The sequence below is a fragment of the Eurosta solidaginis genome, chromosome 3, assembly GCF_040869045.1.
Source record: "Eurosta solidaginis isolate ZX-2024a chromosome 3, ASM4086904v1, whole genome shotgun sequence".
NCBI classification, from domain to species: domain Eukaryota; kingdom Metazoa; phylum Arthropoda; class Insecta; order Diptera; family Tephritidae; genus Eurosta; species Eurosta solidaginis.
Window position 1 is genome coordinate 111,222,962 of NC_090321.1, and position 144,179 is coordinate 111,367,140.

Sequence of the window (144,179 nt, forward strand, 5' to 3'; positions counted from 1 at the left end):
CAAATTGCCTGTGACGACGCCAGGTCGGTAAACATTTATAGGGCCGCCGTAATGCTGATAGGGGTGGTATATCCGGGCGCGCGCCTCAAGGTAGTGGAGGCGCGTGATATCCCCTCACGACGAAGGGCTAGAGCCTGGGTTCCAGTGACGCCAACGGACCCAGCTGACATCCTGGAGCTGCTCCAGGAGTACAACCCGCCACAGGTTTGGAAGTCAACCCGGATAAAACCGGAGCTTGTCCTCTTCACAAGGAGGTACAAAGTACCAAATCTTACACTGCCAAGAATTGGGGGTACGTTCTTAGCGTTTAGCGATCAAGTCAAGTATTTGGGAGCCATTCTGGATAGGAAGCTATTATGGAGTGACCATATAGTGGAGCGATCCAAAAAGGCAGCAGCAGAGCTGTTCACCTGCAAGAGGCAATTGGCACCTCCTGGGGATTCTCCCCTAAGGTGACCTACTGGATTTACACAGCCATTGTGCGCCCGATTCTTCTTTATGGTGCCTTGGTCTGGTGGCCTGCACTAGCTAAAAGTACCTATCTTAAAATGCTTCAAAAGGTGCAACGGAGTTCGGAGCTCTGCATTACCGGGGCTCTCGCTCCACTCCAGATTCCGTTACATACATAAATGGATACATAGATACATAGATAGATACAGGCCAAGCTAATAAAAGCGTATTAAAAGAGCTCCAGTATGCTCTTTCGTAGATGTGCCATGCATCCACTTCGATCATTAATAAGGGAATGCGTTTTTCGCATTATGTGCAAGGTTTCAAATCTACGGTCATTTGGGGTGGTCACAAGTTCAATTGACCTTATGTCCGTTAACCTTATGTCACCCCACCATCACATTATTGCATTGTGATCGAGCCTTGATACGTGTGCAAAGTTTCAATCCAACTTAGGGCCATTCAAAGTGGTAATAAGGCCAATTGATCTTATAGCCGTTGACCTTATGTCACCACAACCACCAAACCACCACATTAATGCATTGTCATTGAGCCTTGATACGTTTGCAAAGTTTCAATCAATCTTATGGCCATTCAAAGTGGTAATAAGGCCAATCGACCTTATGGCCGTTGAATTTATTTCACCGCACCATCACATTAATGCATTGTCGGAGAGCCAATAGACGCTCACATAAACACAAATTCAGCGCGTCACCAATCACCATCACCGCTAAAGAGGTTGAGGACGCCATTGGTCGTGCTAAACCATCCAAAGCAGTGGGCCCAGACGGCATAGCCATGCCGATGCTTTAAAAGCCTAGGGAAAGAGGATTCAAATATTCAGCGCATGCCTTCAACCTGTCTCTTTCCACCTTTGTCATACCTGAGAAATGGAAAATGGCCAAGGTGGTCCGCTACTAAAGCCTGGGAAACCAGCTAACATAGGTGAGTCGTATCGTCCGATATCTCTCCTATCACCAGTGGCAAAGACGCTTGAAGCCATTTTGCTCCCTTATTTCCAAGCAAATTTGCAGCTAGCCCCTCATCAGCATGGCTTCAGAAAACTCAATAGCACTACCACCGCGCCAAATTCCATTAGCACCCAGATAAATTGCGGTTTAAATCAATACCCCCACCATAGAACAGTACTCGTAGCGCTAGACCTATCAAAAGCTTTTGATACGGTCAACCATGGCTCGTTACTGCAAGACCTGGAAGGGTCTACCCTTCCCCCATGTCTTAAAAGGTGGACCGAAAATTATCTGGGTGGTCGGCAGGCATCGGCAATTAGAAACGAAACATCAAAACCAAGGAAAATTAAACAAAGGGGTGCCACAGGGTGGTGTCCTATCCCCACTTTTGTTTAATTTCTACATATCTAAGCTAGCTTCACCACCGGAAGGAGTCACAATCGTTTCTACGCCGATGACTGCACAATAATGGCCACAGCCCAGGCCCAAAGATCGATGCGCTATGCAATAAAATAAACGGCTACCTCCCTGATATCTCCAGTTTTTTCGCCTCGCGAAACCTGGCATTATCACCGACTAAATCTTCCGCGACCTTGTTTACAACATGGACGTCCCAAATGTCGACCATATTGAACATCCACGTCGATGGCACTACGCTACCGACTGTCCTACACCCAAAATCTTGGGTGTGACGTTTGATCAGGATCTACATTTTGGTGAGCACGCAGCCGCAATTGTTCCGAGAACTCAGAGCCGTAACAAAATTCTCAAATCCCTCGCTGGCAGTACTTGGGGAAAAGATAAAGAAACGCTCATGACTACATACAAAGCAATTAGCCAGCCGATTACGTGCTACGCGTCACCCATATGTTCGCCAAACCTAAAAATCACCCACTGGAAGAAACTACAGGCCTGCCAAAATACTGCTCTCAGAATCGCCACGGGCTGTCTTCTTATGTCCCCAGAACACCATCTGCATAATGAGGCGAGAATTCTCCCCATCAGGGAGAGAAATGAGATGCTGACCAAACAGTTCCTGTTTAATACCCAGAAACCTGGGCATCCCAACAGACATCTGATTGATGAACCAGCACCGCCTAGGGGCTTAAGGAGTCATCTCCGTAAGCATTTTGAGGAAATACGGCACCTGAGAACCAGCCGTATGAAGTGAAAAAACACAAGCAGGTCCTTGGTGAACTCCATAAACAGGCGTCGGACCTTTATGCCGGGAATTGCCCGGTGAATCCAGTACTTAACGAAAATTATCCAAAACTCGCGGAAGAGGAACGCATACTCCCCAGGGAAACGCGTGTCACTCTTGCTCAACTTCGTTCTGGATACTGTAACAGGTTAAACTCCTACCTATCCAGAATCAACCCCGACATACAAAATGTATTCCCCGCTTGCAATGTGTCCCCACATGACACCAACCATCTCTTCAATTGTAATGTGGAACCAACGCCTCTAACACCCCTTTCGTTATGGTCCACCCCTGTTGAAACGGCAAGTTTCCTTGGACTCCCGTTAGAGGATATTGATGACAATTTGTGATCGGTCGGGCTATTAGTGGGGCGAGCATTGCTACAACAACAACAACATTAATGCATTGTCATCGAGCCTTGATAAGTGTACAAAGTTTCAATCAAACTTATGGCTTTTCAAAGTGGTAATAACGTATATTGACTTTATGGCCGTTGACCTTATGTCACCACACCATCACATTAATGCATTGCCATCGAGCCTTGATACGTGTGCAAAGTTTCAATCAAACTTATGGCCATTCAAAGTGGTAATAAGGCCAATTGACCTTATGTCACCGCACCATCACGCTAATGCATTGTCATTGAGCCTTGATACCTGTGCAAAGTTTCAATCAAACTTATTGCAATTCAAAGTAGTAATAAGGCCAATTGACCTTATGGCCGTTGACCTTATGTCACCACAACACCACATTAATGCATTGTCATCGGTCCCTGATACGTATGCAAAGTTTCAAATTAATCAGTCTTCTAGAAACCGGTGAAAATTAAGCTCAAAGATTTCGTTACATACAGGCCAAGCTAATAAAAGCGTGTTAAAAAGTCACTAAAGCTTTTCATGATGGGGTGGGTAGCAGTAAAGTTATTAACGAAAATAAAGCCTTCTCATCTGGCCAGACACCACAATCTATCGAAAGTTCAAATTCGGTCAAGTTATCCATTGTGAACAAAGCAACGGTTCCAAAATGTTCAGCACGTCACTGAAACAAGATCGGCGAAGACGGACCTCATGGTCCTTTCCAACGCCTTTTGATGTCCTCTGCGAAAAAACTAAGAAATGCGCTCAACTTTACAATTGTTGGAACTCCAAAGTTTTGCTTCAATGGTATCAAGGAGTTGGTAAGAATATCTAGCAAATATTTGAATGCCGTGTTGTTTAGCCTGTATTATTGCCGAAAACTAATTAAAAAAAGTTTACTTTTTATTCAAAAGTGCTGAAAATAGTAATTTTTAACTTATAGTGGATCACTTAGCTCCAAAGAGTTAGATAGTCCCTTAATTGCCCCTGAATCGCTTTCAAGTTAAATTCTCCTCGCGCTCAATCAATACCAACCTAGGTGCAACACTAAACATTTGTTTATACATTTTTTTATCTCTATTTTTGCTGTCTTTTAAGGAAATATATGCTTGTTTACGATATTTACACAATTGCAAGTCAATTATTTGTTCACTGCTAAGTTAAAATAGAGCATCAGCTGTTTGAAATGGACTTTTGTTCGCCGAAATTGCCGATAGGCGGAAAAAGTTCACCGAACACCGAACACTTTTCGTGTGAACTTCACGATAAGGTGTTTCTTGACACAATTTTGAGGCTGATAAGGGCATGAAAAGTTCTTACGCAGGAAATTTTGCTACTATTTGCAGGTAATTTTATTACTGTCTATTCGCAAAAAGTGTATGAATACTAAAATATTTGATTTGGCTTGGAACAATGTGAAGCTTTTTTTGTAGGGCCTTTATATTTCAATCCCAGCCAAATTTATTTTCAGCTCGCTTTATCGTGTGTTAATGAGAGCCTGATAAAAAGAATCCAAAAGAATAAGGGCAAAATACTGTTAAAATTATTCGCTCAATTACTTAACTTATTACACAAGGTTTAGTTAAAATTATTAAGAACTTTCTAGGTACTATCAGTAAGGTATACATACTCCTGCAGACTATATACCAAACTGTGAAAAACAAAAATTATTGTTATTATTTAAAAACTGTGAATTTCCCGCAAAAAGGTAACAAGAGATAAAAAGCTTAGAACAGAGGAAAAAGATCTTTCGTAAGATGGTGCGTTCATTTCATAAAATATTTTCCACTGAATAAGAAAAGGGGTTCCATTGCCTACAAATAGATTCATTTTGCATAGCGACAGGTGACCTAGTTCAAAAAGTTAGAATTTAATAGCGCTTTCTTTTCTGAAAAAAATGGTTACCTAAATAAATGGTAAAACCTTAATGGAGTTACTCCTACCGCCGAAAAGTGGCAACCTTTATAATGCATGAAAAAAACATAAATTGCTATCTCGTATATCAGCTGATTCCCACAAGCGCGCTGTCAATAAATAATAATTATTTAAAAATTCAATTTCAATTTTGTTCGCTAAAACTGTGTGATGTTACGAAAATAAATTTTCACGATCAGTGTTGCCATTTTAGCTTTTTCAAGCTAGATTTGTCTTTTTTTTCTCCGTTTAGTTTGAAAAATTGCGATTGGCGAAGCTTTTTTCAGCTTTTTTAAATTGCATACATTTTTTTTTTAATTTAGAAAATCTAGATGAATAGTTTGGTCTAGATTCAATTTAAAGAACATTGAATGAATTCGGGCTAGATTTTTTAAATTTCAGGGGCTAAGGAACAGATAATGCTAGCATTAAGATAAGCAGAAATCGAGGCATAGTAACTTTATTTATAGGCAATAAAAAATAAGATGGAATTATTATAAGACATAAGGTAAAATACAACAAATTTATTATTAGGCTTATGGAACAAAGAAAATAAGGCTTACTTACAAATATTAGGCCTTATTAAAATATAGTAGTATCTTTTAATAAGTCCCTTTTCAGAACCTTTTGTATAAGGCCCACCCAAAATAAGACTTATATAACGTGTTATAATAAGATAATAGGATAAATAAAAATGTTTTATATAGCTTATATAAGAGGATAAGTATACTATAGTATACAACCTAATTATAAATTGCACATACAAAATTGCTTGTAATTATAATAAGACACCATCTGACTTAAATTCCTGTATTCAAATTCATAACAACCTATTTCAAAACTTTGTTTAACCGAGGGTTACTCATCGGCAGTGGTTCGGTCAGCCCAGAAAGTGTCATGAAAGTATTTTTTTCAAAAATTCATTTACCAGATGTCATTTCCTATGTATATATCATTTGGAGTCGGTGTAAAACACATACCAAAAACTTGAAAATGAGGTTCTCATACAGTGTGAAATATTTAATTTACATCTCTCATGGTTTCTTTGAAAGGTAAAGAATAGATTTCCCTATTTAAAATAGAATTATCGCGTTCTTATTTTGCAAATAAAAAACCAGTTTCCTCAAAAATATTACGAAAACTAATATACTATAGTGTGGTTTTAAGTTATAGTCTCTTTTAGGTTAAAACACAGATAGCACCCGTAAGTTATCTTTTTTTTATGAAATTGGAGCAAAAATTAATTTAAATTTTTTATTCTGTCGTGTCTTTTATGAAAAGAATTAACCAAACGCGCGAAAAGTTGCCTTAAACTTTTAGCTTATTTTCTTAGCCTTAAAAATTTCCATTTACAGCAGTTTCTTGATATTACGAACATTCGATTCTACGAAACTTCGTTTTTACGAACATTCAAAATTTTTACATTGAGTACTTTATAATACGAACAAACATGCATCTTAGCCTTAAAAATTTTCATTTACAGCAGTTTCTTGATATTACGAACATTCGATTCTACGAAACTTCGTTTTTACGAACATTCAAAATTTTTACATTGAGTACCTTATAGTACGAATAAACGTGCATCGACAGTACTTGGTTGTACGAACAACTAACAAATTTTGTGTTTTGTGTCATAAAAAAGATGACCAGACAGAAAGCGCGGGCGAAATTTTAATTTAAGAGCCAAAAGTTAAGCATACAGACGCTATTGAAAGTTTTGGCACGTGCATTCGGTGGGCCAAGCAAAACAATGTTCAGGCTTCAAATTTGGTTGTTTTGACGGAGCTTCATAAAGCTGCAGTAAACAGTTACCTCAATATTCCTTTCAAACAAACAATGAATAATCAATTTTTTACATAATTTTAAATATTAAATACTGTCTTACTAAATGAAGCACATGATATTGTTGGAACAACTTTTCTGAGCATACATCTAAGCTAATATATGCAATATGTACGTACATATGATGTATGCTATACGGTGATAACCATTCTGAAATGATTTTTTTGTTTTTGTTCTTTGTTTTGCATTTATTATTTGAGTAAAACAAGTTTTAAAAAGCACGTGTACTTTCTCTAGTTATTTTAGCTATTTTAATCAAAAATATATGAAAAATGTTATGGTACTCGATTTTACGAACAAACCCTGCAACGGTGGTGTTCGTAAAATCAAGAAACTGCTGTATATCTTTCAGTTTTTTATTTTTGTCCATCTAGCCTGTTTTCTTTAAAAGTTCTGGCAACACTGGCCACGATCAGCTCATTAAGCAGTGTGACACTGTCACACCGTCATTTTAAGCAGGATAAAAAGTGTAACGCTTTTGCATTCCGAGCAGGTAAGTTTTACTCCGGTAAAGGTGTAACCTGCTTTTTAGAATAGAACAAAATATATTTACAACCCTTGCGCAGCGTACAAAATCGTAATACTGTTTTCACACAGAAACTTAATGATCTCATTTCACCTTCTAATGAAATCGTAAATTTTTTGCTTTCACACAGAAGTAACTGCTCGATTATTATGAAGGATGAAATGTCAAGCGAATAAAATGACAATGCTATATGACAGACAATCATGGCGGAACGATACAAGGTGGCAGCATGGTGACATACCTACAAACAAACAAAATTCCATGTACTTGTAAATTCGATGGACAAATGTCAAAATCGTACTGCGCCGGTAGTTGATGTATCAAATCAAATAAAAAACGTTATAATCAGCTGTTCGATGCGGCCACCTTGTATCGTTCCGCCATGCAATGACATTTACTTTGACAAATGACATTTTTAAGCACTGAACACACCAAAAACTGAGAAGCGGAAGGCTGCCAACATAGTTGCATTGTGCTTTTGACTTCATTAGGCATTCGATTAGCTACTAATGAAATAATTATAGATTCGAATTTTGTAGGGAAGATTGAGCTCAATAAGCGTCTTAATGTAGAAAACTGCCTTTATTATTCAATAAGCCGTCTGTGTGAAAACAGTATAACACTTTTTCCGGAAAAGAACCCGCTATAAGAGTGCAATATGAGGGTAACATCTTTTGAGCTTGGATTATATGTTGGGTGTATACATATATTCAGCTCACAAAAATGTGACTCATAAATCAATTAATTCCATTTTCTACTAGGCACATACATATGCGTTTATTTTATGCCAGCACTTTTATTTCCTAACTTACGCGAAGTTAACTCACTTTTATGTACACATGCTTAACATATTACAAAAAAAAAAACTTGGCCAGTGCTCAAACAAAATTGAACTCGACGAGTTTTTATATAAGGTGATTAAATGAAAGTTCTTATAAATTGTATCTACGAAGTTTACGCCTTAGGCCGCACGATGGCGTAAACTGGAAAAAGTTGTATCAAAGTCAAATATCTCCGCAATGATTAAGGCTGAACTTATCAAACCAAAAATGCCTGAAAACCCAATTTGTTAGGGACGTGAGAAAATCAGATATTGGAAAAAAGTCAAATAAAAATGTGTTTGAAAAAATTTTTTTGCATTTTTTTTAACTTTTTTTCTAATAAAAGAATAACTAAATGTTTCTTTTTGTTAAAAATCAAACCGTTTATGGATTTTGAGATGCCGATCTCGAATATGTAAAAATTGGGTATATTTTCTCGCAAAAGTGTTCACATAAAGTACGAATTAAGTTCAGGATATTGCTCTGTTGTACAATTTATATGACCGAATTTTTATATCGCTACAAGTTATATACCTGAAGAATTTTTAAATACTGTCTAAAAGTTCATATAGTTTCCAATATGAAAAAGGGAAAATGCAAATAAAATTTCCATAAAAACAAAAGAAAATTGTTTAGTTCCAAATCACATTTTTTTATAGATCTTGACATGCTGAACTCGAAAATGTAAAAAAATGTATGTATTTCATATATGTATATAATTTTCGCGAAAATGACCAACAAAGTGTGTCTTCGTTTTAGGCGCAATTTATACGAGCAAAAATGCATTAGATTTTCTGATTAATTTGTAACGATAAAATGTACTGAAAACCTATCAATCGCATACATTTTGGCGACCTTTAACGTCAACATTTCTGTTCTTACCTGTATTTTGTTTACAAATCGCGGTTCAGCAACTCATCATCTATAGTAAGATTGATTAAAAAAAAAATAAGCTATTAGTTTATTTTTAATAACTAAAAAACAGCAAAAAAAACGCAAACGGATTTTTTTTAACGTTTTTCAATATTTAGTTTTGAAATTTTTATCAACATATGATTTTTCTCATATCGACAAAGAATCGGCCTATCAAGCTTTTTATGTTTGACAACTCTAGCCTAAACCGTTACAGAGAAACTTGATTTTGAGGCAACTTTTTCCCATTTACCCCACAGTAGGCCGTATGTCAAACTGTTGAAAATGTGAAGTTTTAACAGATGTAAGCGTTTATTCTCGTAAATGTGAGCATAAGATCTCTGGCCTTTATTTTTCGAAATCAAATTAAATTCTAAAACCCAAAGCATTTCAAGTGCAGTTCGACTGAGATAATTGTGCCAATCAGCTCACCTTCAATTCGAATTGGGTATTTTAAGCGAACATAAATATTTACTCTTATTGTGTATTTCGATGCAAATGATCGTTTCGTCTGCCAGACGATTCGTTTGTGTATTTGTATTGTGTAAGTAATCGTGTCTGGCAAGACGAAATCAGCTGGTCGTTACGTTGTTTTCATTTAGATAGGCACATTGCACAGGTTAACAAGAAGATATGTATTACGTATTGTTCTTGTTGTAGCGAGTGTGAAGGTTTTGGGGAGTGTTATCGATGTTGATGGTCCTTTGCAGATCCGGTACGTTCCGGTAACAAGCACCATTAAGGTACTAGCCTGACCATCTAGGGAACGATTTAGTATGACCACATGCTGGCCCGACGAGATGGGGGGATTGGGGGATTTCCCGGGCCCGAGGTTTGTCAGGGGGCCCGCGATTTGGAGGTACTAAAACATTTTTTTTAATTCAGGAGAGTCTTTAGTTGTTCCATGTGGTACTAAGAATTTTTTTTTTTAATTCAGGAGAGTCTTTAGTTGTTCCATGTGCAAATTTTAAGCCGAATTTCATAAGCAACGAATATTGTAAATGATTTTTTGCCTGGGCCTGAGGAGACAATACATGAATTACATGAATCCGAAATCGTAAAGTTTTCGTGACACTGATGAAGGTTAATCTTCAAAAAGTCTTCCAACAATACCACCAACTCTGTATCAAAGTCCAGATTATTTAAAAGACTTCGATATGGGTATCGTGAATATCGATACCGTGAATAATAACGAAATAATTCGTTGAGGTTGTTAAAAATGCCCTGTTATTTTTCCACGTGATTGTCTTGACGAGACATTTCCTACCTCGTTGTTAAACAGAATCTTGCGAAATGGATAGGAAGTGGAGCTTGACTGGTTAGTGTGGGGGGCCAGTAGCAATGCTTTTTATTGCCTACCAAGTCGTCTATCAAGCACCAATACTTTAAATCGACCTAAAATTTGTTCTGCGGATAAGCGAAATTCCAGGTATGGAAGAAGCTATACGATAAACTGCCATCACACGAAAATACTCAAGATCACATTAAATGTTATATTCAGTGGCGATCTTTACATAATCTAATTCAAAAGGAGGCTAAAATTGATACACTTATCAATGAACAGCTAATCACTGAAACTCAAAAGAGGAAAGAAATTTTATATAGAATTTTGGACACTATTTTATTTTTGGGTGAAAGAGGTTTAGCTTTCAAGGCGAAGGTATATATCTTGGTGAACGAAACGATGGACATTTTTGGGCATCTAAGATCTCATAAGCCATTATGATCCGATACTTAGAGATCATTTGGAGAAAGTTAGGATTTCACAACAGCAGCACAAACGTATACAAGTTCACTATCTTTCTTCAGACATTCAGAACGAGTTTATAGAAATTTGTGCAAAGCACGTGAGGGAAACTATATTAGATCAAGGCAAGAAAGCCAAGTATTTTGCTATTATCGTTGATGTTACATACGCCTAATGTTAGTCACGTTGAACAGACTACGTTTATTTTGCGCTACCTCTAGTTCAATTCGAAAGCAACAAATTTTACAATTCAAGAACGGTATTTGGCTTTCGTGAATTGTAACCAAAAAACTGGTCAGAAAATCTCTGACCTAATTTGCCATACTCTAGGTAAACATGAAATCCTATTAAAAGATTGTCATGACAAGGGTACGATAACGGCGCCAATATGAAAGAGCCTTACAACGGAGCACTACGTCACATTCTCTACAAAAATTTGAATGCTGATTACTCGCCTTGTGCAACCCACAGTATAAATTTATGTGGAGTTGATGCTGCAGAATGTTGTACGGCTGCAACTACTTTCTTCGGAGTTGTACAAAAATGTTTTACTATTTTCAGCAGCATTCCACAACGATGGGACATCCTCAAAAAAAAAAAAAATGTACTGAGCTCTCTTCATAGTCTTTCAGCCAAAAGCCAAATTTGACTGCGCAAGCAAACGGCGATGTTACCGGCATTCTCAAGTATATCAACAAGTTCGAATGTATCTTGCTGTCCTCAATTTGGTTCAAAATACTGACTACCATTAATGAAAGAAACGTAGTCCTCCAAGCTACAGACGCCACCATAGATGTTGAGGTCCGACATTTAGATGCCTTATTAGCTGATTTGTTGATCGGGAACCAATGGGAAACAATTTGAAACGAATGCAAAACAGTTGCTATTCAATTGAACATCTCGCCAAAGTTTCCGGACATTCGAAAGAGAAAACCCAAAAGACGTTCTGAAGATAATTTAAATGAGATGATTACGGATAATTCAGAGTCTGATTTTAAAAACAATACATTCCTGGTGATCGTTGATTCGCTAATCACTGGCAATACTGAACTATTTGCAGATATGAGAAATTTGAGCGAGAGGTTTTCTTTTTGTGGCAATTTGAAGACATGGATGAAACTACGGTTCGGGCGAGCGCAGCAAAATTTGTCGAAAAATACAAGTAGGACATTTCCCAAAGCTTAGAATATGAAATAATTCACTTGAAACACATTTACGAAGCAAATTTTGATAAAGGTCTCTCACCATTAGAATTGCTAAATGCCATCTACATATGTTCAAAATATGTATATGATTTTCCCCAACATTTGTGTTGCTTTGCATATCTTTTGCACTATACCTGCCACTGTAGCTAGTGCAGAACGTTCCTTCAGGGTCCTTTCAAGAATCAAAAACTTTCATAGATAGTGTTCATCTAAAGAGCGAGTTTCAGGACACGCTTTGTGGTGAATCCGTTTTGGCAAGACAGTTAAATTTTATTATTAAAAAGCAAGCAAAGCCACTCTTTGATATCCGAACTTTGTATTATATTGAATAATTAAAATTTATCAGAAATGTATTAAAATGTTACCAATTAACTAGAACAGATTATTTGAAACAATATGTGGCTGTTAAAAGAGAATTTTATTTCTACGTTACATTAAAATAATATAAATAGCAAATATTCTGTGTTAATTTTATTGTCAGCTCTTAGTTCAAAAATCATTTAGTTGATGTGGCAATCATTTTTTTTGATGTAATCCATTAATAATGATTTATGAATGAGACGTTATTAATTCAAGTTAATCAAATGTATAAGTGGATTTTTTATAGGGGGCCCGTAAATTGTTTAGCCTCGGCTGTTAAAGAAACAGGAGCCGAATCGTAACATACGTTCCGTGATCGAATGCCGTTTTTTAAATAGCTCCGAAATGATGTATCGGATTATTGAAATATATGAACTAGGGACAACGCGTACTCACTAGATCCATAATATATTATTATTTTATTAAATAGTTCGATACCCTAATTTTATCCCTTTGGTGAAGATAGTTTTCCATCCGTGATCGTATATTACGATTCCACAGCAGGATTCGCCATGGGTAGGTGAGGTTCACAATTAATAATATATTATTATTTTATTAAATAGTTCGATACCCTAATTTTTATCGTTTTGGTGAAAATAGTTTTCCATCCGTGATCATATATTACGATTCCATAGTAGGATTCGCCATAGGTAGGTGAGGTTCACAATTGGGTTGGAGAAGCTATAAATTGCACTGGCAACCTCTTGAAAGGGTAGTGCTACACAACCCCTTAACTCAACTTGGAATTTTAATCGCATACGACAGGCATACCTGCCACGAGTATGTTCCAAGCCCCTAACCCGCTTGGCGTTCACAGCTGCGTTCACCTGGCCATAATGATTGTTCTGTCCCCCTTTTTGTGGAGGTTATTCGCCAGCGTTGTACTACTTTGGTAGCTGCAGTGAAGTAGTCTTTGTAGTAGCTGTAGCACTATTTTTCACAGATAACTTTCAAAAAGTTGGGAAACTTTATTTCCGTGTTTGCATTCTTTATGTTGATATAACTACGCGTCCTTGGATATTCTAAGACTTTTGTAAAATTTTCGAAAGGTCCCGTATAATGCAATACATATTTAATACCTACTAAATTTGTCCTAAAAATATCATAGCAACTCCTTCGCTAATTATTGTATTGCTGCGTCGATTCTGATGTCGGCAACCTCGGTAATTTGACACTTTCTTCAGTGTCAAACACTCGTTCCACCACGTTCCACACCGTTTTGACACTTCGGTCAGTGTCAAACGGCAGTGCGATAGAAAGAGAAGAAAAAAGCATATATTACTTTGAAACTCGAATACAAGACGAAAGAGAGACGATAATAGTCAAAAATAGACGAAAGGTTTTTAGGGATCATCTTGGTGGTGTAGGATTTGAGGAGAAGCACAACATATAAACCTTTAAAGTTTTTTGTATTTTTGGTTTCTTTTTATGTCAACATGGTTCAGTGTGTATAAAGATAAGAATTGAAATACAAGTTTCAGTTTATTATGTTGTTAGCAAGTTTTGTTTGTTCCGAAATTCGCTACGAATATCGAATCTTCTCAGCAGCATAACCTTTTTATATTAAAGTGCACATATTCAGTGGGTCGTGTGTATAAAAAAATGGTAAACGACTAGACCTCGGGTAGACTGCTAACACGCTTCCAAAACAAAAAATATAACTCGCCCAAGAGATATCAACGAAAAACCGAAAAATTACCCTGGCCCTCTGAAACCGGCGGTGGCATCCATAGTATTTTTGCGCAGAACACCTTTCCGCGTTGGCGGCCTTCGGCAAAAACTAGCCAATCCATCCACTCTCGATCGCACTTTTCGCATTTCTTCCACCGCATCCTTAATAGCAGCAACTTCAACATGTTTTTAGAAAAATTGCCGATAAGCCGTCAATATCAGTTTCAGATAGGTCCTTCAGCGAGGACAATCCATTCATAACATCTTATGTTATTTATTTAAGGAGAGTCGAAATTGAGATGATGATCATCGAGAAATATGTGAGCGTGAATTTGACAAAGGTCCAAAAATATTTTGGATAACTTTTCATTCTCGCTTCAGCGTAGCTAATATAATTCCTGTATAGATACTTATCCATAAAATATACGCAAAGCTTGCGAAAATTCGTCAATGGAAATAAGTTTTGTTTCTAAATATTCAACGGTTCAAGGACAAAATATAATAATAATTCGAGTTTGCTTTGAAATATGTACCTTATACTCATTTATAAAATGTGTGCAAACAGCGTGTAAGTACATATTATTCATATTCATATTTCTTTATATAGTCTATGATTAACAATAATCTTACAGGCTAGATTAAACGACAGGTTATATACATATACAGGGAGCTTTAAACAGAAGTTAACTTAAAGCAGAAAATAACAAATTTTTAAAACAGAGCCAAGGTACCGAAAAATAAATACAATGAATATTGTTAATTGAATTGATAGCAATTAGAGCAGGTGTGATCGGGCTATTAGGCACGTAATTAGATTTAAACAAATCAATAGAAAACATATTATGTTGCCTCAAAATCCATGATGACACATTAAAGTTCAAATATTCTAAAAGTATTGGGCAATCGATATTCCCATAACTATTCCTCTGTCTGGCGGCGACCGTGGTGTGATGGTAGCGTGCTCCGCCTACCACACCGTATGCCCTGGAATCACACCCCGGGCAAAGAAACATCAAAATTGTAGAAATAAGTTTTTTCAATTAGAAGAAAATTTTTCTAAGCAGGGTCACCCCTCGGCAGTGTTTGGCAAGCGCTCCGGGTGTATTTCTGCCAAAAAAAGCTCTCAGTGAAAACTCATCTGCCTTGCAGATGCCGTTCGGAGTCGGCATAAAACATGTAGGTCCCGTCCGGCCAATTTGTAGGGAAAATCAAGAGGAGCACGACGCAAATTGAAACAGAAGCTCGGCCTTAGATCTCTTCGGAGGTTATCGCGCCTTACATTTATTCTTTTTATTTTATTCCTCTGGTCGCTCCAGCTCTTTCTCCTCGCAAAACCTGACATTGCTACCGACCAAAAATACATTTTGGGGAGCACGCAATCGAAATTATACGTAAAATTCCGAGACGAAATAAATCTCAAATCTCTTTCGGAAGCACATGGGGTAAAGACAAAGAGATGCCACTTACAAAGTAAATCACAGGCCTGTCAAAACACTGCTCTCATAATCGCTATGGGCTGTGTTCTTATGTACCCAGAACACCACTTAAGTACACAATAGCCATCATCCGGTGGCAAGATCCTGAGCCAGATAAATAATTTTGCATGTAAATGTAACAACAATGATTTGAGCCAGATAAATCCAGATATAAGTCTGGTTCAATTTGTGGGCCAGATAATTTGTTAATTACTTGTCATTAGTTTGGCAACGCTGCTTTTAATAAACCTACTTTTTCAAAAATTGATGTCGCTGCTTAGTCTTTCGCCGTATGAGTTAAATGAAAAACAGCGGCGACATCTGCCTTCACATTTCACGTGTGCGAAAATATCACAACATATGCTTCTCAAGTCTCTCAATGATGCAGAGTATTCCCGTGAGAATTGAGCGTGAGCCGGAGCTGTAAAACTCACTGGATGACGGCAAATGAAATGCTGAACAAACATTTTTTGTTGATACTCATAAACCTAGGCATACCTGGCGCCCAACTTGAAGGACAAAGGACCTACTAATTAAAAGGACATCTGAATCCTGGAGGGCCAAGGACCAATAAAATCGAGAGGACATACGAATCCTTGAGGATCACGAGCCAACTTATTTAATTAAAAATTGTAAGTGATTATTCAATAAATTTTCTAAGTGGCTAAGAATACAACAAATTTATAAATCGCCGAAAAGTGATATTTCTAATAATAATCAAAAGTTTATATGTTAAAATCCGTGTTTTAAATGTGAGTTTAGCCTTTGATTAAATTGAGTTTAGTTGTCGAACTATATTTTTTGTTCAAACTTATCGAAGTTTTTAATATTCTCTAAAATTCTGAGAGTTCCCTTGTTTATGTGAGTGTTTAAAACACATAAAGGTAAATCTTAAAATCGTAAAATCTTTGGAAACTATATGCTTCAAACCGCAGTAATTTTCAATTAATGCACTTACATGCCTTCATTCCATTATATAATATAGAGTTTTCTTTACAACAACGTTTTCTGCTACTCTAAAGAATAAAGTGCCACGGTTTATAGCAGGCATGCTTAACGAACGAAACGATATCATTTCGTTACGATAATCAACGCTAATAAACGAAACGAAGTCACTTCGTTTCGTTTATTAACGTTAAGATCGTCAAATTAACGTTAATTTGTCGTTCTTAACGTTAATAAACGAAACGAAATGACTTCGTTTCGTTTATTAACGTTGATTATCGTAACGAAATGATATCGTTTCGTTCGTTAAGCATGCCTGGTTTATAGCGATACGACAATTCTTTGTCGATGTAAAACTTATTGTTAGAAGACAACCGACTAAATATTGTCATTAAAGCATTTCGATATTCAACTTCGAAAAATTTACACCCTTATTAAATTTTTCTACCAAGCTTTTTAATCAGTGAGTGCGGAAAAATGTTTCCTAATAGAGATGAGGTAGTAGCAATTGTTGAAGAAGTTAATGAGCGCACAAGGCAGGAATTATCTGACCAGCTTAACCGTTTGACCTTGGCAATTAATCAATTGCAGCCACGTGGTGTTGAGCAACATTTACCCGTATCTATTAACCCAGCGGTTGTAGAAAATAGTTCAAATCTAGACTTAATAAAGTCACTCCCTGAATTCAGTGGTGATTCTGCTTCCTACCCAGCCTGGCGAAGCGCAGCTGAATTCGCCATCAAATATTATACAGTGGGATCTGAAAAATACTACATTGCTATGGGTATTTTTCGAAACCGAATTACTGGTTCTGCAAATACCACTCTTGCATCTTTTAGTACAGTGCTTAATTTCAAAGCAATCATAGCTAGGCTAGATCAGGAATACGCAGACAAACGGCCACTTTATGTTCTGGAGAATGAATTAAACATTCTCAAACAGGGTAATCAATATATTACTGGTTACTACAACGAAGTAGATAGAAAACTGTGCCAAATAATTAATAAACAAATTATGACATATAGTGGAAGAAGTGATTTCGTCGCTACATTTAACGAGCGTGCTAGAGAGAACGCCTTACGGGTTTTTATATCAGGCCTTCGCCGCCCACTATGCGATATCCTTTTCTCCGCCAGACCAAAAGACCTTCCCACTGCCCTTGCAGTTGCTCAAGAGCTACAAATAAGCCATAGACGACATGATTTTGCAGAAGCTTTCGCTGTCGGAAACACCAATAAATTCGATAGGCCGATAATGTCGCAGTATAAACCAACAGATCACAATAATCGACCTCATGCTAGTAATCGTTTTAACCTAAATCGCCCCAATAGACCAACCCCAATGGACGTTGATAACTCTACAAGTTATTACAGACAAAGTAATAGAGTTTTAAGTCCACCTGTCCAACAGCATCAGCAAATTAAAAATACTCCTAATTATGCCCCTAATCCGCATAACCCAAATTCCACCTTCCCAGTTGCATATAAGAGAAATCGCGAACAATTACATTCCAATCGTTCACCTTTTCATAAATTACAAAAGGTAAATTGTATGCCTGTAGAACCGGAAAATTGTTCAAATGACGAAGAAAATTTTATCCAGAATAACCATTTTGAAAACGAGCACCATTATGGAAGTCCTGAATATGACACAATAACTACAATGATGATGTTGTGGCGGAATATGGAGATGAAACAAATTTTTTAAACTAAAATCGCTCCTTCCGTTTATTACAAAAACGTGCGCAAATGGTAAGGAGCTTCGCATTTTAGTTGACACAGGCACATCAAAAAACTATATTCGGAACTTTTCATTTTTAAAAGGAGTCAAACCTGTTGGTAAACCTTTTGTTTTAAAGTCAGTAAACGGTAAAAATTTAATAAACGAAAAGTGCTCTGTAAATGTGTTAGGAAATACCTCAACGTTTTTTCTGCTTTCAAGCTTAAAGTACGTTCGATGTTATAATAGGCTACGATTTCTTAAGGCAAATTGACGCAACAATTGACACAGTTCAAGGCTATTTAATTCATCGTAATGGTAAGGAAAAGCTACAATATTTTGCATGCGAACAAGTAAATTTAATTACATTAGAGGAAGATTCAGTTCCCTCAGTAGTCCAATCCCAGTTTCGCGAGGTAATAAATAGGAATATTAATGCGTTTGCTGATCCTAATAGAGCATTACCATACAACACGACCGTAAAAGGGAAAATTCGTACAAATACGGATGAACCGATATACAGCAAGAGTTACCCATATCCAATTTCTGTAGCTCCGTTCATAAATAATGAAATAAAAACCCTACTTAAGGAAGGAATTATAAGGCCATCTTGCTTGCCGTACAATTCGCCAGTTCACGTTGTGTCTAAAAAAGGTTTCGATCAAGATGGAAAGCCAAAGCTGCGAATGGTGATCGATTTTCGGAAACTTAACGAGAGAACGATTCCTGATCGATATCCCATTCCAGATACATCAGTAATCCTGGCTAACTTAGGAAGTTCAAAATATTTTACAACATTAGACCTTAAGTCAGGTTTTCATTAAATCATCATGAATGAGGAAGATCGATCGGCGTTTAGCGTCAACAATGGAAAATACGAGTTCTGTCGATTACCCTTTGGGTTAAGAAATGCACCCAGTATTTTCCACAGGGCAATTGATGATGTTTTGCGTGAGTTTATAGGGAAATATTGTCATGTTTATGTTGATGACATAATCATATATTCTTCAGATGAGGAGTCTCATCTTCAACACATCAACCACATACTACTAAAACTTCAAAATGCGGGAATGAGAGTTTCTCTTGAAAAGTCGAAATTTTTTAAAACTCAAGTAGAGTTTCTTGGGTTTCTCGTCTCTAATACAGAAATCAAAACTTGCCCGGATAAGGTTCATGATATAATTAATTACCAACCTCCACAAACACTTAGAGCTTTGCGTTCATTTCTTGGTCTCTCGGGATATTACCGGCGTTTTATAAAAGATTACGCTGCCATCGTTAAACCTCTGACTGTTTACCTTCGCGGAGAAAACGGGCATGTTGGTGCACGCAGTTCGAAAAATGTTAAAGTCGAATTTAACTCAGAAGCCTATCAAGCTTTTGAACGTGTAAAACAAATATTGGCCTCAGAAGATTTTTTACTTCAATACCCTGACTATAACCAACCCTTTGAGCTTACCACGGATGCTTCTTTAATAGCTTTAGGTGCGGTTTTGTCACGAAAAGGTCGGCGAATCACTATGATTTCACGAACGCTTTCTGCAACCGAGCAAAATTATGCCACAAACGAGCGTGAGCTACTCGCAATTGTGTGGGCACTAAAAAAACTTCGTCATTATTTGTAAGGAACCAAAGACATAAAAATCTTTACTGACCACCAACCGCTAATTTTCGCAATGTCTGAGAAGAACCCAAATGCGAAAATGAAACGGTGGCGAGAATTCATAGAAGAATTCGCTCCCAGCTTTCATTTTAAACCTGGAAAAGATAATACAGTCGCAGATGCGGTTTCTATGCAGTTTTCGCATAATTTAAGCGAAGTCGCGTCAGATGAAACTGTACATAGCGAAGAATCTTTAAGCAAAGTAATTAAGACAGTTAATTGTCCCATTAACCAATTTAGAAATCAGTTAATGATCTCCAAATCTGATTTATTTAGCAAAACCACCAAAATTCTTTTTAAAAAGATGATGCGTCACTCGGTAATTTTTGATACTCCGGAAAATCTTGCTGATTGCTTAAAAAGTATTATTAACCCTGACGTCACCAACGGGGTATACTGTGATCTTCAAACCTTAGCACAGATACAAAATACAATTGTAACAGCGTTTCCAGGAATTAAATTTATTCACACCGAACTTCTTCTAATAGATTTAGTTAACAGAGATGATCAAATGGAATTTATAGCGACGGAACATAACAGAGCTCATCGCGGCCTATATGAAAACTTTCGCCAGATTTCTCGTGAATATTACTTTCCAGATATAAAAAAATCATTGAAATCAGTAATATCAAACTGTAAAATTTATCTGGAGAACAAATATCAGAGAAAATCTCACGACCCTGGAATAGGCAAAACACCAATTCCAAATCTTCCAGGTGAAATTCTCCACATGGATATTTTCATATCTGGTAAGCAATTGTTTTTAACGTGTATAGATAAGTTTTCTAAGTTTGCTATCGTGAAACCTGTTATCTCAAGAGCTACATTCGACATCAATTACGCCCTGCTGGAAATTTTACTAGTATTCAATAATACGAAAGTTATCGTTTCCGACAATGAAAAAGCTTTCCAGTCAAATGCAATTAAATTTTTACTAAGAGATAGCTTTGGGATAAATCAATTTTTTATTCCCACTCTTCACAGTGAAAGTAACGGTCAGGTAGAACGGTTCCATTCTACTCTATTGGAAATCGGACGCTGTGTCAAAGAACAGCAAAAGATTGATGATACTGTTGACCTGGTCCTTTTAGCAACTCACAAATACAATCGTAGTTACCATTCGGTCATCGATGCTAGACCGACCGATATATTTCATAATTTTGTTGGGGAAAAATTGGATTCCATAAGAAGAAAGTTATCTGAAACTCAAGAAAAAACTCTACAAAAAAGAAATCAAGGTCGAGTAGTTAGAAATTATAGTCCAGGAGATAAAGTTTTCCTAAAAAGGAATAAAAGGCTTGGAACTAAGTTCGATAAGGCATTTGTTGAGAAGATAATTGAAAAGGACCTTGGTACTACAGTTCTAATTGATAGCAGAAAAGTACATAAAAGTAATCTCCGGTAAAAAAAATTAATTTGTGTCCAACTTTTATCCAATTTTTAATGGAAAATATATCAAAATGAAAAAATTATAGGTGCCTATAATTATATTCGCTTGTAAAATATTTTTATTATCTCATTCAAATTTTTTTCTCTTGGCAAGCAGAAAAAATAGTTTGAAGCTAAATAAAAAAAGGCATAGTATCTCCTTAAGATAACAACAAACACACTAATCTAATATGTATATTAAAATAATATTCTAACCACTTGTTAATCTTTGAATTATCATCATAGCCTTAAAAATGTAAAAAAGATCAAAATATGTTTAGCGTTGTATGTCACTTAAGTTCGTTTTTTACAATTTTGGAAGTGCTTTAGTTCCAATAGTACTTATTTGTAACCAAAGTCATTCAAAACCAAAGCAGCCACGCAATCACATTTCCATTCTCGACACATACAAAATAAGATGAGAAATATTTACTTCCACGAAACGAGGACGCTTCGAAATTTAGAAGGGGAGTAGTTAACATATGTATTAGTTAACCTAGTCCCGAACGTTTAACTTTCATATCGGCTAACAGATTTGCCTCCGCTAAGTTAGCAGCAGCTAACATAGTCACAAGCCGAGTTCAAACTTCTACTGAGCTTAATTTGTTAGAATACTTCATACAAAACCAAGTACATATCTTCATCGTATGATCTGATCAGTGAAAAACATCCAACAACAGTATAGCTATAACAATAGACTAAAGTTACGGTACAACATATTTGCTATTACATCGACTGTGCGAAGGTCTAAATCAAAAGCTAATTAGTGATAGCAGAAGAGTTTTGCTGAGCTATGACTGTGGCTTAGGTTTAACAATGTCATACAAATCAATTGTAAAAATCGATTAACATCGGTAAAATAAAAGTAAATATTTTCATATGAAAATTAACGTATTTAACTTAGATAAATACCCCGAACTTGCAGCATAGGAAAGCATTCTCCCTAAGAAGATGGGCGTCACTGTAGCTCAACTTCGATCTGAATACTGTAACAGGCCAAACTCTTACCTATCCACATACATAATGTATGCCCTGCTGCAATGTGTCCCTACATAACATCAACCGTCTCTTTAATCAAAATGTGGAACCAACCCCTCTAACATCTCTCTCACTCTGGTCAAGCCCTGTTCAAAATTCAAGTTTTCTTTGGACTCCCGTTATAGGATATTTATGACACCTATTGGCTGGGGCGAAACACTGCTACAACAACAACAACAACTAATGTACCTGGCAGACTTTCTCCTGCCCGAAAATTGGTTTTCCTCATTCAAAAATTGAGCCTCTTCTCTCTCTGTACCATTTTCGTCTACTTTAACCTGCATTTTTCTTCTTATCCTTGTCCATTCTTCATTCCATTTATCTTCCCCCCACTAACACTCCAACTCCCACTTGCACTCACATTCCCACTACCACTCCAACCATCACTTCTGCTCTCACTCCCATTGCCAACCCAACTGACACTCCCACCACCATATCCCCACCCCTAGAACCTTTTTATAAATCGACATCTCATGGTGTAGTTACCTTAGACCAATCATATTAAGTATAGGGGTCTTACTAATAGAGGTCAAAACAACTTTGAAGAGGCGGGCAGTGGTGGGTTCCCATCCCTCTCCCATCTAAGCTCCATGGAAACCTTTTTATACTCAGCTGAGCAGAGGTCACAGAGTATATTAACTTTGTTCGGATAACGGCATAAACTAATCGAGATAGATATAGACTTCTATATATCAAAATGATTTGGGCGAAAAAAGAAATGCATTTAGCCATGACCGTCCGTCCGTCCACCCGTAAACACGACAACCTGAGTAAATTTTGAGGTAGCTTGATGAAATTTGGTATGTAGGTTCCTGGGCGCTCATCTCAGATCGCTATTTATAATGAACGAAATCGGACTACAGCCACACCCACTTTTTCGATATCGAAAAACCGAAAAAGTGCGATAATTCTCTACCAAAAACGGATATAGCGATGAAACTTGGTAGGTGCGTTGACCTTATGGCGCAAAATATAAAATTAGTAAAATTTTGGACAATTGGCGTGGCACCGCCCACTTTTAAAAGAAATTAATTTAAAAGTTTTGCAAGCTGTTATTTCGCTGTCGTTGAGGATATCATGATGAAATTGTGCAAGCACGTTCCTCCTATAACTATATGTGTGCTAAATAAAAATTAGCAAAATCGGATGACGTACACGTCCACTTTAAAAAAATTTTAACAAAAAATTTAATATCTTTACAGTATATAAGTAAATTATGTCAGCATTCAACTCCAGTAATAATATGGTGCAACAAAATACAAAAATAGAAGAAAATTTCAAAATGGGCGTGGCTTCGCCCTTTTTCATTTAATCCGTCTAGAATACTTTTAAGGCCATAAGCCGAACAAAAATTTACCAATCCTTGTGAAATTTGGTAGGTGCATAGACTCTATGAGGATAACGGGTTTCTGTGACAATGGGCGAAATCGGTTGAAGCCACGCCCGGTTTTTATACACAGTCAACCGTCTGTCCTTCCGCTCGGCCGTTAACAGGATAACTTGAGCAAAAATCTATGTATCTTTACTAAACTTAGTTCACGTACTTATGTATCTGAACTCACTTTATCTTGGTATAAAAAATGGCTGAAATCCGACTATGACCACGCCCACTTTTTCGCTATCGAAAATTACGAAAAGTGAAAAATGCCATAATTCTGTACCAAATATGAAAATAGAGAGGAAACGTGGTAATTGGATTAGTTAATTGAGGCAAAATATAACTTTAGAAAAAACTTTGTAAAATCGGTGTGACACCTACCATATTAAGTAGAAGAAAATGAAAAAGTTCTGCAGGGCGAAATCAAAAGCCCTTGGAATCTTGGCAGGAATACTGTTCGTGGTATGACATATATAAATAAATTAGCGGCACCCGACAGATGATGTTCTGGGTCACCCTGGTCCAAATTTTGGTCAATATCTCGAAAACTCCTTCACATATACAACTAAGGGCCACTCCCTTTAAAACCCTCATTAATACCTTTAATTTGATACCCATAACGAGTGACCCTTGGTCCACCCTTATTGCGATATGTCGAAAAGGCGTCCACCTATAGAACTAAGGCCCACTACATTTTAAATAATAATTAACACCCTTTATTTGATACCCATATCGTATACGCGCATTGTAGAGTCAACCCTGGTCCACCTTTATGGCGATATCCCTAAAAGGTGTACACCTATAGAACTAAGGCCCACTCCCTTTTAAAATACTCACTAGGTTAGGTTAGGTTGGGTGGTAGCTTCCCTGATAGAGGAAGCTCACTTGGACAACATGACGGTCCGTTGTGATACCACATATAATAAACTAAACTAACGGTGATGTAGATATAACTACTTAGAGAATCGTTGGGTAGCAACGATAAAGTTCCGAATGATCCCGATCTCAACCTTGGATAGCTCCTCGGGAGATCCAAGTGAGTCACGACCGAAATACTTTCGCCTAGTTCTGGCAAAAGCTGGGCAGTCAAGCATAAAGTGATTTGGTGATTCCACCTCATCATCCTCCATACATCTGCAGCAGGATGGAGTTTCCAATATATTGAGACGTACCGCATGGATACCCATGGGACAGTGCCCTGTCAAAACCCCAATGACAATTGATAGGTGAGCCTTAGTGAACCCAATTATTTCAGCAGACCTCCTGCGCCATCCACTTTCGGCCAGAAAGATCTTGATATCCTACAAGACGTAGTGTCCGCCCAACGTTAGCTGAGCTGACTCGAGGCCCAGCTATGGAAGAGCAATCCACAGGTGGCTAGCGGAATCCCGAAATCCCTACAGCCATCTTAATCCGGTTCAGTTGTACCGATTCGGGCTAAGAGATCCGCTTGACAGTTACCCGGAATATCACTATGGCCCGGGACCCAGATAATCTTAATTGTAAAATAATTCGATGCAATCGCAAGTGTGGTCAGGCACTCCCAGACCACCCTCGATCGCACTGTAGTTGAGCTCAAGGCCTTTATAGCCGCTTGGCTATCAGAGTAGATGTTAAATTCCCTAACCGTAGTAGCGCTGGATAGCATTTCATCCACCGCATCCTTAATCGCAGCAACTTCCGCTTGGAATACACTGCAGTGATCAGCCAACTTAAACTTGCGGCTTACATTTAGCTCTTGACAAAAGACCCCCCCGCCAACCTTTCCGTCCAACTTCGACCCATCCGTGAACAAGTTAACCGGTCACATGCCCCAGATAATTCCTCTTCTCCACTCCTCCCTCGGGGGAATGACTGGGGTGAAGGTTGTATAGGGAGCGGCCACCGGCATGCAATAGTCCGTCCTGTCCGGGATAAAGTCGAAACTAGTAAGAAGGCTAGAGTGTCCGAAATCAGAAAGCATATAACCCATATCACGAAGCCTGACCAACGACCGGGCCGCGGCTGCCTTTCCCGCAATATCTACTGGATGTATATTCAGCATGACATTCAGTGCCAAGGTAGGTGTTGTTCTCATAGCGCCACTGATACCGATAAGCGCCGTCCGTTGCACTGACACTAGCATTTTGGAGGTGCTCGCCGTGTCCAGTGCTTTCCACCAGACCAGCACCCCATATAGCAGAATGCTCACTAACGCCTTTCATTTGATACCCATATCGTACAAACACATTCTAGAGTCACCCCTGTTCCACCTTTGTAGCGATATCGCGAAAAGGCGTCCACCTATAGAACTACGGCCCACTCCCTTTTAAAATACTCATTAACACCTTTCATTTGATATCCGTATCGTACAAACACATTCTAGAGTCACCCCTGATCCACCTTTATGGCGATATCACGAAAAGGCATCCACCTATAGAACTAAGTCCCACTTCCTTTTAAATAATCATTAACACCTTTCATTTGATACCCATATCGTACAAACGCATTCTAGAGTCACCCCTGGTCCACCTTTATGGCGATATCCCGAAATGGCGTCCACCTATATACCTATGGCCCACTCCCTTTTAAAATACTCTTTAATACCTTCCATTTAATACCCATGTCACTCAAACACATTCCAGGTTTACCCTAGGTTCATTTTCTTACATTGTGATTTTCCCTTTCTTTGTCTCCAAAGCTCTCAGCTGAGTATGTAATGTTCGGTTACACTCGAACTTAGCCTTCCTTAATTGTTATGACTCTGAACGTATTAGCCCCAGAACACACACAGAGATAAACAATAGTATGGAAGGATCTTGAACAGTATCTTTGAATTGCTAAATAACATATTAATATTTGGTACCTGAGATATACAGATTGACAGACTTGTAAGCAATAGGAGAACTTTGTTCTCTTTGACCGATACTGACATTTGATTTATGGGTCATATAAACCTAGACTAAGCTCAGGCCAAATGTTCACTGCCGGCAAACAGTGAACGGCCTATTATTTATTTAGTTATTTATTTATTTATTATTTATTTATTATTTAGTTATTATTAGTTATTTATTTATTTGCAACACGAAAAATATCAAAATTCCGAAAATTCAAAAAATATCAAAAAACTGGTCAGAAAATCGCTGACCTAATTTGCCATACTCTAGGTAAACATGAAATCCCATTAAAAGATTGTCATAACAAGGGTACGATAACGGCGCCAATATGAAATGAGCTTACAACGGAGCACTACGTCACATTCTCTACAAAAATTTGAATTCTGATTACTCGCCTTGTGCAACCCACAGTAACAATTTATGTGGAGTTGATGCTGCAGAATGTTGTACGGCTGCAATTACTTTCTTCGGAGTTGTACAAAAATGTTTTACTACTGATTTTAAAAACAATGCATTCCTGGTGATCGTTGATTCGGTAACTGAACGATTTGCAGATATGAGAAATTTGAGCGAGACGTTTTCTTTTTGTGGCAATTTGAAGACATGTATGAAACTACGGTTCGGGCGAGCGCAGCAAAATTTGTCGAAAAATACAAGTCGGACATTTCTCAAAGCTTAGAATATGAAATAATTCACTTGAAACACATTTACGAAGCAAATTTTGACAAAGGTCTGTCACCACTAGAATTGCTAAATGCCATCTACATATGTTCAAAATCTGTATATGATTCTCCCCAACATTTGTGTTGCTTTACGTATCTTTTGCACTATACCTGTCACTGTAGCTAGTGCAGAACGTTCCTTCAGGGTCCTTTCAAGAATCAAAAACTTTCATAGATAGTGTTCATCTAAAGAGCGAGTTTCAGGACACGCTTTGTGGTGAATCCGTTTTGGCAAGACAGTTAAATTTTATTATTAAAAAGCAAGCAAAGCCACTCATTGATATCCGAACTTTGTATTATATTGAATAATTAAAATTTATCAGAAATGTATTAAAATGTTACCAATTAACTAGAACAGATTATTTGAAACAATATGTGGCTGTTAAAAGAGAATTTTATTTCTACGTTACATTAAAATAATATAAATAGCAAATATTCTGTGTTAATTTTATTGTCAGCTCTTAGTCCAAAAATCATTTAGTTGATGTCGCAAACATTTTTTTTATGTAATCCAATAATAATGATTCATGAATGAGACGTCATTAATTCAAGTTAATCAAATGTATAAGCGGATTTTTTATAGGGGGCCCGTAGATTGTTTAGTTCCGGGCCCGGATTTTCTCTCTACGGCCCTGACCACATGAAACCTTTTAGGCCATAACCGCCCTCCCACCCCCTAGATCCAAAAGGAACTTGGGATCGCCAGAGCCTCGGCTGTTAAAGAAACAGGAGCCGAATCGTAACATACGTTCCCTGATCGAATGACGTTTTTTAAATAGCTCCGAAATGATGTATCGCATTATTGAAATATATGAACTAGGGACAACGCGTACTCACTAGATCCATAATATATTCTTATTTTATTAAATAGTTCGATACCCTAATTTTTATCGCTTTGGTGAAAATAGTTTTCCATCCGTGATCGTATATTACGATTCCATAGCAGGATTCGCCATGGGTAGGTGAGGTTCACAATTGGATTGGAGAAGCTATAAATTGCACTGGCAACCTCTTGAAAGGGTAGTGCTACACAACCCCTTAACTCAACTTGGAATTTTAATTGCATACGACAGGCATACATGCCACGGCTATGTTCCAAGCCCCTAACCCGCTTGGCGTTAACAGCTGCGCTCACCTGGCCATAATGATTGTTCTATCTCCTTTTCTGTGGAGGTTATTCGGCAGCGTTGTACTACTTTGGTAGCTGTAGTGAAGTAGTCTTTGTAGTAGCTGTAGCACTATTTTTCACAGATAACTTTCAAAAAGTTGGGAAACTTTATTTCCGTGTTTGCATCCTTGGATATTCTACGACTTTTGTAAAATTTTCGAAAGGTCCCGTATCAGGCATGCTTAACGAACGAAACGATATCATTTCGTTACGATAATCAACGCTAATAAACGAACCGAAGTCACTTCGTTTCGTTTATTAACGTTAAGATCGTCAAATTAACGTTAATTTGACGTTCTTAACGTTAATAAACGAAACGAAGTGACTTCGTTTCGTTTATTAGCGTTGATTATCGTAACGAAATGATATCGTTTCGTTCGTTAAGCATGCCTGTCCCGTATAATGCAATACCCATTTAATACCTACTAAATTTGTCCTAAAAAAATTACCATCATAGCAACTCATGTCGGAGATTCCGGTCCTTTCTTCGCTAATTATTGCATTGCTGCGTCGACTCTGATGTCGGCAACCTCGGTAATTTGACACTTTCTTCAGTGTCAAACACTCGTTCCACCACGTTCCACACCGTTTTGACACTTCGGTCAGTGTCAAACGGCAGTGCGATAGAAAGAGAAGGAAAAATGCATATATTACTTTGAAACTCGAATACAAGACGGAAGAGAGACGATAATCGTCAAAAATAGACGAAAGGTTTTTAGTGATCGTCATGATGGTGGTGGAGGATTTGAGGAGAAGCACAGCATATAAACCTTTAAAGTTTTTTTGTATTTTTTTTTCTTTTTATGTCAATATGATTCAGTGTGTATAAAGATAAGAATTGAAATACAAGTTTCAGTTTATTTTGTTGTTAGCAAGTTTTGTTTGTTCCGAAATTCGCTACGAATATCGAATCTTCTCAGCAGCATAACCTTTTTATATTAAAGTGCACATATTCAGTGGGTCGTGTGTATAAAAAAATGGTAAACGACTAGACCTCGGGTAGACTGCTAACACGCTTCCAAAACAAAAAAATATAACTCGTCAAAGAGATATCAACGAAAAACCGAAAAATTACCCTGGGCCACCGAAACCGGGGGTGGCATCTATAGTATTTTTGCGCAGAACACCTTTCCGTGTTGGTGGCCTTCGGCAAAAACTGTCCAATCCATCCACCCTCGATCGCATTTTTCGCATTTCATCCACCGCATCCTTAATAGCAGCAACTTCAACATGTTTTTAGAAAAATTGCCGATAAGCCGTCAATATCAGTTTCAGATAGGGCCTTCAGCGAGGACAATCCATTCATAACATCTTATGTTATTTATTTAAGGAGAGTCGAAATTGAGATGATGATCATCGAGAAATATGTGAGCGTGAATTTGACAAAGGTCCAAAAATATTTTGGATAACTTTTCATTCTCGCTTCAGCGTAGCTAATGTAATTCCTGTATAGATACTTATCCATAAAATATACGCAAAGCTTGCGAAAATTCGTCAATGGAAATAAGTTTTGTTTCTAAATATTCAACGGTTCAAGGACAAAATATAATAATAATTCGAGTTTGCTTTGAAATATGTACCTTATACTCATTTATAAAATGTGTGCAAACAGCGTGTAAGTACATATTATTCATATTCATATTTCTTTATATAGTCTATGATTAACAATAATCTTACAGGCTAGATTAAACGACAGGTTATATACATATACAGGGAGCTTTAAACAGAAGTTAACTTAAAGCAGAAAATAACAAATTTTTAAAACAGAGCCAAGGTACCGAAAAATAAATACAATGAATATTGTTAATTGAATTGATAGCAATTAGAGCAGGTGTGATCGGGCTATTAGGCACGTAATTAGATTTAAACAAATCAATAGAAAACATATTATGTTGCCTCAAAATCCATGATGACACATTCAAGTTCAAATATTCTAAAAGTATTGGGCAATCGATATTCCCATAACTATTCCTCTGTCTGGCGGCGACCGTGGTGTGATGGTAGCGGGCTCCGCCTACCACACCGTATGCCGTGGAATCACACCCCGGGCAAAGAAACATCAAAATTGTAGAAATAAGTTTTTTCAATTAGAAGAAAATTTTTCTAAGCAGGGTCGCCCCTCGGCAGTGTTTGGCAAGCGCTCCGGGTGTATTTCTGCCAAAAAAAGCTCTCAGTGGAAACTCATCTGCCTTGCAGATGCCGTTCGGAGTCGGCATAAAACATATAGGTCCCGTCCGGCCAATTTGTAGGGAAAATCAAGAGGAGCACGACGCAAATTGAAACAGAAGCTCGGCCTTAGATCTCTTCGGAGGTTATCGCGTCTTACGTTTATTTTTTTATTTTATTCCTCTGGTCGATCCAGCTCTTTCTCCTCGCAAAACCTGACATTGCTACCGACCAAAAATACTGGGTGTGACGTTCGATCAGGGCCTACATTTTGGGGAGCACGCAATCGAAATTATACGTAAAATTCCGAGACGAAATAAATCTCAAATCTCTTGCGGGAGCACATGGGGTAAAGGCAAAGAGATGCCATTTACAAAGTAAATCACAGGCCTGTCAAAACACTGCTCTCATAATCGCTATGGGCTGTGTTCCTATGTCTCCAGAACACCACTTAAGTACACAATAGCCATCATCCGGTGGCAATATCCTGAGCTAGATAAATAATTTTGCATGTAAATGTAATAACAACGATTTGAGACAGATAAATTCAGATAGAAGTCTGGTTCAATTTGTGAGCCAGATAATTTTTTAATTACTTGTCTTTAGTTTGGCAACGCTGCCTTTAATAAATCTACTTTTTCAAAAATTGATGTCGCTGCTTAGCCTTTCGCCGTATGAGTTAAATGAAAAACAGCGGCGACATCTGCCTATCACATTTCACGTGTGCGAAAATATCACAACATCTGCTTCTCAAGTCTCTCAATGATGCAGAGTATTCCCGTGAGCCGAGCTGTAAAACTCACTGGATGACGGCAAATGAAATGCTGAACAAACAGTTTTTAGTGAATACTCATAAACCTAGGCATTCCAACAGACATCTGATTGAGAAGCCCGCACCTCCCAGGGGCTTAAACAGTCATCTCCGCAAGCGTTATGAAGAAATACGGCACCTCAGAACACACCCATATGTAGAAGAAAAACACAATCAGGTCCTCGGTGATATCCACAAGTAGGCGTCGGACCACTGTTGCCCGGCGAACCCTGTTCTTATAGATAAATACCCCGAACTCGCAGCAGAGGAAAGCATTCTTCCTAAGAAGATGCGCGTCACTGTAGCTCAACTTCGATCTGAATACTGTAACAGACTAAACTCTTACCTATCCACATACATAATGTATGCCCTGCTGCAATGTGTCCCTACATAACATCAACCGTCTCTGTAATTAAAATGTGGAACCAACCCCTCTAACATCTCTCTCACTCTGGTCAAGCCCTGTTGAAAATGCAAGTTTTCTTTGGACTCCCGTTATAGGATATTGATGACACCTATTGGATGGGGCGAAACACTGCTACAACAACAACTACTGTACCTGGCAGCTTTCTCCTGCCCGAAAATTGGTTTGCCTCATTCAAAAATTGAGCCTCTTCTCTCTCTGTACCATTCCCGTCTACTTTAACCTGCATTTTTCTTCTTATCCTTGTCCATTCTTCATTCCATTTATCTTCCCCCCACTAACACTCCAACTCCCACTTGCACTCACATTCCCACTGCCACTCCAACCATCACTCCCGGTCTCACTCCCATTACCAACCCAACTGACACTCCCACCACTATTTCCCCACCCCTAGAACCTTTTTATAAATCGACATCTCATGAAGTAGTTATGTACCTTAGAACAATCATATTAAGTATAGGGGTCTTACTAATAGAGGTCAAAACAACTTTGAGGAGGCGGTCAGTGGTGGGGTCCCATCCCCCTCCCATCCAAGCTCCATGGAACACTTTTTATACTCAGCTGATCAAAGCTCACAGAGTATATTAACTTGGTTCGGATAACGGTAATCCGTAACGGCATAAACTAATCGAGACAGATAGATACTTCTATATATCAAAATGATCTGGGCGAAAAAAGAAATGCATTTAGCCATGTCCGTCCGTCCGTCCGCCCGTAAACACGACAAATTGAGTAAATTTTGAGGTATCTTGATGAAATTTGGTATGTAGGTTCCTGGGAGCTCGTCTCAGATCGCTATTTAAAATGAACGAAATCGGACTACAGCCACACCAACTTTTTCGATATCGAAAAACCGAAAAAGTGCGATAATTCACTACCAAAAACGGATATAGCGGTGAAACTTGGTAGGTGCGTTGACCTTATGGCGTAAAATATAAAACTAGTAAAATTTTGGACAATTGGCGTGGCACCGCCCACTTTTAAAATAAGGTAATTTAAAAGTTTTGCAAGCTGTAATTTCGCAGTCGTTGAAGATATCATGATGAAATTGTGCAAGCACGTTCCTCCTATAACTATATGTGTGCTAAATAAAAATTAGCAAAATCGGATGACGAACACGTCCATTTTAAAAAAAATTTTTGTTAAAGTCAAATTTTAACAAAAAATTTAATATCTTTACAGTAGAGTAAGTTAGGGTATTGTGATATAAATTGGTAAAGTGATATACCCGCGTGTTTTCTAAACTATGCACATCTGTACAAGAATGTCTTCGGTAACAGAATAGTAACGGTTAAAAACCATTAGTGCAAAGGAACGGCTGGCATTGATCGCTAGATTGCTATCAGTGTGCTAAAATATTTTATCGCGTGTAGACGTCAACAATTTTGCGTGCTCTTCAAAAAGGGATATTTCCAAAGTTTGCGTAAATTTTCCACTTTTTATATTTTATTTTGCTTTCTTGTGGATATATTCAACAATACTTAAGGTAATTACTTATAATTTATTAATAATATTCTGTGAAAAAAATTTTCGTTCTTGAAAGCTCTAGTTTGGTTAATGTGATATGGTAAAATTTGTTTAATGTGACATGAAAAAAGCCATTCAAGCTGTTAGAGGCGAAAAGATGGGAATATTGTTGGCTTCGAAAACGTATGGTGTTCCATTTGCAACTTTGCACAGAGCTGCGCGTAGTACTAAAGAAATCAATGATATACTAGCCACGCCATTGGGTCGAAGACCAGTTTTTACGAAAGACAGGGAATTGGAACTGGTAAGGTATTTAAAAGATATGGAGGCAAAATTTTGGGGACTCACTTCTCGTGATGTCCGCTCGCTTGCATTTCAAATTGCAAAGCGGAACAATATTGAGAACACATTTTCTGTAATGAAAGAATGTGCTGGAAGGGATTGGCTGCGCGCATTTCTACGCAGGCATAAGACTGAAATAAGCCTTCGCAGTGCTACCAGGACGAATAGAATAAAAGGCTTCAATAAGGAGAACGTTAACAAGTTTTACAGTTTGTTGGAACAGGAGTACGAAAAGTATAACTTCAGCCCGACTAGGATTTGGAACGTTGATGACACAGGAGTGTCTATCGTTCAAAGCAAGCAGCCAAAAATTTTAGCTGCCAAAGGCAAAAGGCAAATTGGATGCATGACATCAGCAGAAAGAGGATCTCTCATAACGGTTGTTAGCTGCATGAGTGCTGGTGGTGCTTTCGTTCCACCCTTTTTCATATTTCCAAGGAAAAAAACCCTCTCCACTGAAACATGCTCCTCCTGGCTCCGATTCAGCTTGTCACATATCTGGATGGATACAAATTCCCATATTTACAATGTGGTTTGATCACTTTATGCGGTTCGCACATCCTTCAAAGGAGGACCCAGTTCTGCCCATTTTAGATGGTCACTACAACCATACAAGAAATATTGAAGTTCTTGATAAAGCTCGCGAAAATGGCGTTGTGATAATATCATTGCCACCACATTGTACCCACAAAATGCAACCTTTGGACAAAACATCTATGGGTCCTCTGAAGGCATACTACAATGAAGAAATAAGACGATTTATGCGTGAAGAAGATCGAAAAGTGACTCAGTTCGATATTATAGAACTTATTGCTAAAGCTTATGTTAAAGTTCAAAATGCACAGATAGCGATTAACGGATTCAAGTGCACTGGTATTTATCCGTTTGATAAGAACAAGTTTCAAGAAAGCGATTTTATCCTTCAAAGCCAAGAAAATGTCCTTGAAAACGCACAACTTAGAGACGAAAACGTATCAGACGAACCAATAGCTAGCACGAGTAGAGCAGCCTTGAGGAATTCCATCACACCATGGGAGATTTGTCCGCCACCTAAGCTAAAACAGACAACCAGCTCTAGAGGCAGACGTTCAGAAGCAACAGTATTAACAACATCTCTGTACAAGGCATCTTTGGCACCAAGCATCAAAAATGTTGAAAACCGAAAAGAAAAACATCGATCAAGCGAGACATCGAAACGTAAAACTGCAAAAGTACCAAGGATTAAGCAAGCTAGGAAAAGCTCATCAAGCGAGTCGGAAAAAAGTTTGCTTCTGCCAAGTTCAGATGAAGAATGTTGTGCCGAAACACCACCTTCTAATGATACGCTGTGCGCTTTTTGCAACAAATCATTTGGGGCAGATGAGGAAACAAAAACTTGGATACCATGTTTGCAGTGCGACTTAATTTGGGCACATAACAAATGCCTGCCTAAACGTCAAGCAATATTTGTTTGCGAGTCTTGTGACTAAACCTGTAAACCAACTACCATATTTATGTATTTTATGGAATTTTTATTTATTTATGCTGTAAGAGTATTTTGTTGTGTTTGTTTTTTACTGAATTATTTTTGAAAAAAAATTAAATATGGTTTTGTTTTAAATAAATGAGCTAGAGAGCAATCATTCCATTAATGTAACCTATCATTTTAAACATTTAAAAGTTATTTTTCTCAACGCAGAGGTTGTGGGCAATGTGGTATGGTATATCACATTAGCTCATATAGTATATGACATTACCCCCCCAATTTGACAAAACGACTTTTGACTTTTAATGGTTTTATATAAATATCTTCCGAAATACTTAATATAATGTAATCTTGTTTCAGGATATGGTACATAATGCTTGAATTTATTGAATTTCATTATTTTTTATCCGGTCGCTCAATGAAATGTTGAGTAGTAGTCAAAGAAAGTATACCCATATCACAATACCCCAACTTACTCTATAAAAGTAAATTATGTCAACATTCAACTCCAGTAATAATATGGTGCAACAAAATACAAAAATAGAAGAAAATTTCAAAATGGGCGTGGCTTCGCCCTTTTTCATTTAATTCGTCTAGAATACTTTTAAGGCCATAAGTCGAACAAAAATTTGCCAATCCTTGTGAAATTTGGTAGGTGCATAGGCTCTATGAGGATAACGGGTTTCTGTGAAAATGGGCGAAATCGGTTGAAGCCACGCCCAGTTTTTATACACAGTCAACCGTCTGTCCTTCCGCTCGGCCGTTAACAGGATAACTTGAGCAAAAATCTATATATCTTTGCTAAACTTAGTTCACGTACTTATGTATCTGAACTCACTTTATCTTGCTATAAAAAATGGCTGAAATTCGACTATTTCGATATCGAAAATTACGAAAAGTGAAAAAATGCCATAATTCTGTACCAAATATGAAAATAGAGATGAAACGTGGTAATTGGATTGGTTAATTGAGGCAAAATATAACTTTAGAAAAAACTTTGTAAAATCGAAAATGAAAAAGTTCTGGAGGGCGAAATCAAAAGCCCTTGGAATCTTGGCAGGAATACTGTTCGTGGTATGACATATATAAATAAATTAGCGGCACCCGACAGATGATGTTCTGGGTCACCCTGGTCCACATTTTGGTCAATATCTCGAAAACGCCTTCACATATACAACTAAGGGCCGCTCCCTTTAAAACCCTCATTAATACCTTTAATTTAAATTTAAATCCTTTCTTTCTCTTTTATCTTTTAACCAAACATTAAAAGAAACCAAAACCTTATATTTTATACTAACTCTACTGTATTTATCAATTTGTGTTGCATTTTTATATACCATTAAATATCTTTTATTTTTATTTTTATTTTTTTCTCTACATATAATTGAATAGCAACTGCATGACGGTATGCGTAGAAATTGTTAATTATCTGAGCTAAATTCTCACACAAAAATTAAATTTTTTTGAAAATGCATATGTATTATTGTATACGTATATCCAATGAATAAAGGAAAAAAAAAAAAAAATTGATACCCATATCGTAAAAACACATTCGAGAGTCACCCCTGGTCCACCCTTATTGCGATATGTCGAAAAGGCGTCCACCTATAGAACTAAGGCCCACTACGTTTTAAATAATAATTAACACCTTTCATTTGATACCCATATCGTATACGCACATTGTAGAGTCAACCCTGTTCGACCTTTATGGCGATATCTCGAAAAGGCGTACACCTATAGAACTAGGGCCCACTCCCTTTTAAAATACTCACTAACGCCTTTCATTTGATACCCATATCGTACAAACACATTCTAGAGTCACCCCTGGTCCACCTTTGTAGCGATATCCCGAAAAGGCGTCCACCTATAAAACTAAGGCCCACTCCCTTTTAAAATACTCATTAACACCTTTCATTTGATATCCGTATCGTACAAACACATTCTAGAGTCACCCCTGGTCCACCTTTATGGCGTTATAACGAAAAGGCGTCCACCTATAAAACTAAGGCTCACTCTCTTTGAAAAAACTCATAAACACCTTTCATTTGGTACCCATATCGTACAAACACATTCTAGAGTCACCCCTGGTCAACGTTTATGGCGATATCTCGAAAAGGCATCCACCTATAGAACTAAGTCCCACTTCCTTTTAAATAATCATTAACACCTTTCATTTGATACCCATATCGTACAAACGCATTCTAGAGTCAACCATGGTCCACCTTTATGGCGATATCCCGAAATGGCGTCCACCTATATAACTATGGCCCACTCCATTTTAAAATACTCTTTAATACCTTCCATTTAATACCCATGTCACTCAAACACATTCCAGGTTTACCCTAGGTTCATTTTCCTACATTGTGATTTTCCCTTTTTTGTCTCCAAAGCTCTCAGCTGAGTATGTAATGTTCGGTTACACACGATCTTAGCCTTCCTTAATTGTTTTAATTGTTATGACTCTGAACGTATTAGCCCCAGAACACACACAGAGATAAACAATAGTATGGAAGGATCTTGAACAGTACCTTTGAATTGATAAATAACATATTAATATTTGGTACCTGAGACATACAGATTGACAGACTTGAAAGCAATAGGAGAACTTTGTTCTATTTGACCGATACTGACATTTGATTTATGGGTCATATAAACCTAGACTAAGCTCAGGCCAAATGTTCACTGCCGGCAAACAGTGAACGGCCTATTATTTATTTAGTTATTTATTTATTTGTAGGTATATCTAATATACAGCAGACACTTAAGATTATAATACAACTAATGTAAATTAAATATTACTTAAAAAATAAGTTTTTAATTTGAACTGTATAACCGATTTGGTATACGTTAAATCTAAATCCAGAAAATTTAAGAAATAGTTTTATTCGGACATAGTTCTTTTCAAGGGAGCGTTAGCGTCATATACTGTTTTGTTAATTGCAATACGAAAAATATCAAAATTCCGAAAATTTGTACAGGCACATTAAAGTTAACCAACTGAAGTAGGGAACGACAGTCTATCTTTCCAGAGACAAGTTCAATAATAAATGTAACTGATAACAGCGTTCTTCTATCGGATAACGATACCAAACTAGCTAATCGACAACGAGCAACGTACGACGGAATCGGTTCAGTAATGTTAGGAGAGCGTAATGTAAAACGAGAACTTTTGGACTTTCTCCAGACGATTTATATGGACTGAATTGTATGGCCTCCAGCTTGCGTATTCCAGCTTAGAACAGACAAAGGCCGAGTACAAAATCTTATAGGTATATGGGTTTGAAAAATTAGAGGAGTGGCGTTTTACGAAAGCAAGTGTTCCAAGAGAATTAGTAATTATGTAGTGTAATGAGTAGTGAAACTTAGTTTACTATCAAAATACACTCCTAAATCTTTAATTTCATTAGCCTCGGAAAGGCACGAGTCCGCCAGCCAAAAATAGCAAGTATCCAAAGGCTTGACCATTTTTGAATAAGTTACTTTGAAACACTTGTTAATATTTATATAACGCCTGTTCATACGTGGCGAAGAGTCAGACCCTGAATAAGGTGCCCAAGCTTTGCTAACAAATATGGCGGATCGAGAGAGGACAACGCGATGAAACCTGTAATTCGGAGTGTCATCCGAACCGTGCTCATGGGATGAATGGCACTACGATAGTGTGTCTTATAACGGTGGCCTGCAGATACCTGACGCCCTCGGGTTATAATTAATATTGCTGGGATAAGGGGCTATGTCCCAGCTGACCTACCTTCCCCCATACTCGTGGGTATTTATATGGAAACAAATAACATACAAAAAAAAAAACAAAATGGAGCTGAACAGCTCCCAATAGATCTGGTCGAATGCGAACTTTCGGTGCAAGACGAATCAGCTGTCGCCACAGGCAAAGGCAAAATATAACTTTAGAAAAAACTTTGTAAAATCGAAAATGAAAAAGTTCTGGAGGGCGAAATCAAAAGCCCTTGGAATCTTGGCAGGAATACTGTTCGTGGTATGACATATATAAATAAATTAGCGGCACCCGACAGATGATGTTCTGGGTCACCCTGGTCCACATTTTGGTCAATATCTCGAAAACGCCTTCACATATACAACTAAGGGCCGCTCCCTTTAAAACCCTCATTAATACCTTTAATTTAAATTTAAATCCTTTCTTTCTCTTTTATCTTTTAACCAAACATTAAAAGAAATCAAAACCTTATATTTTATACTAACTCTACTGTATTTATCAATTTGTGTTGCATTTTTATATACCATTAAATATCTTTTATTTTTATTTTTATTTTTTTCTCTACATATAATTGAATAGCAACTGCATGACGGTATGCGTAGAAATTGTTAATTATCTGAGCTAAATTCTCACACAAAAATTAAATTTTTTTGAAAATGCATATGTATTATTGTATACGTATATCCAATGAATAAAGGAAAAAAAAAAAAAAATTGATACCCATATCGTAAAAACACATTCGAGAGTCACCCCTGGTCCACCCTTATTGCGATATGTCGAAAAGGCGTCCACCTATAGAACTAAGGCCCACTACGTTTTAAATAATAATTAACACCTTTCATTTGATACCCATATCGTATACGCACATTGTAGAGTCAACCCTGTTCGACCTTTATGGCGATATCTCGAAAAGGCGTACACCTATAGAACTAGGGCCCACTCCCTTTTAAAATACTCACTAACGCCTTTCATTTGATACCCATATCGTACAAACACATTCTAGAGTCACCCCTGGTCCACCTTTGTAGCGATATCCCGAAAAGGCGTCCACCTATAAAACTAAGGCCCACTCCCTTTTAAAATACTCATTAACACCTTTCATTTGATATCCGTATCGTACAAACACATTCTAGAGTCACCCCTGGTCCACCTTTATGGCGTTATAACGAAAAGGCGTCCACCTATAAAACTAAGGCTCACTCTCTTTGAAAAAACTCATAAACACCTTTCATTTGGTACCCATATCGTACAAACACATTCTAGAGTCACCCCTGGTCAACGTTTATGGCGATATCTCGAAAAGGCATCCACCTATAGAACTAAGTCCCACTTCCTTTTAAATAATCATTAACACCTTTCATTTGATACCCATATCGTACAAACGCATTCTAGAGTCAACCATGGTCCACCTTTATGGCGATATCCCGAAATGGCGTCCACCTATATAACTATGGCCCACTCCATTTTAAAATACTCTTTAATACCTTCCATTTAATACCCATGTCACTCAAACACATTCCAGGTTTACCCTAGGTTCATTTTCCTACATTGTGATTTTCCCTTTTTTGTCTCCAAAGCTCTCAGCTGAGTATGTAATGTTCGGTTACACACGATCTTAGCCTTCCTTAATTGTTTTAATTGTTATGACTCTGAACGTATTAGCCCCAGAACACACACAGAGATAAACAATAGTATGGAAGGATCTTGAACAGTACCTTTGAATTGATAAATAACATATTAATATTTGGTACCTGAGACATACAGATTGACAGACTTGTAAGCAATAGGAGAACTTTGTTCTATTTGACCGATACTGACATTTGATTTATGGGTCATATAAACCTAGACTAAGCTCAGGCCAAATGTTCACTGCCGGCAAACAGTGAACGGCCTATTATTTATTTAGTTATTTATTTATTTGTAGGTATATCTAATATACAGCAGACACTTAAGATTATAATACAACTAATGTAAATTAAATATTACTTAAAAAATAAGTTTTTAATTTGAACTGTATAACCGATTTGGTATACGTTAAATCTAAATCCAGAAAATTTAAGAAATAGTTTTATTCGGACATAGTTCTTTTCAAGGGAGCGTTAGCGTCATATACTGTTTTGTTAATTGCAACACGAAAAATATCAAAATTCCGAAAATTTGTACAGGCACATTAAAGTTAACCAACTGAAGTAGGGAACGACAGTCTATCTTTCCAGAGACAAGTTCAATAATAAATGTAACTGATAACAGCGTTCTTCTATCGGATAACGATACCAAACTAGCTAATCGACAACGAGCAACGTACGACGGAATCGGTTCAGTAATGTTAGGAGAGCGTAATGTAAAACGAGAACTTTTGGACTTTCTCCAGACGATTTATATGGACTGAATTGTATGGCCTCCAGCTTGCGTATTCCAGCTTAGAACAGACAAAGGCCGAGTACAAAATCTTATAGGTATATGGGTTTGAAAAATTAGAGGAGTGGCGTTTTACGAAAGCAAGTGTTCCAAGAGAATTAGTAATTATGTAGTGTAATGAGTAGTGAAACTTAGTTTACTATCAAAATACACTCCTAAATCTTTAATTTCATTAGCCTCGGAAAGGCATGAGTCCGCCAGCCAAAAATAGCAAGTACCCAAAAGGCTTGACCATTTTTGAATAAGTTACTTTGAAACACTTGTTAATATTTATATAACGCCTGTTCATACGTGGCGAAGAGTCAGACCCTGAATAAGGTGCCCAAGCTTTGCTAACAAATATGGCGGATCGAGAGAGGACAACGCGATGAAACCTGTAATTCGGAGTGTCATCCGAACCGTGCTCATGGGATGAATGGCACTACGATAGTGTGTCTTATAACGGTGGCCTGCAGATACCTGACGCCCTCGGGTTATAATTAATATTGCTGGGATAAGGGGCTATGTCCCAGCTGACCTACCTTCCCCATACTCGTGGGTATTTATATGGAAACAAATAACATACAAAAAAAAAAACAAAATGGAGCTGAACAGCTCCCAATAGATCTGGTCGAATGCGAACTTTCGGTGCAAGACGAATCAGCTGTCGCCACAGACTTGCCGGGCCGAATAGTCCCCTGCATGACGTGGAGATGGCAGATGCGGGGGCTCTGCAGCATGCAAATCGGGTAGAGTCACAATCCACAATCTCGCCGTAGGATGAACAGAGGTTCCTTGCGTCTCCGGCAAAAAGCGATCAGCCTGGCTAGAATGCAGCGCGCGATCGGCTAAGTGGTGCCTCTCGAAAATGTCTTAAGCGACTTTTGGCCAGGAGGATTAGCTACGACGAAGCCAGGGGCTTACAAAAGAACCCTAGGGATCGGTCCGTAGTGAGGGGTCGGCCAAAAGAGGCGGCTCATATAACTCGACTCCACCAGAGAGAGCCCAAAAAGATGTGGTTGCCCACAGTTAGAAATACAAACATATTGTCAAAAGCTGTGGAAAGCTGTGCATCGAATGTCGAGGCAACAATGCCTCCACATCGTGATGCAACAGCCAAGCAGTCGGCAACTTTCAGGGATGTCTTGAGTGTGGTAAGGCTGGGCATGAGCCAAAAAGATGGTGCTATACTTGCTTACTTACTTAATTGGCGCTTAACCGTCTAAACGGCTATGGCCGTCCATCAAGGCGCGCCAGTCGCTTCTTCGCTCCGCCAACCGGCGCCAATTGGTTACAACAAGGGAGTTTAAATCGTTTTCCACCTGGTCCTTCCAATGGAGTGGGGGCCGCCCTCTACCTCTGCTTCCATAGGCGGGTTCCGATAGAAACAGTTTCTTGGCCGGAGCATCATCTTTCATTCGCATAACATGGCCTAGCCAGCGCAGCCGCTGCGTTTTAATTCGCTGGACTATGTGGATGTCTGCGTATAGCTCGTACAGCTCATCATTAAATCTTCTTCGGTACTCGCCATCGCCAACGCGTAGAAGTCCATAAATTTTTCGAAGACCTTTTCTCTCGAACAATCCTCGCTTCATCTGCTGCTGTCATGGTCCATGCTTCTGCCCCATATAGCGGGACGGGTACGATACGTGACTTGTAGAGTATGATTTTCGTTCGCCGAGTGAGGACTTTATTTTCAATTGCCTACCTAGTCCAAAGTAGCATTTATTGGCAAGATTGATTCTTCTCTGGATTTCAGTGCTGATGTTGTTGCTAGTGTTGATGCTGGTTCCCAAATAAACGAAGCCTTTTCCTATTTAGGAATTATGGCTGCCAACAGTAGCGCGGTTGACAAGGCGCGTATGCGCTGACTCTTTGCTCGATGATAGCAGGTACTTCGTTTTGTCCTCATTCACCATCAAACCCATTATTACCGCTTCTTTTTCCAGTTTGGAGTGAGTAGAACTAACAGAGCGGGTGTTTAGGCTGATGATTGCACGCTTTTATAGAATATTGTTTCAGTGCGGTTAAGTTCTGCAGCTACTATAATTTTCTCCAACATCAAATTAAAGAAATTGCACGATAGGGGGTCACCCTATATGAAACCTCGTTTAGTTTGGAACGGCTCGGAAAGGTCGTTCCCAATTCTGACTGAGCTGATGGTGTTGCTCAACGTCATTTTGCACAGCCGTATAAGTTTTGCGGGGAAACTAAATTCAGACATAGCGGCATATAGGCAGGTCCTATTCGTACTATCGAAGGCGGCTTTAAAATCGACGAAGAGGTGATGTGTGTCGATTCTCTTTTCACGGGTTTTTTTCAAGATTTTGCTTATTGTGAAAATCTGTTCGATGGTACATTTACCAGGTCTGAAGCCGCACTGATAAGGTCCAATCATCCGGTTCACGATGGGCTTCAATCTTTCGCATAATACACTTGAAAGGACCCTTTATGCGATATTAAGAAGGCTGATTACACGATAGTTGGTGCATTTTGCAGTATCACCCTTCTTGTGGACTGGGGAAAGAACACTTAGATTCCAACCGTCGGGCATGCACTCTTCCGCCCATATTTTGCGAAGAAGCTGCTGCATGCGCCTTACCAACTCCTCGTCGCCGTACTTGAATAGCTCCGCTGTCAATCCATCAGCACCCACGGCCTTGTTGTTTTTCAATCTGGTTATTGCTATTCTAATTCGTCATAATCGGGCGGGGGGAACTATATTCCATCATCATCGATTGTGAGATCGGGTTCGTCATCTCTGCGCGGTGAATCGCTGCCTCCATTTAGGAGAGCAGAGAAGTGTTCCCTCCAAAATCTAAGCACTCTCTGGACATCAGTTACAAGGTCGCCGTTTTCGTTCTTACAGGAGTTTGCCCCGGTCTTAAAACCTTCCGTCCGTCACCGAATTTTTTGGTAAAATTTTCGGGCGTTATTCCTGGGGCTAGCAGCTCAAGCTCCTCGCACTCATGCCTTTCTGCTTCTGCTTTCTTCTTCCTGAAAAGGAGTCTCGTTTCCCCTTTCAGCGCACGATAGCGTTCACACACTGCTCTTCCTGCGCTCGCTTTTAACGTAGCCCTGTAGGCAGCGTCTTTTCTTTCGGTTGCAACGCGGCATTCTTCATCGTACCAGTTGTTTTTTCGTGGCCGCCGGTCGTGCTGTAAAGCCCACCTTTAGAGGTTGAACACCTCGCCCAGGCTGGCTTTCTATCACCTGCAGGGATGCAACCACCACGGAGTGGCTAAGGGCTATCGCCCAAAGCTCTCTCCATGGCAGGGTGCCAAGCTGAAGGTGGTATCTGATGCGTGGGGTACTTTAAGGAAGAGGAATGTCCCTCAAACGACGACCTCTTGAGGTTAGCTGAGGCCCACAATGTCGGCTTGAGTACCAGGAACTGGAGCATCCTCAACCGGATTCGAAAATCCACGGTGGTGGAAGTTACAATAGCCGTCGATCCGCTGTCTGCCGAGTTATTAAAGCAACGCAAGTACTTGATTTTCTGTGGGTTTGGCAGAGTCAAGTTAAGGACCAAAAACAAGCCATCCCCGGCCCTGGTAAATATAAATACCAGCGGCAGTGACAATAAGGGTGAAGGGGATGACAAGGTTCACGATGACAAACCCTGCTGTTCGAAGATCCTGAAGGTATCTAGTAGGCATTTACCTACTGAACAGCAGGATTTGCCGAGTCAATCGGACACCCCCAAAACAACTTCACAAGAAGAGCCCAGGCCTTCTGGGTCTACTGTTGGCCCACAAAGGCCAAACGGGGCAGCGACAGTCCGCCAGTCTGTCCCCTAAAACCTGACAACAAGGCAACCACCTCGTGGGAGCTCTAACGACAGGGGAGGGACAAGAAAGACAAGGACGAATGGCTGAAGATGAATGTCGCGTGGTAATAGTGCAAGGCAGGTGGCTACACGTGGCCGCAAAGACCATAAATAGTGTCTGTAGTTGGTTAATAAATATTAAAATATTAACTTATTGGATTCCAAAAACTATTTATTTCTCTCACAAAATCCTGTATATATAACAGTCTAAAATTTTCTTTTGAAAAACTATAAACTTAAAAACAACCTAAATCTAAAATATCACAAAAAAACAAAGTTAAAATATATAAAGTAAATATTAATAAACAACAATAAAAATATTAACAAATTCCCTACAAGAGAATCAATGTCAAATAAATTAAACGTAACATGCTTCTTAATTTTTGTAATGTTGTTGGTGTAATGGTTAGTGTCTAATGTTTGTTGAACTTCAATGAAAGCTGGTTTAAGTTCATCTATCGGACCTATTTTAATATCACCATATATTTCTAGCTTAAAATATTTTGGTCTTTTTCCACAACTTTGAAAGGTCCTTAAAATGGCTGTTGTAAATTTATTTTATTGATAAACCGAACAAAAACACATTTGCAAGTTTCCAAATCTTTTGGAATATAAATGCCTGTATTAAGATTTTTGTTGTGTGTTAGATTTGAACTTAAATTTTTAAAATTTGTTTTCAAACTTTGTGAAATTTCTGCTGGAGAAATATTTTCTTCAGAAGGAACTATCATTTCTCCAGGTATACGTAATTTGCCCGAAAGCCCGAAGTATTATCGGTAATTCGTAATACCAACTACCTTTTCCATTTTTAGCCATAATCGCGGCCTTTAATTGCCTACGGAACTTTTCTACCATACCATTTCCTTGCGGATGATGTGCAGAAGCTATAATATGATTGCTACCAAGCAATCTCTTTAATACAGCAAATAATTTTGACGTAAATTTCGCTCCCTGATCTGTAATGATTTGCAACGGTACTCCAAACCGCTAAACATATTCCCTAACAAATTTATTTGCTACTACAGTTGCCGAAATTTCCCTTAGTGCATAAGCCTCTGGCCAACGTGTAAACCTGTCAATTATTGATAATATATAACGATATCCTTTCGAAATAGGTAGAGTTCCAACAATGTCTAAATGAATATATTCAAATCTTTTTTTAGGAATAGGAATTTTAGTTACTGGAGATGTAGTGTAACGATTTACTTTCGATTTTTGACAATTTATACATTCTCTCGACCAGATGTTTATTATTTCTCGGTTCATTTTTGGCCAAAAATATTTTTTATTAATTAGACGACGTGTAGCTCTAATCCCAGGATGTGTAATCCCATGCAGCATATTGAACACTGTCTTTCGTAAACTTTTCTGTATAAAAGGTCTAGGATTTGCACCTGTCATTTCACACCAAATATTAAAATTTAAAATCGGAATTTGAATAAATTTAAGCTTTTGGAATGTTTCTCCAGATTTCAACTTATTAAGTTCTTCATCCTTTTCTTGTTTAACTTGTAATATTTTGAAATTTAATTCTGTACTTTTAATTGTATTAACTTCAAATGCTCTTGGTAATGTGTCAGCTACAATATTTTCTTTCCCTTTTATATACTGAATGTCATTGGTAAATTGCGCGATAAATTCCATATGTCTGGTTTGTCACGGACTTTTTTCAGTCTTTGAATTTAAAGCAAATATCAAAGGCTTGTGATCTGTATACACTGTGAATTGACGTCCTTCTTAGAGATAACGAAAGTGCTTAATATTCAAATAAATAGCCTAAAGTTGTCTATCAAATGTACTGTATTTAATTTCGGATGGAGACAGTTTCTTTGAACAGAATGAGAGTGGCTCCAAAATACCATTAAACGATTGGTGTATTACGCCACCAATTGCCGTATTAGAAGCATTTACGTTTAAAGTAGTTTTGCATCTTTGTTAAAATGATTTAACAATATCGTAAATGCAAACTTTTCTTTAATACTTTCAAAGGCTGTATTGGATGTGTCATCCCAAACTAAAGTCTTGTCTCGTTTCTTATCCGTTCGATTGATTAAATCGTATAATTTTCCTGTGTACTCGGCTAATTTTGGTATATAACGATGATAGTAGGGAACCATCCCAATAAATTTTTGTGCCTGTTTAATTGTCCTTGGGCGTTCAAAACTACGAATACTTATTATTTTCCCTTCTGATGGTTTGATACCCGATTGAGAAATATTATGACCTAAAAAATCAATTTTTGTAATTCCAAAGATACATTTGTTTGGTTTTATATTTAAACCATACTCTGCCAGACGTTGAAAAAGTAACTTAAGATCTTTAAAATGTTGTTCTTCATTTTTCCTGGCAACTAGCAAGTCATTAATATATGTAAAAACAAAATCTAAACCGTTAACTACTTCATTAATAAATCTTTGAAATGTTTGAGCCGAATTTCTAAGTCCGAAAGGCATTCGTATAAATTCGAACATACCAAAAGGTGTATTTATTGTAGTTTTATATATATCTTCTTCTGCCATTGGAATTTGGTGGTAAGCTCTTACCAAATCTAATTTCGAAAATATCCTCTTATTTCTGAGGTTCATATTAAAATCTTGAATATGAGTCACAACATTGACTCTCCGAAAATCACCGCAAGGACGCCAGTCATTTATTTCTTTTTTGGGTACTAGATATAGGGGTGATGCTACTGAAGAATTTGATGGTCTACATATACCTGTTTTAACCAAAAAATCGAATTCAGTTTTCTCCACCTTATAGGTACTTCATGGGATCTAAACATCTTGGTTTAGAAAATGGAAGGTTTCCTCCTGTAATAAGTCTATGTACCGTATTATGCTTCATTGGGTTTGCATAGTCTGGTTCCAAAATCAGTGACGAAAAATCATGTAGTAATTTTGAATACTTATTATCAACAACAAAAAATTTCGGAAGAGAAATGTTACAAACACACGAGATTGTATTAACCGAAAGACTTGTTATTGAATCAATTAAACGCTATTAAAAATATGAAAGGAAACTCGCGCCTTAACCCTAAATTTATATTCAAAACATTTCTTCCATACGTGGAAATTGTTGAACCATTAGCTGCTGTAAGAATTAAATCTAAAGACATTTTAGTATGAGGGAATTTTGCTACCGGAAGTACAGATATTTCGGCTCCACTATCAATAAGAAAATGTAATTTGTTTGTTTTATCATAAATAAAGAGGCGACGAGTGGAATATCTAAATTTCTGTTGTTTGTCGCCGCAACAACGGATGACTTTAGTTTGACGAGTTCTGATTTTTAGAAAATGCACAAGGTTGCTGACATTTTTGAGCTTTATCTCCAAATTTTTAATGGCATCGACACAACCAATTCGGATTATTCCTCGAATTAGATCTAGATTTACTTTTATATCCCCGCCTAAAGTTACTTCTATTAGTAGATCTCGATCTAGAACTTTGATTAATTTCCTGTCGTATAGCACTTAATTCAAGTGAAAGTTTTTGGACATTTTTACAAATAATATTGGTTGTTTTAACCAAATTCTCAATTATTGAATCTTGATAATTAGAATTTTGGAAACTATTTACAACAGAAACCTCTGACCTATTAATTACTTCCCAAATATTGTCAGCTAATTTTGTTAATTCATTTATATTCTCGACACTAGAACTAGCAAATAACTGCAGATTATTAGGCAATTTCCTCATCCATAATTTATTTAATATATCGGGACTAAAATTTGAACCAGCAAGTAGTATCAGTGGCCGATAAAATTCAGAGGGTTTACGATCACCCATCTCTGAATATGATAAAATTTTATCTAGTTTTTTATTTTCACTTAAAGAATGTTTTTCAATTAAGACTTTCTTTAATTGTTCAAATTTATTGTTTTGTAGTGCACTCTGAATGTGATCTAAAATAATAATTATAACTTCTTGAGGTAGTGCACAAATTGTGTGTCCATATTTTGTAGTGTCTTGTGTAATATTTTTTGTATTGAATTGTGTTTCTACGTCAATAAACCAAGCTTCTGGAAAATTTGTCGAAAAAGATGGAAGTTTCACAGAGGTAGCATACATTTCATTATTATTTTGATTTGCATAAGGATTTACCAATTCTTCTTGGTAAGAATTATTCTGTAAATCGATAAGCGAATCATTTAAGTTATGTGTAAGTGTAGAAGTGTGTATGTTGTGTTGTGGAGAACAAACATTTTAACTAATTAATTATGATTTTAAAGTAAATTTTCAATTAAGAGTAATTAAAATATATAATTAATAAATAATAATTATAATAAAAACAAGTAAGCAAGGCTAAGTTCGGGTGTAACCGAACATTACATACTCAGTTGAGAGCTGTGGAGACAAAGTAAGGGAAATCACCATGTTGTAAAAGGAACCTAGGGTAACCCTGGAATGTGTTTGTATGACATGTGTATCAAATGGAAGGTATTAAAGAGTATTTTAAGAGGAAGTGGGCCATAGATCTATAGATGGACGCCATTTAGGAATATCGCCATAAAGGTGGACCAGGCCTGACTCGAGAATTTGTTTGTACGATATGGGTATCAAATGAAATGTGTTAATGATAATTTCAAAAGGGAGTGGGCCTAAGTTCTATAGGTGGACGTCTTTTCGAGATATTGCCATAAAGGTGGACCAGGGGTGACTCTAAAATTTATTTTGTACGATATGGGTATCAAATAAAAGGTATTAATGAGTATTTTAAAAGAGCGTGGGCCTAAGTTCTATAGATGTACGCCTTTTCGAGATATCGCCATAAAGATGGACCAGGAGAGACTCTAGAATTTGTTTGTACGATATGAGTATCAAATGAAAGGTGTTAATGAGTATTTTAAGAGAGCGTGGGCTTTAGTTCTATATGTGGAAGCCTTTTCGAGATATCGCCATAAACGTGGACCAGGGGTGACTATAGAATTTGTTTGTACTATATGGGTATCAAATGAAAGGTGTTAATGAGTATTTTAAAAGGGAGTGGGCCTAAGTTCTATAGGTGGACGCATTTCGGAATATCGTTATAAAAGTGGACCTGGGTTGACTCTAGAATGCGTTTGTACAATATGGGTATCAAATGAAAGGTGCTAATGAGTATTTTAAAAGGGTGTGGGCCTTAGTTCTATAGGTTGACGCCTTTTCGAGATATCACCATAAAGGTGGACCAGGGGTTACGCTAGAATTTGTTTGTACGATATGGGTATCAAATGAAAGGTGTTAATGAGTATTTTAAAAGGGCGTGGGTCTTAGTTCTATAGGTGGACGCCTTTTCGAGATATCTCCATAAAAGTAGACCAGGGTGACTTTAGAATTTGTTTGTACGATACGGGTATCAAATGAAAGGTGTTAATGAGTATTTTAAAATGGAGTGGGCCTTAGATCTATAGGTGGATGCCCTTTCGAGATATCGCCATACAGGTGGGCCAGGGGTGACTCTAGAATTTTTGTGTACGATATGGGTATCAAATGAAAGGTTTTAATGAGTATTTTAAAAGGGTGTGGGCCTTAGTTCTATAGGTGGACGCCTTTTCGAGATATCGCCATAAAGGTGGACCAGGAGTGACTCTAGAATTTGTTTGTACGATATGGGTATCAAATGAGAGGTGTTAATGAGTATTTTAAAAGGGCGTGGGCCTTAGTTCTATAGGTGGAATCCTTTTCGAGATATCGCCATAAAGGTGGGCCAGGGGTGACTCTAGAATGTTTTTGTACGATATGGGTATCAAATGAAAGGTGTTAATGAGTATTTTAAAAAGGCGTGGGCCTTAGTTCTATAGGTGGACGCCTCTTCGAGATATCGACATGAAGGGGGACCAGGGGTGACTCTTGAATTTGGTTGTACGATATGGGTATCAAATGAAAGGTGTTAATGAGTATTTTAAAAGGGAGTGGGCCTAAGTTCTATAGGTGGACGCATTTCGGAATATCGTTATAAAAGTGGACCTGGGTTGACTCTAGAATGCGTTTGTACAATATGGGTATCAAATGAAAGGTGCTAATGAGTATTTTAAAAGGGTGTGGGCCTTAGTTCTATAGGTTGACGCCTTTTCGAGATATCACCATAAAGGTGGACCAGGAGTGACTCTAGAATTTGTTTATACGATATGGGTATCAAATGAAAGGTGCTAATGAGTATTTTAAAAGAGAGAGGGCCTTAGTTCTATAGGTGGAATCCTTTTCGAGATATCGCCATAAAGGTGGGCCAGGGGTGACTCTAGAATGTTTTTGTACGATATGGGTATCAAATGAAAGGTGTTAATGAGTATTTTAAAAAGGCGTGGGCCTTAGTTCTATAGGTGGACGCCTCTTCGAGATATCGACATGAAGGGGGACCAGGGGTGACTCTTGAATTTGGTTGTACGATATGGGTATCAAATGAAAGGTGTTAATGAGTATTTTAATAAGGAGTGGGCCTTAGTTCTATATGCGGATGCCTTTTCGAGATATCGTCATAAACGTGGACCAGGGGTGACTCTAGAATGTGTTTGTACGATATGGGTATCAAATTAAAGGTATTAATGAGGGTTTTAAAAGGGAGTGGCCCTTAGTTGTATATGTGAAGCCGTTTTCGAGATATCTACCAAAATGTGGACCAGGGTGATCCAGAACATCATCTGTAGGGTACCGCTAATTTATTTATATATGTAATACCACGTACAGTATTCCTTCCAAGATTCCAAGGGCTTTTGATTTCGCCCTGCAAAACTTTTTGATTTTCTTCTACTTAATATGGTAGGTGTCACACCCATTTTGCAAAGCTTTTTCTAAAGTTATATTTTGCGTCAATAAACCAATCCAATGACCATGTTTTATCCCTATTTTCGTATTTGGTATAGAATGATGGCATTTTTTTTAATTTTTCGTAACTTTCGATATCGAAAAAGTGGGCGTGGTCATAGTCGGATTTCGGCCATTTTTTACACCAATACAAAGTGAGTTCAGATAAGTACGTGAACTGAGTTTAGTAAAGATATATCGAGTTTTGCTCAAGTTATCGTGTTAACGGCCGAGCGGAAGGACAGACGATCGACTGTGTATAAAAACTGGGCGTGGCTTGAACCGATTTCGCCCTTTTTCACAGAAAACAGTTACCGTCCTAGGAGCTAAGCCTCTACCAAATTTCACAAGGATTGGTTAATTTTTGTTCGACTTATGGCATTGAAAGCATCCTAGACAAATTAAATGAAAAAGGGCGGAGCCTCGCCCATTTTGAAATTTTCTTTTATTTTTGTATTTTGTTGCACCATATCATTACTGGAGTTGAATGTTGGCATAATTCACTTATATGCTGTAAAGATATTAACTTTTCTTTTAAAATTTGAATTAAAAAAAATTTTTTTTAAAAAGTGGGCGTGTTCGTTCTTCGATTTTGCTAATTTTTATTAAGCAGACATAAAGTAATAAGAGTAACGTTCCTGCCAAATTTCATCATGATATCTTCAACGACTGCCAAATTACAGCTTGCAAAACTTCTAAATTACCTTCATTTAAAAGTGGGCGGTGCCACGCCCATTGTCCAAAATTCTAGTTTTCTATTCTGCGTCATAAGCTCAACTCACCTACCAAGTTGCATCGCTTAATGCGTATTTGGTAATGAATTATCGCACTTTTTCGATTTTTCGAAATTTTCGATATCGAAAAAGTGGGCGTGGTTATTGTCCGATATCGTTCATTTTAAATAGCGATCTGAGATGAGTGGCCAGGAACCTACATACCAAATTTCATCATGATACCTCAAAATTTACTCAAGTTATCGTGTTAACGGGCAGACGGACGGACGGACGGACTGATGATTTTGATATATGGAAGTCTATATCTATCTCGATTCCTTTATACCTGTACAACCAACCGTTATGCAATCAAAGTTAATATACTCTGTGAGCTCTGCTCAACTAAGTATAAAAAGAAAGGAAATTTCTGGAAGAGAGTGCTTACAGTTAAAAATGTTTTAAATATATAATTAAAAAGATTTAGTTAAATTAAAATTAAGTGGAAAGTGCCTTCCAACGATTAGTTCTTTGATGGATCGGGCGCTTCGGGATATTCATACCTAGACATCTAATGTCGGGTTTGATAGTCAATGCAGAGAAGGCGGATATGATCTTGTTTACAAAGAGGGTACAAGGTCCCAAATTGGACCAGGCCTAAGTTAGGAGGGGTGACCTTACAGGAGAAATCTTGCAGAAAATATCTAGGAATCATCCTAGACAGTAAGCTGTCATGGAAGCTCAACGTGGAGGAGAGGGTCAAGAAGGCCTCAGCGGCACTCAATGCATGTAAAAGAATGCTGGGTTGTACGTGGGGCCTATCACCCTCTCTTTTTTACAGCGATTGTAAGCCCTATTTTATACTATGGAGTTCTGGTTTGGTGGAAAGCATCACAAAAAACAACATACCTCAAAAAATTACAGCGGGGAATGCAGACTACCGATGTATAGCATTATGGAAGCCCTGAAAACAACCCCGACGGCTGCACTGTATGCCATTCTGCACATTCAACCTGTAGATCTGGTAGTAAAGAACAAAGCATTAACGACCGCAACCAGGCTCGGTGCTTCGGGGCAGCTTGAGCGTCGACCATATGGCCATAGTAGTATAGGGTCATCAATAACAAGATAAACAGACTACCTGATTCCCTATCTGCGCTCCGAGGGAGATCTAAAGGCCACAATAGAGGTGGACGATTGGCGCAAGGGTACGCAAATGGCGGACGAGGCGATACATGTGTACACCGATGGTTCCAAAATAGTGGAAGGAGTATGGTCTGCGGTATACTGCGCTGATCCGGAAATAAGCAGATCCTACAGGCTGCCGGATTACTACAGCGTTTTCCAAGCGGAAATATTAGCCGTGACCAAAGCAGTAGAAACCCTGGAAGAGAATATCTTAAGCTGCAACCGTGTTAACTTTTATATTGACAGTCAAGCAGCAATTAAGGCAATAATCTCGCATAGCACAGCATCTAAATGCGTGTTAGAGTGTAAGCAGTCTTTGGAGAAAATCGGGACAGGGAGAAGCATACATCTATATTGGGTCCCAGGGCATATGGGAATAGATGGGAATGAAAAAGCAGACGAACTAGCTAAAAAGGGCGCATCCCTTGAAGCTTGCTCCGTAGACGTCCCAATTAGGCTGGGTGAGATTAAGCGAAGGCGAGAGGTGCACATGATCGACCAAGCGGGAAAGGCGTGGGTTCAAGCGCGGGCTGTAAAGTGTCGAAGATTATGTGTAGGTCTTACACCCTTAGACTAACACAGTTGCTTCTATCATTAAAAAGGGAGGACTGTACACCCATGACGGGTATTCTGACTGGGAACTTTTGGCGTCATATGCCTTTAAATTAGGCTTGGTCAGTGATATCAGATGTAGGAAGTGCGGGCTGGAGGAGGAAACGATCGAACACGTTCTGTGCTCGTGCCCTGCACTTGCCAGGCTAAGACTCCAGCTATTAGGAATGATACAGCTGTCAGATCTAGAAGCAGCAAGTGGCTTAAGTCCTAGGAAGCTTCTAGTATTTGCCAAGAGGACGGAGTTATTTTATAACATAGGTCCTGGTTTTTGATAGGGTTTTTCAGTTTGGTCGTTAAAACAAACTTCTGGTAACACTACGGACTCAATCAGTCTATGTGAGGTCCTCATGGACCGGCCAGTTCAACCTAACCTAACCTAGTTAAATTATTGTATGTGTAAATACTTAAATACATACATATAAAAATGTACTTATCAAATATCAAATATATCAATTGCACTAATTTGAATTATTTTACAATTTTTAATTGCACATTCATTTCTCTGACTAATTTATTAATATGTCGAATTAATTTTGCATTAGCCAAGTATTGGATTTGTAATGTATCTACAGCACATGGAATTTCACTGTTATATTTTACTATATGTGCTCTGCTGTTGTTACCAAAACATTAAATTTGACATTAACTTTCGTGAAAAAGATGATTTTTGATTATTCGATGATTATGATGATGCTGATGAGTTAATTGCATATAATGATGAGAATTTTTATTAATGTAGATGTTACTTTTGTTGTATATGTTACGCTGTTTTCAAAGTCAATGATTGGCAACAAATTCGCTATTTCTTATAAGTTATGAACTCTTTGCGCTGGACTATTAAGATTTCCTATTGTAACAGTATGTAACCGTTTAGGGCTTGGTCTTGGTATGGTGTGTGGAAGTTGTTCTTTATGGATAATGGTATCGACAACATAACAAAATCGCCAATGTAGTTGGTTAATAAATATTAAAATATTAACTTCTTGTATTCCAAAAACTATTTATTTCTCTCACAAAATTCTGTATATATAACGGTGTTAAAGCCTGCATTATCATCCCTAAACCTCACCTGGAGAGTTCGCTGGTGGAAACTCGCTGCAAGCACTCGTTGCGTTCTTTTCCTTTTTTGAACTTTGCTCTATTCAAAAACGGTTCCGTTAAATGGCATCAGTTCCTTAGGGCCTATAAAAGGGACGAACAGCTATAGACTCTCCGTTATTCTTTTACCAGCGACCACCAGATGAGTTTTTTACCATACCTTTTATTTCATCATTTTATATCTTTAATAAAGGCCTGTGCGACTATCCTATATATATATATATATACCTACATCTTTGCACAGTTAATTTGCATATTTCATTTGTTGTTGGACAGCTAGGTACAGCTGGTAAGTTTCTCATTTTCGCGAGTTAAAAAGAACCGGCTCCCCATATGTTCCCCGTTTCCGGAATTCTTGAGGAATTCTGGCTTCATTTGTCCCCGCTCGAACATGGTCCTTCCAGCCGGATCTTGAAACATTTTTCATTTTTTTGGTAATAAAACCAGCTGCAATTAGTTTGTCTTTTTTGCCTTCAAGCGTCCAACAACAAATATATATACAACAAATACATATCCTACGTCTTTTCCAACAATGCTGCTTTTTTAAAACCTGTCCACCAACAATTGCCAAGTCCCATTGGATACCAAACAAACACACCATACCAAAATCCATTGTGAATAAGCAGTGCAAGTAAGAAGCTGCTTGTTTACATTTGGTTTTTGACATTTTCATAGTTAGCCATTGAACCAAAAAATTAAATTCGTGGTTTCTTATTGGAAATTCGGAAGCCGCGAGCACCAGAACATTTCCAGGACAGCCAACCAAAGAAGGTAATATTTTACTTGGAAAAAGGTAGCGCAGGTATTGTACTTTTACATGTACATATATTAAAAAACTAAATCAAAACACATATTTTTTCTTGTGAGTTTTGTAGCATTATGCCCACCTATGCAATACATTTGCGGCATTATGCATCATGAACTTCTATGCCAATGCATTTTTTATGAGCCGGCCACACGCAGTCATGGCGCAGTCATATTACAATATTGTGCGACATAAACAAAGATTATCGAAAAGTAAAGATGTTGCAGGCGCAAACTTCGCTGGAAAACAGCGGAGCGTAACAAAATTCTAGTAGGTCACTTTCACCACACCAAAACCTAAACTAAACGTTGCCGATGAAGGAATTTAGCAGTTCCCGAAATGGATCTATACAACGAGCTTTGGCAGTTGTCTAAATTTTTTCTTTCTTTTATTCTAATTTAAAATTTTTTCAATTAAAAAAAAATATTTTATAACAATAATAATGATAAAATAATTATTGTTAGGCCTTGAGCTCGATATTAACTCGCGATATCACAAATCAGTAGGCCGATATAACAACAAAAATTGCAAAAACTTTAACACAATTTTTAACATAATTTAAGCACAGAAATACACTGATTTGAGTTTTAGAGAGTAAAAGTTAAAATTCTGAACACATTACCTGAATAAAAAGTGTACATATAATTACTAAATAACAAATACAGACAGTGGTAGCTAACAAATTCTGCTGTGGTAAGTGGTGAATGTGACCTACTAGAGGTTTTGTGAAGCTTCCTTCACGAGATTTTTCGTCCCTGCAACATCTTTACTTTTCGATAATCTTTGACATAAATTACATTGACCCGACACAGCGGGAAGCCAACATCAATTGAATGCCGAATACGGAACCCTTGTCATTTCACACCTTAACATTTTTGCTCAGTCACTCACCCCGGTCAATACACTTGCCTATCGTCGGTGTTAGTTTGTCACCAAAATATTCACACACAACTAATTTACATTATTTACTTTGTTAATGTGAATCACCCAAATATTCACACACAAACATTTTACATGGTTTACATAAATAGAAAACTGCTGACTTTGCATACTATTATTACAAATGTACATATTTTTAGTTTGTTAGTATTAGAATAATTATGAATGTGTAGGTTAAGAAATTATGTATAAAAAAGAAAGAATTTCTTTAATAAAATGAATTATTGTCAGACATTGAAGCTGAAACCTTTCGTCTTATTAATTTTAACTTTTCATGGCGATCCTGCCAGGATCTCAAAGCAATTGAAAACAAAATTTTTCTCAGCTTCATATTTGTATAAATTATTATAAATACATAAATATTAGAGAATAATTTCTAAAAGATAAGCGGATTTTGAGTAGGTGCACACATTTAAAATCCAGCTGTGTAATAAGTAAAATAATTGTTAAGTTTAAAATTTTAATGTGAAAAATAATTGTTAAATAAAACCTAATACAAAACATTATTAAAAAACGAAATGTAAAAATAATAAAAGTATCAAGGTCAGCATATTAGAAACAAAGCACACAAACTCTTTCACTTTCACATCAAGTTATCGTAAAATACCAAAAGCATTTAAAACTCAAACTAAGAGTCTTACACAATTGTCCAGACAATTATATAAGCCTCTTTTTCTAAGTCGGATGGTGTAGCATTATGCGTCATGTCCACATATGCAATACATTTGCGGCATTATGCATCATGACCTTCTATGCCAATGCATTTTTTATGAGCCGGTCACACGCAGTAATAGCGCAGTCATATTACAATATTGTGCGACATAAATACGAACACGAAACCCTTGTTATTTCACACCTTAACATTTTTGCTCAGTCACTCACCCCGATCAGTACACTTGCCGATCGTCAGTGTTAGTTTGTCACCAAAATATTCACACACAACTAATTAACATTTTTTACTTTGTTAATGTGAATCAACCAAATATTCACACACAAACATTTTACATGGTTTACATAAATAGCAATCTGCTGACTTTGGATCCTATTATTACAAATGTACATAGTTTTAGTTTGTTAGTATTAGAATAATTATGAATGTGTAGGTTGAGAAATTATGTATAAAAGAGAAAGAATTTCTTTAATAAAATGAATTATTGTCAGACATTGAAGCTATAACCTTTCGTCTTATTAATTTTAACTTTTCAGTTTGTATTCTATTTAAAGCTTTCCGTCCACGGCATATCGCACGTATGAAAAGGCGAGGAAAGAGCAACAACTAGTTGAGCGTAGACCACTTTACGCTTCGATTCCTCAAAATAGCGTGGCCGAAACCACTATAAGAATACCGGTGCGATAAGGCTGTTAAGCGAACAGTCCCCAACGGTGGCCAGTAAATAATAGACCTTAGAAGTGAAAGTGTCCAAAATTCCCTGAAAAGCAGGGCAGTGAAGTGAAAAAGGTGCCTTAAAAGAAGGTGAATTACCCCCCAAAAAAACGCTGAGCATACTAGGCCAGTTGTGTGTGAGTGCAAAAGTCCCTGAAAAGCAGGTCAGTGAAGCGATAAGGTGCCTAAAAAGAGGGTGAGTATAACACAAAAAAGCAGAGCATACTAGGCCAGTTGTGTGTGTGTGCAAAGTCCCTGAAAAGCAGGGCAGTGAAGTGAAAAAGGTGCCTTAAAAGAGGGTGAATATACCCCCCAAAAAACGCTGAGCATACTAGGCCAGTTGTGTGTGAGTGCAAAAGTCCCTGAAAAGCAGGGCAGTGAGTCGATAAAGGTGCCTTAAAAGAGAGTGAATATACCCCCCAAAAAAACGCTGAGCATATTAGGCCAGTTGTGTGTGGGTGCAAAAGTCCCTGAAAAGCAGGGTAGTGAATCGATAAAGTAGCCTAAAAAGAGGGTGAATATACCCCAAAAAAGCAGAGCATACTAGGCCAGTTGTGTGTGTGTGCAAAGTCCCTGAAAACCAGGGCAGTGAAGTGAAAAAGTGTCTTAAAAGAGGGTGAATATACCCCCCCCCCCCCCAAAAAAAAAAACGCTGAGCATACTAGGTCAGTTGTGTGTGAGTGCAAAAGTCCCTGAAAAGCAGGGCACTGATTCCACAAAAGTTAGTCAAAAGAGGGTGAAAGCCTCTGAAAGCGCTCAAGAGCAAAATTTGACCAGTGAAGCATTTTTTTGATAATCCAGTTTTAAAAATTGCAATTTGTTGGGTTAAAAATTGAAGCTAGTGCAACTCTGCGTCAAACGAGACTATCAGGCAACATCAACCCTCCTACTGCATTCCAGCAAAAGCTATACGGAGTCATCAGAAGGTCGAAGACCCACCACAGTCCAACCAATCAGACGGTCAGCCATAAAAGGGGATTAAATAGAAGAATAACGCCTGGCAGCTAAAGACCAGGTAAGTAATCTAGATTGAATTCACCTTCCTACGTCAGTCTGTGTAGATATCGGCCCCTTCGAACTGCCCACCGCAGTTGGAATCTGCAAGCTAATCACAACGTTCAAAACGCCCACACAAATGGCGCACCGCTTTGGATACCACGCAGCAAATCTAAAAAAAACGCCCACATGAACGGCGCACCGCTTTGGATACCACGCAACAGATCTAAAAAAAAGGGCCACACGAACGGAGCACCGCTTTGGATACCACGCAGCAAATCTAAAAAAAGGCCCACATGAAGGGCCCACCGCTTTGGGAAAATGCAAGCCCCCCGTAAGTCGACAAAAAGTAAGGCACTAAACGGGTGAGTTTTTTTTTTTTACTTTGCTCATTTTAAACAGTATATTGATACTTAGCTTTAGTAAGCCCCTTAAGTTGCGGCGAACGCAGTACCCCGCTCTAGCTTTTCACCCCCTCGGCAGTGCTAAAGGCAACATCCACCCTCTTACGTACCCACAAGTGGAATACTGATACGCAGTGCCCCTATCTCACCAGTTTGCAAATAGCTATTTATCAGGGTCCCTGGTGCGCTTCTGGAGTTTAAAAATCGGTCCAACGAATCTCCAGGGGCGCATCACACGGTTTTTCCCTTGAAATTCAAAAGTAGGAACTTAAGGCCCTGTTTAGGTCAGGACCTAGATAAGGTTTTTACCTCAAAAGTATATATTAAATCTTCCGGATTTCTATCTGTATACATATCATAAGTAAAAATGGATGCAATTGTCGAATTCGAATCAGATATCGGTAACGTGACTGATCTCGATAAACACACTCTTTCCTTTCAACAAGAAGAGTTAAAAAATATGTGGGTAAAAACCAAAAATGCTTATGACGCGTTAATCTCCGCGGGTTTGTCCAAAGAAGAAATTAAAGCCATAAAAAAGAAGCATAAACTTTCTATGGCTAGTTTTTTTAAATGTATGTCTGCTATGTCGGCTCAGACAGAGGCCCTTAATAAAGCAGAAACAGAGAAAATTTACCAGCCTGCCCAAAAACAGACTGATCGCAAACACCATCTTCGCCTCCCTCCATGTGATACCGAAGTCTTCAAGGGTGACTATTTGTCTTGGCCAACATTCCGAGATATGTTTACGGCCATTTACATTTCGAACGACGATATTTACCCGATTGAGAAACTATATTACCTCAGTCAGAAAACAAAGGGGGAGGCCAACGAAATTATTAGCAACGCACCTGTCACAAATGAAGGGTTTGAAATAGCGTGGAAGAACCTCACTGAAAGGTATGAAAACATGCGTAGCTTAGTTAAAACTCAGCTCGACATTGTCTTCGGAATAAAACCTATTGAAACGGATTGCGGTAAATCTATTAAAGATTTACAATTAAAATTAAATAATTGCATGAATGCATTAAAAAGGCATGAGATAGATTTATGGGATGCACTTTTTGTGTACCTGTGCGCAGAAAAACTGCCCGAAACCAGCCTTTCACTTTGGGAACAGTCTTTAGGGAACAAAACGGATGTAGCAAAATGGGAGGACTTGAATAAATTCCTATCCGATAGATTTCTTGCGTTAGAAAACGTGTCTGGTAACAGAGGTAATAAAACTTCGAAAAGTTTTAAGCCCCAAAATACCAAAACCCCTGAACCTCATTATAAAAAGTTTGGCAGCTTCCAAACAAGCATAAAGAATTTTAATTGCAAAATGTGTCACACGAATGACCACAAACTACGAACCTGCGCTAAATTCCTCAGACTTACACCTGCTCGTAGAATTGAATTCATTAAAACCAATAATAGCTGCCTGAATTGTTTGTCTTCTGGACATACTGTGTCGAAATGTACTAGTTCTTATAACTGTAGTACATGCCATTCTCGACACAACACGCTCCTACATATACAAAAAATTCAGCAAAAAGCAGCAGTTCATACAAGTAAGGAAAATGATACCCCTTCAACATCGCGACAAGCACGAGAGAGGCAAAATTCAAAGTCCAATGACAAGCAAACCTCCAATGTGCAATATTGCCATGCGCATAATACCGCTGGTGTACTGTTAGGCACCGCTCGTGTCAACATACATTACAACAATACCAATTTTTCAGACAGAGCCCTAATTGATTCTGGTTCTGAATTTTCGTTTATTACCGAACGTCTCAAACGTCGAATTAACCTGCCATCCAAGAAAATTCGCGCTCAAGTTTCCGGTATAACTAACTCATACTCTGCACAGGTCAAAGAGTCTTGTTCAATTGAGTTGCGGTCACTAATTGACCCATTATTTTCTTTTAACACAAAAGTTCTTGTCCTGCCAAAGCTTACAGGAGATCTTCCAACATGCCAGATCAGTGCGATGACCAGACAATCATTCCCTGATCTCGAGTTGACAGAAAAAGATCCTTTGTCAACGAACCAGTGGATCTAGTTCTTGGAGGGGATATTTACCCTCAAATCATCTTGAACGGATTGCAGAAGAATGTCCTTGGTACGCTCTTAGCACAAGAAACTGTTTTCGGCTGGTTACTTACAGTCCGTACAGATGTTCAAGAGCAAACAAAAGAAACCGTCTCCTATTACAGTGACGTATCATTGGATAAGCAATTATCCGCCTTATGGAAACTCGAAGAAATCCCTAAAAACAAACGCTTTAATGCGGACGAACAATACTGCGAGGAATTATACAGAAGTACCACCTCTAGGGACAATACCGGGAAATACACAGTCTCATTACTTTTTAAACGAGAATTTCCTTCCAATATATCCCTAGGGTCTTCTCTCAAAATAACATGCTCTCAGTTCTTCCGGAACGAGACACGCCTCGCGAAAAATCCTACTTTACAAACGGAGTACAATCGAGTTGTGACCGAATACCAGGATCAACAGCTGTGTGCCACCAGACTCCTCTGACCATTATTTTCTACCTGATCACGCCGTCATTAAGGAAGAAAGTACCTCCACGAAAGTTCGCGTTGTTTTCAACGCATCTAGTCCGACCGCAAACGGAGTAAGTCTAAACGACGTTTTGTATACAGGTCCTACACTACAAGCTGACCTAACTATACTTATACTTCGCTGGAGACTTTACAAATATGTCTTCAACAGCAATATCGAGAAAATGTACCGACAAATTATGGTACAACCTAACCAAACCAAATACCAGCGCATAGTATTCCGTACTACCTCTGAAAGCCCTATCAGCCTTTACGAACTAAAGACTGTGACATTCGGGGTTAACCGTGCTCCTTATCTAGCAATAAGGACACTTTTACAATTGGCAAAGGACGTCGAAAACACGTTTCCAATGGCATCCACAATACTAAGGGAATACATGTATGTGGATGATATTCTTGCTGGTGGACACTGCATCCACTGCAAGAGATCAAATATCTCAAGCATTGCAATCAGCCGGCTTTCCACTAAGAAAATGGACAGCCAATTCTGAGCAAATACTAAAGGATATCCCTAAACAACATCTCCTTAACAAAGATTTCCTGGAATTCGAAGACACAAGTTCAGTGAAGGCACTAGGAATCAGGTGGAATGAACATAAGGATGAATTTTACTTCATCGCAAAGCCCATGGAAAATTATGATATTTTGACCAAAAGAACGATTTTATCAGCAATTGCAAAACTTTTCAACCCGTTAGGATGGCTTGCTCCAATAGTCATCGTAGCCAAAATTATTATGCAAAACATTTGGCTTGAAGGCACAAAGTGGGATGAAGAAGTATCACCAACTACTACCGAACGTTGGAAAATATTTATGGAAAATTATCCCGAAATTGATATTATTCGGATACCGCGCTGGACACACTTTTCTCGAAACAACAATGTGGAAATACACGGATTCTGCGATGCATCGGAGAAAGCGTATGCTGCGGCAATATACCTCCGCGTCGAATCAAACGACCAAGTTCAAGTCAATTTGGCGAAAACTAAAGTAGCTCCTGTAAAAACTATCTCCCTTCCCCGATTGGAATTATGTGGAGCAGTGCTACTCGCCGAAATTATGGAAACATTAGCAGCAAATCTCAATTTAGGGAACCCAAAAACCTATTTATGGACCGATTCCACGATTGTACTGGCTTGAAAACGAAAGCCCCCTTGTTCGTGGTCAACTTTCGTAGCACACTGTAACACGAAAATCGTCGAAAAGGCCGGAAAGGATAATTGGCGTCGTGTGGATTCGGGGTCAAATCCAGCCGATATGGCTAGCAGAGGACTCCCAGCACATGAACTGGTCACCAATTTCTTGTGGTGCCAGGTAACTTCTTGGTTACAAGAAGTCATCTCAAAATGGCCTACACAAGATATAACATACAACACCACCATCGAGGAGAAACGAGCGCAAGCACATGCAGTAACGACCAAAACGGATTTTGATATTCTGGATAGATTTTCGAACCTACCCAGAGCCTTAAGGGTGATATCTTATGTCTTGAGATTTCTCGAAAGACAAACGATTATTTTAATAAAACGTCGTGTCTGGTTTCATCAGATGAAATCGAAATCGCTACGCAACGCTTAGTTAAGATGTCGCAACAACAGTTTTATCCCACAGAATACAAAAATCTGAAGTCAGGCAAGCTAGTAGATTGTAAAAGCGAAGTGCTTCCTCTTGACCCTTTCTTAGACAAGTGTGGAATTATAAGGACTGGTGGTCGCATCCGCGCGGCTCTAGACCTACCATACAATGAACGCCATCCAATAATCCTACCTTACACATGCAAATTTTCTTGCCTTTTAGGTCAGTTTATCCATGAAATTTCTTTACATGGAGAAAATCAACTAATGTTTAGGCTTATTAGTACCCAATACTGGATTCCTAGGGTTAAAAATATGATAAATCCATCATCATTCACAATTGTAAGATCTGCACAATCTATAAAAAACGTGTACAAACCCAACTTATGGGTAACCTTCCAAGGAACGTAGCACATTTTCCCGACCATTTACTAATTCAGGGGTAGATTTTGCAGGACCATTCGACATAAAAAGTTATAGAGGTAGAGGGTGTCGAATTTCGAAAGGTTATGTCTGTCTGTTTGTCTGCTTTACTACGAAAGCCATACATTTGGAAGCCACAACCGACCTTAGCTCCCAATCCTTTCTCGCGGCATTTTCCAGATTTATCGCCAGGCGAGGATGTCCGAAAAATATCTATTCCGCCAATGGGACTAACTTTGTCGGAGCCTCACGGTCACTTAGATCTGAGTTTAGGGCATTTATAGCTGATTGCATGAAAAAGCATTGTCTAAATATGCTCATAAACTTCTGCAATGGCATTTCATCCCCACTACCTCTCCTCATATGGGAGGTCTGTGGGAAGCAGGATTAAAAAGTTTCAAAAGCCACTTTCGAAAAGTGGCAGGTAGGGATAAATATACCTTCGAGGAATTCACAACTCTACTTTGTCGAATAGAGGCTTGCCTCAACTCGCGACCATTAAGTCCAGCGTCGAACGAATCGACCGACTTAAAACCATTAACCCCTGGTCATTTCCTGGTAGGCGGATATCTTCTTGCTCCTCCAGAAATAGATTCCAATGAGAATCCTGCCTCCATAGTCAATAGGTGGCATAAATTAAAAGCTTTGCATCAAACCTTTTGCAAAAGATGGAAAAGAGAATATCTCTTAGAAATGCAAACGAGGAAACACCCGAAAGCAAACATCAAAATATGGGATTTCGTCATCGTGAAAGACGACAATGTAGCTCAAAACGAATGGAGACTTGGAAGAGTGGTCAAACTCCACCCGGGACCAGACGACCTTGTACGAGTTGTCGATATCACGACTGAAAAAGTTCAAATTACAAGGCTCTTGGCCAAACTGGTTCTACTTCCACCAGCCAATGAAACAAGTGGAGAGGTATCCACCGATGACCATACCCATCCTTAAATAAGGACGTTCCACTGCTTTGAAATATGTAATGCCACTTCGAATTATTGGCATAAAATAAAAATTAACCGAAACGAAACCCTCGCAGATAGCCAAGCTTATCCGCCACAGAAATGAAAAATAAATATAATAATTAAAAACATTAACAAACTACACAACAATCTACAAACAGTTTACCACGTTTACGTCGATAAGCTGCAGGAAAATAAATTCAATTCACCATTTTTATTTCAAAAAGCTACCATCTTTATTTTCTTCATCAATATGTACCTAAATACAAACCGTTTTATTAATGTTTCAATTACAAGGTACAACTACAACAACTTGACAAAATTTCACGTCAAGTTGGTGTAATTGGACAACTACAATACATAAGCATTTTTTTCTTATTAAATTCCATCATTTTTCATTAAAAACCAAATTCGCAAGTAGGTATAAACCTCACATGCAATCGGGTATAAACCACCACACGTTCAGAGTATTAATAATGCGTAGCATTGAAATTGCAAACAATTTTACATATTTTTTTTTTTAAACCGGAATCGAAAATAATATTTTTAGAGTTTAATGGCTGTTTCTTATTTCTCATAATAACTTACGGTAATAGTGCAGTTTACGGTACCCACCGAAATTTGGGCCAAAATTTTGGAGTGAGGTATCCAAAGACGCGTATTCACGTCTAGATCAAGAATCCGAAAGCGGAAGTTAACTTTTTTTTACCCGTTCAAAAGATATTAACGAAGAACCGAAAAAAGACCCGCGGGTCCCTCCGAAACCAGGGGTGGGATCCATAGTATTTTTGCGCAGAACACCTTTCTGCGTTGGCGGTCTTCGGCCGCGCTTATAAAAAATAACCCTGGCTACGCCATGCCAAGTCCGGGTGTGTGGTATAAACGTGGCTACCGCCACGGTGATACACAATTTTTTTTGTGGGACAAACACAACAACAACCACATGAAAATCGCCAACTTCAACTGAAAATATCTCGGGACAGAGATAACATTTTTCTTTTCCGCCTTCGGATGTTCTCGAGATTAATACGCGTCTTTTGATACCTCACTCGAAAATCTTGGCACAACTTTAGGGTGGGTACCGTAAACTGCACTACTACCTAACTTACACCATTTTTGTAGGGTATTGTGAGACACAGCAAATGAACCAAAAACAGTACATATGTTTCACTCAAAATAACACAATTTCTCACAAAGCATTTAATTCCGGATTTCCTAATCAATTAAAATGTGCAAACCTGATGGACGCACTCCATTAATTAGTGCTTTAAGTTTTTTCCTGCCTACTCTTTATTGTTGCTTCCTGTGCAGCGACCGGTAACACTGCAACATAAAAACCTTCTTGGGTGTTACATTCAGCATAGTGTATATACATATGTACACACAGGGACATCATTTAATTGGCATAATCTGGAAAGAAAAGTAAATACCAGTTAGTGAAGTCATACAATTAATAAATTACAAAATTCCTCTATGTTTACTTAAGCGGGAGTCATTGGTGCCGTATGTCGTATCGCTGTAGTCGTATCCCTAACGTAATCAGCTGTTTATCGTTACGATGGTAAACAAAAAACCAATTGGTTGGCTACGATACGGTTACGACCTTAGCGGCACCAATAATCGATTGCATTGATTCTCATAAGATTGGTCGAATCAGCTGTTATAAGGTTACCGATTCGGTTACCGATAAAGCACCAATGTCTCCAGCTTTACAGGCATGTTTACTATGTAATTACATTTCGCTTTTGTCATTTACATGACATTTCATCTATGCGGTATTGTATTGCCATAACGAACATTTTTTTCACACCAATATGGGTGTTTTAGTGGAACATGATCCGTTCCAATTTTTTTTCAATGTTTGTAATTACTGATTTCACGAATACTTTATTAAAAAATATTGCAAAATAAGTACGAATTGCAAGAAAATCGTTCAAAACTCGAAAGGTTTGAATTTTTTCGCAACAAAAATTTTTTCAACTATCATATTTTTACCGAAATCCACAAATCTAGTTGAAAAATGCGAAACTTCCTTGGGTGGCAGGACACTTTGTGGCAAATTAAATCACAAAAATAAAAACCAAATTATAAATTTCCGATCAGATTGGAATATACAAATTTTTATTTATTGTATTCAGTAGAAATTATGAATTAATCACTCGCAAGTGTAATTTAGTCATTTTCTACGTATGATTCCAATGCAGAAACACGAAATTTAATATAAAGAAGAGATAGGATGTACTCAGGGAGCATTTAGAAAGTGATCAATAACCCTTTGATAAACAGTTGTGCGCTCACGCGGTCATTCTTTTTTGCTATTGCAAATGCATCACTGCACGAACTTTGGACAACCCATATGCAGTTCCCTGCACATGGTGAATCTGCTATAAGCGCCTGTCAGAGGGTCAATACGAAAAAAAAAAAAAAAATCATATACATATGCCATTCAGCGTTCGTCACCCAACCAAAATTCATTTTTTTTAAATAAAACAGAAAATTAAAATTCAAATATAATATAAAAAAAAAATCCAATCTGGCACGGAGACACGTCCTCTCCGTCTGGATATAACATTTAACCTCATAAAGTTAAAATCTGGAACAGAGACTTGGCCTCTTTGTTCAGATGGAAAATTAATTTTCACATAATCTAACAAAATAAATCCAATCTGGCACGGAGACGCGTCCTCTTCGTCTGGATATAACATTTAACCTCATAAAGTTAAAATCTGGAACAGAGACTTGGGCTCTTTATCCAGATGGAATATTAATTTACATTCGTCGAAATATGGAAAGGAGACGTTCAGACTACGAAAAATCTCGGAACACAAAAGAGTAAAATACAAATAAATACAGTCCAAATATGTGTTAAGAAATGTTTAAAGACCGACAATTGTTTAAGATGTAATATGGAATTTGATTTAATAAAAGAATTTAGATTAAGTACAATACAAAGTTTAATTATTTATTATAACAAAATTAAGTACGTTTGTCGTGATGGCCGTTCATCTACCAACTGACTAGCTGCTCTTCGTCTCACATCTTCGCTGTCGTCGTGACTTCGCTCTCTCTCATCTCTTTATTCTCCAGGCTTGCCATCTGACTTTGACAGCTCGGCCTTTCCTGATCGATCGTATCTCCGGACGATTCTTCGCTGTCGTACCCATCGATCTTATTGCAATTGTTGTGGTGATCGGATTTTTCAATCACCAAGTCGTCGTCTACTAAACTTTGAGTACACCATGGTTTCATGTTTTCATTTGTGAATACGCCTACGTAGGGCTTTCGTCGAGTTAAATCATCTGGAAGATCTTCTACTACGTAGCGGTTGTTAGGTAAAACTTTGGTTACCAAATACGGTCCTTTGTACGACGGATCAAGCTTGTGCGAGGTACCAGTGGGTTGAGGTACATAGTTAACCATGATCAAATCTCCTTCGTTGTATGGTTTTGGCGTTTTATGGTTCGCATCAAACCGTTGCTTCCATTTGGCCCTTTCAGAATTAATTCGTTCAGCCACTGATTCCATTCGGAAGTCGTCGTGGCGACTAGTATCATCACGTTCATCTTGCACGGCCTGAATCAATCGATTTGTGGTGACGTCACGAAGTTTATATGTAAAAATGAGGCTATTTGGACTCTGCTTGGTCGTTGCATTACTTTGAGAGTTGATGCACCACTGAAGTTGTGGCAGTGCTTCGTCCCAATCCTTGTCGGATTTAGTGCTGCATTTAAGCGATGCCAAAATAGTTTTATTAACACGTTCTGCCTGACCGTTGGCACGAGGTGTGCGTACTGCTACTTTTGTATGACGGATGTCGTATCGTTCGATAAAGTTTTGAAACTCTTTGGAAGTAAATGCCGTTCCTCTGTCCGAAACAATTTGCCTGGGACATCCGTAAACCGTCATAAAATCACGCAATGTCTTTAATACTGGAGTTGTTTTCGTATTCCGTAATGGTCGTATAAATACATATTTCGTGAAAGAACAAACAATTACAAGAATGTACAAATTACCGTGTTTACTGCCTACGAATGGTCCTAAATGATCTATATGTACGCAACGGAATGGTATTGGGACAACATCGCTAATATGTAGCTGGGCTTCTTTTTTACCCCCTGTGACTTTATTGATACAACATTCTGGACATGATGCTAAATGATGGATAACCGTTCAGAAGTTTTTTCCAACCCGAAGTGACCTGCTTCGTCATGGCACGCTCTTGTTAATTTCACGCCCTTCGGAACTACCAGTAGTTTATTTCCATTGACTTTACGATATAGACGTTGACCTTGTAGTACGTAGTCATCCTTCAGTTGACGTGCGTTAAATGTTTCCTTACCGTTAAGAACATCGACGATCTCTTTTAGGGTTTCATCCTGTCTCTGCATTGCCGACACCCAATCGTTGTCGATATTGACCAATTGGTATACTGATTCCGCTATCGTTATTGGTTCCGTTGGTGGAAGAGTTGGACTTCGGCTTAAGCCGTCAGCCAGTGTATTCTTTGCACCTGCCCGATGGATACATTGAAAATCAAACTCCTGTAGTTTGAGCCACCATCTAGCCACTCTGGGTAACAATGGGGTAGTTGCTTTTGTCACGGCTATAGCATTACAGTCCGTGATTACGTTAAATTTCTGTCCAATTAAATACATTTTGTATCGTTGCAAAGTTTCAACTATTGCCAGAACCTCTAGCTCATGGCTGGCATAGTTTCGTTCAGCTTCGTTACATTGTCTACTAAAATAAAATACAGGTTTCCATTCAGTGCCGTTGTCGTTTTGTAGTAATACTCCAGATAGTCCTATGGAACTCGCATCCGTATGCACCTCATGTGGCTTAGTTGCATCGTATATTGTTAGTACAGGCTTCGTGATTATCATCGTTTTTAGTTTTTCAAAAGCGTCGTTTTGTTCCTGATTCCAAACAAACTCTGCATTCTTTTTAAGCAACATCGTTAATGGACGAGCCAATATACAATAATTTTTAACAAATTTTCTGAAATAACCTGTCACTCCTAAAAACTGTCGCACCTCTTTGGTTGAAGATGGTTTTGAATATTCTTCGATGACCTTTGTCTTATTTTCGCCGGGGCGTATTCCCTCACTGTTGATATCGTGACCAAGAAACTGAACCTGTTCGGCCATAAACCTACACTTAGATGGTCTAAGCGTTAGACCTGCTACTTCGATAGCTTCCAAAAACTCTTTAAGTACCGTGACACCTTCGTCGACTGTCTTCGTGGCTATAATGACCTCATCAACATAGCTTACCACCTGTTCACGATGCTTAAGTGGCTTGATTAAGTTTACAACTATTTCCTGAAAAACCATCGGCGCGTTGACTAAACCAAAAGGCATAACGTTATGCTCAAACAAACCCTCGTGAGTTAAAAATGCTGTATACTTTTTTGATTCTTCGTTCATCGGTACCTGGTAATAACCGGACGTCATGTCTAATGTCGTATAATATTTATTACCCGAAAGACGTGAGAGTTGTTCCTCCACTATTGGCATTACGTAGTTTTTCCTTACCGTAACTTCATTAAGTGCACGATAGTCGATACACATTCGATGTTCGCCATTGGATTTTTTTACTAGAAGTACTAAAGCTGCATGTGGTGAACTACTTGGCCTCGATAGCTCTGGGCGTTGTGAAAAGGGCACTTGATATCGTTTACCAAGTATAGGACCTGATTTAGTTACCTCTATCGTCATTTGTGCGTTTTTGCATCTACCAATGCGGCTTATATCTTCCGCAAAACAATTTTGCTTAGCAATTAAAAGATTACGTACCTTGTTTTTCTCTTCTTCAGATAAGTCGCTGAATATATTAAAACTATTTGACTTAGCTTCGTCTAGATGTAATACATCTCTGTCTATAACCATGTTGTACCCATTATTTTGTAAGACATCCCGACCCAATAAAATTTCGTAGGGCAGCAGTCTATCCGCGACAACATAAAGAGTTATTTCTTGTTGAACGTCATTAATATTTGCGACGACGTTGACTTGCTTTGTCACTTGGACCTTGGACCCGCCGAATCCCGTAAAGCATCTGTTAGCCTCCAGTATCTCCATACCATCTGTAGCTGATTCGCGTATCAAGGAACAAACGCTTCCGGTGTCAATAAATGCTTCGAACTGTTTTCCATTTAACTCAACCGATTTCATGACCGGAGGAGCTTCGTTGCTTTCATTGTGGTTACCAATCTTTGTGACTGTTGGTTTCTTGTTGCAGTTCTTAGCTTCGTGCCCTATTTTCGTACATACAGTACAACGTATCTTTCGTTGAGGTTGTGGACACTTGATTGCGATATGACCGTTCTCATTACAATTGAAGCACTTTATTTGCGTTGGCTTCGAATTAGATTTCGTTTCGGACTTCAATGCTTGCTGCGTTGGAACTGTGGATGTTGTTGAAATACTACTTGTCATCGTTAAGTTCTTGAGTGCAAGGAATAATTGACTACATGTACGAAAGCTCATTGCTGCTAGTGCTTTTGTTAATGCACCGTCGTTGAGACCACTAATTATATGTGTATTGATGGAAACATCATCCACCAAACCCTGTCTACCTATAGTTAGCATAGAATAATAATATTCTACATAGTCTTCACCATTTTCCCGCTTGCGTCTCATAAGCATTTTATGTGCCTCAGCTGCATTGTGTGTTGAAGGAAAATCGATTTTAAATGCGTTCACGAATTGCGACCATGACTGAAAAACAGGTTGTGCATCCAGCCAACGTTTGGCCATACCCTTCATTTTGTGCTGAACTGCAATCAACACCATTTCTTCTTTCCAACCGTGGCATTTTTGCAACTGCTCAATTCGAATTAAAAACTGCGTTGGTGATGCTGACGTTTTGAGTGGGTCGAATTCGGGCATCACCCCGATCATATCTTGAATAGTTACTCTTGGATACGATACTCTACGTAAATCATCAGCCGACGCCCAAACTGGTTCATTTACAACTGACTCAGCATCGTCGTTATCGTTAAATACTGGTTCAGGTGCGCTGTTGTTTGGTACCTGTGATGGATTTAAATTGAATGTCCCAAGTGCTGACGTTAACCCCGCCATTGCTTCCCTCAAGCTGTTGAATTGTGTTCTTAAATCATTTGTTGACTCGACACTCTCGTCTTCAAGTTCTGCCGGATCTATTTCATCCACGCCTAAAATTTCTTGAAGCTTCGATACTTTGGCTGCCTTAATACCAGTCGTTGGCAAACCATTAGCCCGCAGCAGTGTATTCAACTGAATTACCCTTAGCGTATTCAGTTTGATCATTGTGCATGTAAAATAAAATATTTTATTACTATAAAATAAAATTCGTTTATATTTTATTTCACCCTCCTTGTAAATTTTAGCTTTTGCCGTTCGCTAAAATTATACTACCCGTTCTTATTTCTTTTCCTTCCGCTGTATTTTACTTTGATTTTTCGTCGTTATATATTCCTATTCGTATTAATTTGCTTTGCTACAAATTATGTTACCGATTTTCAATGCTGTATACACACTAATACCTATGGCTGTGTGTGTTTCGCTCTTCCAATGGGTACGTTGGTTCTTTTCAGCAGTGACGATGAGTTGAAGTCGATTCGCTTCGTAGCTGCGCAGTCGAAAATGTATGCGCAGTGAAGTTAGCGCCTCTGTTGGTTTGCGACGTCAACTGCTCTGTCGTTTATCTGCTGATCGTTGTTTGTGAACTTAAGCGTAAAAGTTCTACAAAATTTTACGTTTCCGTATTTGCAATTCGTTGCAAAATTCGTGTATTAAATAATGTTCGTTATACAACGTTGACGATACGTTGTTGCGTTTTATTGCAGTACTAATACCTGACTGCGTCGTTGAGACTTCTCTGTCCAAAAGCTGCTGCCGTTTAGCAACCACTTGCAATTTGCGCTGCTTTTCACGTTGAAAGTTCTCGAAGAATTTTTTTTTTTGTACGTATGTATATTTGTACAACGTTTCGTTTTGTTGTAGGCGTTTGGATATACAATCCCGCTGTCTGAGTTGTTAAGAAATGTTTAAAGACCGACAATTGTTTAAGATGTAATATGGAATTTGATTTAATAAAAGAATTTAGATTAAGAACAATACAAAGTTTAATTATTTATTATAACAAAATTAAGTACGTTTGTCGTGATGGCCGTTCATCTACCAACTGACTAGCTGCTCTTCGTCTCACATCTTCGCTGTCGTCGTGACTTCGCTCTCTCTCATCTCTTTATTCTCCAGGCTTGCCATCTGACTTTGACATATGTATACTGTATAATGTGCGTTGAATTATAACCCGTCTTGTTTTCAGCTTTAATATGTTGCTTCTTTTTCCTACAGCGGCTACTATATGCAAACAAGTCCGGACGTGATCAGCCAACAAATTTTCATTCAATAATACAAACAAATCTAGTTTTAAGTAATAATTGCGCGTGACCGCTTCAGCATGACTTTCCTTCATTTTAAGATGTTGCTTACCGCAAGGGGGCCGGGATGTTTAGGTCAGGACCTAAATATTTTTTACTGCAAACACGGCCACTCTAATACATAATTTATTTAGTGCAAATAGTATGCATTCATACATACTTTCATGTACTGCACACCCACATGCATACACATTCATGTATGTTCACATATATGCAACACTAACACGGGTAACTGAGTTTTCCATCGGATAACAAATATCCATTGGAAAATCCCCGCACGATCTCCGGTTCGACAACCCGGAGATCAATTTCCATTTTCTGTTCAATTTCAACCACGTAGGAAGAAGGTCAACTGCTGCTGTCACGCCACATACCAATGGTATAATATTGTACCCACTTAATAATAATAATAATAATACCCAACGGATTAAACCCTCCAAAGCCCGCCCGACCGGCGCGAGGGGCGCATCCGCATGACGCACGGATTTGTTATTGCCGAGTTGTTGATAGGCGGAGGTTTGTTAAGCGTCGAGATCTAAAACTGCTCAGCTACAGAATAAAAATCATCAGCTGAGTACTATACATAACAGTTAGAAATTACATAGAAATTATACATATATATACTACATTGTTAAATAAGTGAACATTTTTAATTTATTTGATTTTTTTTTTTTTTTTTTTTTGTTAAGAGTTAAGATAGGATAAGACAGTTTTCTTTATGGTAAAAAGTGAATCCGTTATATCAAATGAATTAGAATGAGTGTTAAAATCATGACACAAACACCGAAAAGATTCATTTAATTCGAAATTAGTTCTACACTGCCTCAAAAGAAGAGGTTTGTAATGTCTTGACACCCGCGATGGGACGTTGAAATTTACTTCGTTCAAAAGAATTGGACTAGAAATCAGTCCATTCAGGAGTTTAGCCATAAATATAAAGCCTAGCATTTCTCTACGACTTGCAAGAGTTGGAAGATTGATAAGCTTTAACCGACTAGTATAAGGTGGAAGATTATACGCAGAGTCCCACTGAAAATTCCTTAAAGAGAAAAGTAGAAATTGCTTTTGTATTGATTCAAGTCTATCTGCATGAACTCGATATTGTGGATTCCAGACTATTGATCCGTATTCTAGTATCGGTCTAACTAAGGTGATGAAAAGGGCTTTAGTTACATAAGGGTCACTAAATTCTTTGGACCACCGTTTCACGTATGAAAGAACACCTCTAGCCTTATTGACAGTAGCATTAATATGAAGGTTGAAACTAAGTTTAGCATCTATCGTGACTCCCAAGTCCTCAAAATAGTTTACTGATAGAAGACAAAAATTATTAATTACTTAAGAGGCTGCTGGCAAAGATCTTCGAGATATGCACATGAATTTGCATTTATTGAGGTTCAGCGGCATTGAATTTACGTTGCACCAAGTAACTAGGCAGTTTAAATCCCCTTGAAGCAAGGGACGTTCTTCGATAGACGCATAAGACCTAAAAAGTTTTACATCATCAGCATACATTAAGATTTTGGAATATTTTATAGTGGTACAGATATCATTAATAAATAGCAAGAACAGAATTGGACCAAGGTGGCTGCCTTGTGGGACGCCAGAGGGAACATTGATGACATTTGAAAAAGTATTTTTTAAAATAACTTTTTGCGTTCGACCGCAGAGATACGACGAGATCCACTGGGTGAGACCAGGTTGGAAGCCAAGCCGATCCAGCTTGTAGATAAGTAAGGAGTGGGATACTTTGTCAAATGCTTTACTGAAATCAGTATAAATAACATCTGTGTGAAGATTTTCTCTAAATCCCTTAGAAACATGAGTTGTGAATTCAAGTAGATTAGTAATGGTAGATTTGCCTTTACAGAATCCGTGTTGCGGTTCTGCAATCAAAGTAGAAATGGAAAATGTTAGCTGATTGGTAACGATAGCTTCAAACAACTTTGGGATGGCCGACAACTTTGCTATTCCTCGATAGTTCTCTACACACGACCTACTACCACTTTTGTGAAGGGGTATGAGAAAAGATTCCTTCCAAGCAGAAGGAAAGACTCCACTTTTTAGGGACATATTGAATAAATCAGTTAGAGGCTGATAAATGTGCTCAGCGCATTTTTTAAGAAAACAAGTGGGAATTAAATCAGGACCGTACTTGTAAGATTCTTTCAAAGACGTTAAATATGAAAAAACTTCATCCGGATATATTTCTGGAATATTAATGGTGTTAAGTGAGTTAAGCTGAAATGGATATTCATTTGAAAAAGTATTAAATTCATTGGAATAGTTGGACTTGAAAAATTGTGCAAAGAAGTTAGCAATATCTTGATCGTCGCTAGACAAATCACCCTGGTATTTTAAAGCAGAGGGAAACCCTTTAACCCTACGTTTAGAGTTCACGAAATTATAGAAAGCTTTCGGATTGCAAGTTATTTTCCTTTTCATCTTACAGATGTACGTATTATAGCACTTTTTGTTTAATTCAAAATATTTATGACGCAAAATAGAGTAATGCAAGTAATCGGAGTGAGAGCCCGACCTTTTGTATAATTTGAAGAAGCGAGATTTTCTGTTTTTTAAGGACTTCAGCTCTTTAGTGAACCATATTTGGACTGATTCGGTAGACACACGTTTTCGCTTAGGTACGTGTTTTTCCAAAATACCGTAAATGGTGGTATAAAAGTAAAAAACATTTTTGTCAATATCAACACCATATTTGGGCCAAGCCACTGTAGATAAAGTTTGATTAAGTTTACTAAAATTAGCCTTCGCGAATTGAAATCTGAAACTAGAGTCGTATTTAGTAGCAATGCTACTCGGAGAATTTCTTTCGAATTCGTATGCTATTTCTAGGGAAGGATGGTAAGGGTCTTCAGGTACAGTAAGAGGTTCACCCCGGCTTAGAGTATATTTTGATGTATCATCGACAAATACCAAATCAAGGGTCCTCCCGAACATGTTAGGAATTATATTTATCTGTTTAAGGCAAAGTTCAGTTATTTCGGCTAAAAATTCGTTGTTGGACAGGTTAGAAGAAATAGGTACAATATTCTGATTCGATATGGTCCATAATACATGCGGGATATTAAAGTCACCCAGGACTATCATCGAATCAATGGGCTTCATCAATGAATTAACAATTTTGAGCAGGGAAATATGATCCATATACACCGAAGGATCAGAAGATGGTGGGATATAGCAGACCGCGATATAGACACAACCCATTCCGAGATTGATTCTAATGCATTTGAATTCTGTAGAATCAATAATGGGTAAATTAACCTCAGCTGAAGGTACAGAAGAATGTACCGCAAGCAAAACTCCACCTCCAATTCTGTTCAAGCGGTCATTTCTGTATATTTGGTAATCATGGCAAAGAATCTCTGAATTAAATACATGAGGTTTTAGCCAAGTTTCAGTTAAAGCGATAATATTGTAATTGCAGTTAAACGATTTCAAATACAATTCAGTTAGTTTAGTGTTTAAACCTCTAACATTTTGATAAAACAAATTTAGGACCGATTATCCATTCAGTTTTTTGATGCAATATTGTTATGTGGAAGTGTAGCAAGATTTGAAATATTAGTATTACGCCCACGCTCGAATTCCCGCACAAAAGCACCGGGCGGCCAAAAAGAATTATTTAATATAGTATCAAAATGTTGTGCGGATACATCAATCCTAAAAGACGAAATATCCCTAGGATAGTTAAAATTGAATTTTCGAACTGTCACGTTTTCAAATTTAAGCTTAGCGATGATGTACGACTTTAGGTCCTCTTCTGTGGTGTCTTTATCAAATCTTGACACAAAAACAGATTTTTTAATAAGGACAACAATAAGATTGTTAGACGGCGGTTCGGATTCCGTAGAAGGGTTTTGTGGATCTTGATTATATTTTGCAGAATATTTTTTAGGTTTTGTTAAAGAAACCTTGGATGAAGATGGCTGAGCTGGTAAGGGATTTGGAGATGCCAGATTTATTAATTCGATAGTTGGGGGTGCTGTACCTACGGGTGGAGGAACTTCAGCAACGGCATTGAGTGTCGGAGCACTTGAGGAGGCATTACAATTTCTATGTTGGTTTACGTTAGTTAAGTCATCCGGATATTTGAAAGACTTAAATAAGTTTTCATACTGGATGAATTTCTTGGACAGTGCGTCAATTTCCCTGCCTATTTCAGAGAACCCATTACGAGCCTGTTTGAAAACTTTGAAAAGATCAATCTCAGTTGGTCTACATTTCAAACAAGCCCAACGAACTCCCTTATCACTATCGTTGAGAGCGTCAACCACTCTTGCTGACAAACCGGCACATTTCATATGGGCGAGCCCATATTAACAAATAATAAATCAGTTATTATAAAATACTAATATTGAAATTATTTGTGTTTTCTTTTCAATTATATTGGACCTCCGCGCACCGAGCGTTATGCGAGGCCAACAGGCCCTTTTGGATACAGTGATACCGCTATTCCCAAGACCTTATCGACGACGATGACGGGGCCGTGGCCTTGCGAGAGGCGCAAGTTATGTATCAAAACTTACACAGCATATCTGACGTGCGCAGCCCTGATGGGTGAGACCATCCATAACCTCACCCTCATCCGTCAACCCTCCTCCACGGCAAATCACCTCCCACAAGAGACTGATTTTACGGTGCGCTCCAGCGTTAAACTTCCACCGTGCGACAGCGAAATTTTCTATGGTGACTACACTGCATGGCCGTCCTTTCGGGATCTGTTTACAGCCATATATATAAATAATACACGGTTAAGTGAAGTGGAAAAGTTATGCCATCTAAATCACAAAACCCCACTCACGAATGAGGGTTTCGCCATTGCGTGGCAGAACCTTTCCGATAGGTTCGAAAATAAGAGAATTATGATAAATTCTCAGCTGAAAATATTATTTAATCTGCCATCGGTGACAGGAGAGCGGGGGACTGAAATAAAAAATTTACAGCGATCTGTAAATAACTGCATCTGAATACTGCAGATGCATGGCATTAATACCGACAACTGGGATGCAATCTTTATTTATCTGGTATCCAGCAAGCTGCCGGACGCAACACTAGCCTTATGGGAGCAGGGAATTACCAACAAAAGTGAGATTCCGGCGTGGCAAGATCTGGACAATTTCCTGACGAGCAGGTTCCAAACCTTGGAGACAGTGTCCGACATTCAAGGAGTTCGAGTTTCCCGCGGAGCAATCAGTCGGCCCTCGACATCCACCCACGAAAAAAGGAAGGTATCAGCCAATCACGGCAATGTTTCGCAGGCAGCCTGCAGGCTGTGCTCCAATGTTCCCCATACTCTGAAGTCGTGCCCCAAGCTTTTAGCAATGAAGATAAAGGAGCGCTTTAGGGTAGTAAGGAAGTACAACTTATGTATGAATTGCCTCGCGCATTCACACGTTGCACGTAATTGTACTAGTACCTTTAAATGCATGATTTGCCATCAGCGTCATCATTCACTCCTGCATCGCAACCCCAATTATACAGGCAAATTCCATCAAATGCCAGTCCCTCCCCCCAAACTAATACGACTCAACCATCTCAGAACCCAACTACCTCAGGGAACGTAAAATAGTTATATGCGGCGAATTTTAAGAATATTATTTTAGGAACCGCCATGGTACACGTATATCATAATGGAGTAGCATATGAAGCCAGAGCTCTTCTGGATTCGGGTTCAGAAGGGACCTTTATCACGGAGCGCCTCCAGCGACGCATCAAACTTCCAACACTCGCTGCAAACACCAAGGTAAGCGGCATCAATGCCACGTCCGCTGCAAACGTGCGTAAAGTAGCACTGTTCATTTTAGGATCACCTGTCGACCCCCAGCTCAAAATCGAGGCAAGAGGCCTCATTCTCCCCCAACTGACAGGTATGTAAGGTAAGGATGTCTTAGGCTCCTTATTAGCTCAAGAAACAGTGTTTGGTTGGATCCTGACTGGCCCAGCCCCGTTCCCCCTCCAAACGAGTCCAGAGTCTTGCGTCTCCCTCTATACGGAATTCCAGCGCCCAGTTAACGCGGTTTTGGGAATTAGAGCAAGTTCCAAACAAAAAGTCTGTTACCTCCGAGGAACAATTTTGCGAAAACCACTATGTAAGGACAACGATCAGGGATGATGACGGACGGTACATGGCAGCATTACCATTTCGACGTGAGTTCCCCGACGACATCAATATTGGACATTCGCGAAGCAGCGCAGTGCAGCAGTCGGAACGAAAGCGCTAGGTGTCGAAAACCGGAGTTAAAGGACGAGTACCATAGGGTGCCGCGGGAGTACATCACGCTGGGACATATGAGTCCAGTAAAGCCCCCGGAAGGCAGGAACTCCTCAATTCCCTATTACCTACCTCACCATGCAGTCATCAAACCGGACAGTACAACTACGAAGGTGCGCGTGGTATTCAACGCTTCCAGTCCCACGTCGAATGGAGTTAGTCTGAATGATGTTCTCTACCCTGGACCAGTTCTACAAGCCGACCTTACTGCCCTATTATTAAAATGGCGCTGTTTTAAGTATGTGTTCAACGCAGACATCGAGAAGATGTATAGGCAGATCTTGTTACACCCCAAAGACACCCAGTTTCACAGGATAATTTTTCGGGAGTCCCAGAACGATGAGCTGGTAGACTACGAACTCCGCACAGTGACTTTTGGAGTAAACTGTGCCCCGTACTTAGCTATCAGGACTCTCCTCCAGTTAGCTGACGATATCAGGGTTCGTTTCCCTTTAGCTTCCAGGATATTGAAGCAGCATATGTACGTCGACGACGTTCTCGCAGGTGTCCATGACCGCGAGACAGCACTACAAGCTCGTGACGAGCTCATAGAAGAGCTCATAGAAGGGAGCTGGATTCCCCCTTCGGAAATGGACGTCAAACTCGAAAGAGACCTTGGCATCGTTACCAAAGGAGCACCTTCTAAAGGAGGAAAAATTATACGGGCAGGGCATGCCTATTAACGAAGGGTTATGTCTGCGTGTTTGTTTGCTTTGCTACAAAAGCAATACACTTAGAGGCAACAAGCGATCTATCGACAGCCACATTTCTTGCTGCATTTGCGCGGTTCATATCTCGGCGAGGCTGTCCCCACCAGGTGTATTCGGACAATGGGACGAACTTTCTAGGAGCAAACAAGGCATTAAGGCAAGACTTTCGGAATTTTTTTGACTGAAGCTGCTCGGCATACCACTATGTCATATGCCCATCAAGAAATCCACAAGCATTTATCCCACCAGGAGCACCCCTCATGGGAGGACTATGGGAAGCAGGGGTGAACAGTTTCAAAACCCATTTCCGCAAAATTTCAACTACCATGCGATTCACAATGGAGGAATTATCCACTTTACTGGCTAAAATAGCAGCCTGTCTGAACTCGAGACCGACCAGTCCGATGTCTGACAACCCCGACTGCATTAAACCCCTCACCCCTGGATAATTTCTGATTGGAAGCCCCATACTCGCGAATGCAGAACCAGAGTTGTAAGGAACACCGATGTCAATCGTCAACCGATGGCAAAAGCTCAAAGCTATTCATCAAGGATTCTGCCAACGATGGAAGGGAGAGTACTTGAAGGAGCTACATAAGAGGGTTAAGTGGCAACATCCTCAACGAAATCTTGAGGTTAACGATCTAGTGATTATCAAAGAGGATAATTTACCCGCTAATGAATGGCGACTTGGTAGAGTGGTGAAGGTTTTCCCAGGCCAAGATAATCGAGTACGGGTGGTAGAAATACGCATAGCCCTTGGTGTGATTACACGGCCAATAGTTAAATTAGTCCTACTACCAATCGAAACCCCTAAGTAACCAATTCTCCCTTTCCAGCTATATTTTTTCTTCTTCCTTTTTTCTTCATTCAGACAAAAGTCGTTCAAACCAAAATGGTCCGAGCCAATACTATTAATACCCATCGATGTCCTTTATGTCAACACAACCACCGACTTCTTTTCTGTCGCCAACTGCGCCGTATGGAACCAGAGGAGAGACTACGCGCCGTCCTCCTCCATCGCCATTTTGCCAATTACCTGTCACCGCGCCATGTAACGCGCAACTGTCTGTCAACAGGGCGATGTGACCGATGCCATGAGCAACATCACAGCCTTCTCCACCTATGGGTGACACCACGGCGAGAGGACGACACACACAGGGCCTTGACGAGGTGGAAAATCGGCCAAGTCAGCGACCGCGACCATACCGGGCTCGAGAGCTGTCGGAGTCAAGTGAAGAAATACTGGAGATTTATGCCAGCGATGAAGACATCCAGCAGATAAATGCTCTTGTACCAGTCACCGCCGAAACACCGGTACTCAGACCACGCCTGTCGGGTATCCGGTCCATAGTTTCTCGGCCGCTTCCTTCGCCCAACCAGCGTCGAGCACAGCGACACCAACGAAGGCGCGCCGCAAAACAAGCTCCACCCCGAGGGCTAAGAGACGCTCGAGAGTGAATCCAATGGGCTGCCAGAAATGCTACGGGTTTTTCTGTCCTTATGCCTACCGTGGTGACCAAAGTAATGACAAGGGGACGAACTCATGCAGTACGCGCGATCCTCGACCTTGGACAACCCATATGCACCATATCTCGGGGCTTTACACAATGACTCCATCTGCTGCCACGGAATGAAAGGGACCACTGCGGCCTTATCTTGAAGAGTTTGAACGAGAGGGTGCAAATCCAGGCAAAGGTCCTTGGGAGCCTCGTAAGGAGCGCCCCTGAGCGTACTATTGATGCGCGTGTCGCCGATGATTTCGACAACCTGCGCCTGGCAGACCCCTCATTCTACCGCTCAAGCGCAGTTTCTCTGATTCTGGGAGTAGACGCGTGGGGAGCCATACTCCATCCTGGACTTAGGCCTGCAACCCCGACGCGACCGGCAGCTCAGAACACCGTTTTTGGATGGGTCATATTCGGAGTAACCACATACAAGCAAAAATCTTTAGCGTTAAGAAAAATTAATTTATAATGAAGTTTATACGTAATTGAATTTATAATGAAGTTTATATATTTTTATGGAAACGCATTTCCTATGGGAGCAGCAAGGAAGGCAGTCGGCATGATATTGTGGTGCACAGTAGCTAGTCATGTCGGTTGGGCTGGGTTCTTGCCAACCTTGCTGTCCTGCGCCATAACAAAAAAAAAAGTTCCTATCATGCCTTTAAAAAAAAATGACAAAAACCGCAAAACCAATTCAAAACGCTTACAAATTCAAATTAAAACAACATCCGGCCGAACCGGATGTCACGGACAGACCGTTATAACATTCAACAATTTAAAATTCAAAAAAAAAGAAACTTCAAAAAACTAAACGCAAAAAAAAATTTACCGAACCGGAAACGACCGGCTACCAAACTCTGAAAATTAAAAGAACAAAAAAAAAGATGAAAAGTAAAGAAAAGGGGAAAAGGGCCGAATATATAGAGGGGCGCCGCGGGTATTATTGCGACGCCCGGTGCTTAGCCCACCCTCAAAATCCATGGCCACCGACGCACCTGTATTTCGGTGGCCCCTTACCTGTTAGCCCTATGTGCCTTCTAAAGGAAAACGAACACCAGCATTCCCATTTTCAAATTACAATTTTATTTACAATGCATTATAGAGAATAAGGAGATAAAGGTTGCTTAAGCACTAACGGCTGCCACCGCAGGGGTTATAAGGACAAACCAAGACTGCTTATGGTAACCCCAGAACCTTGAACGAGATCGGAAACTTTAGAACTACGGATATCGAAAGTCGCAAAATTACTTAAAATGCTGATTTCATTAAACTGGAGAGATTTCATAAGTTTGCGGTGAATTATGAACCTGACAATTCACTTCAAAAGCCGAGTCTTGTTCTGGCCTTAACCCCCCGCCGCGGTTCACCGGTTATTTTAAAGGCTCTTTCAATCTTAGCCAATTTTCCTTCCTAGTTCCTTGAAGGGTTTATACTAATTATAGGCAACGTGAATAAGGGCCTTATAATTGAGCGCAACTGCTGTATACTACTCTTTGCTTAAATGCAAAACAAAAAGTTATTGAAAGAACAAGAGATATTCAGAGGAAGTTTGTCTCTCCTCGAATTTACAAAGTGCTTTATAATGCCCCTATTTTCTAAGTAATATAATTCGTTTACGACGGGTTACAATTATTTCCAATTTGCCGCTTACAACTAACAATTCGTAAAGAGATAAGAGAAATTTTGCAAGAAATTCCCCTTTGTCAAATTCCCCTCATAGGTAATACATCAAAGTCTCAAAATAACATAACATACAAGGCGCCGGCAGCTATAATGCTACATATTATATAAACACAATTAAATGGGTAATAAATAATAAAGGTAGGGCGCCGAGTTTTACCTAGTCTCCGAACGAAATTATAGCCTATCCGTGATAGCCGTTGTAGCCACCCTTCTTTTCACTTTTTGTAGGTATTTAATGTACTTATTCATTTTATTCATTTATCGGGTTCACTTGTACGGTGCATTTATCAATAGGGTTTATTTATTTTAAATTAATTTTAATTCAATTTAATTGGAATTTTAGTTAATTTAATGGGGTTTAGATTCATTTTAACTTCATGTTCACTTTCATATCTAACTTTTTATGCTTACCCATGGGTGTACACCTATATCCACATATATATATGTATATAGGTGTATATATATAGATATATATAATTCCTTTTAATTTTATTTTCGAAAGCAGAAAAAAATTTACTGGCTACCTTACCTAAGCCTTAAGTTTAAAAAAAAATTCGTACAATAGTTTAAATTTGTTTTTCCAATTAGTGGACATGAATCAATGTGCATAGACGACATAATAAAATTTACAATTCTACAAAGTTGTCGGTTGCATTCTTAGTTACTACAAAGTTTTCTAAAAGCAGCATGTTGTGGTCGAATCAAGTCCACGCCATCGAATTCATACACACTTAAACCGATGTGGACACGTCGATCAAATCCAAGCCTAATTGCCTAAAGCGTTTACACAAAAAAAATTTTTCCGGACTTGGTCTATGCTCACGCTTTACGTTAGATGATTTAATCGTTTTTAATTTCTAATTTTGTAAAATTTGCTCAACTAAAAGTATATTGGAACAAACTCACCGACTTAGAGGTTGTTCGTGTTGTTGTTTCTGGTGTTTGTTGCAGCTGCCTATATACGGCGACCCTGCTGTTGTTGTCGTTGCCGGTGTTGTTGTCGTTGCCGGTGTGGTTGTCGTTGCCGGTATTTGCCTTGTGCCGGTGTTAGTGGTAGCGCACGGGGTTGGAGGTGGAGTGAGGCTTTGCGCGCGGTATTGGTGGTGGCGCGCGTTGGCGCTATCAATCTGGTCGCGCGTGGTGTTGGCGCCGTAATGTGCTTCGTGGCGGACGCGTACCTGTGTTATAAGTCATTTATTAAGTGTTTTCGTATAAGGGATATTTGCTTTATGCGGAAGGAGGAGGTTTACTACAGGCGAAGTTGGAAGGCCTTTTAAGCATGGCAAAGGTATTACACAACGGTGTCTTAAAATTACATATGTATTGCGCAGATTTTAAACAGCCCTTCCGACCCATTAAATAACCCTTCAGAACCATTTAATGTAAGAAATTAATTTAGAGGTCACTAAAACCTTATTTCACTTCGTTGTTTATGTAAACTTACCAGTTAACCAACCTATGCAGGTCAATTTAGAATATCCTTCCTTACAATTTGAAATTAGCTTCGGGTTACCGCTGGATGCCTGGAAGTCAAGGCGCAGTCCTAACTTCACCACCTCCGGTCCCTTTTCCCAGGTTTTCACAATACTATCTTTAGTATATACAGTTATGTAGCTAGTCGCGACGTACCGACTCTGCTTTTTGTTCATTCAATGGCGGTTCTGCTACGGCAAGCGTTATGGTACTCCGCTGTGTGCCAAGCAATATAAAATCCACCGCCAAATCACGATTTTCACTTTTATATTTTTCCCTACTTTTATTCCCACACGCTATGATGTAAAACAACTTGTAAAAGTACTTTTTGCTTGTTGCGTATATGATCGCAAATCGGAACAATTTATAAGCAATTTACTTTTCGTTTTGAACGCTTGACTATCCGACGATCACCACGCTTGCCATTTGATTATTGAAAATTTTTCTTTATTTCCACCCACGCTATCGTGCCGTTGGAAGAGAAAAAGGAATGTCAGTATCGCGCACGCGTTAAAAAAACAGTTATATGCCCCGCATCTCCACCACCAGGTGTTATTGAAAATTCGTCAATGTCATGGGAATTTTGGCGATGCCACCCGCACGAAACTAACAAAATTTTTGTTTTAACCAGCCCAGGCAGACATGAGTGAGGGTGTATGCTACCTTTTTCCTATCACTAGCCAACTGGTGCGTTCCAAGGGTGGATCTACCAAGTGGACCATAACAAACCTGCTTCGCTTTGAAGGCCAGACGATGAAGCGACAGGAAACCGGTTCGTCTGTGGGAAGCCACTACCAGGAGCCTTCGATGCCAGCAACGTGGGCCACGACTCACCCCTAAGATAAGAGTCTAAAAGTTCTACCGCGAAGCTAGCCGGGCAACAAGGTCCATCAAAAAAAGTTAAGTCAATTCGTGAATTAATTTTGGTTCTTAGTTAAAAGGCTTTGCGGCAATTAGACATTTGTTATGGAGAACTCGTATGGTATTTTCTAGTGGTCATCGCCCCCACAGAAAGGCAAAAAAAGAAGGGTGTAGACATTTTGATAAGGAGAACTCGTCCAAACTTCGAAAAGCTAGTCCAACCCAAGCGTGGACTGCCAGGGTGTTCTCGGTTCTCGGTGAGTACGCGTGTGAACACCCTATGAAATCATTGCTCGGGGAGAATACTGGGCGAGATGTCCCCGACCGCCAAAATGCCCAGACAAAAAAGTCCAATTGGTAGGTTTATATAAAAAAATCAATTTGTAATTTAGCAAAAGAAAATGTTCTTGTTGGTTCATTGCGGACGTATATCCGAAGCATGGAAGCGACCTATCAATTTCCCGTTTAGGTCTCCAAGATCATACAGTGCATTGCCTATTTTACGGAGCACGCGACACTTAAGGTATTTCGGCAGGAATTTGGCGTTAATACCCTGTTTGAAGTTACTCAAAGCAAAATTTTTCCGGAAAACTTCTTGGCCTTCCTTGTAGTTGACTTGCCTAGAGCGCTTGTTACAGGTGTTTATCCCCCTATCTTTTGCCTGCTCAAGATTCCTGCGAATTTGCTGACGAATATTGGTCAACTTTTCAGCTCTGCTTACTATCGTAACCTGGTCTTCCCGAAGGCTGCCGAGTTTCTCTAATATAATGTACACTGAGGCATGTTGGACCATATTTTGGCCATATAATGCAAAGTATGGAGAGCACTGAATTGCCGTATGAAAATCACTTCTCAAAACTGATAAAATTTCGGGTATATGCTTATCCCAATCGGTATGGTCTGGTTTATCTTTCAGGAAAATTCTAATCTTTGAAACAATTTCTCTATTAATGCGTTCGGACGCGTTCGCTTGAGGAGAATATAACCCCGTCCTCACGTGCGTCACCCCTTAATTTACCAAAAATTGGTTCATTTCCTTAGAGATAAACTGTTTACCATTGTCACTGTGAATAAACTCAGGGACCCCTACAGCAGGGAAAATTTCTGAAGCGAAGTAATTTATAACGTTAACAGTGGTGGCTCTCTGCATGGGCTTTAGCCAAACGTATTTTGAAAGATGGTCTAATACTATAAAAAGAAATTGGTTTCCCGCTTAGATCTCGGATAAGGCCCTAGAAAATCGCAATACAATCGCTGAAATGGTCTCTCGGATGCAAAGGTATTCCCTATAGGTGGTCTCGACTGTTGGTAAGTGGGATTTACCGATTTGCAGGTATCACAACGTTGGACGTAGTCCCTGACGTCCTTAGCCTGTTGCGGCCAGAAGTACTTCTGCCTAACACGTTCTAGGGTTTTCTGCCACCCGCCATGGTATCTCCGGTTAGCGTCATGTGCTAATCTCACTGCTTCCTCAGTCAACCCTTCCGGCAACCATAAACGCCACAGCGAGTCTTCTTCCCCTACCACCCCTTACGAAATTTAACTCTTTTGAAAATTACCCCGTCCACTACTCGTAAATCCGGAAGTGATTCCATGTTTTCGGTGACGGTCCGAATCAAGTATAAATATTCGTTACTGCTAAATTCGGGAGAGTCTAAATCTATTTCCCCGGGTGTGGTAGTGAAAGTTAACTCATCAGCATCAAACCGCGAAAGCGCATCGGGTACTACATTCAGGGTGCCTTTACGATGTTCCATTTTAAAATCTTACCTTTGCGGTAGAAGTGACCACCTCGCCAACCTCCCGCTCAAGTCCTTTTGCGTCATCAGCCACTTGAGGCTGGAGTGGTCCGTGATAATCCGAAACGGTAATCCTTCAACACCACCTTCAACGGCCACCGTGGTGTGATGGTAGCGTGCTCCGCCTATCACACCGTATGCCCTGGGTTCAACTCCCGGGCAGAGCAACATCAAAATTTTAGAAATAAGATTTTTCAATTAGAAGAAAATTTTTCTAAGCGGGGTCGCCCCTCGGCAGTGTTTGGCAAGCACTCCGGGTGTATTTCTGCCATGAAAAGCTCTCAGTGAAAACTCATCTGCTTTGCAGATGCCGTTCGGAGTCGGCATAAAACATGTAGGTCCCGTCCGGCCAATTTGTAGGGAAAATCAAGAGGAGCACAACGCAAATTGGAAGAGAAGCTCGGCCTTAGATCTCTTCGGAGGTTATCGCGCCTTACATTTATTTTTTTTTTTATTTATTTTAATCCTTCAACATAGGGTCGGAAACGCTTCACGCTGATTATGGCGGCGAGACATTCCAGCTCGGTTACTGTAGAATTGCGTTGAGCATTATTCAGCTTTTTTGAAACGAACGCGATCGGATGCTCAGCGCCCTCGTCATCGACCTGGAACAACACTCCGCCAACACCTATTTTGGAAGCGTCGCATTGTATTACGAATTCCTTGGAAAAGTCTGGTTGGGCCAAGACAGGAGCGGAACTCAAAGCTACTTTTAGTTTTTCGAAGGTCTCTATAGCTTCAGAGGTAAGCTTGAATGGGCCTGCTGATTTACGGAGACAGTCGGTCAAGGGACCTGCCATGTCAGCAAAATTGGTAATAAACGCCCTGTACCAATTCGCCATGCCCACATGTCTACGCACCTGCCGAGGAGATTTAGGGATCGGAAAGTTTTGCATTGCTTCTATTTTTCCTGGATCCACCTTCAAACACCCGCTGCTTATCAAATACCCTAAGTATCGTATTTCCTTCTGACAAAATTTACTTTTCTTTACGTTTTTTGTCAGACCTGCGTCGATTAAGCACTTTGCCACTTCCGCCAGCAATTTCAGGTGGTCTTCAAAAGTTGTAGTACATGCCATAAGGCGTCTAGGTAGACGAAGACATTCTCTCGCAGACGCGAAAAGATTGCCTTGTCCATCAGCCTACTCGTAGTTTGCGGTCCATTGCACAGACCAAATGGCATTACCTCGAAGTGGTACAGAGGCCTCACCGGAACTGCGAATGCTGTTTTTTCCTCGGAGGACTCTGTCAATTTGATCTGGAAGAACGCATCCTTCAGATCAATGCCACTAATAAAATGCGTATCTTTTAGTCTGCTCAATAAGCCGTTGATATGAGGCAGGGGGTATGAGTCCTTCTTAGTCACCGCGTTGACCTTCCTGGAATCTATGCACAGCCTAACTTTACCTGGTTTCCGAACCAGTACCACAGGACTACACCATGGAGAGTTAGATTCTTCTATAACTCCCAATTCGAGTAACCTGTTCAATTCGCTAAAAGCTTCGGCTTGCCTCGGTGGCGAAAGAGGGAAATGTTTGCTTTTTATAGGAACGGCATCACCGGTGTCAATGTGATCCTCCACTAACTTCGTTTGCCCCAGACCTAACTTTTCGAATGAGGGGAACCTCTCTATGACTTTTTGTAATTCTATTCTCCGGGTTGGCGACAAATCATGGAGATTAAGTTCTTCGTCTTTCTCATTTCTAATCTCTATGCACTCTATGCTTGGGAATATTTCGGGAGCTAACGCAAATGCTCTCCAAAAATCTACCCGAAGTAAGCTTCTTGCAGAAGTGAAGGAACAAGGTAAAAACGAATAACCTTTGTGGTATTCTTAAGTGACCGGTAGAGATACTGAGCCTAAGATTTTTTGTTTGTTGCCACCCGCGGTATATACGAATGCATGTAAGGGCTGATAATCGAAACCGTTATTTTTCAGGAATTCTACACCATTTTTCCCCAAGATGGAGACGTTGGCTCCCGAGTCTAACAACCCTACAATGAAACTATTCTTAATTTTTGCCTTTACGAGAGGCCTTTCATCCTCTGTAAGCGTTAACGTGGTGGCTTGCAGCAGTCTACGCTCCTGTACCTTCCTGTGGTATCTTTTCCTGCACTTCAAAATATTTTCTGATACCGGGTATTGTTCAAAAATACCATTTCTTATTTGTTCGAACCTATGTTCCCTTTCTTCAAGACTTGGTGAAAAATGTGTCTAGCAAGCGACATCCCTATGCTGGCGTCGCAGAATTCTGGTCGGTTCGCCCATCGCGAATGAGGACATTTGACTATCGGACTCAGAACTATTGGAATTGTCCGTGCTGTCTGGGAAGGTTATTATTACATGTGGGTATTCTTTCGCCAGGGTACTACTGCACCTCGGAAGCTGACCACCTCCATGTAACTCGTTACCTGCGAGAGATCCCCCTCTGGTTCAGTGCACGGGACGACGCCTCGAGCACTGGCTGGTGTGGGAGCTATGATGCCGAACGAGGTTCCCCCGCCTTCTCGCTCGGGAATTGGTTTCCCCGCCTGCGATGGTCCCTAAGGCATTTTGGAGTTAATACTCCCCTATGGCCGCATTTAAAACAAAAAGAATTCCTAATGGGTTCCTCACAGTATGAATGAGTGGCCCATTGAATGGCAATTCCAGCATTGGATTCCCGAATAGTCCGGTCTCCTGCTGCGTAGATATTCCAGCGCCTCTATCTGCGGATCCACTTCACAATCCTCGCCTTCCATCCTCATGTCCGGGGTTGTCACGCGTGCTTCGTTTACATGCCATCCTGGGTAAGTGGCTCCCAACAGCTTGCTTTCCTTCAGCACTTGTTCACCTCTGCGTGCTACATCGCGTAGATCATGAAGGGTCCTTACATCTGCGTTGAAAAGCATCAGCTTAAGGCTACTCTTGACGTTCCTCTTTATGATGTCAATCAGCAATACCTCTGACATGGGTTCTCTTAAGCGCGCGTTCAAGGAGATTATGTCCGTGTGAAATACATCATACCACTCACTTGCTTTTTGCTTCCGCATGGAGATCTCCATCATGACCTCGTGGTCACTTTTTAAAGTACCGAACTCTCTTTTCAATGAGTAGCACAAAAAGGCATATGTCGCATATGGGTTTTGTTTCGTGAACAGCCAGTACCATTCTTCGGCCCGCCCGGAAAGAAACAGGTGGAAACTAGCCATTATTTGTTCGTCCGTGCATTGTGTGCGCTCACACAAGGTGTTCAGCTTAAAAAGGAAATCTGCTACGCTTCCAGTGCCGTCGAACGAGATTTTCCACTCCTGCGGTTTCACTACTATGCTGCTCGGAGCCGGGTACATTGGTGGTACTACTGTTGGAAGTGGGTTACGGTTCATCCTATGTGCGTTCCGGTTCTGATTCATTGATTGCTGCGCAGATTCGAGAGCGGCGTTGAGCTGGTCCATATTTTTTCGGATCGACCCCATTTCCCTCAGCATTTGCTCCTTCGAAGCCTGGAACAGTTGGTGTAGCACTTCCACCCACGAGTCTCCACGAGTAGCTTCGTTCTGCATCCCTGGGGTATTCGCCAGGTCACCTGCAGCTTCTCTAAAGTTTTCAACTCATGTAATGGTGTAATGGTAAGGCACCAGCTCCATCCGGTGCGTAGGTCGACACATTGGTCATTAGCCCTTAGATATCATGCGCGTTTAATAGGGACGCATTCAAATTACTGGTGCTTCCAGGTCTGTCCAATTTATCGCGAGGGTCATTCAGGTCCGAGCCCATTCCCGCGGGATCGCCATACGGTCCACCTACTGGGGTATGCACCACCAAGGGACGCTTAGCCTTTCGAAAAGCCCCCCTATTATTTCCGCCCGGTTCGGGTGCCCTCTAAAGTTCCGCGCACTCCCGAACGGAGTATTCCCGCCCGGTTGCCCAAAAGACTGGTCGCGCGACATTATAATCAGCAAAAAATTTGTAAATGGTTAAATTTTAGTATTGGTAAAAAAACTTTTGTTTAAGGCAAAACGTGAGGCAGTTAGGGGCAAAAAAAAGGTCAGAATTCACGCCCCTCACCCTAGGTTCTAGACTATGATTTGGTTTTAAAAAAAAAATGTATAAATACATATATACACAAATTGCGCGAGGGAATAAAAATAATTCGCGCGAATCAATACGATAATTAGGTTGGTCCGATAATCGGAAAAAAAATTCAAGCTGAAAAAGAAAGTGGTTAGTTGAATATATATCTTATATGACAATGGGAATGCTGACATCTCATCCCCCCAGAAGACACTCAGGCTACAGGAAAACACAAAAAAAAACAACACAAATCCATCCATACTTGTCCCTAGTACTCCCAACCGCAATGCGAGGGGGTCTTAAGGCCCTCCTCCGAGACTGATTGGGGCCACTAGGGTCAGTTCCAGATACACACGGGTTGGTCTCAACACGCCCAGTCGCAACGCAGGGGCAGTCTCCAGGGGATCGCCCCTGGGACTGGTTGGGGGTGTTGAGGCCTCCAGTCCATTCTCACTGGACACCCCTCCTGCCTCCGCCGCAATGGGTGGAGCGGTTTCGGAGCCGCTTCCGATGATCACTTCGGACAACTTGATCCGCCCAACCATCCCACCGCAACGCAGGTGGCTGCTCCTGCGGCTGCTCACCTCGGACTGGTGGGATGGTCAACTTCACAAGTTGACCCGGAATGATCAGCGCGACAGCGCCTCAGGCACCAAATCCCGTTGGGCGCCATCTGTTATGGAAACGCATTTCCTATAGGAGCAGAAAGGAAGGCAGTCGGCATGATATTGTGGTGCACAGTGGCTAGTCATGTCGGCTGGGCTGGGTTCTTGCCAACCTTGCTGTCCTGCGCCATAACAAAAAAAAAAGTTCCTATCATGCCTTTAAAAAAAAACTGACAAAAAGCGCAGAACGAATTCAAAACGCTTACAAATTCAAATTAAAACAACATCCGGCCGAACCGGATGTCACGGACAGACCGTTACAACATTCAACAATTTAAAATTCAAAAAAAAAGAAACTTCAAAAAACTAAACGCAAAAAAATTTACCGAACCGGAAACGACCGGTTACCAAACTCTGAAAATCAAAAGAACAAAAAAAAAGCTGAAAAGTAAAGAAAAGGGGAAAAGGGCCGAATATATAGAGGGGCGCCGCGGGTGTTGTTGCGACGCCCGGTGCTTAGCCCACCCTCAAAATCCATGGCCACTGACGCACCTGTATTTCGGTGGCCCCTTACCTGTTAGCCCTATGTGCCTTCTAAAGGAAAACGAACGCCAACATTCCCATTTTCAAATAACAATTTTATTTACAATGCATTATGGAGAATAAGGAGATAAAGGTTGCTTAAGAGCACAACGGAGATCGGAAACTTTAGAACTACGGATATCGAAAGGCCCAAAATTACTTAAAATGCCGATTTTAGCTAGTTCAAGGAAGAAAAAAAATTTTAACCTTCGAAACTGAAATTAATTTCATTAAACTGGAGAGATTTCATCAGTTTGCGGTGAATTATGAACCTGACAATTCACTTCTAAAGCCGAGTCTTGTTCTGGCCTTAACCCCCCGCCGCGGTTCACCGGTTATTTTAAAGGCTCTTTCAATCTTAGCCAATTTTCCTTCCTAGTTCCTTGAAGGGTTTATACTAATTATAGGCAACGTGAATAAGGGCCTTATAATTGAGCGCAACTGCTGTATACTACTCTTTGCTTAAATGCAAAACAAAAAGTTATTGAAAGAACAAGAGATATTCAGAGGAAGTTTGTCTCTCCTCGAATTTACAAAGTGCTTTATAATGCCTTTATTTTCTAAGTAATATAATTCGTTTACGACGGGTTACAATTATTTCCAATTTCCCGCTTACAACTAACAATTCGTAAAGAGATAAGAGAAATTTTGCAAGAAATTCCCCTTTTGTCAAATTCCCCTCATAAGTAATACATCAAAGTCCCAAAATAACATAACATACAAGGCGGCGTCAGCTATAATGCTACATATTATATAAACACAATTAAAGGGGTAATAAATAATAAAGGTAGGGCGCCGAGTTTTACCTAGTCTCCGAACGAAATTATAGCCTATCCGTGATATTTGTTGTAGCCACCCTTCTTTTCACTTTTTGTAAGTATTTAATGTACTTATTCATTTTATTCATTTATCGGGTTCACTTGTACGGTGCATTTATCAATAGCGTTTATTTTAAATTAATTTTAATTCAATTTAATTGGAATTTTAGTTAATTTAATGGGATTTAGATTCATTTTAACTTCATGTTCACTTTCATATCTAACGTTTTATGCTTACCCATGGGTGTACACCTATATCCACATATATATATATAGGTGTATATATATAGATATATATAATTCCTTTTAATTTTATTTTCGAAAGCGGAAAAAAATTTGCTGGCTACCTTACCTAAGCCTTAAGTTTAAAAAAAAATTCGTACAATAGTTTAAATTTGTTTTTCCAGTTAGTGGACATGAATCATTATGCATAGACGACATAATAAAATTTACAATTCTACAAAGTTGTCGGTTGAATTCTTAGTTACTACAAAGTTTTCTAAAAGCAGCATGTTGTGGTCGAATCAAGTCCACGCCATCGAATTCATAAACACTTAAACCGATGTTGGCACGTCGATCAAATCCAATCCTAATTGCCTAAAGCGGAATTGTGTTTACACAAAAAAAAATCTTTCCGGACTTGGTCTATGCTCACGCTTTACGTTAAACGATTTAATCGTTTTTAATTTCTAATTTTGTAAAATTTTGCTCAATTAAAAGTATATTGGAACAAACTCACCGACTTAGAGTTTGTTCGTGTTGTTGTTTCTGGTGTCTGTTGCACCGGCCTATATACGGCGGCCCTGTTGTTGTTGTCGTTGCCGGTGTGGTTGTCGTTGCCGGTGTTGTTGTCGTTGCCGGTGTGGTTGTCGTTGCCGGTGTGGTTGTCGTTGCCGGTGTTGTTGTCGTTGCCGGTGTGGTTGTCGTTGCCGGTATTTGCCTTGTGCCGGTGTTAGTGGTAGCGCACGGGGTTGACAGTGCAGTTCGCCTTTGCGCGCGGTATTGGTGGTGGCGCGCGCGTTGGCGCTATCAATCTGGTCGCGCGTGGTGTTGGCGCCGTAATGTGCTCCGTGGCGGCAGCGTAACTGTGTTATAAGTCATTTATTAAGTGTATTCGTATAAGGGATATTTGCTTTATGCGAAAGGAGGAGGTTTACTACAGGCGAAGTTGGAAGGCCTTTTAAGCATGCCAAAGGTATTACACAACGGTGTCTCAAAATTATGTATGTATTGCGCAGATTTTAAACAGCCCTTCCGAGCCATTAAATAGCCCTTCAGAACCATTTAATGTAAGAAATTAATTTAGAGGTCACTAAAGCCTTATTTCACTTCGATTTTTATGTAAACTTACCAGTTAACCAACCTATGCAGGCCAATTTAGAATATCCTTCCTTACAATTTGAAATTAGCTTCGGGTTACCGCTGGATGCCTGGAAGTCAAGGCGCAATCCTGTCTTCACCACCTCCGGTCCCTTTTCCCAGGCTTTCACAATACTATCTTCAGTATATACAGTTATGTAGCTAGTCGCGACGTACCGACTCTGCTTTTTGTTCATTCAATGGCGGTTCTGCTACGGCCAGCGTTATGGTACTCCGCTGTGTGCCAAGCAATATAAAATCCACCGCCAAATCACGATTTTTATTTTTATATTTTTCCCTGCTTTTATTCCCACACGCTATGATGTAAAACAACTTGTAAAAGTGCTTTTTGCTTGTTACGAATATGATCGCAAATCGGAACAATTTATAAGCAATTTAATTTTGGTTTTGAACGCTTGACTACTCCGATCACCACGCTTGCCATTTGATTATTGAACATTTTTCTTTATTTCCACCCAGCTATCGTGCCGTTGGAAGAGAAAAAGGAATGTCAGTATCGCGCATGCATTAAAAAAACAGTTATATGCCCCGCATCTCCACCACCAGGTGTTATTGAAAATTCGTCAATGTCATGAGAATTTTGGCGATGCCACCCGCAGACATGAGTGAGGGTGAATCTTACCTTTTTCCTATCACTAGCCAACTGGTGCGTTCCAAGGGTGGATTTCCCAAGTGGACCATAACAATATTAATATTGAATTTATATTGCAGTGATGCTGCAAGGCGGGCGGCATGTTAAAGCCTGCATTATCATCCCTAAACCTCACCTGGAGAAGTCGCTGGTGGAAACTCGCTGCAAGCACACGTTGCGTTTCTTTTCCTTTTTTGGAATTTGCTCTACTCAAAAACGGTTCCGTTAAATGGCATCAGTTCCTTAGGGCCTATATAAGAGACGAACAGCTATAGACTCTCCCTTATTATTTTACCAGCGACCACCAGGTGATACCTTTTATTTCATCATTTTATATTTTTAATAAAGGCCTGTGCGACAGGCTATCCTATACATCTTTGTATAGTTAATTTGCATATTTCATTTGCTGTTGGACAGCTAGGTAAAGCTGGTAAGTTTCTCATTATCGCGATTTTCAAGAACCGGCTCCCCATAGGTTCCCCGTTTCCGGAATTCACGAGGAATTCCGGTTTCATTTGTCCCCGCTTGAACAACGGTCCAAAATTTTCTTTTGAAAAACTATAAACTCAAAAACAACCTAAATCTAAAATATCACAAATAACACAGTTGAAATATATAAAGTAAATATTAATAAACAATAATATAAATATTAACAAACTCCCTACAGTGTCTCCCCTCCCTATCAAAGCCCAAAAGCAAAGACGGCTGAAATGCCTTCAGGTGAATCTTCACCACGCCAAGGCAGCCCCAGATGTCCTAATTAAAAAATTTGCAGAGGAAGGTCTGGGAATAGTCTTCATCCAGGAGCCCTGAATTCAAAACGGTACCATAAAAGGCCTGAACAGTACTGATGTTAAGTTAATCTATGCCACCAGTTCTCGCCCAAGGCAGTGTTTGGCAAGCGCTCCGAGTGTATTTCTGCCATTAAAAGCTCTCAGTGAAAACTCATCTGCCTTGCAGATGCCGTTCGTAGTCGGCATAAAACATGTAGGTCCCATCCGGCCAATTTGTAGGGAAAAGCAAGAGGAGCACGATGCAAATTGGAAGAGAAGCTCGGCCTTAGATCTCTTCGGAGGTTATCGCGACTTACATTTATTTATTTAGTTCTCGCCCAAGAGCGGCGATGCTTTTAAGCAACAAACTAATGTTTCTTCCACTTCTACAGTTCATGACGGCTGATTTGGTAGCAGTATGGGCAAAAATTCCAATCCCAAGAGGCGAACAAGAGGCAATTTTGGCCTCTGCCTACTTTCCGGGGGAGGAAGAAACGGCCCCAACAACCGAAACAATAGCCTCATCAAATACTGTCAGCAGAGTGGCACACCACTGATCCTCTGCTGCGACGCAAATTCCCATCACACAACGTGGGATAGCACGCACATCAACAACAGGGTTGACTACCTCCCCCAGCGGGTTAGGGGGATTAGAATATACCCAATCGTCAACCTCACCTAACCGTGGAGAATCCTGTTTCATTAGCAGCCAAGGCTCTGCCGACCCCAAGTTCCTCATGGAACTAGGGGGTAGGGAGGGCGGGATGGCCTAGAAGGTTTAATATGGTCATATATATCGTTCCCGAGATGGTCGGGCTAGTAGCTTAATGGTGCTTTATTACCGGAACGTACCGGATCTATATCCAGGAAAGGACCATCAACATCGATAAGCCTTCGGGATGTGTCTTTATCGTTTATACAACAACAAAAACAGGGGTCAGTACCTCTTTGAGTTTATTAGTAGTAATAATATAAGCATTATCAACCGGGACAATGAACCCACCTTTGAAAATGCTATTAGAGGGGGAGTTTTAGATCTTACTCTGTGCAGCCATAATATGGCCAGCACCGTCACTATCTGGCATGCTTCAGGAGAGGAGTCAATGTCGGACCACAAACACATTTGTTACGTGACTGGCTTTTTGGATGGCGAGGAGCGGCGGCAAGCAGTTATGCTTGCATCCCATCTTGGGCGGGGTATTTCACCAGGGTCTACCACGTTATCCCCAAAATCAAAATCCCCAAATCAAAATCCCCAAAATCAAAATCCCCAAACTCATAATCCCCAAAACAAAATCCCCATTTTATGTGTGAAAAAAATTTAAATTAGGTTTACAATTGCCTAGCAGCTGAGCGGCGGGGTGTAATAAGGCCCTTTAAAATAAGGCCTTTAAGGCCTTATATCGCTATAAATTGAGAAATAAAGCCTTTATTAAGAATAAGGTCTTATTTGACTTGAAATGTGAAATAAGGTTCTAAAGGTTTTATTTCACTTTGTGGCAAGTGCCTGGTATAGGGGGCAACGACCAAAAAAGCTAATAGTCCATACCAACATTCAGCATAGGCGGCCTTCGGCCGCGCTTAAAAAAAATAACCCTGGGCTACGCAATGCCAAGTCCGGGTGTGTGGTAATATACCCTTCTGTTAGCTTGTTCGAATTAGAGCGACTAGCAGTCCTATATATGGATAAGTAAAAATATGTATTGCCAAAACGTGAATATATAGCTATACATGCATAAATATGAATGAAAGAGGAAGAGATATTTTTACACGGTCATGATGTTTATCATAGCACTGGGTTTTTTTGTTTGGGGATTTTTTCTTTGGGGATTTTAACTTTAAGAATTTTGATTTTGGGGATTACTTATTTTTGGATTATTTTTTTCTTGGGGATTTTCTGTTTGGGGACTTTTTTTCAGGGATTTTGTGGCACTCCCATTTCACCACCGTCTTCACCCACAGCCACGAACAAAGTAGGGGTTCATACCTGCATGTGTGGGAAAGATGTGAAAAAGGATATAGAGAAGACTATACGTGAGGGCAAAGGTTACAGATGGAAAAGTGGGAAGGAAGAAAATAAGATGAGGTCTGTCTTGTCAGGTGGAGTCCTCCCACCCTCCTCTGTGCAACTTGCGCGAGACCATGGACACTGTGTAGACTCCTATTACTTTACAGTGCCCCCAAAGCCTGACATAAGTCTGTCCGTCCGTCAATAAATCATTTCTCTATCACTCACCTTCACTCCACCATACCGCGCACAAGCGCAGCACCTGCACCAAATATTTAAAGCCTAGCCTTGCATGATTGCAAAACACTTAGATTTTCATCCATACATTCCTTAAAGTTTATTAACAATTTAAATATTTCTGAACCTCTACACAGTTATGTATAAGAAAATCAATTGATTCAAATGAGGAAGGGAAAAATATAAAAATAAACTATGAACCCAAAAAAAACTTAAATAAACTAGGTTAAATTTTTCTGTAACTCACCCTAGTACAAATGCCCCTATTTCAAATATCAGTTGGCTTAAATAAAAAAAATTACAAAGAATTCAAAAAAAAAAAAAACTGGGTCTAAGTTAACTTTTAACTAGAAATAATGCAAGTTCCAATTCAAATAGAAATTAGATATACAAGCACAAATTAAATCCTTTAATTGTTCAAAAGTATAAATCCCAAATCTTTTCAATTGGTTTCTGACCCACCTTAATATACTAATGCTACTAGGCGTTAAATTCAAAATCCTATTCAAATGCTCATAAAGTCGACAAGCAAAAGCAAAAAAAAAAAAAAAATAAAACACAAAAAAAGGGTAAAACCCTATTCCCTGACCTATCTCAACAATCAATTATGGGTAGATTATAAATAGAGAAAAACCAGTTTGGCATATTAATAAAATGTATGTATGTTTGTAGCTATGTATGTATATATATTCCTTAGGTTTAGGTTTCCTTTTTTTTGCTAATCTTCTTTTTTCTCAAGAAGGTCAGGCAGTATATGTTAATATATGTACATCAATGGTCGCCAAAATTCAAGCTGTGTGAGTAAAACTAAAATCATCTTATTGGTAGTGGTTTAGTTGTTGATGAAACATCAATGAGGTAGGGCGTATGCACGCATGTTTGTTAACACAGAAAAAGGAGTTCGTAAATCATAATATATAAAAAACACGTGTCACAAAATTGATGCCAATGGACTCCTAAACTACTGAACCGATTTTGATGAGGGGGCCCGCCATATTGTTCCATATGCAATTTTTAAGCCGAATTTCAAAAGCAACGAAAATCTGCATTTCGTTTTAATATTATAGTGAAGTGTGAAAAATAAAAATTTATATATATAAAAAGAAAGGCTTAAATGTATGTTAGTTGGTCGCCGGTGTTTGAAGAGATGCGTCGGTCGATTTTGTTCAAACTTTCACACAAGTTGCGTAAACCTCACGCGGTAGTTACTACGGGTACAGGGTCTCGAGATATAGGCCAAAACGTGGGCCACTGAATGCCTAGACAGTGTTTATACAATATGGATATCAAATGAAAGCTGTTGATGAGTGCTTTGGTACAGAGTAATATATTATCCAGAGACGGACTGGCACTGGGATTAGGACTACGACTGGGACTAAGACTCGGAGTAGGACTGGGACTGGGACTAGAATAAAATACATATCACCCTCTGGGACAGGCAATAAGGGATGCAGAAGAATGATAAGGAACTGAGAGAGGAGAAAAGAGAGAAGAAGACTGAGAAAGAGATAGAATGAGTCGAAGATGGAGATAGATGAAGCGAAAAAGACGGAGGGAGGAGTGAATAAAAGGATTAGGAAAAAGTGAAGTGGGGGGAGGGCAGAGTCAGACGGAAAAAGCTTATTAAAATGTATGCAGATAGGCCAAATTTAGGACAGGACAACGGCTGCCGGGTCTTCTAGTATGCCATATAAATACTACTTTATTGCTTGAGTGTATGGAAAAATTTAAACAAAATAAATTGTTAACATGAAACTATTAAAACATTCTGCGCATGAGCGTTGGTTTGCAAAATATCTTTTCACAAATGCGCAAATAAACAATAGCCTTAAGGCGGTGACACAATGACAATTTCCATAAAGATGCGTTTAACAGAAGCTTATGCATTCTAGTAACACCGCCACAATCAACCAAGATGTTGCGTTTGTAAATATTCAAATTCTTCTTCTTATGCTTTGCTTGTAACAAAATTTGGGAGATGGCTACTTTTCAATATCTCCATAAAAATGCGTGCAATCTACTCATAATGCATAAGCTTGTGTTAAACTCATTTATATGAAAAAGTGCTTATATGTATTTTACCCGATGTTGCTACCCTGCTTGTACATCTACAACTAAAGGCCGTGACACAATGACATTTTTCATTGTAGGTGCGTTTAACACAAGCTTATGCATTCCAATAACATCGCCACAATTAACCAAGATGTTGCGTACGCCTCGCCCATTCACACACAAAATTTCGCGAAGCACTGTTATAAACATTCTCCCTATACAACAAAAATACTTGCTAACATATTTTGTAACGTATTCGATTATTATATGGCAGTTTTAAAAATTGAAAAATGTTAGAAAATTTTCCGGCCAGTGGGAAAAAAATTTCACTAGCAAAGTGTGCCAAACCCCTTAGCCAAAGCAAATGTCAAATTCTTCTTCTTATGATTTGCTTGGAACAAAATTTGAGAGATGGCTACTTTTCAATATCAGATGGCGCCAGTGTCGCTCATTCTATCGTTCTCCATAAAAATCCGTGCAATCTACTCATAATGCATAAGCTTGTGTTAAACTCATCTATATGAAAAAACTGCTTATGTGTCGGAGCTATAAATACGAATTAAGACGAAAGATTGATGTACATATATTCAGATATGTGTATTGGCAAAAATATTGTACACAAATTTCACTCACCTATATACTCGTACTCCAACGGCGCCGGTGCAGTTGAGTGGATGTGCTGAATTTTGCGCTCACGTTAGCCACCCTCAATCACACACAGGCTAACCTAATATAAACGCACGCAAGTCATTTTCTGTCAAAAATATCTCATGCACATACAACTTGTATGCGAACAACCCAAATTGAATTTGCCGCGTAAAAACCTAACTCGATTTCCAATTTCTGTTTTGCGTGACATTTAGATTTGACGTTTACTGCTAGCTGACGTTTAGCTTTTATTTTACAAAGGGTAATTTTGTTTCGTGTTAAAATGGAGGTAAGAATTCAATTTCGTGAAAAATTATATATTTTTATTAAATTATAACCTTTTTGGATTTATTTCAGATTTGTAATGAACAGCTTATTACTGCCGTGCAAGCGCACGTTTGTTTGTACAACAAATCCTCGGCGCTTTATAAAAATAAAGCTACAAAGGATGCAGCATGGGAAGCAGTTGCAGAAGCAATCGACAATGCTGGCGGTGGTTTATTTTTGTATTTTAATAATTATTTTATTGTGTTTTTCAGCCTATAACTGCAAAACACGCTAGCGGTCTTTGTGCGATCGATATAGGAAGGGGAAATCCGAGGATGCAGGGCGGTCGGGTGCTGGCACCAGCTTTAGAAAGCAGTGGAAGCTGTTCAGCGCGATGCAGTTTATTGAAGATTCTGCAGAGGCAGGAAGGTAAGGAAATTTTAGTAATTCTTTACGACAGCATGACACTGTTAATACGCGTCCAAAAATATCGAAAGATGTCTCAAAAGGCGCGTATTGACCTCGTCAACAATAATCCGAATGCGGAAAATAAAAATTTTATCTGTATCCGGAGATATTTGCAGTTGAAATTTGAGATTTTCATGTGATTGTTGTAATGTTGTCGTACCCACAAAAAAAAATTGTGAACATAAGTGTTTTGCGCGGATATAGTTTTGGTCTCCAAACCGGTGTTGGGCCCACCCAGGGTAAATGTTTATAAGCGCGGCCGAAGGCCGCCAATGCAGAAAGGTGTTCTGTGCAATAATACTATGGATGCCACCCCCGGTTTCGGAGGGACCCGTGGGTAATTTTTCGGTTAATATCTTTTGAACGACTTAAAATTTTTATTTTCCGCCCTCGGATTATTAATACTGATGTCAAGACGCGTCGTTTGACATCACTTCCGATATTTTTGGACGCGTATTAGCAGTGTCATGCTTTTGTAAAGAATTACCAAAATTGTGTATATTAAAGTAAATATTTGTGCCTGAATGTCGCTAATGTTTCCGCTAGTATATCGACTGCTAAAACACCTTCAAAAAAGTCGGTAGCGTAAAATCAAAAGCAATAATTGTGTCTGTGAAATGTTTATTACCGTTTTTGAATTGTTGATACCGACATTTGTGGATGTATTTTAGCTGTCTATCGCGGTCGTAAAGTACTCTAGCATTTAAGTGAAAGTTACGATGTCCAGACGTTTGTCTTTGTGATTCAATCAAATAACGAAACCCAGGGCAGTTTTAAATATCATTGAGTTTTTTGTTTTGTCGCGGATCGATCCGTACTCCCTCCGCAAAACATCCGTCGGATACCGTAACAAGCACGAAAATCTTTCATTAAAAAAAAAAATTTCCAATTTTGAGGCTTATTTGGGATCATTTACAAAAATTTAAATTGCTATATACTTTGAACGCCTATAATAAACTTTTATTAAATCTTTTTTTCTACTTCCAGTCCAGTTACCAATGCAGATTCTCCTAAGCCACCAGACAAACGCCCTTCACCTCGTGAGCCGGCGAAGAAGAAAAAGGTGGATGACCTTTTTGAAGACGTTTTGATAAAGATGCGAGAAAAGTACTCTGCGGCTAATACGCAATAAGACGAAATATTTTTCTCCTTGCTTAAATCTAAACTTGCAAGGCTGTCTCAATCGCAAAAGGACGAGTTGAAAGCAGACATCTTAGCACTTGTTTCAAACAAATTGAAACATTGTAATTTATAAATTAATATAAAAGTTATCATTCTCGACTGGTTCATACACCTGAGAAAAGAAAAATAGCAGTGGCAATTTTTATCACTGAATTGATTTGAGTATGTAGTTTTGTAGCCCAATAAATTTTAGTACAACAAAGTAAAAATTATAGATCTCTCATAATTCGCCTTGATTTTTGACAATTTTTTCGAGGGTATTTCAGATTTCCGCCCATAAAATGTGAACAATTTTTTGTTGGTTGTCCTAAAATTTATTGGGCTACAAAATCACATACTCAAAACAATTCAGTGATAAAAATTGCGACTGATATTTTTCTGTTCGCATGTGTACAGAGCCGGTAAAATAATAGCAGTGGTACTTTTTATCATATTTCGTCAATTTATTTCTCTTTTTTATTTTTGATAATTTATGAAAAAACTTTTCTTAATTTTGTCGCTGAAACTATGCAAACCAATCTAAAAAACAGTTCCAAAAAAATTCTAAAGCTCGAGAAAATTTTACGAATATTTCGAAGTTTTCGATTTAAAGCTTTCAGATGTTTGTTGAGTATGCAGCTTTGTAGCCAATTCAATTTTACCTTAAAGAAGTGCAAGTTTCAAAACGATATTGGCCAACGTTTAGTTTTGAGAATTTTTTTGTCGATGGTGTTGCTCATTTTCTTCCATATAAAATCAGATTTGGTTCATTCATTATACGAAAGAAAACGATCGTCTTAAATCCTAATTTTCATTAAACTAAAATTGAATTGGCTAAAAATCCGCATAGGTACTCAACAAACATCTGAAAGCTCTAAATCGAAAACTTCGAAATATTCGTAAAATTTTCTCGAGCTTTAGAATTTTTTTGGAACTGTTTTTGAGATTGGTTTGCATAGTTTCAGCGACAAAATTAAGAAAAGTTTTTTCATAAATTATCAAAAATAAAAAAGAGAAATAAATTGACGAAATATGATAAAAAGTACCACTGCTATTATTTTACCGGATCTGTATATCCGTAAGTACAAAATACATAACAAAGATGTGCTATTTGTTAGTATTTAAAACAACGGTTGTTAGTATCTGATTTAATTAATTTTATTAACATATGTGGATGTATGGATATGTGGATGTCTAAATATGTGGATGTCTGGATATGTGGATGTCTGAATATGTGGATGTCTGGATATGTGGATGTCTGAATATGTGGATGTCTGGATATCTGAATGTCTGAATATGTAGATGTCTGAACGGCAAGTTCATCTATATTCATTAATGTAATTACTTACTTGGTGGATTAGGGTCTTGTATTCACTTTATGAAAACGAAGAAAATTGTGAAGTACAACCGTTGCAAGCACAACCTAGGACTATAAGGTGTTAAAATATAGTATTTTAGTATGGGAAGTCTGTCAGAGATTCAGAATTGTTGCCAAATTATTTCTATTTTTTCAAATTTTTAAATCATCGGTAAAAATGCTCTTGGCTCAAATTTTGATTCTGACAGTTTATTCCAAATCTGAATCAGCAGTTGCATTTTTTTACTTTTTTAGCATTTTCAGGCATAAGATTAATGGGGTTGTGAAATATTCTCCATTGTGCCGCCAGTATACCTGAAATAGATTGTAAATTTGTATAGAACGTAAGGTATATAATATATATATATACTAACCGAATGCTATTTCGATACGTATACGACCACGAGAAATATGCTTGTTGTACCTTTCTTTCTCTGGGTTAATATCCCTTGCGAAAGGTTTCATTAGGTTGCTCTTAAGTGGGAAAGCTGTATCCACCACTAAATAAAAGGAGAATGGTGTTTCTGTTGACGGCCAATTGAAGGAGGTGGAATTTCGAGGTCGTTGTTTAAAAACTTCCTAGCAAAAGACGAGTTTCTGAAAACGCCCCCATCACTTTGGCTCCCACTGGCACCGATGTCAACAAGAGTGAAAGTGTAATTGCTGTCGCACACTGCTAGCAAAACCTGAAAAGGATGTGAAATGGGCATATAGGTGCATTTGTATTAAAAAGTCGTGCAATGAAACTTACGATGCTGAAGTATTTTTTGTAATTAAAATATTGGGAACCACTGTTATTTGGGCTCACTATTCGGATATGTTTCCCATCTAACGCTCCGATGCAGTTTGGCAGTCCGGTGTCTTCCTCAAACCTTCGAGAAATTTGTTCCCATTCATCTTTGTTTGGAACACTTATATACAATCTTGCAAGGTTATTCCAGATATCATCGCAAGTTTCCAACACAACGCGCCTTGCAGTTTCTATTCCAATGCGAAACTGCAGCGATAGACTATGCAACGAGCAGCCTTGTGCTAAAAAACTGCACAAAGTACAATTTGTTAATTCTCAAATGAATTCGCGGTAACGTTTTACAAGACGGTGCACCATCTAATTTTTATCGAAAATTACTAAAGGTGGTATCAAAAGACGCGTCTCGACCTCCGTTTTAAGAATCCGAAAACGGAAATCTTTCTGTCGAAAGTTATTCACAAAAAACCGTAAAATGACCCTGAGCGGGTCCGAAATATGGGACCTGATCCATAGTTTTTTTTGCATAGAACACCTTTCTGCGTTGGCGGCCTTCGGCCGCGCTTACAAAAATTTCCCTGGGTGGGTGCGACACCCTTTTGGGGATCAAAACTAAATGCACGCAGAACACCTTTCTGCATTAGTGTGTATGTGTGTACAACAAATCTGACGAAAAAACAACAACCACATGAAAATTAGAACCGATTTTTTTCTTATATCTTTTGACAGAAATAAAAATTTTAATTTCCGCTTCCGGATTCTAAAAATGGAGGTCGAGACGTACCTTTTGATACCACCTTTGATAATTTTCGATAAAAATTAGGTGGTGCACCGTCTTGTAAAATGTTACCGAATTCGCAAATATATTTTTGTATATGCTTACAAAAGCGTAGCAAAAAGACGCTGCTCTGGATCTATTGCAGGCCTACGAGATTCCTTTAGCAAATATGGTTCCAACAGTCTTAAAAATGTTTCGAATAGGTCGCAAGACATCCTCACGGACTTGTAAAAGAGGTCTGGATCTTTGCGCTTCAGAATATCATAGCCAGTCGCTTGGAATCCAAATTCATCCCGAGTTTTAAATAATTGGCGCCTACATCTGCGTCCATGTTGCCTTTGATATATTTCCCGTAATAAAATAAGGTCTTCCATGTCACTTAAAATGTCCATTATCCCTTTTTATTTTCTTTGTTAAATTGTTAACCAAACGTATAAAATTTGAACTTGTCAATATTTTTACAAACAAATTTGACAGATATGACAGCTCATTTACGCACGCACGAATGCTTATTTGGATTAAGGCAAAAATCGCCGGTTGTTTGCGTGCGCTAAAAAAAAAGCAGTGCGGTTTTATTAGGTTGGCCTGACAGCCAGATCGCTCGCTTGCGATCTTGGTTATTGAGTGTTTTGATGCCTAGTTATAAAAACTCCGACTTGTAAGGCATAGAAAAAAAACGTGGTGATCAAAAAAATATGAAAAATTTTAAATAAATGAATTGTTTGGCCAAAGTGGTCTGCGAAATAGTTGGATCTTGATCTTGTTGCAAGATTCAAAAAGGATCCGCGGGTGTGACTTATATATAAAATAAAAACCAAAAAAATGTGCCCCGTGGTATGCAGAGGGCTGCTTGAGATGCCTGTAAGTTAGGGTGTTTTTCGTTAAAAAAAATAGCACAATTATATTCAAAAGTTTATATAAAAAACAATTAATGGGCAGGGAAACTCAAAATTTGAAGTTGTTGAGTTAGTCGCTCTTCTAGTGACAGAAAGAAAAAGGGAGCATATGTATAGTAGACTAAATAAAAGGAACTAGGTAAAAGGAAAAGAAAAAAAAATAATTATGACTTCGTAAAAAAGGCAAGACTAACAGATACATGTCACAAGGCAAGGAAATGAAGCGAAAAGTGAAAGACTGAAATTGAACCCAAGTAAATTAAAGGTGTAAGAGAAATGAAGGAAATTATGCGAAAAAGGATTTTTTTTTAACTAACTAAAAGCAAAATAATTTTAAAAAGATTCTAAGTTAAACGGTTTTATTGAAAACAATACTTACATGAAGTAATAATAATACTAAAAGCTAGAAAATAATTAGGTAGGTCCTAGGTACTAATCATCACACTCCTCATCAAGCTAGGGCGTTGATCAGACAAATAAAAGCGTTGGGCGCGTGATATTTTTAAAAATGTGAGGCGTAGCATAACCTTATTAAGGTTCAGTTGCTCTTGTATATGACTATCAATAGAAATTTGACGCGTCCAACGCTTTTATTTAATTGTCTGATCAACGACCTAGGACCTACCTAATTATCTTCTAGCTTTTAGTATTATTGTGTGTTACATGCAATTCTGTGAGAATACCATTGCAAATCTACTCTGTTCATATTGTATGTTTTTATGTATATCGCAACCCTGACTAGCACTTGTCATCGCTTCGCAAATATTTTCAGTTTTAAATTTTATTCATTCAGCCACTGGCTTCTGACGAGTGCGGTTCTCGTCCGATATTGCTTCGGACAGTCCAAACTAACCCATTTAAAGCTAATCTGAAAGTATTTGCATACATATATTTGTGTATTTGTTGTAATTTGACCTTGTATTCAATAAGGTGTCAGTGGGCACATGTATAATTTGAGAAACAAGAATAATTTAGATTCTTCATTGGCGCCCAACTTAGTGATTACGAACCACTCCAATTGTGACTCACCTCAAAAAGCAAGCATGGCTACGGTAAGAGTGGCGGATCTTTTACGCAATGCACTTCACGCTTTCGAGGACAACGGCACCCTGCAGCGGTTGAAGAATTTATAACCGCTATAACGGTGTATAAAGACATCGAAAATATTTTGCTTTGCGCGGTATGCCACTACTACTCGAAAACTACGCTGCAACGTGGTGGATTGGCGTGAAAGAGTCCGTGACTAGTGACAGCTTTATTTGCAAGAAGCGACTGCTATTCTCTAAGTTGACTAACTCCGTAAGTACAATTGGACATGGGGTTTACGGCCTGTTATCAGTCAAGATCAGAGAGCGCGTTCACCGTGACGCGTTTGCAACATTCGACGAGTTGATAGCACGCTGCCGGGATGCAGGAATATTTTTAGCAGAGGTAAAGCAGCTCATGCCATCTGTGAAAGAAAAACCTGAACATGCGGAAGTAACGAAACGCTGTTCATTTTGTAGACTACGAGGCCACAATGCAGATGTTTGCTTCAAGAAGAAGAAGGAGCAACAGTCGTAACAGGCACAGCAGGCAAACTAACGCAGCAAGTACAAGCACAGGTGTGCCGCAAATCAAGCGTGGCGCCTCGTTCTCATATTACGGCTGTGGTGCACCAGGCATTTACCGTGCAAACTGTCCAAAATGTAGTGGACACAACAAGGAGAGCCCACAGTATCTACCTATAAACAGCGTATCCACTACCATTGTTGAAGAAGGAGCAACAGTCGCAACAGGCACAGCAGTCACAACAACAAACTAACGCGGCAAGTACAAGCACAGGTGTGCCGCAAATCAAGCGTGGCGCCTCGTTCTCATGTTTCGGCTGTGGTGCACCAGGCGTTTACCGTGCAAACTTTCCAAAATGTAGTGGACACAACAAGGAGAGCCCACAGTATCTACCTATAAACAGCGTATCCATTACCATTGTTGGAAGAGCAATTCCATCCGTCCGATCTGAGATGTTCGGAATGCAACGTGAGTAGTATGTATATGCCGGTTCTAGACCAAATAAAGAAAGGAAAAATGAGAAAGGAAAAGTATATACACACCGACACACAGCGGTTTCATACGTAGGCGCCTAAAAGTAGGCAACGAAATTGTTTTGCTGTATATATATGTGTCTCAGTGTGTATATACCTTTCCTTTCTCATTTTTCCTTTCTCCATTTGGTCTAGAACCGGCATTTACATACTACTAAGGTGAAGCATTATTTGATACTGTAGCAAAAACCAGTGTAGCTAGCGCTCACCTAAAGAAAATAAAGACTAGCAAAGGGTGTGTGTTTCAGGATGTGTTGGCAGATGTCACATTGGCAGATGGAAATACTACTTCTCACAAGGTATTGTCCACTATATGTGACATAACTATCGGCAACCGGCAACGAAAGATACGAATGATATCACTTCTTAACGCTAAGAAAAACCATACTCTCATAGGGGCAGACTTTTTGGAACAAGCTGGTATCGTGTTGAATTTGGCACAGCGCTTTTGGTATTTTGAGGGTGAACCTAAGATGAAGACCGAGTTTGCGAAACCTATACCAGGTAAACTACCGTATGCTATGGACATAGCTGGAGCATATGTCGTGACAAGCTATTTACAGTCACCTTGCACAAAAACCACAAACGAACTTTCGAGCTTCATAAGCTACGTCGAAAAGTTTACCGCAAGCAAGACTACTCCTGACTCACCAGAAATTTGTACAGAGAGTAACTACGGCCCAGCAGTAAGGAATAAACGATCGTACTCAAATGTCTATTCACCACGCGTCGTTCAAAACATCTTTAGGAACTCGCTACCCGTCGGCGAAACCACGCCTGAGAGCTCTTCTCGTTTGTTCGCACCTCCAATTAAAGTATAAGCCACGAGTAATGAGTTCAACAAATTTTGTGATGACAACTTTCTTCCAATAAATTGGTATCCGAACACGCCGATATTTTTAAGGAACCGACTTCTGCAACAACATCTGCAATACACAGAATCGACACAGGCGAACACCCTCCAATCGCTTTGCCACCGTACCGCTTATCACCTCAACGTAAAGAGTTACTCAAAATTGAACTCGACAAAATGCTGAATGCAGGCATAATAGTGCACTGTGAATAACCTTTGGCATCCCCAGTGGCCCTTATACCCAAGAAATCGGGTGGTATACGAGTGTGCATCGATTATAGAGAGCTTAATGCTATCACCAAACCAGATAGGTATCCGTTACCATGAATTGATGATCTGTTGCATGAAGCGAAAGCCACTAAATACATGTCAACGTAAGACTTACAATCGGGTTACTTGCAAGTTGGTATGAGAAACGAGGACCAAGACAAAACTGTTTCCGTTACGCCATTTGGGATGTACAAATTTACGCGAATGCCTTTTGGCCTGAGTAATACGCCAACGACCTTACAGCGACTGATAGATCGCCTTAAGATCTCGTTATGTGAAATAACTTTAGTTGCGTATTTGGACGACATTATTTTATGTTCCAAGAGTTTTGCAGATCACTTAGACGAGCTTAGAAAGCTTTTTGATCATCTCAAGCAATTCGGTCTCAAGGTTAATCGACTGAAATGCCATTTTGCTTGTCAAGCTGTGAAGTATTTGGGTCACATATTAACACCTGATGGTATCAAGGTTGATCCAGACAAAGTTTCAGCCATATCAATCCGCAAGCCTCCGAGAAACGTGACGGAGTTACTATCGTTTCTACAAGTGTGCTCCTGGTTCAGACGTTTTGTACCCGCCTTCGCAAATTTCGCAAAGCCGCTTTCACAGCTGACGAAAAAAATGTTAAATGGGAATGGTCGGATCAACAGCAGAAAGCGTTTGATGAACTAAAGCAGCTATTGACAACGACACCAATTTTAAAGCAAGCAGATGAAAACTTGCCGTTCATCCTCAAAACCGATGCTAGTGGATATGCACTAGGAGCAGTCCTGATCCAGGGGGAGGGGCCAGATGAGCATCCCATAGAGTATGAAAGTAGATTGCTAACAAAAGCCGAGCAAAACTATTCCACAATTGAGCGGGAAGCCTTGACTATCGTATGGGCTGTGCAGAAATTCCGAGGATATATTAAAGGCTCCGAGGTGAAACTCATTACTGACCACCGGCCATTGAACTGGCTGATGAAATTAAAATCTCCAACAGGAAGGCTTTCTCGTTGGGCATTATTGATACAGTCTTATAATATACAAATTGATTACAAGCCTGGAAGAACTAATGACGTAGCAGATGTGTTATCGCGGCCGCGGTGTGAGGCCTAATACGTTGCTGAAGAACTCTGCGATATATGCTCATTCGAAATTGATCTTATGTTCGGGCGTAAACTGAAGACGACTGACGCTGTCCAGCATGATCTACGAGCCACCATACAGTCTGAAAACTTTATCGCTGAGATCACTCCATATCTAAATACCCAGACTAACGCATTTCAAAACGCTCGTGAATGTGAACAGAAACAACAAGATCACAATAAAGATTTTGCCAATCCTCAAAGGCGTGAGCAAGAAGGATTAGAAATTGGATCCAAGGTTCTAGTGACCACTCACGTGTTAAGCAATACCGCTAAGGGCGTAACTTCCAAAGTCGTACCACGACGAGATGGTCCTTATATCATCATTGGCAAACAGGGTTCCTCCGCCTATGTTGTAGCTCATGAGGATAATCCACAACATCCTTTAGGTACATATCATGCGTCGTCATTGACACCGTTTCGAAGGTCCAACGCTGCTCCTGAGAATCCAGTGAACATGATACGTCGTCGAGGACGTCCACGAAAGGCTACGAAGTAGGATACCTCATAGGGTCGATATCAGTATCCTAGGGGGAGACTGTAGCGAGTCAATCGGTCAATCAAATAACCTTATTGCTTTATGTTATAAAAAACACAACACTGTTTACATGCAACTCTGTGAGAATACCATTGTAATACTACTCTGTTCATATTGTATGTTTTTATGTATATCGCAACCCTGACAAGCACTTGTCATCGCTTCGCAAATATTTTCAGTTTTTCATTTTATTCATTCAGCCACTGGCTTCTGACGAGTGCGGTTCTCGTCCGATATTGCTTCGGACAGTCCAAACTAACCCATTTAAAGCTAAGCTGAAAGTATTTGCATACATATATTTGTGTATTTGTTGTAATTTGACTTTGTGTTCAATAAAGTGTCAGTGGACAATTGTATAATTTGAGAAACAAGAATAATTTAGATTCTTCAACTATAAAATTTTATATTTTTAAATAACAAAAATACGTTTTTTTTTAACTTTTGTTTTGCCATTTAGCGGCAAGGTACCGTTAAAAAGTAAGTAGAATTTTTCACACTGCTACGATGCCGGGACGGCTATAGGTTCGCCAAAAATACGACTTGCCAAAATGTTGGCCGATGAAGGATAGGTTAGGTGGTAGCTGCCCTGATAAGGATAGCTCACTTGGACAGCACGAAGGTTCGTTGTGATACCAAATACACCAAAAATAACGGTGACTTAGATCTAGCTACTTAGAGAATCGTTGGGTAGCAACGATAAAGCTCCGAATGATACCGATCTCAACTTTGGATAAATCCTCGGGAGATCCAAGTTAGTCGCGACCGAACAACTTTCGCATAGTTCTGGCAAAAGCTGGGCAATCAAGCATAAAGTTATTTGGTGATTCCACCTCATCATCCTCCATACAGCTGCAGCAGGATGGAGTTTCCAGTATATTGAGACGTACCGCGTGGATACCCATGGGACAGTGCCCTGTCAAAACCCCAATGTCCATTGATAGGTGAGCCTTAGTGAACCCAATTATTTCAGCAGATCTCCTGCCATCCACTTTCGGCCAGAAAGGTCTTGCTACCTGCAAGACGCGGTGTCCGCCCATCGTTTGCTGAGCTGACTCGAAGCCCTACTATGGAGGGTGGCCAGCGGGATCCCGAAATCCCTACAGCCATCTTCATCCGGTTCAGTTGTACCGATGCGGGCTAAGAGATCCGCTTGACAGTTACCCGGGATATCACTATGGCCCGGGACCCAGATAATCTTAATTGTAAAATAATTCGATGCAATCGCAAGCGAAGTCAGGCACTCCCAGACCACCCTAGATCGCACTGTAGTTGAGCTCAAGGCCTCGATAACCGCTTGGCTATCAGGGTAGATGTTAAATTCCCTAACCGTAGTAGCACTGGATAGCATTCCATCCACCGCATCCTAAATCGCAGCAACTTCCGCTTGGAATACACTGCAGTGATCAGCGAACTTAAACTTGCGGCTTAAATTTAGCTCTTGACAAAAGACCCCCCCACCAACCCTTCCATCCAGCTTCGACCCATCCGTGAACAAGTTAACCGGTCCCATGCCCCATATAATTCCTCTTACCCACTCCTCTCTCTGTAATGACTGGGGTGAAGGTTGTATAGGGAGCAGTTATCGGCATACAATAGTCCGTTCTGTCCGGGATAAAGTCGAAACTGGTAAGAAGGCTAGAGTGTCCGCGGTCAGAAAGTCCATATCCCATATCACGAAGCCTGACTAACGACCTTGCCGCGGCCGCCTTTCCCGCAATATCTACTGGGTATATGTTCAGCATGACGTTCAGTGCCGATGAAAATTAGGTAAAATTTTTTAACTAAAATTTTTGGTTGAGCTCAAGGCCGGGTTTTCTTAAATAAAACACTTGGATGTGTATTTTATTTTGGTTTTATTTTTCCATATTTCGACTTCAGTCTGAAGTCATCCTCAGGACTGGAAATAACATATAAACATAATTATTGAAAAACCAAAAAAAGGTACCAACAAACATTCATTACTTACATCTTAAGCTACGTTTTGAAGACCACTGATGACCTGATACGAAATACCAAATCTCTCCCAATTCGTTTCCAGGTATGGGTCTTGGATATCAGCTGTCTGTTCATTCAATTCAATAAAAAAAAGTTAATTCGTTTCCAAGAATGGGTCTTGAATATCAGATGGCTATAGAGCAAGGATAACCATTTAGTTGAATAATTATTGGTGCCACTTCACACGTATTATTATTCTCTTTCGTCTTTAGTTGTCGCTGCTATAGAGTTGCGTAAAACGCGCCAAACAAGTTCCAAGAAATCGGTGCGTTTTCATTACTTTCGAATAAATCAGCAAGCTGATAAAAACTTACATATATTAAAAAAGCAAAGTTTTGTAAAAATAGTTAGTGTTAGATAACTGAAGAAATATCAAATAATATATTTCCATCGCATTGCTTCGCTTTGATGCCCTGGCACCGCTTTAAGATAACAATGAACGGCTAGCCCCTTTCTTCATTTTGATGCGTATAAGCACATATATCCACATACAATGAAAAATGCCAAAAATTTATAAGAAATTACGAAATTAGATCCACAGTTATTTTAACGAACGCAAAAAGATAAAACTTGGTGAAGTACCTGCGTTATCGTCCCCAAAAAGCAGTTAATGAAACATGTTGCGTTAACCTTTGCGTATACGTAAAATTTATCTCAGCTTTAAAAAACGGAATGTCGCAACGCGCACCAAAAACATGGCCTTTATCCATCTACTTACATCAATGCGAAGGCTAAGAAGCCAACTTTTTCACCAATCGAAATTCGCTACCAAAACCCGTTTCGTGTGCAGCCCTTCGATGAATGGTGTTGTCAGAGATAAATTTTCCACGGATGAAAAATAGTTATTTTTTTCTTCGGGTTTGTAATCCAGGGGGTCAATTCCCTACATGTGAAAAACTGAAAAATATACACTGATTGAAAACTCATTTGCACATACAATTTACACTCTAAATTTTCATGCGATTCTGCAAATTTTGTGCACATTGTTTTGCTGAATGAGCGCTGAGTGTAAAAGTCTTATGTCAGTGAAAAAATATTCATCAAACGTCATGAAAACAAAAAGTCATCATTCATTCATTCAGAATCAGAATTTCAAAGTTTACACAATTTCTTGTGTACACTTTAGAACTCACAGTTAGCGAATAGGGCCCCTGGACTCGTATTACGTGTCGTGACTGAAAACTATTTTCAATCAAGCGATAACTATGCAACTGCCAAACTATTTCTGAAAATTATTATAAGTTATGGATCTAACGAGTGCTATTTGCCGCTAGTTCGCATATACCATTAATCCGATCCACCATTTCTGAGCTATTTTGATTTAAAAAATGAGTTTCGATCACTGATCGTAACACTTTATACGGGCCCTGACATCAATTCGAGGTTTTTGATAACCCAATTGACAATTTTGAGTAAATTTTCGGTGAAAATCATAAATTAAACCTTTATCATGTAAAATACCCCAAAGTTATTCTGAAATCGTGCCCAAATTTGATTTTGAGCATGATGGTATCTATGGGCAATATTAAAAAAAAAAAAAAATGCACATTTTCACGCGCTCTCAGAGAGCGAGAAGTTTCACAACAGGTCATCAGTGTTGAAGACTAAAAGAGCTCTACAATAGTTATATGCAATGATAGGATTTTAAGGCATTTGCCTATTTTGCCTGCTTGATCCTATCTGTAAATTAAATCAAGAATGACGCGTTTGAAATCTTTTTTATTAAAAATATAAATTTTTATTTTACCTTTTTTGTGCCTTTTTTGATTTTATCGCCTTTTTCCGCCTTTTGTAGGTGCTTTGCCTTTTTCTTGCCTTTTTATGTTGTTATGGTCCACTTGGGGGAATCACCCTTTGCACGTACTAGTTGGCTAGTTGTAGGTGAAAAGGTCAGGATTCATCTCACTCATGTCTGCCTGAGGTGGTTAAAACGATTTTTGTTTTTTCATACTAGTGGCATCGCCAAAAATTCCAATGACATTGACGATTTTTCAATATCACATGGTACCATTAGATTGGCAGCGTTGGAAGGAGCCGGTCGACGGGGATGCGGTAGCATTCGGCGAGCTCCTCTATCCTCCAAAGAAACTCGTACAGCGACTCCTCTCCCGAAAAGTGCAAATTGCAGCGGCGAACGGTATTCATAAGTTCATTTCGTCTCATTTCGGTGATGCGTTCTCTCTCTTTCCTCCGTACGGCTGTGGGCTGTAGATCTGGATTGAAGGGATCGGCTTTGTTGTTGGCTGAGGTGGCAAAGCGGACTTCCCCTCTTCCTCGTTCACTGGGTCCCTGCTCGGGCGCCGTTTATGAGGTGGGTTTTGTCTAAGGCTGGGGTAACGCTCAGTCAAAACAGAGTCAAGTAAAGGTCCCACAAACCCCTACTGAAAAAAGACACAATATTTAGGTGTTACGAACACACGCAGACACGGCTGGAGGTATTAGGCGGGCAGTGGCTTTCCATCGCAAGATGTCGAGGGGGCGGAGCGGTGGCTAACGGTCGTTGGGGCAGAAGAGGTTCGGTGGAACGGTTGAAAGGTCGGGTAACGGACGGATTGGTACGGCGGTATGGAAGCAGCGGCGGGATAGAAGCAGCGGCTTAACGGCGGTAGGGTGGCGGACGGCCAACGGTCGTCACAGCAGCGGCGGGACGGATGTAGTGACTTACGGCGGTAGGATGGCGGACGGCCAACAGTCGTCGTAGCAGCGGCGGGGCGGATGCAGCGGCTTAACGGCGGTAGGAAAGCGGACGGCCAACGGTGGTCGTAGCAGCGGCGGCTTAACGGCGGTAGGGTGGCGAACGGCCAGTGGTCGTCGTAGCAGTGGCAGGCCGGATGCAGCGGCTTAACGGCGGTAGTATTGCAGACGGCCAACGGTCGGCGTAGCAGCAGCAGAACCAGAGGGCGACGATGAGACGGCAGCGGCGGTGGGCTAGGGAGCGCGTACCAGGGCCGGGGTGAGAGGAGTAGCAGGCTGTCGACGGGGTTTACCTGGACAGCGGCTGCGTGTTCCGAGCGGGGCAGGATGGGCGTACCGGCGAGCTTGTGTTGGCCGGTGGGCTTCGGCAGTATCGGACTGATCGATCGTCTTCGGCAGGCTCGATAGTCGGCGGGGTCGGTCACCTGCGGGAGAAACCGGCGCCTAAACGTTGCCGTTGAAGGAATTTAGCAGTTGGCAGTTAGCAGTTGTCTAAATTTTTTCTTTCTTCTATTCTAATGAAAAAATTGTTCAATTAAGACAAAAAATATATCATAACCATAATAATGATAAAATAATTATTGTTAGGCCTTGAGCTCGATTCAAACTCGCGATCTTACAAATCAACAGGCCGATATAACAACAAAAAACATTTTCATAATTTTTTTTCTTGTGGCGGCCCCATCGGCGCTGCCCTAGATCCGGCCCTGTTTGTTAGTTTATTTGCTGTAGTAGGAACTTTGTTTGTTTGCACTTGTTATTTATATTATTGGCATGATTTACAATTGTTATATTTTGAAGTTAAAGTATAAAATTCGATGCTGATTCAATTAGCTCCCTTGTACGTGGCTTTGGATCGTCTGTGTCTGCCATTACTCTACTCAGGCTGTTGTATGCACGGCCCTTTCGCAAGCTCCTCGGATGTTCTCCGAAAACGTGCGCTTACTCTCTAACCTTACGCCCAGACATTTTGTTGAAGTGCTTGTTTCTATTTGTTGGCCCGAATCGTCCTGATAGTGGGAATCCCCATCTTTGTGAGGAGAACGTTCTCCATTTATGCTGTTGCTCCCTGGAGACCGTGACCCGGTTTAGTTGGAGCTGTGCCAGCTCGCTGCTTCGTACTGTTGACATAGCTTCCACGTCGTCTGCGAAAGCGGTGAGGAAGGTGCTATCTGTCATATCCAATCGAAGTAGATTGTCGTAAGTAAGATTCCAGAGATCGGCACCTTGTACCGAACCCTGGGCGGTCCGCCGTTTCAAGTCGTCCCTTAAGATTTATGGAAAATATTGCGGTACTTTGAAAGTATTTTCTAGGGTCTCAAGAATGTCGTCCCATCTGGCTACGTTAAAAGCTTTGTAACGTCCAGCATGACCAGCAAGACTATCAGTCTTTTCTGTTCTTGTTCTATCACTTGCGATAAGTGTATTGTAGAGTACCCTTACCGGAAACAATGCTATCGGCAATACAGTCCTCCCCATTCTCTAATGCTCTCGTAAGGCGTTGCTTCTGCAGTCCAATATGCACTGCGGGCGGTAAGACGATTGGAAGTTGGGCTCATCTTTCTCTTTTGGAATGAAAGCTAGCCGTGCTGTCTTCCATCTGGTGGGGAAAATTCTTTCTAACAGACATTTGTTGTACATGTTCAACATAACTTCCGGGCAGTTATTTGAAGCTAGCCTAATTGCCTCCGAGAGTATTCCGCCCAAACTCCTTTTAATATAGCGACTTTACAATTTTATCACCCCTGAAAAGCGGACTGTTATTAATTTCAAAAAAGCTAAATTCCAAAAAAGCTAAAGGCTACACAACTTTCGCAAATCAATCTTTTGCTGCTCTCCCCATCCCGACTGATGCCCGGCAAGGCGAGCGTGCATTTCGCAAGGTCATCGCTTCAGCTTCTGCACGATTTATTCCGGCCGGTAGAATGTATGAAATCATAACGCATTTCTCGGCTGAAGCTGCAAACTTAGCAAGAGAACGTGACTTGGCGAGACAACTTGACCCTAGAGACTCACATATTAGCAGTCTCAACTTGGATATCATGCGGCAGGTAAATGAACACAAAACGTGCCAAATGGGAGGAGCATCTAAATAACTGCGACCTCTCTGCGGTTATTGGTAAATTGTGGTCAATTATAATTTATATTGCATCTTTTAGTAGACAAGGCCAGTCTTGCAAACAGACGTGCACATAAACACATACACGACAATTCATCCATTACCATCACCCGTACAGGGGCCAAGCCCTCTAAATCAATAGGCCCAGACGGAATGGCCATGTCAATGCTAAAACAACTTGGCGCTGCGGGAATAAACAATCTAACGCACGTTTTCAACCTGTCGTTGAAGCCATTTGTCATTCCCAAGCAACGGAAAATGGCAAGGTTAATTCCACTACTAAAGATGGTAAACCAGCTAAGGAAGGCGAGTCACCCCTTTCGCCAGTAGCGAAGAAATTGGAAACCGTCTTTCTCCCTTCATGGCAAATCTTCGCCTAGCCACCCACCAACATGGCTTCCGTAAAATGTATAGCCCCATCACCGCGCTAAACGCTATAAACACTCAGATAAATTACGGACTAAATCAGGAAAAACTCCATCACAGGACGGTGCTCGTGGCACTTGTCCTGTAAAATGCTTTTGACACAGTCAACCACGGCACACTACTCCAAGACATAGAAGGCTCACACCATCCCCTTTGTCTAAAAGAATGGACCGCAAATTATCTGAGTGGTCGGGAAGCGTCGGTTCAAGCTAGGAAAGAAATCTCAAAGTCTAGGAAACTCAAACAGGGGGTACCACATGGTGGTGTACTATCCCCGCTTTTGTTTACTTTCTACATATCAAAACTCTCTTCCCCACCAGAAGGAGTTACAATCATTTCCTATGCCGACGACTTCACGATTATGGCAACGGAACTTGGCGCTTCAATAGATCCATTAGTTAATAAAATAAATAGCTATCTCCCCGATCTTTCTAGTTTCTTCAGCTCGGTAACCTGGCATTAACACCGACGAAATCCATGGCCACTCTGTTTACGATGTGGAAGGTACAGATGTCGCAAATATTGGACGTTCACATCGATGGTGTCACACAACCGACTGTCAGTCACCCAAAGATGTTAGGGATAACGTTCGATAATACTCTGACCTTCAAGGCGAATGCCACCGAAATTGTATCTTAAGCACAAAACCGCAACAAAATCCTCAAGTCGCTTGCCGGCTGCACCTGGAGAGAAAATAAAGAAACGTTGCTAACCACGTACAAAGCAATTGGCCGGCCGCTCATGAGCTACGCGTCACCAGTTTGGTCGCCTGGTCTTAAAAATACATACTGGAAAAATCTGCAGACCTGTCAAACTGCTGTAATCAGAACTGCCACCGGATGTCTCTTTATAACCCCCCAACACCACCTACATACATAGCGAGGCCAAAAAGCTCAACGTTAAAGAGCACAACGAAACGCTGAACTGTCACAAACCAGGACATCCTAGCAAACAATTTCTTGATTTAGCCCCGCTTCCACGGGGTATATTGGGATGGATTTGGCTTTCAGTGGGCTTAGGGAAATGAAAAAAATATTAGTTAATAACACTAGAACATTTGATGGGGATCGATTTTAAGTCTCATTACACGACGTTTTTATTTATGAGCATTTTTCATAAAGTCTTAAAGAAAAAAGTTATAGCAAATAAAAAAATTGTATGTATGGGAAAAATCACATTTTTACCGTTAACTCATTTTCCTCACATTTCCTCAAAACTTCGTTAATTTATTTATATAGTTAGGGTTATATACTATGCAATGTACTCGGTTTCATGGTTCGAAAAGGTTCGGGTGTTTTTGTTTTTAATTTTTTTGATTTTTTTAGTATTGCGAAGCACTTTTTAATTTTGGGTAGAATTTAAAAACAAAAATATTTTTTTTTTTTTTTCTTTTTTTTAATGTTAGTGTTGCGAATCACTTTTTAATTCTGGGTAATATTTAAAAACAAAAATATTTGATAATTCATATGCATTTAATTTTTTATATTGAATTTGCATTTAGCAATCCAAAAAAGGTTTAAATCAAAAATTTAGCTATTCGAGCTTGTTCGTTCATGTTTTTTTTGTTATATGATGCTTACTATTCCAGCTTGTTCGTTAGTACCACAAGAGTAATTAAAGAAATCTCCAAATATACATATAGGTATATGACCAAAAAAAAACTACAAAAAACAATTTTTATTATTTTAAGTAAATGTTGCGTTTCATATGTGGCATGTATATTCGCACCCAATTAAAATTGAGAAACTAAAATATTTAGTTTTCTGTATCATAGTCGAAATTTTGAGGTAGGACTAGTAGAGATTTCACTTCTTCGGATATTTCCTCATGCTTACTAGGTAATTTCGATCTCCTCGATGAAATAAATGGGTCAGAAGTAACTAACAAATTATTTAAAATGTCCTCCTTTGTGGCTTTGCGGCTAATTTTCTTGCATGGCCTCGACGATATGCTCTAAAATCTTTATTTCTGGATTCAGCGGCTTCTTCGGACAACTTTTCGATAGGAATTGTACCAAAATACTCTATTATTGAAGCTCTGTGTACTAAAATTTTATGTACACTTGAAGGCATGTAATACCATTCATATAGTTTGACGTAAACTAGAATGGTTTCTTTGGCGTACATGTTGAACTTTTTTACATTTATTGAACACCCGCATGAAAATGCCCCTAATATTATAGAGAATCTTTGAATGAGATTTTCACTAACACCAGTTATAGAGGCGTTAGTTTTGATGTCAACGAAAAATCGTCTAGCGGTATTTCCATCATTCGTTGTACCGTGCCCTTGCTTTACCACATCTACCAATAAACCAGTCTGAATAGTAACAAGTAAGGAAGGCTAAGTTCGGGTGTAACCGAACATTACATACTCAGTTGAGAGCTGTGGAGACAAAGTAAGGGAAATCACCATGTTGTAAAAGGAACCTAGGGTAACCCTGGAATGTGTTTGTACGACATGTGTATCAAATGGAAGGTATTAAAGAGTATTTTAAGAGGAAGTGTGCCATAGATCTATAGATGGACGCCATTTAGGGATATCGCCATAAAGGTGGACCAGGCCTGACTCGAGAATTTTTTTGTACGATATGGGTATCAAATGAAATGTGTTAATGATAATTTTAAAAGGGAGTGGGCCTAAGTTCTATAGGTGGACGTCTTTTCGAGATATCGCCATAAAGGTGGACCAGGGGTGACTCTAAAATTTATTTTGTACGATATGGGTATCAAATAAAAGGTATTAATGAGTATTTTAAAAGAGCGTGGGCCTAAGCTCTATAGATGTACGCCTTTTCGAGATATCGCCATTAACGTGGACCAGGGGTGACTATAGAATTTGTTTGTACTATATGGGTATCAAATGAAAGGTGTTAATGAGTATTTTAGAAGGGAGTGGGCCTAAGTTCTATAGGTGGACGCATTTCGGAATATCGTTATAAAAGTGGACCTGGGTTGACTCTAGAATGCGTTTGTACAATATGGGTATCAAATGAAAGGTGCTAATGAGTATTTTAAAAAGGTGTGGGCCTTAGTTCTATAGGTTGACGCCTTTTCGAGATATCGCCATAAAGGTGGACCAGGGGTTACTCTAGAATTTGTTTGTACGATATGGGTATCAAATGAAAGGTGTTAATGAGTATTTTAAAAGGGCGAGGGTCTTAGTTCTATAGGTGGACGCCTTTTCGAGATATCTCCATAAAGGTAGACCAGGGTGACTTTAGAATTTCTTTGTACGATATGGGTATCAAATGAAAGGTGTTAATGAGTATTTTAAAAGGGAGTGGGCCTTAGATCTATAGGTGGATGCCCTTTCGAGATATCGCCATAAAGGTGGACCAGGGGTGACTCTAGAATTTTTGTGTACGATATGGGTATCAAATGAAAGGTTTTAATGAGTATTTTAAAAGGGTGTGGGCCTTAGTTCTATAGGTGGACGCCTTTTCGAGATATCGCCATAAAGGTGGACCAGGAGTAACTCTAGAATTTGTTTGTACGATATGGGTATCAAATGAAAGGTGTTAATGAGTATTTTAAAAGGGCGTGGGCCTTAGTTCTATAGGTGGACGCCTTTTCGATATATTGACATAAAGGTGGACCAGGGGTGACTCTAGAATTTGTTCATACGATATGGGTATCAAATGAAAGGTGTTAATGAGTATTTTAAAAGGGAGTGGGCCTTAGTTCTATAGGTGGATGCCTTTTCGAGATATCGCCATAAAGGTGGGCCAGGGGTGACTCTAGAATGTTTTTGTACGATATGGGTATCAAATGAAAGGTGTTAATGAGTATTTTAAAAAGGCGTGGGCCTTAGTTCTATAGGTGGACGCCTTTTCGGGATATCGACATGAAGGTGGACCAGGGGTGACTCTAGAATTTGTTTCTACGATATGGGTATCAAATGAAAGGTGTTAATGAGTATTTTAAAAAGGAGTGGGCCTTAGTTCTATATGTGGATGCCTTTTCGAGATATCGCCATAAACGTGGACCAGGGGTGACTCTAGAATGTGTTTGTACGATAGGGGTATCAAATTAAAGGTATTAATGAGGGTTTTAAAAAGGAGTGGCCCTTAGTTGTATATGTGAAGCCGTTTTCGAGATATCTACCAAAATGTGGACCAGGGTGATCCAGAACATCATCTGTCGGGTACCGCTAATTTATTTATATATGTAATACCACGTACAGTATTCCTTCCAAGATTTCAGGGGCTTTTGATTTCGCCCTGCAAAACTTTTTCATTTTCTTCTACTTAATATGGTAGGTGTCACACCCATTTTACCAAGTTTTTTTCTAAAGTTATATTTTGCGTCAATAGACCAATAAAATTACCATGTTTCATTCCTTTTTTGTATTTGGTACATAATTATGGCATTTTTTTTCATTTTTCGTAATTTTCGATTTCGAAAAAGTGGGCGTGGTCATAATCGGATTTCGGCCATTTTTTACGCAATACAAAGTGAGTTCAGATAAGTACGTGAACTGAGTTTAGTAAAGATATATCGATTTTTGCTCAAGTTATTGTGTTAACGGCCGAGCGGAAGGACAGACGATCGACTGTGTATAAAAACTGGGCGTGGCTTCAATCGATTTCGCCCTTTTTCACAGAAAACTGTTATCGTCCTAGGAGCTAAGCCTCTACCAAATTTCACAAGGATTGGTTAATTTTTGTTCGACTTATGGCATTAAAAGCATCCTAAACAAATTAAATGAAAAAGGGCGGAGCCATGCCCATTTTGAAATTTTCTTTTATTTTTGTATTTTGTTGTACCATATCATTACTGGAGTTGAATGTTGGCATAATTTACTTATATGCTGTAAAGATATTAACTTTTCTTTTAAAATTTGAATTTAAAAAAAAAAATTTTTAAAAAGTGGGCGTGGTCGTTCTTCGATTTTGCTAATTTTTATTAAGCAGACATAAAGTAATAAGAGTAACGTTCCTGCCAAATTTCATCATGATATCTTCAACGACTGCCAAATTACAGCTTGCAAAACTTCTAAATTACCTTCATTTAAAAGTGGACGATGCCACGCCCATTGTCCAAAATTTTACTAGTTTTCTATTCTGCGTCATAAGCTCAACTCACCTACCAAGTTTCATCGCTTAATGCGTATTTGGTAATGAATTATCGCACTTTTTCGATTTTTCGAAATTTTCGATATCGAAAAAGTGGGCGTGGTTATTGTCCGATATCGTTCATTTTAAATAGCGATCTGAGATGAGTTCCCAGGAACCTACATACCAAATTTCATCAAGATACCTCAAAATTTACTCAAGTTATCGTGTTAACGGGCAGACGGACGGACGGACGGACGGACATGGCTCAATCGAATTTTTTTTCGATACTGATGATTTTGATATATGGAAGTCTATATCTATCTCGATTCCTTTATACCTGTACAACCAACCGTTATGCAATCAAAGTTAATATACTCTGTGAGCTCTGCTCAACTGAGTATAAAAATTATTTTAGTGAAGCCAAAATTGCCTGAAATTGCAAAAAATACCTATATGTACACATATGCTCGTTAGGGTATGTCGATATGAAACCCGGTTACTATAAGTGTCATAACCTCTTTAAATTAGGTTTTACGAAAAAATGTTATATAACAATAAATTATGGAAAAAGATCACAGAATACGAAAATGTATATTTAAAGTCCTAAGTCCCAAATTTTCAATTTCGTTCAACTGTGCGGGAGTTAGGGAAACATCTCCATAAGCACTATGACGAGATCCGGCACCTGAAAACACAGCCGTTTGATCCAGACAAGCACAAACAACCACACCAACCATCTTTTCAGTTATAATGTAGAACCCTCTAACACCAACCTCCCTATGGCCCGCCCCTGTTGAAACTGCGAGTTTTCTTGGACTTAGATGATAATTTGTGAGTGATCGTGCTCATTGAATGGGACGAAGCGCTGTTAACACAATAACAACCTCGTATATCAGGCTGGTTTGCGGACCTAGCTTCTTCGCTACTATTTTATATTCTTGTCCCCAAGGTTTCGATACATTTTCTCACAAAGCGCTTTCCAGCACTTACGTTTGCTTTACATGACACCGAGAGCATTCTTCGCTCCTTTGTATGCTTCCCACTTTTCTAGAGCCCCAGGCGTATATTCCGTAGCTCCGAGACTTCGCTGTTCCACCAGTATACCTGCTCCTTGGCATAGAGACATTGCAAGTATGACCAAGGCAGCACATTGTTTGTTCAACTGTCTTTTCTGCCGCACTTGTGCTGTTGGTTATCCGTCGAACATCATCCAGTGCCGATGCGGAGCACATAGCAGAATCGACCTTTGGATGCGTCTCATGTCAACGTTTTGCGTGACCCATTCGAAAAATGTCTCTGACTGGTATCAGTGAGGTGGAAAGTAATGTAGTTGCGATCGATGTCAGTTAGTTCTCCTATGACGCTTCATCAAGGTGTAGTTAATGTAGCAGAAAATGCATTAGTGGCACTTTCAAGTATGAAATATCAAAAACTAGAAAAATTAAAAATAATTACTTGGCGCAATTTACCTCCGAGAAAATTTAGACTGAGCTTCTCTTTAGATTTGCGTCGTGCTCCTTTTTTATAGGTTTGTTACGAATTTGCGGGTCGGTACCTACATATTTTATGTCAACTCGGAACAGCAGCTGCAAGGAATTTTTCAAACTTTTTTTTCGCCTAAATTCCTCATTGGTCATGAATTTCAACGAGTCAATCGCTAATCAAAAAGTGTGATCTCGTTGTACAGTGTTATTATTGTTTGGGTCATTCCATCAATACAAAATATCGAAAAGATTATGCATGTTGTATATAATAATAGTTTTTATTTTTCCTCTATTTAAAATTTTGAGTAATAATTTCCTGGTAAAATTTAAGTATGCGTTAAGCGTACGTATGCATGAAGCAATCGTCAAATGAATACAATTGTAAATTATAACTTTTAACGCATATTAAAGTACTTTGGTTTGTTATTTTCCACACGAGCAACTTATTAAGTATTCTCTCATTTAGCAAGCTATTTAGAAAAATAGTACCATAAGACATACATTCATATACACATATGTGCATATACATATACATATATCCCCCTCAATGTTAAGTATTGTTAGCAAATTTATATTTTGTTATGCAAATGCAATACATAAGTATATATTGTCATTATAGCGACAACAATGTAGTATAATTCAACAGTATATTTTAGTCAGATATTAATTAAAAATAATTAAGAAATCTAAATTTTGATTCCTTGTTTTTCTGCCTCCTTCTTATATTTTGTTACATATATACTATCAGGGTCATATTTTTTTTGAAGCTGTTCCCATTCAGCAGGTTTGTTATCAATGATATAACGAATAACTTTGTCCGTATTTTGTTTTTGCTTTTCACTGCATTTACTACACTCAGTTTTTAGTGCATCTGGAAGGCTTTTTTTCAGCTCACGACCCTCTGGTGTACACTTGCCAGCATCAATGAGACATTTAAAATAGTTATTAAATAAGCGATCCGACTTTAGGATTTCATCAACATCGATGTTATCGTACTTAGTTGTATACTTGTCTTCTGCAGCGGCTAGAGCGGCAAAAGACAAGATGCCGGCAAATACCAAAAGTTTCATTGTATATGAAATATCTGCAACAAAAAACACATGCACAATTACATTTATACCTCGTATTGACGAAAAATTTAAATATTTAGCTGGTCGAAGGTCTCATTTCTATCAAACTAGTACCTAATGATTACACAACCGATACAAATATGCGCTTTGCTGTTCGCTCCACAGTAGCCAAAGCTGTAATTAATTTATTATCAACAAACGTATAAAGTTTTTGTATAAAGCAGGAAACTAAGTGGGTAAACTAGCAAATAGAAATTACAATTTAACGCGATATGACTGCAGTGGCTCACAACAGTATATTAAATATTACGTGTGCACAAATTTCGAATATCTTACACGTTTCGTTTTTGTGATGTATATTCTTATCGTTGCTATACATGTCGTCTAACAGCCAGTGCCGATTAAAAGACACGATTGACAACCATTTTTATTTGTTCATCCTAAAAGTGCCGAAAAAATTGGTAAGTCAAATAGTGAGCTCCTATTTCAACAAGCAACGATCCCAAAAAACACAGTCAATGATGCTAAACCTTTCAGAATCAAATATTTACAGACAGAACCTTTCCAAAGTCTTGGCATAAATCCCATAGAAACTCCTTTGTCCTATCTTGAAATGAAGTGCGCAAGCACAAAACTTCATCGAAAAGCGATTTTTCTCGAAGGGTGGGAAAATATTACGGCAGAATTTAGGAAAGCTAATAAGATTTATTCCACATTTTTTTACAAATACTACTCAAAACCAAAATACTTTTGTGAGCATACAAACATTATTTTTTATGTTTTTATTAGTTTAATGAAAATCGAAAAAAAAATTTAAATTTTAATGATTAATGTCATTTGTTTTAAGTATTAGCTTTAATATTACTGAGAGTTTTTCTGAATGAATATAAAAAATATAAAAATATTCGAATGTTTTTATTATTAGCTTAGAATGCAAAATATTTTTGCGACACTTTATGTACGTGATTTTTGAAGTTGGACTTTTTTTGATTTGTTGTTTTACGTTTATCAATCTTTTGCAAATAGTCTTTCGACCTTGATTAATAATTTAAAGCGTACTTACATATAACAGGGGTAAAACGCAAGCACTGAAATTCAAGAAACATTATCATCAAAACACCATTATGTGTTTTACTTTTAAATTTTAAATATAGCTAGATATATAAAAAAATTTATGAAAATAAAAATTCCAAGCCAAACAAGAAAGTTGTATAACCGAGCGCTGAGAGAAGTTGGGTGCTCAAAATATCCGAACCGAATTTTGTTTATAGTTTAAAACAGCTGAATTATATTTATCAATATTGCCGAAAGGTTTGATAACCTATTTTTGTGACTCAAATGCTAATTTTGACCACATTTAGTAATATTCAAATTTTAATTTTTTGACTGAGCACATATTTTATCGATTTAGGTGTTTTTTCTAATTTGTTCTTGCAATTTTGGTATGCTTTTCCTGCGTTTTCGAAAAAATTCTTTTATTTATTTGGCAACTACACTTTTTGTCAGTGTACTCTACAGGTTATTATTTTTATTTCTTCATTAAGTAAGGCGCTCATATTTTCTTTTTATTAACGTAGTGTAACCTTGACCTAAATCTCAGGTTTCGAAAATAACTGCATATTATGTAGGCTTTTTCTTTTGATTGCACATGTGTTAATTTACTTACATTACACAATCAAACACAAAAGATTTAAGCGACAAACGCGTTCCGAGTTGTATCGACAAAGCTTACTGACTGCACTTGTCGAAAAGTCCAGCTTTTTATAGTTTAAGCAATCGAATTAGCTATGTAACTACTGCGTATTCACTTCGGGGCTTAATTAACTGGTTAAATACTAATATATATTTAGGTATGTATACATGTGGGTATGTACAAATGTAGGCTTCCTTTAAACATCGAAAAATATAAATACGTTGTTATTAACTTCTAAAAAAAAGTCCAAGTCACTCATAAATAGTTTTTAGTTAAGTAAGGTTCACTTAAGGTTTCTAATAGTTTTCACCCCATGTTTTCGCATGTCTATATTCAATAAAAATGATGGAAATGCCCAATAAGCAAAATAACGAAAATTTCCAAAGTCTGAAAATATGTTAATTCTGAATATGGGGACGTATGGTGTTAAACGATCAGTGATTGAAAGCCGCTTTTTAAATTACAAATTTTCAACCGAATCAATAACATGTATGAACAAGGGATAAAGCATAATCAGTTTTTTATTATTAGTTAAATTTTGACAGACCGAAAGAAAAATTTGATACTTTACGTGGTGAATACGAACTCATCAGGCTAGATACAATTTTTAAATATGAATGTGTATTCATGCAAAGAAAAAATTTAGCTGAAAAACGTAAAAATTAGATATAATAACAAAATAGAAGATTTGCTCCGGTTTTTTGTGTCCATCTAATTTTACTTACTTACTTAAGTGGCGCTTAACCGTTTAAATATCAATTGAGAAGTTGCGTGCGGGTCGAAGATCCCTTTTTGCATAAAACAGCTCAATAGGAAGATGAGGTCCAGTTTTATACCCACACTAAATATTTGTTTATCTCGTGACAACGTAAAATGTAAAGCTCTCTGTCAGCTTTTTGCTTTTTTCATAAAAAAAATTTTAGTTTCTCATACTCTCATACAGTATGCATCCCCATATAAGCTATGTTAACATCTCCCGATTTCGCTTAAATTTCACCCTTTTTAACACGAGAATTGGGATATACAAAAATTTCATTAGCATACTACCGTTGCTTCTATGTTATTTGCAAAAAGCTAACACCTAGAAAGATTATATGTGAAGTATACTATATCCCTCCAGTCAAAACAACCCAGTTGTATACTAGAAGGAATCTTACTTACTTACTTAATTGGCGCTTAATCGTTTAAACGGTTATGGCCGTCCAAAAAGGCGTGCCAATCGCTTCTTCGCTCTGCCAACTGGCGCCAATTGGTCACAACAAGGGAGTTTAAATCGTAAAGAAGAATACTAGTTTACCAAAAATCCCAGCTAGTTTGAGTTCTGTCTTTTTTCCATATTAGCAATTGGTATATTCAACACAGCGATGTCCTACGAAATATCAATTGCCAGTCTCTGCATCAGCATCATACCTGTTGACAAACTAGTCATTATATACACAAAAATCGTACCAGATGCCATGCTAGCATGCTAGTCAATATTTGTATCAAGGTCACACCATTTAACACGGTAGTCAGCCTCTGCGTCAGCATTATACCAGATGGTATACTAGTTATTATAAACACCAATATCATACCAGTTCACATACTAGTTAGTTCATGCAACAGTATATTGATAACAGCATTCACCGGGCCTGACCTAGCGGAGATATTTACCGACTCAGTGTGGATTAGGCTTAGGACCTCATTATGTTTATTTGGATCAATAGGCTGAGTTGGTAGGTGCTGCATCTCATCGTAGTGTCTACGGAGATATTTCCTTATCCCTCTGTGAGGTGGGGCTAGATTAAGCAGTTGTTTACTGGGAGTCCCCGCTGGTAACTCGTTCTGGTGGTAAAGAGAGCTTTGATATGTAAAAATTAAATAGAATCGGTGAAAGGACACCACCCCTTTGTTTAATTCTCCTAGGTTTGGAGGACTCGCTCTTAAATTGAACCGACGCTTTCCCACCTTTCCGATAATTTGCGGTCCATCATTTTAGACAAGGGTGAACCTTCTATGCCTTGGAGTAGTGTGCAGTGATTGATTGTGTCAAAACCATTTGACAGGTTCAGTGATTGAGTTTTAAGTGGTTCAATCCGCAATTTATCTGAGTGTTAGTGGCGTTAATCGCGGTGGTAGTGATGTGCATTTTACAGAAGCCATGCGCATGGCTGGCTAACCGAAGACTTCCGTTAAAATGATCAATCAGAGCGGTTTCCAACCTCTTCCCTACTGACTAAAGGAATGATAACGACTCACCATTGTTAGCTGGGCTTCTAGGCCGTGGTAGTGGAATTATCCGTTCGATTCTTAATTATTCTGGAGGGGAAAAGAAGGCAAAAACAACAAGTAGAAAACATGTGTCAGGTTACTGATGTCCTTATCCACAGTTTTCTAGCATCGGGATAGCTATTCCGTCTGCGCCTATTGATTTAGAAGGTTTGGCCTTTTTAATGGCTCCATTAGTATGTAGAAGTAACGGAGATCATGTTTGTGTTTACTTGCCCGTTGATTTGAACGACGTCTAGCCTTGTTAATTGAAGTATGCATTGCAAATTGAATTATGCATTGCAGAAAGCGTTCGCGCATTTCATAGAGCCCAACAAACAAAGTCCTTATCAATGAACTATTCAAATACTAACTAGTATGAATAACCCCACAAAATTCTAGTCAATGAACTGTATTGTTTGCTGACTACTTTGGCTTTTGACTGCAGGGATATTAAGAAAATATTTCAAACACTATAACAACAAACGGCTGGACTGTATGCCATTTTGCACATCCCACCTGTAGACATGGTAGCAAAGAACAAAGCGTTAACGACCGCAACCAGGCTCGGTGCTTCGGGGCAGCTTGAGCGCCGACCATATGGCCATAGTAGTATAGCGTCATCAATCACAAGACGAACAGACTACATGATTCCCTATCTGCGCTTCGAGGGAGATCTTAAGGCCACAATAGAGGTGGACGGTTGGCGCAAGGGTGCGCAAATGGCGGGCGAGGCGATACATGTGTACACCGATGGTTCCAAAGTAGTGGAAGGAGTAGGGCCTGCGGTATACTGCGCTGATCCGGAAATAACCATATCCTACAGGCTGCCGGATTACTGTAGCGTTTTCCAAGCGGAAATATTAGCCGTAACCAAACCAGTAGAAACCCTGGAAGAGAATAGCTTAAGCTGCAACCGTGTTAACTTTTATATTGACAGTGAAGCAGAAATTAAGGCAATAATCTCGCATAGCACAGCATCTAAATGCGTGTTAGAGTGTAAGCAGTCTCCGGAGAGAATCGGGATAGGGAGAAGCATACATCTGTATTGGGTCCCAGGGCATATGGGAATAGATGGGAATGAAAAAGCGGACGAACTAGCTAAAAAGGGCGCATCCCTTCAAGCTTGCTCCGTAGATGTCCCAATTAGATTGGACGAGATTAAGCGAAGTCGAGAGGTGCACATGATCGACCAAGCGGGAAAGGCGTGAGTTCAAGCACGGGGCTGTAAAGTGTCGAAGATTATGTGTAGGTCTTACTACCTCAGACTAACACAGTTGCTCCTATCATTAAAAAGAGAGGACTGTAGGCTCATGACGGGTATTCTGACTGGACACTGCCTTCTGGCGTCACATGCCTTTAAACTAGGCTTGGTCAGTGATAGCAGATGTAGGAAGTGCGGGTTGGAGGAGGAAACGATCGAGCACGTTCTGTGCTCGTGCCCTGCACTTGCCAGGCTAAGACTCCAGCTATTAGGAGTGATACAGCTGTCAGATCTAGAAGCAGCAAGTGGCTTAAGTCCTAGGAAGCTTCTAGTATTTGCCAAGAGGACGGAGTTATTTTATAACATAGGTCCTGGTTTTTGATAGGGTTTTTTAGTTTGGTCGTTAAAACAAACTTCTGGTAACACTACGGACTCAATCAGTCTATGTGAGGTCCTCGTGGACCGGCCAGTTCAACCTACCTACCTACCATAACAACAAATATGCTATACCACCTCAAATGTTTAAAACACGAAAATCTCAAAACGTAATTTTCAAAGAAGATTCCTTTTTGCCCGCAATTGCCAGTCTCTTAATAATTGGCATACTAGGCATTATTTACACCACCAAATAATTCCAGGTGCCATATAGTCAGTATATACATACATCAGGGCCATACCAATTAACATCTAAAGCGTTAGCGTCAAGTTAGTGAGCGTACTTCTATACCAATCTAAATTGTGCTCTACTTTCCGGATAAATACACGAATATCTTTTAACATATGTATTTATTTTATTGAAAAACATTATGCGGCGGGATGTGTGGGCGAAAGAAGGTCTTTAAAAGGGGTGTGAAAATCGTTTTCACATTTAAAAAAGTGATATTTTGAATAATACGAAAGCGAGGTTTCTTTGTTTTTTTCAAAGTCGATAACTTCGCGAAATCTCAGATTCAAGGTTTGAACTCGAGCTCAAGGCCTATAACAATAATTCTTACAATAATTGTTGTGTTTTTAAGTTTTATATAATTGAAAAATTATTTTGTAATTTGGAATAGAAGGAGAAAATATTTCAGACACCTGCCATAGCTGCGCAGATAGATCAATTTCGAAGGATGATAAGCCTTCATCATCAGTACGCTTTAGGAACGCTGCGCTAAAGGCTTGGTTTCCTAGAAAGCTATATAGCGGCCGCTACATAGCTGTAGAGTGCGTTGTCAAAAATGTTGCAATGTAAAAGTAATTATGTTATGACGGTTGAAACTCACTCATCGCCATTTTTCCCACCGCTATTATCAATGCGGTGAACATTTTGTCAAAAATTTTAATTATTTGTAAAGTAAACGTTTTTGAGTTAAAACTTTTTTTGTACGTTTATTTACAAAAATAATAAAAAAAAACTGAAGAAACACGCAAAAATGCAAAATTAACTTGCCTTAACTGTTCATAGTGTGACGAATTTACTGAATTCCGCTTATTTGCAATCTTCTACTAACGTTCGAATCACTAAACTGTTGAATAAATAACTCCATTATTCAATAATGCAAAATGGCCTTTATTAAAGTACTTCACAATAACACTACTATTGCTCGCCAGATAGCGTCTTAAATCAAACTGATTGTCGTGCCTCTACTGTTGCTGCCTTTTATACTCTGTGATTTCTGGTTCGCACACTTCTAGGCGCTTCCATTTCTAGAATTTACTATTTGGTTATCAGCTACAAAATTACTACGTTTATAGCTTCTCATATGCGCGTGTATATGTGGGCACAATTATAATTGCATACTTTTGGGAGCATCCCAGAAGGGATATCTGCAAGTTTTTGTGCGTCTCTTCTCCACTGCGTGTACGTACATATGTGTAGACATAATGAGATTGATTTATTGATGTGTATACAAGTCACTGCTTAGCATCGGCTTAGAGATGATAGTATCCCTGAGTGTTACTAATGTTCGTCACACTGCCCTCCACCTCATCGTCCCGATCGGACAAATCTCTCGATCTAAACGCTGCCAGCCTTTCCAAATGAAGCGCTTTCATTTTGGTTCGTGGTTTGCCAATGGTTTGTATGCGGTACAGTACATCGTTGATCCGTATTACAACTTTGTATGGACCTTCCCAATTACACTGCAATTTCGGGAACAAACCTTTTTTTCGTTGTGGGTTGTATAACAGCACAAAATCTCCTTCGTGAAACCCTTCAGAATTAATTGCTTTATCGTACCTCGCTTTCAACCTTTCACTCATAACCTTTGCTCGTTGGCTTTCCAGATCGTGTACCTCTCTCAGCTCTTCTTCCAAGACACCAATGGATTTCTTGACATTTTTCTCCGCATCGGCATCTACCCCATACTTCAAATCAGCTGGCAGTCAAAGGTCATTGCCAAAAATTACCTTTGCGGGAGTTTGTCCCATTGTCTCATATACTACCGATCGGTAGGCCATCAAGAATAATGATATATGTTTATCGCACTCCTTATGGTACTTGTCTACTACTTTCCTTAAATGCTCCTCCAATGTTCTATTGAAACGTTCCACCATAACATCGGACTGAGGATGCAATGCAGTTGTCGGTGTTTTTCGAATGCCCAACTTCTTACACATTTCTCGGAACACAGCTGATTCATAATTCCTGCCTTGGTCAGAATGTAACTCCATTGGTACACCATACCTTGCAACCCAATCGTTTGTAACCACTTCTGCTACTGTTTCCGCTTCTTGGTTTGGGATTGGGTATACCTCTGGCCATTCACTGAAATAATGCATAACCCTGGTGTTGTAGTTGTTCCGCGGTTGCTAGTAGGAAATGGACCTGCGACATCCATGGCGATCCTTTCAAATGGTGCACCTGAAATATACTGCTTCACCTGGCCATGACTTCGGGTTTTGGGCCCTTTCGCTCTGTTGCAAACCTCGCAGTTGGCAATCCGCTCGGTGACCGACTAACGCCAACCAACCCAATAGAATCTCTGCTTAATTTTCTCGAGTGTCTTCGTGATTCCAAGATGACCTCCACTTGGACCATTATGCAGCTCGCTGAGCACGTCAGGAATCCTCTTTCTGGGAACAACTATCAGTTTCCTCTTGCATTGACCATCCTCACTCTCCCGTACTCGATACAAGCAACCGGATATCAATTCTAAACTGTTCCACTGTGGCCAATATGACTTCGCAATGGGACTCTCTGCTGACATCTCCTCTCTGCTTGGTCTTTCGTTTCGCTCGAGCCCTTGCATAACATGTGACAGATCTGTATCATCTAGCTGACACTTTCATAGTTGTTCCTTGTCCCATTCATCCGTACACGTTATAGTCATTAGCCGGATATCTATAATGCCTTCTTTAGCCTCGGCCTTTGAACAGTGCTTGCATTCCAAACTACATGGTTTTCGTGACATTGCATCAGCATTTCCATGGGTACTAACTTTTCGATGCTCAATGGAAAAGTCATAGCTTTGTAGTCACTCGATCCACCGTGCCAATTGTCCTTCCGGATTACGGAACTGCAGAAGCCATTTCAACGCTGCGTGATCTGTCCTGACGCGGAATCGCTGGCCGTAGAGGTATTTGTGAAAATGTTTAATGCACTCTACCAATGCCAACAACTCTCTCCGTGTAACGCAATAGTTCCTCTCTGGTTTTCCAATCGAACGGCTGTAATATGCAACTACCTTCTCCTGTCCATCGAACAGTTGTGATAAAACACCTCCTATAGCATATCCACTCGCATCTGTATCTAGAATAAATGTTGCTCCTGGAATCGGATATGCCAACATTGGGGCAGCGCACAAACGCTCCTTTAATGTTTGGAAATACACTTCTTGTTCCTTCTTCCATTCAAAAGCTTTATTTTTTCTTGTAAGCTCAAGGAGGCAATGGGCTCGCTGGAAAATTTGGTTCAAATCGGCGGTAATATGTGCACAGCCCAAGGAAACTTCTTAATTCATGCAAATTCTGTGGTCTTGGCCAATCCTTTACTGCCTCTATCTTTTCATTCGCTGTACAGATACCTTCTGTCGTTACCTTGTGACCCAAGTAATTTACTTCCTTTTTAAACAGCGAACACTTTTTGGGACTTAGTTTCAGACCAGCGCCAGCTATTCTCTGGAAAACTTCCTCCAAGTTCTTAAGATGTTCATCAAAGTTTTTGCCCAATACGATGATGTCGTCTAGGTACACCAAGCATGTTTTCCAATGTAGTCCTTTCAGTAGCTGGTCCATGAGTCTCTCAAAAGTAGCTGGTACAATACAAAATCCAAAAGGTATCACTGTAAATTGCCAAAGACCATCACCGACACTGAAAGCTGTTTTCTCTTTATCTTCCTCCATCACCTGAACCTGCCAGTAGCCGCTTTTCAATTCCAGTGTAGAAAACCACTTCGTACCAGATAGCGAGTCCAGAGTATCGTCAATTCTTAGCAATGGGTAGCTATCCTTTTTCGTGGCGTCGTTCAACTTGCGGTAGTCCACGCAAAACCTCATTTTCCCATCCTTCTTCTTCACAAGTACCACTGCTGAGCTCCGTGTACTAGCTGATGGTTCGACGACGCCGCTGTCGCTCATTTCTTGTATGATTTGGCTCACAATTTCCCGCTTCGCCAGTGGAATACTTCGTGGAGCTTGACGGATCGGCCTCGCATCTCCAGTGTCAATTTGATGTTTCACAACGTTGGTGCGGCCTGGTTAGGAACCATCCTGGTCAAATATGTTTGCGTACTTTAGGAGCAGTTGTTTGCCTTACTCTGATAATCTTCCTCTAGCCATTCCGTCCATGCCGTGATGTCATTTGAAAGATCAGTATTACTAGATTATACGTGTTCCTGGAGCTGTTCACAGTTAATAACTACTTCAGCCTCTTGGCATCTTCCCAAAGTAGCTCCTTTGGTCACTTTGAGTGGTGACTTGAACTCATTGAATACTCTTACCGGAATACGTCCATCTTGTTTTGTCATATCCAGGGTTTTTCCTACAAATACATTCGGTGTTGATTTGTTTGTTGCCTCGACAACCAACAATTTGTTTTTCCCACAATCTCCATCAACCTTTGCCCAGATGACTGCTTCGGATTTTGGTGGTATTTGCTGACTCTCTTCCGCCAGCACTCGCTTACTGCTGTAGTCTCTCTCGTAGCCGAAATTAAGTGGCACATCCATGTCTTGCTTTGCATGTCGATCTTGATGCCTTGGTCGATTAAGAAGTCCACTCCAATTATGATTTCATCAACAATCTCTGCCACTATAAAATTGTGTACTACCGTGAGGTTCCCAATTGCGACTTCACATGATACCTCTCCTAGAACCGTGGTGTCTTCTCCAGTGGCTGCACGCAATCTTGCTCCATGCAATGGTATTATTTTCTCATTGACTAAATCCGCTCGAATGATAGAATGAGATGCACCCGTATATACAGTCAGTAAACGTTCCTTTCCATCCGCATGTCCTCCGACAGTAAGATTCTTTGACCTTCTTCCAATTTGTGAGATAGAGATTATAGGGCATTCAATTGAGGGAGCCAGCTGTCGCCCTTTGCGGCTGACTCGCTTTAGTTTAACGATTGATTGGTCTTGGAGATCTGCTCATCTCCTACAGCTCTGCGTTTACAACCACCCACATTGTTGGAACTGTTAGGGTTGATATTGCAATAACGCGCAATGTGCCGTGGCCTTCCACACTTCAAGCATTTGACTGCATCATTATACTTCTGCTGCGTACCCTCAAATGCCTCCAAAATTGTGTCTACCCACTTTCTACTTCCACACGATGAGCCTTATATGCTGGTTTACTCAATAGGGAGGCAGTTTCCTGAGTCAATGCATGTGATACCTTTTCAGCAAATGTCAGCTTTGGGTTTGCGTATGAAGCTCGCTTCGTTTCCACGTCCAGTAAGCCATTTATAAAACTCTGGATCTTTACCCTCTCTGTGTATTCCACGGGTGCGTCCGCACTTGCGAGATGAGCCAATCTTTCAACATCCGAGGCAAACTCCTGCAAAGTCTCATTCGCTGGTGACGATTTTGCAACTCAATTTGGTATATCTGTTTTCTATGCTTCATAAATGTTCCGTTCGTTCCTTCCGCATTACAGTTGTTCACTTGCTGCGGTCTTCTCAAACTGCAGCTTAAAGACCTGGAAAGGAACAGAACCGTCAAAAGATGGAATTTTTACCTTCGTATTACTCGCAGAAGCAGCCGGGCGATTAAGTTGCAATTCCTGTATACGACCTCTCAAAGCGTCCACCTCTGCCTCGAATTTTTCTTAAAACTCCATTATTTCTTCGTCCATGCGCTCTTCGAGTTTTGATGATATACGCACCTCTTGTGCTTCTAGTTGTACTGTTATGCGTGTCGCTTGTTCTTTCAATTGAGTTGCCATATATGTCTTTTGCTCTTCCAGCTGTGATGAAATTTGTGTTTCCTGTGCTTCAATCTTGGCTGTTATCTGTGTCGACATTTCTGAAATACGTGTTTCTTGTGCTTCAATCTTCGATGTTATTTCTGACGACATTTCTGCAATACGGTTATACGGTTATACGGTTCCCCTGGAATTCTAGTTGAGATGCCATTTGCGACGAAATTGATGTTACTGTCGATGTTTGTGCAGATATTGCATCCAATATCATGTTCAAGTCTGTGGTCATAACTGCGATGTTTCATTTTTCTCTTCAATTTTTGTTGTCTCCTCGCCATCAAGAGGAAAGACATAATCTTCAACGTTAATTCCCTCTAATTCCATTGCCTTTCGTAGTAATGCCTGAAATTCGAGTTTATTGCCGGTTGTATTCAATCCACGGCTCTCCAACTCCTTCTTCAGTTGCTGGATCTTCAATTCACTCCAATTTGCCATGTCCAAGTTGTATTCGGAGTCTTCGGAATTTATTCAACAATTTCTCTTATGAAACCAATTGTAACGAATTTACTGAATTCCGCTTATTTGCAACCTTCTACTAACGTTCGAATCACTAAACTGTTGAATAAATAACTCTACTATTCAATAATGCAAAATGGCCTTTATTACAGTACTTCACGATAACATTACTATTGCTCGCCAGATAGCGTCTTAAAGCAAACTGATTGTGGTGCCTCTACTGTTGCTGCCTTTTATACTCTGTAACTTCTCGTTCGTATATTTCTAGGCGCTTCCATTTCTAGAATTTACTAGTTGGTTATCAGCTATAAAATTACTACGTTTATAGCTTCTAATATGTGCGTGTATATGTGAGCACAATTATAATTGCATACTTTTGGGAGCATCTCAGATAAGATATCTGCATGTGTTTGTGCGTCTCTTCTCCGCTGCGTGTACGTACATATGTGTAGACATAATGAGATTGATTTATTGATGTGCATACAAGTCACTGCTTAGCATCGGCTTAGAGATGATAGTATCCCTTAGTGTTGCTAATATTCGTCACAATAGTTTCCAAAAAAGCGCAGCCGCTGAAAACGATGAGTATACCGGCCGCTGTTTAGCGGTCATAATACAGCGGCACCGCTTTTGGAGGAAACCAAGGCTTAACTATTTAGCTATACAGCGGTGGTTTATTTGACTGATATATTGCTACTTCTATTCTTCCTTACTTACTATATTTTATCACCATTGCGACATCTGATGTAAGTCACTGATAATGTTGGATTTTCGTTTACTGCTTTAATTACTTTTCTCGAAAATAAATCCAATTTTTTCGGTGGCCACTATCGACTTGATCGGTGGTAGCGCCTATCGATTTTGTTCGATATCCTCAGAGGAAAATCGGTAGTCTGAACCGAAAAAAGTTTATTTTAGCATTACTCCTCTACTACCAAATATTGCCAACAAATTTGGCCCACACAACATTGTCATAGCAACACACAACATACGGCTGAGCGAAGCCAGCAACATACGACACTAACACCGCAACATGAGGTTGAACGAAGCCAGCAACACGATCACACAATAAACATATTATGCTATATATATTAGGCTCTTATTGTATTTATCCTCTTTGCTTACAGTAAGTCAAACACACGAATCCACCACGCAATAGACTTGGCCATAACAATCTCAACAGCAACATCAAACAACATATACCCCAGTGATGATAATCATGGTACATTTGTACTTTTTTTGGTACATTTCGCTTCCCGAAAGTACATAGGTATTACATTGACTAATTTGGCAAATTTTTGTAAAATATAGCACTACACTTCAAGTCATTTGCAAAGCAGGTCTGAGTGTACATAAAAAATGTTAAATATTTTCGAAGAAAATATATAGTTACGTTGTTTTGCTGCCGAGCACAATTTGTCATTTGCAATTATGGATCATTTAACTATGCTTATGAAAAATAGCATAACTGATTCTAAAATTGTGAACTAATTTTGCATCAATAAAAAATAATAACTCAAATAACAGGGCCAGATTAGTATAAATTCATAATTGCATTTTGTGAGAAGAATTATTACCCTCTAATAATAGATGAAACGACTGATACATGTATATCAAAAAATTTGGCAGTTTCGATACGAATTTTTGATAAAAAGTGCATTGATAATTTTTAGATTTGATACCTTTGACCGATAGTAGCACGGAGGGTATTTTTAATGCCATTATTAAATCTTTGAAAGACCATTCAATACCACTTGAAAAAATTATTGGTTTCACTGCCGACAATTCCTCGGATGATGGGAGCAAAAAGCGGAGTGCAAGCAAATTGTTCCAAATCTGCATGTTAATGGATGTGTTTGTCACATTTTAAATTTAGCTACAATGACCGCTTGTGGTGTATTTACCAACAAAATTGATAAATTTTTAAAAGATGTAAACTATCATTTTTGTAACAGCGCCCTTAGGAGCGCAGACTTTAAGAGTTTTCAAAAACATTCCGGTACAGAGTTGCACTTTATATTAAAGTACGCCCCCATAAGGTGGTTTTCTAGACAAGCAGTCATAGAACATATTTGAAAATAAAAGCAGTAATCAATATATTAATCTGATATCTGAAAATTTTTAAAGTCCTATTTATAAAGTATATTTTACATTTCTTTATTATATTTTAAATAAAATAAAAAATGTCAATATAGAAATGCAGTCTGAATATATTCGCATACATTTACTTAGTGCCAAATTAAAAAATTTATAAAAAAAATCTTATTTAGACTCCAGTCCTATTTGGATGTAAAATATTGATTCAGACGAAAATCACTTAACCCCAGATGAAGTTTACTGCTTGGTTAATGTGTATATTATTCTATCAAACAACCTTTTCGAAAAAGATGACGTACACATATTTAAGAGCTATGCTAAACAATTTTATATACAAATTTGTAGTACTTTATTAAAGAAAGTAAATTTGAATGATAGAACTTTGTTGTGGGCTGCAAAGCTTTCACCAGAAAGTATTTTAAGCGGTGAAACAAATAGTATTGTGCCTTCAGTTGAGGACTTGTTTCCTAAATCTGCATTCGATAAAATAGGGAAAATTAATAATTCTGAATTTAGAGCTTTAGCAGAGCATGAGAGCCTTAAAAAATTCAAGAATTTAAATATATGCAGCTTTTGGGAAGAATAAGATCAGCTAAAAATAAATTAAATGCGCAAATGTTTTCCAATATTTATAGAATAGATCAAGGCATAGGTATTGTCGATTCCGCACTCAATCACAAACGTAGAAAGGATATTTTCCAGGGAAGGAAAATAATAATTATTTTTTTTTTGAGTCGAAAAATTCCTGGTAAAAAAAATTGTCCTAGGTGAAAATTTTTGAGTTCCCAGGTATCCCTATAGCAATATCATGTCGAATCATGCATCCTTTTTATTTTTCGAACTTTTTCCATAAAAGTTCACATATAAAAGTAAAATCTGTCCACATGTAAAAGTAAAATCTGTATATTTATAAAAGTCTGGATTTTACTTTTATTTCCGGACTTTTATTTTTAAAAGTCCGAGTTTAACTAGTTCTATCGGACTCAAAAAATATAAATCCGAAAATAATTTTTATCTTGATCCAAATATATTTAAAGTCCAAAATTAATAGTTTTGCAAGGACTATTATAAAACGAATAACAGTTTCAGCCCCTGAAATTTTCTATACAAAATTTAATTAATACTAAGTGTAGAAATAGAATTCAAACAAACACAATTTCGAATTTAATAAAAACTAAAGCCTTGATGAAATGAACTCACAATAGTTGTCATAATATAGATACGAAAAAAGCTTTTTGTCAACTGAGGTATTTAAGGAACTCAAAGAAAAAGAACTGTTAATGTAGTGATTGAAACATGAGTTATTAGTATAGATGTAGGCGACAATTTGTCAACTTTTATACCTGAATCTAAATCTTTTGTACCTAAAATGTTTTTATGAAATATTTTTGCATTGAATGCAGCTGTTATTTTATTTTTTTTTTTCTTAATATTAATTTTATGGTCCTTACTGGTACTCGATAAAGAAACATTTTTATATATGTACATAATTGTACGCTTCAATCGAAAACTACTTTTATTATAATTGTTACTGGAAAAGTATTTCTTCATAAATCATATTTCCATGTTATACTACCTTTAATTTGTGTTAGTAAGTTTCCTGACCAAAAAACGGGTTTTGTATAAAGAAGCATAACATAGCTCTAGTTTGGTTCAAATTCAAATCCGAAGACATTTGGTATATTTTTGGATGATTTGGTACAAATTTTGGTACAAAATGAAAAAATCCATTTATCATCCCTGATATACCCCAGTCATGCGACAACAACAACTACAGCTTCTACCGACACGGTTGCCACTTTAGATCTATTTGAACCAAAAACTGTCCTTTCCAACCCCATTTGGTCCGTTGGTCCCTTCATCCAATTTTGGTCCTTTTTAGGCTGTAATCAAGATTGTTTTCACTTTGAAAAAAATGTTCAACACTGCCCACAAAATTTTCCACACCTTCATTAACCCTTATATAATTTATAATTTACCTCAATGGATTTCTTACAAAAATATTGATAGTTTAGGAAACTGTTGGATCTTGAAGCAAACCAATTTTCGTTAATTGTTGGTGAAACTAGCGGTTAATCAGAAAATTTTGTTTTGGTGGCTAGATATTTCGATCGTTTATCAAAAACTTTTCGTGAAAGATTTTGTCACTGTTTGGGCTTAAAAAAAGTTGTTGAAAATGCACGTACATCTCAAAGTAATTGGACGGAATTGTCCACTGATGAAGACATTCTTGTATTGAAAACTAAATGAATTAATGAGACTAATTTTTTTTATATTAAATGCACTTCCCATATTTTATGTTCAAGTTATGCGATATGCTTCGATAGGTAATGAGAGTTTTTATATTTTTCTCACACAGCACAAATCAAATTGATGAGTTTTAGGAATTCCAAGGCTATTATGTTTTTCACACTGCGATGCGGCTATATTTTCTATTTTTGTGTCTGGAAGTTAATAGCATTTCTGCTTTACAACCGTCAAATTCAATATCAGTTACAGAATTTTTTTGTACGATATGGGTATCAAATGAAAGGTGTTAATGAGTATTTTAAGGGAGTGGTCCTTAGTTCTATAGGTGGACGCCTTTTCGAGATATCGCCATAAAGGTGGGCCAGGGGTGACTCTAGAATTTTTTTGTACGATATGGGTATCAAATGAAAGGTGTTAAT

The 144,179-nt window shown here is 39.1% G+C and overlaps 1 protein-coding gene across 1 annotated transcript; it reads right to left on the reverse strand.

The window, feature by feature from the left end:
* Positions 1-126,596: 126,596 nt before the first annotated feature.
* On the reverse strand, positions 126,597-129,231 carry EbpIII (Ejaculatory bulb protein III). The gene is made up of 2 exons (XM_067772948.1): positions 129,076-129,231; positions 126,597-127,423 (listed from the first exon to the last, which is right to left on the reverse strand). The coding sequence occupies exon 2, from the start codon at positions 127,407-127,409 to the stop codon at positions 127,026-127,028; it is 384 nt and encodes a 127-aa protein (XP_067629049.1). The 5' UTR covers positions 127,410-127,423; positions 129,076-129,231; the 3' UTR covers positions 126,597-127,025.
* Between the last annotated feature and the right edge of the window lie 14,948 nt (positions 129,232-144,179).

Coding starts and splice junctions, on each gene's coding strand:
- EbpIII (XM_067772948.1), bottom strand. CDS start 127,409: ATGAAACTTTTGGTATTTGCCGGCATCTTGTCTTTTGCCGCTCTAGCC.